Source organism: Nicotiana tabacum, chromosome 11 (assembly GCF_000715075.1).
Source record: "Nicotiana tabacum cultivar K326 chromosome 11, ASM71507v2, whole genome shotgun sequence".
Lineage (NCBI taxonomy): Eukaryota > Viridiplantae > Streptophyta > Magnoliopsida > Solanales > Solanaceae > Nicotiana > Nicotiana tabacum.
The window spans coordinates 152,480,632-152,624,810 of NC_134090.1; the positions used below are offsets into that span (position 1 = coordinate 152,480,632).

Below are 144,179 nucleotides of genomic sequence, written 5' to 3' on the forward strand. Positions count from 1 at the left end.
AGAGATTTCAGTTCATTATGTACATGAATTTGAAGTTGAATAATATATCAATTTCTCTCTATACTTGTCTTTACTTTACAATCTTTATTTTATAACACGTTATCAGCACGAGACTCTGACATCTCGAGCAAATACTTTGAAAGTATTAGAGGTAAGAACTTTCTTTTCATAAATAATGTCAAATATTCAAAATATTTCAGATTGAGTTTTCTTTCTTTTAAATTTTTATATAAAATAGATTGTATTTTGCTACGAGCACTTGAGTATTCAGTTAGTCGGAAATATAATTAATTTTGGCCTGTCACACCTTCTTTTTTACCACCCGATGGTAATATAAGGGAGTTTTTTCCAATTAAAGTGACATTAATCGAAGTAGAATTATTTAATTTAATTTTTCAGAGTCGCCACTTGGGATAATTATTATGGTGTCCCAAATCGCCGGTTTAATTTTAAATCCAAAATCGATAAAATTTTCGACTTTATTTAAAAGTCTGCGAACCAGATATTCTAAGTAAGGAATTCTATTAACCCGGGAGAAGGTGTTAGACATTCCCGGATTTCGTGGTTTTAGCACGATAGCTTAGTGATTTATACTTGGCTTAAGTTGTCTAATTACTTATTTTTTGAACCTATGCGCATTACCTTTTACCGCTTTTAATTGCTTGGTCTTTTCGTAATTAAAGAATTAAGTCACGCGTACGTGTACTCATTTCGTTTGGCGCGTCAAAATTCATGTAATGCGTATGTGTCCAATTAATCACGGTTTATTAATTATTAAGAAAGTTTTGGTCGAAATTGCGCGAACGCATACCTGGATTTATTTTTAGAACGAAATTCATAATTATGTTACGCGAACGTATACATAATCACAATAATAGTCTAAATCGCGCCTAAAGCAAGCGAATGTTCAAAGTTGTTTATCTACTACATTTGAGATTTGGAGAGGCATGTGATATGAACTGGTCAAGCCCAATTTAGCATTCCATTTATGCTAAGCAAAATACCAAAATTTATACATCTGTAACCCAACCAAACATGAAAACTTAATTACGTTCACACAAATATGAATCAAAATAGGCATAAATCAACAAACACACACAATCAATTGATAGCACAATACAATACTTATGCTAAGCAAACTCTTCTTGCCAACTACGTGACCACTAAAGTCAGCCACTAGGAAATAAACGCTCCCTTCAGCCAATGCTCTCAGTACGAGCCATAAGAAACAACTAGCGATTTAAACCCATCACAGTATGTTAACTGTGTGCTTCACATACTAATGGCACACATGTGGTTACAAACTAGGAACTTGAATTGCTAGAGAAATATAACCGATAGCAGACACTGAAGTAGATAGAAATCGAAGGATAATGGATACTATCACACTTTCATTCGTACTGCTATTTACAACAAAGAGACAACACAGAACTCACAAATAGCAAAGTAAAATAGCGATGAAGATGAATAGAACTTCACAAATCAAGAACAGCAAGCTTAGCAACAGAGAATCAGCCGAGCAAACAGTTCCCAGCTTCAGCAGGAAGCAAGAGAGTTCAGAACTCTAATCGGCACCGAAAACTCAACCACGAACGACGTCGACCTCAAGCAAATTCCATCTCTCTTGAAACAGTATTGGAAATTGAAGTGAAGAAGCAGATTTTTTTTTTTTTTTTTTGGATTTAAAATAAAGATTGAAGATGGAAAAATTAGAAGAACCCTGATTTTCTTTCCAACCCCAAATTCTGTCCAATTTGTTTTTCAAATTTTATCCCGGAATTTCATGGCTTCTTTGAACCGTTTTTAAGAGTTAAACTCGAGCTATTTCACGGCTGATTTTGCCCGATTTTAGAGCCGAAGCTTGAGGTGATTTATGGTATTTCCAGATCTGGAACAAGGTGCCTCGAGGGAGGACGGATTTGGTGTTTTATATAAAGAGTGTTATTTCTTCCAAAGTTGTAGTAGTCTTTTGACACTACTGAGTTGTAATATTATAGTGGTAATATTGCTACACTCGGATATTGTATTTTATCCCGCTAAAATATTTGGTGTCATTATTACTCTCTTGTGTTATTATTATTTCCTGTGGATATTATTCCTGGGCGGGATTATTTATTTTATCCCAACAACGTGGTATCAGAGCCATGGCAAATAATGGTCCTCTATCTTTTCAATACCCCCGTCTGACAAAAGATAATTATGAGAAATGGTGTCTACGTATGAAAGCCATCATTGGCTCTCAGGATGTATGAGAAATCGTAGACAGAGGGTATGCAAAACCCGATGAGGAAGCTCTGCCCCAAAATGAAAAAGAGGTCTTGGCAAAGACAAGAAAGAAGTATCAACAAGCCCTCACGCTCATCCACCAATGTTTGGATGATGTCATGTTTGAGAATGTGGCAGATGCTACCACCTCAAAGGAAGCTTGAGAGATTTTACAAAATTCTCTTCAAGGAGTTGACAAGGTGAAAAAGGTAAAACTTCAAACTCTAAGGGCTGATTTTGAAGTTTTAAAAATGAAAGAATCCGAATGCATCTCGGATTATTTTTCAAAAGTGAAGGTTGTTGTAAATCAACTAAGAAGATACGGGGAGGACATAGAAGATGTCCGTGTGGTAGAAAAGATCCTTCGCACTTTAACACATAAATTTGATTTTGTGGTGTGTGCTATTGAGGAGTCTAAAGATTTAGACTCTATGATGGTGGAGCAATTGGAAGGTTCTTTACAGGCCCACGAAGAAAAGATCAAAAGGAGACAAGAAGTGTCATTGGAGCAACTTCTTAAAACTCAGGCATCCTTCAAGGATTATGGAGGTGAAACAAGCTATCGAGGAAACGGACGAGGACGAGGCCGAGGTCGAGGAGGTCATGGAAGAGGAAGAAGTAATGGTAACAACTTCAACAATGAAGTTAAAATCCACCAAACATTCAGAGGTCGTGGTCGTGGACAAAGAGGAGGAAGAAGACGTGGATACTACCAAGAAAATAATGGACAAAAGTATGACAAATCAAAAATTGAATGTTATAATTGTCATAAATTTGGCCATTACTATCACGACCCAAACCGATGGGCCGCGACGGGAACCCAGTACCTTACTTGACTAAGTACCAACGTAATGTACATTTCTTATTACATCATTATATACATGTGACATATGGGCCTAATAGCCTAACATAATCATTTACAGACTCAAACATAGGCTGACAGGGTCGTACAATCTTCCACGTACATGACATATGTCTACAAGCCTCTAAGAGTACATAAGTGTCACAAAGGTCGGAACAGAGTCCCGTCATACCAAACAATAGACGTCTAAATCATACTAACCAAATACGTAGCTCCGAAGCAAATGGAGCGCACCAACATCTTCCGCTGAGCTGATAGCCTACTTGGAAGGCTCTCGACCTGTCTATCAGGACCTGCGGGCATGAAACGCAGTGTCCCCAGGCAAAAGGGACGTCAGTACAAATAATGTACCGAGTATGTAAGGCACATAAATAAATACATAGGAGACATGGAAGACATATGGAGTACATGACTCAACCCGTACGTCTGAATAACTTTGTAAATCATACATTACTTTCAGTGTCATGCATATGCGTATGAATGTCATGTCGTGCATAGGTATATGTTTCATAACATCATCAGCCTCTGAGGGTATCCCATCATATCATATCGACCATTGTGGGCAAAATCATCATCGTATACCAGCTGATCAGGTGGTGGTGCGTATATAACGCCATAACCTTTCCCATATCCCATATACATATATATACATACATATATACGCGTATATAACGCCGTTTGAATACATACATATATATGCGTATATAACGCCATTTGAATACATACCCATATATGCGTATATAACGCCGTTTGAATCATATTTCAGCCACTGTGGGCAACATCATCATCATATACCAGCTGATCAGGTGGTGGTGCGTATATAACGCCATAACCTTTTCCCATATCCCATATACATATATTTACATATATACGCGTATATAACGCCATCTGGTCATGGGTCAATGCACGTGGATGCAATGCATGAAAAGTACGTCAATAAAACCATTCAGAATGTCATAAGACCATTTTGCCCCTTGAGCAATATCACAAAGTAACATCCTTTCAACTTTCGTATTTTTCTGATACCTATGAACAGATGATAAAATATTATGACACCTGAAAATTAAAGAACATAGATATTTCTATTACTTCTATGAGTAGAGTCACTTTTGAAATTTGTGCATTTGCACGTTTCGTTCATATCGTAGGGATCATGCCAAAAGAAAGAAGAGATAGTCTTAACATACCTGGCCACAAACCGATTGGCTTCTATTTGTGAATTGTGGCAGTGAATAAACACAGATGTACAAGACTTCATGCTTCAATACTTCATAGCTTCCAGTCACAATATAATCTCTTCCCCCTAAGCATGCTAGTCTTTTAATCATAAACATACTGTGACTGAACAATGCTCGCGAATAAAGTCCAACTTACAATTGTCACCTAACTTCTCTTAATAGAGTTGGTAAGGCTAGTTAGTCCTAAGCACATGAACAATCGCAGAACAATTTTGAAAGGAGGAGATATAAAATATGACAACTTTCGACACTATACCTCCTATCATCTTTCTATGCTAACTATTGGAAGAGTAATGTATGATAAGTATTGTAGTACTACGTATCTTTCTTTCAAAGTGACATCTTGCAAGTTTAGTTCAAGGGTCATCAAATGAATACCATATGGCTTCCACGTGGAGAGGGATTTTAAACCTCTATCTAATAACTAATTATTCAATTCGGTAATATCCCGCTACCCGATAATTAACCAATTACCCAAAAATTTGAGAATTATTCTCACTTACTTAAAATATTACTCACTTTTCACATACCTTATACACCTTTCTATCATGGACACATAGTACCTTGTATGGCACTAGTCCATAAATATCGGATATTTTAGCTCGGGCTGTATTTTATCCCAAAATGCCAAACTTTGATAAAATTCATTTTCTTAGACTTTCTCCCCCTTTCACCTTCATGAATTTACTAATCACTTGTGAAATAACGTAATCCTTATAATTCTCAAATAATCTTTTCCTTGGACTGATGGCAATTACCTTACGACAAATTCAACGTAAAAAGCTACAGGGTGCAACATCGTCGTAACTTATTACTGCGAAGCGTAATATCACCGTAATATATTTCTGCAGAGGATAACACCATCGTAACATATTACTACAGATCATAACATCATCATAATATAATACTGCGGGACGTAATATTGCGGGGCGTAACATCATTCCCCTATTTGGATCATTCGTCCTCGAATGTTGACTGATGCTCTTATCATTTTCGTAACTTATAGCTCTTGTGAATACCTTAATACTCTTATTGCCATTTAAGCAGTTGCCTCTGTGAATAAATCCAAAGTCTAGGTTATTCCCGCTTTTGGTGTTTTTGCTCATATCATGACCTGTGGTCGAAATCTTTCTAATCTTGCAACTTCTGTTACCTCCTATCATGCAGCCTGTATGACCCTGGCTTTGTAGGTTCACTTATGGGATTCATCTTTCCTTTTTCCTTTTAACTCTTAGTTAATATGTAGGCCTTACTTTGTATATACAAGTCTTAACAGGATGCTTCTCTGGGCCACTATAGGTATACTGCAGTTCTTTGCTCGATACTTTGGATAACTTGCGAATATGGCCATATCTTATTTCATAGATCTGATTATCCATTCATATGACTTTACTGCTTTTCCATGGGTTATACTATACCATAATTTGTTTTTTTTTACTTCAATCTATCTTTACTGAGGTATGCCTACCAAGCTCCCAGTTACTTTTATTACCTATCTTTTAGGTTTAAATCTCAGTCCTTCAATGCTCCTTCATTACCGTTCATCTTAAGAATCATGGCCTAATGTCATGTCATACTTTGTAACTTGTATCTGACCATTGTTGATTCGCCTCAATGTTGATCTATAATCCTCTACTTGAAAACTTGAAACTTCTTACGTAATACATTATTGCAAGGCCTTACGTTGCATTGAGGAATATTTGAAGTGATTTCCATAATTATATTTCATAGTGTTTTAATGTGATTCATCTTATGGGGGTATCCTAATTTCGTGCCGCCATCGATATCTTTTCTCCCTCTTTTTTTTTCTTTTTTCAAATCATTATTCAAACGAAGGCCCAAACGTCATCCTTTATCTGTCACAATTATATCCTCATTTTATTACCAGGTCAGCATTTCATTCCTTCTAAATGCTATTAATCTTAGACTATTTTGAGTTCATTAAGGCTATAGTGAGCTTTGTATAACATAGAGAATTCATTATCTCCCTTGTTCTCATGGGCCTAATCCTGAGGACTAATCCATTCTCCTCACCTTCTCACTCGCTCTTTCTCGTTCTTACATCCTGTCATAAAACTTTGTCGCTTTACTATACTTTAGCTTGCGACCTATACATATCTATTTATACTACTCATAATCTTCCTTTAACTTGCTTGAATTTCCTTGTGTTATTTTAGAACATCAAACGAGACAGTACATCGTCTCTAACTCTTCTTTACTCTCTTAACTAGATCTCCCAGTACTTAGAAACCATAGGCTGGAAGATATGCCACCGACGACGTCGCTATCATTCTCGGTTATTGGATATCCGTGCTTATAGACTTTTATCTGAAGTATGGACTATTCACAACTTTATGCATTTGAGTATCTCGTACATTGTTCACCTTTACCTTACTTACCTTAAAATTTCGCATCATATCTTCTATCTCTTTCATGACTTTCCCTCCACATAGGTATAATTCACGTCCATAACATGAAGCTCTATTATAATACAATCCGGTGGGAGTTTCATGCTGACTCCTTTCGGAGGCTGTTACTTTTTTTTTAACTAGCTTCATCATAGAGCCGTTATAGACTATGGTTGTTGTACTATATCTCTCGTACCTCTGATTTTAAGGGAGATCCTCCAATGTTCTCGAGCACAATGTTTCTATTTTTCTGGGTCCAATAATCAGACTCCTGATTTACTTGAGTGATGTAACTCTTTAGTTTCCTCCTTCTGATCGGCTTTTATGTCGGCTTAAGCTATCTTCTGATCTGTGGTTCCTGGTATCAGTTATTACCTTAACCTTTCATGGACGTTATGGAATATACATGACATAATCTTCTAACAATTCAATCCATTGTCTATGCCCTGGGCTCAATTCTTTCTTTTAACTTATACCAGAGTCTTTTATGGCTGTATGGTTGTCAACAAATATGCTGCCTGGATAATGTTCCAAAATCTTGAGTGTATCCATAATGTACTAACTCTAGACCATTGATCGAATGATTCTTTCGTTCCCTCTTAGCTTTCTTCCAACGTAAGCTATTACTTTTCCTGGTCTTTCTGCCCCTTATTGCGTCCATACTTAGCTTATCTTAGTGCCCACACTTGCTAAAGTTTTCATACAACTCATATGATCTCGAATATTACTTTTAATTCTTACTTTCCATTCATTAGCCACGGTAGGTTCCATTTTCCTTTGGAATGCTTACAATGTGGTTGTGAGATTGTTGTTACACGACCATTTCCTTTTTAGATCATTGTGCTTAGGTTAAAGCCTTCTTTCTTATCTCCTCAGCTAGTCTTTCGTTTAGGGAAAACACTTGACTCTCGTAAAGCTGTGAGCTTATTACGGACCTTTTTGATGTCCGTATTGCCTATAATCATCCGTAGTTGCTTACTTCCATGCCTTTGGGCTTGTATGGTTGCTTCTGAAATGATATTTTGACTGCCTTCCCAGTGTCACTTTATTTTATCCTCGTAACACTTATACAATACCTTTAACTACCCAGACTCTTGTTTGAATATATCTCAAGTATTATAATGATATTCTTTGAAGCTATGTTTATCTTACACGATATGATGGCTCATCTATAACCTCATGTTTAGTCATAACTGGGATCTTCCTGACCAATTACTAACTACTCGTTGGCCCATTCTCATATCGATATTCCTCGTAATCTTTATTGGGTTATTTCCTTTGTCTTAACTTACGTCTCGCGCTGGTTCCTTATTTATTAATAACAGCCCAGGCAAGAAACTTTACTTCCTTTACCATTCCATTGTCTTAGAACCACTTAATTCTGACTTAATGCCACATCACTCCATATTCCCCCCTTTAGGGGTGTACTAAAAGCTGAAGCCACGAAGATCTACCTATAGATATTTTACCTCTTTATTTTTGGCATCGTTTCTCAACATCAATGATGCTTACTCGCCTTACGGCAATCCTTTTGTACCAAGGATGACAAATTCCCTTATTCGCGAGGGTGACACTTAATGTAACTGGAATATACAGTCTCTTAAGCTTAACTTTGCTCACATTTCTTGCTCTAGGGAAGCGTATCCCTGAATGACCATTCTCTGAATTCATCATGAATCTCCTTCTGTGGTCCATTCTATTACTGTCGGAACAAAATCTAAACTTACCATGATGCCGAGTACTTTCCAATCATTCAGTCCCTAATTCATATTTAGTTTATCTTGGTTACCAGCACATATTAATTTTTATTACTCTCGGGATTAACTCTCCCTTCTGGTAGTCGTGTTGGAGTCACGAACTTATTTCTCGAAATAAGGATATAACCTTATGGCCTATATTCTTTTGTTGTCTTAAGGCCCATCACCTTTCGTCTCTTCCTTCATTTGACTATAGGTTTGTAACACCCTACCGTTTTCATCCATGTGTGATGTGTCATACCTTATTCATAATGCTTCTTTATCTCTCTTCTCATTACTCTGCTAATATTTCTGCATATCCCTTTTCTTATGAAAACTTCAATACGACATTCTTTCGCTTTTAGCTTTCCTTTGCTCCATCTAGTGGCTCTTCAAGTTGCTTAACATTCTCGCTTTACTAGGGATACGAGCCACACTAAGGTAATATTTATACCTTTAAGGCTTATAGTGCGTGCCTTTGTAGTACTCATATCTGGCTGCACTATTTTAGGGCACCATCTAGGTGTCTCATAAAGAGATCTATTAGCACATTTGCAATATCCTTCAGAAATGTCAACTAACGCAATCAATTTATCCATTATATCTTCTTATACTACCTTTGTTAATACCATAGGGCATATCTGGAATGGGTGCGACCAATTGTATATACCTCTGTTACTATTGAATATAACTCAAAAGGCTTATGTTCCTCTGCCTCAATTACAAGCGTTGTTAGCAGGCATCATCTTATTACGAATAAAATAGAATTTCAGAACTTGGATTCTTATAAGTGAGCTCTACCACACGATCTAGAGTAAGAATAAAGAGTGACAATCCTAAATGCCCTGTAGCCTCCTGCTTATAAGTGTGGTGCACGACACACCCATAAACAAGACTCTACTAGACACGGCTTGTAGACTTCCTAGGATAGAACTGTTCTGATACCACTTTTGTCATGACCCAAACCGATGGGCCGCGACGGGCACCCAGTACCTTAGTTGACTGAGTACCAACGTAATGTACATTTCTTATTACATCATTATATACATGTGACATATGGGCCTAATAGGCTAACATAATCATTTATAGACTCAAACATAGGCCGACAGGGCCGTACAATCTTCCACGTACATGACATATGTCTACAAGCCTCTAAGAGTACATAAGTGTCACAAAGGTCGGAATAGAGTCCCGCCATACCAAACAATAGACGTCTAAATCATACTAACCAAATACGTAGCTCCGAAGCAAATGGAGTGCACCAACATCTTCCACTGAGCTGATAGCCTACTTGGAAGGCTCTCGACCTGTCTATCAGGACCTGTGGGCATGAAACGCAGTGTCCCCAAGCAAAAGGGACGTCAGTACAAATAATGTACCAAGTATGTAAGGCACATAAATAAATACATAGGAGACATGGAAGACATATGGAGTACATGACTCAACCCGTACGTCTGAATAACTTTGTAAATCATAAATTACATTCAGCGTCATGCATATGCGTATGAATATCATGTCGTGCATAGGTATATGTTTCATAACATCATCAGCCTCTGAGGGCATCCCATCATATCATATCGGCCACTGTGGGCAAAATCATCATCGTATACCAGCTGATCAGGTGGTGGTGCGTATATAACGCCATAACCTTTCCCATATCCCATATACATATATATACATACATATATACGCGTATATAACGTCGTTTGAATACATACATATATATGCGTATATAACGCCATTTGAATACATACCCATATATGCGTATATAACGCCGTTTGAATCATATTTCAGCCATTGTGGAAAACATCATCATCATATACCAGCTGATCAGGTGGTGGTGCGTATATAACGCCATAACCTTTTCCCATTTCCCATATACATATATTTACATATATACGCGTATATAATGCCATCTGGTCATGGGTCAATGCATGTGGATGCAATGCATGAAAAGTACGTCAATAAAACCATTCAGAATGTCATATGACCATTTTGCCCCTTGAGCAATATCACAAAGTAACATCCTTTCAACTTTCGTATTTTTCTGATACCTATGAACAGATGATAAAATATTATGACACCTGGAATTAAAGAACATAGATATTTCTATTACTTCTATGAGTAGAGTCACTTTTGAAATTTGTGCATTTGCATGTTTCGTTCATATCGTAGGGATCATGCCAAAAGGAAGAAGGGATACCTTTAACATACCTGGCCACAAACTGATTGGCTTCTATTTGTGAATTGTGGCAGTGAATAAACACAGATGTACAAGACTTCATGCTTCAATACTTCATAGCTTCCAGTCACAGTATACTTTCTTCCCCCTAAGCATGCTAGTCTTTTAATCATAAACATACTGTGACTGAACAATGCTCGCGAATAAAGTCCAACTTACAATTGTCACCTAACTTCTCTTAATAGAGTTGGTAAGGCTAGTTAGTCCTAAGCACATGAACAATCGCAGAACAATTTTGAAAGGAGGAGATATAAAATATGACAACTTTCGACACTATACCTCTTATCATCTTTCTACGCTAACTATTGGAAGAGTAATGTATGATAAGTATTGTAGTACTACGTATCTTTCTTTCAAAGTGACATCTTGCAAGTTTAGTTCAAGAGTCATCAAATGAATACCATATGGCTGCCACGTGAAGAGGGATTTTAAACCTTTATCTAATAACTAATTATTCAATTCGGTAATATCCCGCTACCCGATAATTAACCAATTACCTAAAAATTTGAGAATTATTCCCACTTACTTAAAATATTACTCCCTTTTCACATACCTTATACACCTTTGTATCATGGACACATAGTACCTTGTATGGCACTAGTCCATAAATATCGGATATTTTAGCTCGGGCCGTATTTTATCCCAAAATGCCAAACTTTGACAAAATTCATTTTCTAGACTTTCTCCCCATTTCACCTTCATGAATTTACTAATCACTTGTGAAATAGCATAATCCTAATATTTCTCAAATAATCTTTTCCTTGGACTGATGGCAATTACCTTACGACAAATTCAACGTAAAAAGCTACAGGGTGCAACATCGTCGTAACTTATTACTGCGAAGCGTAATATCACCGTAATATATTACTGCAGAGGATAACATCATCGTAACATATTACTACAGAGCATAACATCATCGTAATATAATACTGCGGGACGTAATATTGACGTAATATTGCGGGGCATAACCAATTACTCTTGGGAATGTCGTAGCAATGTTGAAGAAAAGGCTAACCTTGTTGACGACAAGAAAGAAGAAAATGAGTCAATGTTGTTGATGGCACTCAAGGAAGAAGACAGAGATGATTGCAGCTCGTGGTATTTGGACAATGTAGCAAGCAATCATATGTGTGGTGCAAAGAGAAGTTTGTGGAGATCAATAAAACAGTGAGAGGTAATGTGTCCTTTGGAGATACTTCAAAGGTTCAAATCGAATGGATATGTACGATTCTAATCTCCTGTAAAGATGGTAGTCACAAGTTAATTCAAGATGTTTATTATGTGCCAAAATTAAAAAGTAATATTTTAAGTTTGGGCCAACTTCCTGAAAAGGAATATGACATCCACATGAAAAATATGCATCTTTGGCTTAGAGATTCAAGTGGAATTCTAATTGCTAAAGTGCATATGGCAAAGAATAGATTGTTTTCTCTGAATCTTAAAACAATTGATGCAAAGTGTTTGAAGGCTAATGTGCAAGATGAATTATGGTGTTGGCACATGCGATTTGAGCACTTAAATTTTGAAGCGCTCAAATCAATAGGAGAAAAGAACATGGTGCATGGGATACCATCAATTAACCATCCCAATCAATTATGTGAAGCTTGTCTTCTTGGAAAACATGCAAGGAGGAGTTTTCAAAAGGAGGCCATGTCAAGATCAATCAAGCCGCTCCAGCTTGTCCACACTGATGTGTGTGGACCAATCAATCCACCTTCTTTTGGTAAAAGGAAATACTTTCTGCTTTTCATTGATGACTTCAGTAGAAAGACTTGGGTTTATTTCTTGAACCAAAAATCTGAAGCTTTTGCTGTTTTTAAAAATTTCAAAGTACTTGTGGAGAAAGAAAGTGGCTATGAAATTAAAGCTCTAAGGTCCGATAGAGGAGGCGAATTCACCTCAAACGAATTTAATGACTTCTGTCAACTTCATGGAATTCGTCGCCCTCTAACGGTACCTTATTCACCTCAACAAAATGGTGTTGCAGAGAGAAAGAATCGAACGATTCTTAATATGGCTAGATGTATGTTGAAAGCTAAAAGTATGCCTAAGGAATTTTGGGCCGAAGCTGTTTCTTGTGCAGTTTATTTGAATAACAGGTCTCCAACAAGAAATGTTAGAGATCAAACCCCTCAAGAAGCATGGAGTGGAAGAAAGACAAGTGTCAAGCACTTAAGAATCTTTGGGAGCATAGCCTATGCTCATGTGCCACATCAAGGGAGAGCAAAGCTTGACGATCGAAGTGTCAAGCATGTGTTTGTTGGCTATGATACGAGTTCAAAAGGCTACAAGCTATACAACCCAAGCAGCGGTAAGGTGGTGGTAAGTCGTGATGTTGAATTTGATGAAGAACTGGCATGGAATTGGGAAGCTGAGGAAGAAACTTCATATGATTTTCTTCCATACTTTGGTGATGAAGAAGAACCGGAGACCGTGGAACCTGTGCAGGACACAACTCCACCTTCTTCTCCAACAAATGTTGCATCTCCCTCTTCTCAAGAAAGTTCAAATGAACAACCGCAAAGGACAAGGAGCATTCAAGAGCTCTATGAGGACACAGAAGAAGTTACTAATTTTGATTTTTTATGTTGTCTCTTTGCTGACAGTGAACCAATGAACTTTGATGAAGCTGTTACAAACAAAAGGTGGAGACAAGCCATGGAGGAGGATATCAAGTTAATAGAGAAGAATAACACTTGGGAGTTAACAACTCTTCCCAAGGGTCATCGAGCAATTGGAGTGAAATGGGTATACAAAATAAAGAAGAATGCTGATGGAGATGTGGAGAAATACAAGGCACGACTTGTGGCTAAAGGCTACAAGCAAAGGCAAGGCATTGACTATTAAGAAGTCTATGCACTTGTTGCCCGCATTGAGACGATTCGTTTGTTGATCTCTTTGGCGGTGCAAATGAAGTGAAAGATTCATCAACTAGATGTCAAGCCAGCCTTCTTGAATGGCTATCTTGAAGAAGAAGTCTATGTTGAACAACCATTGGACTTCGTGGTCAAAAACCATGAAGATAAAGTGTTGCGGTTGAAGAAAGCTTTATATGGATTAAAGCAAGCCCCACGAGCATGGAATAGTTGCATCGACAAGTATTTTCAAGACAATGAGTTTACTCGTTGTCTCCATGAATATGCTATTTACCTTAAAGTTCATACTAATGGAGATATCTTACTTGTTTGTCTTTATGTTGATGATCTTATTTTCACGGGTAATAACCCAAGTTTGTTTGAAGCTTTCAAGAAAGATATGTCCCATGAGTTTGAGATGACAGATGTAGGGCTCATGTCATACTACTTGGGCCTAGAAGTGAAACAGATGGAGGATGGAATTTTTATCTCTCAAGAAAGTTATACAAAGGAGATATTGAAGAAGTTCAACATGCTCGATTGCAACCCCATGAACACACTGATGGAAAGTGGGACACAATTGTCCAAGTTTGATGAAGGAGAAAAAGTGGATCCCACATTCTTCAAAAGTCTTGTGGGAAGTTTGAGGTACTTGACTTGTACCATGCCAGATATACTCTTTGTAGTTGGAGTAGTTAGCCGGCTCATGGAGGCTCCTACCTCTACTCACTTGAAGGTCACTAGAAGAATTCTTCGCTACCTAAAAGGTACGATTGACTTTGGGCTACTTTATTCTTCTTCTAGTGATTTCAGTCTTATGGGATTTTGTGATAGTGATTATGCAGGAGATATTGATGATAGAAAAAGTACAACTGATTTTGTATTTTTCTTGGGTGATTCTGTTATTTCTTGGAGTTCAAAGAAACGGTCCATTGTTACTCTCTCGACTTGTGAAGCCGAATATATAGCAGCAACATCATGTACCTGTCATGCTTTTTCGCTAAGGAGATTATTGAAGGAGATCAATTTGCCACAAATGGAAGCTACAGAGATTTGTATTGATAACAAATCAGCACAGGCACTTTCAAAGAATCCAGTGTATCATGATCGAAGCAAGCATATAGATACAAGGTATCACTTCATCATAAAATGCATTGAGAAGAAGGAAGTCGAGCTCAAATATGTGAAGTCTCATGATCAATTTGCAGATATCTTCACAAAGCCTCTCAAGTTTGAAGATTTTCAGAGATTGAGAACAAGACTTGGACTAAAGAAGAAAAATCAAAATTAAGGGAGAGATTTGTGAGGTCCACACCTCACCAACCAAAAGAAGAAGATTGAAAAAATTGGACAAAATAGGCTGCTTGAATGCATATGGGCGGCTGAAGATTTCAATTTGCAATTTGCAATGCAATAAGTCAAATTTGTGTTACTAAGTGGTTGGCAAATTTGCCTATAAATAAAGATGATTCCCTCTCAGTTAAGACACACCAAAATAAGAGAGAAACAATAGAAGTTAGAGAGAGTAATCCATAAATTGTTGTCTGTGAGATAACTAGTGAGTGGTAGTAATATTGTAGTGAGGTGTTTTATATAAAGAGTGTTATTTCTTTCAAAGTTGTAGTAGTCTCTTGACACTACTGAGTTGTAATATTATAGTGGTAATATTGCTACACTCGGATATTGTATTTTATCCCGCTAAAATATTTGGTGTCATTATTACTCTCTTGTGTTATTATTATTTGTTGTGGATATTATTCCTGGGCGGGATTATTTATTTATCCCAACATTTGGAAGCTTTCAAGGTGACGAAAATGGTCTTTTTGCAGAGGTGAAGCTGGTTCGTTGTGGTGGCCGGTCGTTTTGGGAGGAGAGATTTAGGGATGTTGAAGGTTTTTCGCTAGGGTTCTCTTGGTGAGGGTGACGATGGAGCTCTAGAGATGAGGGTTCCTTTTTCTTATGTCCATGGTTGAGAAGGTAAACGAGAAGATGTGGTGTGGTCTGCTTTTGTTTTTTTTTTCGAAAGAGAGGTCCAAAACGCTGTGTTTGATATGCTCAGGAAGATGAAGTTCTTGGGGGAGGGGGGCGTCTAATGAAAACGGCGGATATCCAGTTTAGGTCTAATGTCTAACTAGGTCTAGGGATCTTTTTATAGTCTAAGTCTAGGGTTTTAAGGGGTTATTATGGGATATGTCCGAAAATTAGGTCTAAAAATAGGTTGTTTGAACTCAAATTTATTTTTTCTTGGTGAACGAGACTAAAAATACGACATCATTTACTAATTAATCTTACTTAAGCAAAATAGTTATTAAAATAAGACTGACCGTTAAAACAAATCTTTTTTTTTTGTATTTTCAACCATCATATTAAAATAAAAATAAGGTACTATTTTTGTATATTTTTTTTAGCTTTATGAAAGGTACATAAAAATAAAAATATTTTTGGAATTTTTATTTTTGTGACGAAATAAAGTAAAAGAGTCAAAATTAGTTGATATAACTATATTTAGGCTTAAACTAAATATTTACATGCTAAAATATGTAAAATCTTGGGAGGATAAACAATCACATATCTACTTACCCGACTAACCAATTTTATATTTTTCCCTAGATGTCTTTGTCACCAATAACGGTCCACCTTCCTCTTTATCCATAAGTCTTGTTCGACGGAGCATTGCAATGGGTTCAAAACTCTCTTTCACCTGCTTTTTTGTCATCATTTTTCGTGGTCATCTTAAACACGACGCCAAACCACAATTCCAGACACCTTTTTCCAAACCGTGGAGATAGACAACAACTGGTGATCCCTCTCGCTTGCAGCATCTCCTACTTTCGTTGCTCTTTAAATCTTATCTAGGGTTTTGTAAACCTAAGTAGATTTTATTGATTTACATATAAAGATTTTTCTTTTTTTACAAGACTGGATTTAATAGGTTTTCGATTAGTGAAAATTTGTTAGTAAATATCAAAACCGAGGTCAAAAGTATGTAAAATCTAAAACCAAAAAAAATAAAAATCATCCAAATTAAAATTTGATTTGTTTTGGTTAATTTTTCAGTTTAATCTGAATCATCACACAACCCTAGACCATGGCATAGGTTAGTGACCTCCATTGCACTTTGGAGGGATGCCCGCCTAAGGTAGGTTCAAGTAGTTGAGCCTACATCATAATTTGTGACAGTACGGGCTTGCGTTCGCGCCGTCCCTTCTGTTAAAAAAAACTCGCTTAAAGTACAAATGAAACAAAAGAGCTACTTTAAAAACGTTAAGGATACTTTTAGTTAATGAGGATACATCAAAGATGTATTTAAACTTTACGAGTCGTTTGATTGATGACAAATTATGAATGGTTTAGTAATACAAGGATTATAATATAATAATGCACAGATTGTAACGGGGACTAATAATGCAAGAATTATAGTGTGGGGATTAAAAATTCTAGAACTACAATGTAATTAGTAGTGCAAGGATTTTAAAGTATAAATTATTTTTGTTGGATATTTTTAAGGAAAAAGAAGAAATAAATCTAGAGTGTATCGGCTTTTTTGCTAATTTTTTATCTTATTAAATCCATGTCATAATACATAAATTCCTGCACAACTTTTGCAGGAAACAGAAGATACAACCAAACGGCGCATATAGTTTAATTCGATGCCTACATACCAACAACATGTTGAAGTTTGGCAAAATGCCAAAGTCCCACATCGGTTGGGAGAAGGGTTGGGGGATTTTTTCCCCTATAAAAGAAGACCTAATGTTTAGGATTTAAACACACCTCTCATTTGCCTTCTTATCTTCTTAAGGCATTTGTATCTTCTCTCTTTAGTATTTTTTCACTTGTATTTTGGAGTGGAATAAAATATTGGTTGTGTCCGAGGAGTAGGTAAAATTAGCCGAACCTCGTAAATTCTGGTGTTCCTTTTATTGTTGCTTTATTGTCTTATTTATTATTTGGTGGCTCTCATAATTTTTGGTATAGTAGTTGTGACTTATTCACACTATATACATTTGGCTTCTGCAACAATTGGTATCAGAGCCAAGGTACTGTCTAAGTATGCTCTGTGGTTGCAGCAGAGTCTGATCTTCCACATCAGAAAAGATTTATCTTGGTAACTGTCAAGGTTCTGTCTTAGTATGCTCTGTGGTTGCAGCTTAGTCTGATCTTCCACACCAGAAAGAAAATAATCTTGATTTGTGTCGTCAGCTATTAAATAATATTTGTGTCAAAATAGGAGACAATAACAAGAAGAATCTACATCAAGTGTCAATAATACGTCATCGTTGGCATCTTCGCTTATGACAAGAATTGTGTCAATTGCAAAATTTGCGGTAGAAATTTTTGACGGATCAGGACATTTTGGGATGTGGCAAGGCGAGGTTCTAGATGTCCTTTTTCAACAAGGGCTAGATCTTGCCATTGAAGAAAAAAGACCAGATGTTATTGGAGAAGAAGATTGGAGAATTATCAATCGTGTTGCTTGCGGTACCATTCGATCCTACCTTGCTAGAGAGCAGAAATATCCATACATAAAGGAAACTTCTGCAAGTAAATTATGGAAAGCACTGGAGGATAAATTTTTGAAGAAAAACAGTCAAAATAAATTGTACATGAAGAAGAGACTGTTTCACTTTACCTATGTTCCTGGTACCACGATGAATGAACATATCACCAGTTTCAATAAGTTGGTTCACAGATTTGCAAAATATGGATACAACTTATGATGATGGTGACTTGGCCTTGATGTTGTTGGCGTCACTTCCTGATGAGTACGAGCACCTTGAAACTACTCTACTCCATGGAAATGACGAAGTTTCTCTCAGAGAAGTTTGTTTGGCTTTGTACAGCTATGAACAAAGAAAGCGAGAAAAACAGAAGGGAGGAGAAGCACTGTTTGTGAGGGGTCGTCATCAAAATCAAACGAGGACAAAGAAGGGAAGATCCAAGTCAAGATCCAGACCCAGCAAAGATGAATGTGCCTTTTCTCGAGAAAAAGGGCATTGGAAGAAAGACTATCCGAAGTTGAAGAATAAGGCCAAATATAATAATGGAAAGGCCATTATGGATTCAAATGTAGCTGATTGTGATGATTCAGACTTCTCATTAGTTACAACAGAGTCATCAACATCATCAGACATATGGTTGATGGACTCGGCTTGTAGCTATCATATGTGTCCCAACAGGGACTGGTTCGTGGATTTTCAAGAAGGAGAATATGGAATTATTCACACAGCGGATAACAGCCCTCTTACCTCATATGGGATTGGTTCAATACGATTAAGGAACCACGATGGAATGATCAGAACATTAACAGATGTTCGATATGTACCAGATTTGAAGAAGAATCTCATCTCTGTGGGAGCCCTAGAATCAAAAGGGTTCAAAATCATTGCAGAAAATGGAGTGATGAGAATATGCTCAGGTGCACTAGTGGTAATGAAGGCTAATCGGAAGAATAATAATATGTACCGCTATTGTGGAAGTACAGTTATTGGGACAACGAAAGTGACATCCAGTGACGACAAAGAAACAGAAGCAACCAGGCTATGGCACATGCGCTTAGGACATGCTGGAGGAAAATCCTTGAAAACTCTATTAGATCAAGGATTGTTAAAGGGAGTCAAGGCTTGCAACTTGGAGTTTTGCGAACATTGTGTTAAAGGGAAACAGACAAGGGTTAAATTTGGTATAGCGATCCATAATACTAAAAGCATTTTGGATTATGTACACTCTGATGTTTGGGGTCCTTCCAAAATACCTTCATTGGGTGGGAAGCACTATTTTGTAACCTTTGTTGATGATTTTTCCAGAAGAGTGTGGGTGTATACAATGAAAAGCAAAGATGAAGTGTTGGGAATTTTTCTCAAATGGAAGAAGATGGTGGAGAATCAAACAGGCAGGAGGATCAAGTGTATTCGCACAGACAATGGAGGTGAATACAAAAATGATCATTTCAATAAGGTCTGTGAAAATGATGGCATTGTCCGACACTTCACTGTTAGACATACACCACAACAGAATGGAGTGGCAGAACATATGAACCGGACCTTGCTGGAGAAGGTACGGTGTATGTTGTCCAATGCTGGCTTGGGCAAAGAATTTTGGGCTGAGGCAATTACATATGCATGTCACCTCATTAATCGTCTACCATCTGTTGTTATTAATGGCAAGACACCATTTAAAAAATGGTATGGAAAGCCTGCTGTAGATTATGACTATTTGCACGTGTTTGGCTCAACTACATATTATCATGTGATAGAGTCAAAATTGGATCCAAGGGCGAAGAAGGCTATTTTTATGGGAATTACTTCTGGAGTCAAAGGAAATCGCTTATGGTGTCCTATGACAAAGAAAGTAATATTCAGCAGGGATGTTACCTTTGATGAATCTGCTATGGTAAATAAAGTAATAGAAGATACCAAACAAAATGAAGGTGCTTCTAAGCAGGTGGCGTTTGAGGGAAAATTTATTTTTCCTACATAAGAAGCAGAGGAGGAAACAAATGAAGATTACCCTCTTGAAGGAGAGCCAGTAGAGGAGATTCCAACTCAGGAACCTCAACAATAACTTGAATCAATAGCAACCAGCAGGCCAAAAAGAACAATAACGAAACCTGTTCGTCTCATAGAAACGGTTGCTTGTGCAACCTCAATTGTAGCTGATGATGTTCCTACCACTTATAAAGACGCAGTCCAAAGTTCAAAAGAAGATAAGTGGAGGATTGCAATGAATGATAAAATACAGTCCCTTCATCAGAATCATACATGGAGATTAGCCAATCTCCCGAAGGGAATGAAAGCAATTGGGTGCAAATGGGTATTTGCAAAGAAGGAAGGATTTCCTAACCAAGTAGATGTTCGCTACAAAGCAAGATTGGTGGCCAAAGGATATGATCAAAAGAAGGGAATTGATTACAATGAAGTATTTTCTCCAGTTGTAAAACATTCCTCCATTAGAATTATGTTGGCTTTGGTAGTACAATTGGATTTGGAACTAGTTCAGATGGATGTAAAAACTGCATTTTTACATGAAAACTTGGAGGAGGAAATCTACATGACTTAGCCAGAAGGATTCAAAGTTGCTGGAAAAGAAAATATGGTATGCAAACTTGAAAAATCGTTGTACGGATTGAAACAATCTTCTAGACAATGGTACAAGCGATTTGACGAGTTTATGTTGCAGCAAGGGTACAAGAGAAGCAAATACGATCATTGTGTGTATTTGCGCACGCTTAAAGGTGGTTCCTTTGTATATCTTCTCCTATATGTTGATGATATGTTGATAGCTTCCAAGAATTCGGAAGAAATTGATAAGTTAAAGATTCAACTGAAGAAGGAGTTCGAGATGAAGGATCTGGGTGAGGCAAAGAAAATTCTTGGCATGGATAATAAGAGATAGACGTTCAAAGAAACTCTGTTTATCTCAGAAAGGATATTTGAAGAGAGTACTACAACGTTTTGGCATAGCTGACAAGACTAAGCGAGTTAGTACTCCACTTGCTCCCCATTTTAAGCTGAGTACTACTATGTCGTCAAAGGATGAAGCTGAACGAGAGTATATGTCAAAGGTACCATACGCAAATGCTGTTGGTAGCTTGATGTATGCAATAGTCTGTACGAGACCTGACATTTCACAAGATGTTGGAGTTATTAGAAAATATATGCATAATCCAGGAAAGGAGCATTGGCAAGCTGTGAAGTGGATTCTACGGTATATTCATAATACTGTAGATGTTGGGTTAGTTTTTGAGCAGGAAGACAATCAGTCTGTAGTTGGATATTGTGATTCAGATTTTGGGGGTGATCTGGACAAACGAAGATCAACTACTGGTTATGTGTTTACTTTTGCAAAGGCACCAGTTAGTTGGAAGTCTACTTTGCAGTCAATAGTTGCTTTGTCTACAACAGAGGCAGAGTATATGGATATTATAGAGGCTGTGAAGTAGGCAATTTGGCTTCAAGGATTGCTAAAGGAGCTTGGTGTTGAACAAAAATGTATCACAATTTTTTGTGATAGTCAAAGTGTTATTCAATTAGCGAAGAACCAAGTTTATCATGCAAGGACGAAGCACATTGATGTTCGGTATCATTTTGTACGAGAAATCATAGAAGAAGGTGGAGTCACGATGAAGAAAATTCATACTACAGAGAATCCTGCTGATATGCTGACAAAAGTGGTGAGTACGATCAAGTTTCAAACATTGTTTGGATTTGATCAACATTGTTGAACACTGAAGATTGAAGATGAAGACACAACCAAAATTTATTATTGAGTGAGAATTGAAGATGTGAAATTTTGCCAAGGTGGAGATTTGTTGAAGTTTGGCAAAATGCCAAAGTCCCACATCGGTTGGGAGAAGAGTTGGAGGGGATTTTTTCCCCTATAAAAGAAGGCCTAATGTTTAGGATTTAAACACACCTCTCATTTGCCTTCTTATCTTCTTAAGGCATTTGTATCTTCTCTCTTTAGTATTATTTCACTTGTATTTTGGAGTAGAATAAAATATTGGTTGTGTCCGAGGAGTAAGCAAAATTAGCCGAACCTCGTAAATTCTGGTGTTCCTTTTATTGTTGCTTTATTGTCTTATTTATTATTTGGTGGCTGTCATAATTTTCGGTATAGTAGTTGTGACTTATTCACACTATATACATTTGGCTTCCGCAACACAACATACATAGTTAAAAACTCATGTATAGAAGTAACAAAGTCATAAAATGATTGAGACAATTTTCGTTTTGTTCACTTGAAAAAGTTATTGCATTCATATTACATGAAGTAAAACTTACACATTGGTAAAAGGTTTGGAAATTAACAAAGATAGTTTTCACACACCAATGGCATATACAATGATATATTCTCGAGCAGGTATGTTAATTTTTCAAACTTATATAAGAGATTTTATATAGAATTTGCCAAATTCAACCATCTTCTCTTCAAACAATTTGAAAATTGCTGGTATTGAAAAATGAAGACACCTTTGAAACACACTGTCCTTTTTTTCCTCCATTAAATCAATTTTCTGGAAAATATTGATTATTTTAAAATAATTCATTGACTATAGAAATGCAATCTTTTTCAATTCCGTAGTAGAAGCCTACACAAAGAAACTTGGGAAATTTTTTAGAAATAGTCAGATTTATAACAGGTAATTTAAAAATAGTCACAGTTTCAAAAATAATCAAAATGTTGCCACTTTTTCATGTAAAGATAAAATCTGAATAAAAACACCCTTAAAATCCGGAAACATTTCAGCATAATATACTAGAGTTCATATTTTTTACAAATGAGATTCCAGCATAATGTGCTAGAATTTCATAATGTATTGGAGTTTCAACATAATATTCTGGAACTTTATACGCATGAGCTCCATAATCTAGCATATTATGCTAAAACTTTCCATGCGATGGAGTTCCAACAGTTGGAAGTTTATAGGCAGGAGCTCCACAATGCAGCATATTATACTGAAACTTTTTCCGCGTTTCAGCAAAATAGTGACTATTTTTTGATGACTTTTACTTCACAAGAAAACTTGTGAGTAATTCAGTTCAAGTGGTATAGCTAGACAATAAGCATTTAACTGCTATAAAAACAGTTGACAACTTGGGATAATATTGTTCATCATTTCAAAGCCATGAGGACCCTCAAAACTTTCCTTATATTTGCCACTTTATTTTATCATTTTTCGATCGTTTATGGCTGCTATGAAACTGAAAGAGCAACTCTACTGAGCTTCAAATCGATGATAACTGATCCATCTGATCGGTTATCTTCATGGCAAGGCGGAAACTGTTGCAATTGGGAAGGAATCAAATGCTCAAGTTCAGGTCATGTTGTAGTTGTCAATCTCCGGAATCCTAATCCGGATGAAATCATGATCAATGTCAATGAGGAAGTTGTTTCAAATTCTAACAATACATTTGATTTTGCCCTTAAAGGTACTATATCTCCATTGCTCTTTACTCTTAACCATATGCAACATCTTGACCTGAGTTTCAACAACTTCATGCTCTCTAAACTACCTACTGAGATATCAAACTTAACAAAGTTGACTTATCTCAACCTCTCAAATGCTATGTTTCAAGATTCCATCACCACACAATTTTCAAACCTTACATCTCTAAGGTTTCTTGATCTTTCATGTGCTAATTTAGTACCTGATTTTTCTTCTTTTTCTGTCAGCTTGACATTTCCGCTAAGGTTAGATTTTGGCTCACTGTCGTCTTTTATCAGCTATGGTCGTATATCTAGTCCAAATCTAAGGTGGTTAGAAGGACTCCGCGACCTTAGATATCTTGTATTGATAGGTGTTGATCTATCAAAGGCGTCCGAATCATTTCATTGGGCTAAACCAATATCAAGTCTTTCAAATCTCATGTCACTTCGTTTGTCCAACTGCAACATTTCAGGAAGAATTCCAACAGTGGAGTTACTTAATCTTACTAATCTTTCTACTCTAGAAATGAGTTCTAACGCTCTAACATCCTGGATACCTGATCTGCTATCGAACCTCACAACCCTCTCAACTCTTGATTTTAGTGGCAACGATTTACATGGTCATATCCCTTACCTTCCTCAGCTTGAAAGACTTTCTGTTGCTAGCAATCCTGCTATGATCATCAATCTTGTTTCAATGTTTTCAGTCCCATGGTCAAAGTTGACATTTCTTGACATAAGTTTCACAGGGGTAGGTGGAACGATTCCTCCTTCGTTAAGCAATTCAACTTCATTAACCTCTTTCCGAGCTGATGGTTGCTCGATCCAAGGGTCGATACCTTCTTCCATCACAAAACTTAAGAAATTAAGTGTACTGATGCTCAATGACAACAACATTACCGGCCAACTTCCTGTATCAATGTCCAGTTTAAGAAGCCTTCAGTACTTATCTCTATTTCAGAACAGATTAGAAGGGCATATTCCCATTTCAATTTGTCGAATCCCCTCCCTCGAGTACCTGAATTTAGAATGGAACGATCTAACAGGACGTCTTCCCTTGTGCATACTTCAGCTTCCTAAACTTTCATCTCTTTATATTCAGAGGGATAGGCTGAATGGTAATATGCCATTGTCTTTATTCCAAAAGTCTAGATTGGAAGAAATTAGTTTAGGAACAAGTGGATTGTCATTGGAAATTGATGATCAACATCAACCCTTTGTGCAAACTTTTCAGCCCAAGATTTTGGAATTCACATCTTGCAACATGAGAGGAGGAATCCCAGAATTCTTTTCAAATTTGACGAAACTCGTGGTTTTAAATTTGTCTAACAACAGTCTATCAGGAGCCATACCATATTGGTTGTTCAATCTCCCTTCCCTTTCTATACTAGCTTTGTCTATGAATAACTTCGAGGGATTTATACCGCCAATGATTCAGCTGAAATCTTCTCGTTTCCCAACAATAGTAAATTTAGCCAGAAATAACCTTCAAGGTCCTATCCCTTCTCAGCTCCTGAATGTTAATGTCATCGATTTGACACTTAACAGTTTCGTAGGCTTAATTCCAACACAGATAGGAAAAGTTCCTGGTATCAGGTCCATATCATTATCAGGGAACAAAATTCATGGTCCAATACCAGAATCATTTTGCCGAGCAACTAATGTCCTCCAGGTTCTTGATCTCTCCAATAATAGCTTGTCAGGCACCATACGACGTAATCTGGGAAACTGCAAGTCTCTCATTTACCTTAATCTTGGACAAAACAAGCTCACTGGAAGTATTCCAAAAGAACTTGAACGCGTCACAAGCCTTCGTTATCTGGATTTGAGTGGGAATGACTTTGAAGGATTTTTTCCAGCAGTGATCGAAAACTTTCAAGATTTGGAGATTCTGAAGTTGGCAGGCAACAGATTTGAAGGAAGGATACCAAAGTTCATTGGCGACTTACACCAACTCCGTATTCTCGTGCTTGCATCAAACTCTTTCAATGAATCAATTCCAGAAGAGCTAATGAAGTTGGAAAATCTACAATATATTGGCTTGTCCAGTAACAATCTATCTGGCCCCATTCCTGAGAATCTTGATGGCTTGAAAATGATGATGAAAAGAGAAAATGAGGCGACCATCTTAGGTTATGCTTACTCCCTCAAGTTCACTGGTGCTCAGCTAGAAATAGTCACCAAAGGACAGACACAATGGCTTGAGTCAGTCTATTCCTACCACACTGGATTCGACGTCTCAAGCAACACTCTCACTGGTAAAATCCCTGAGAAATTTGGCCTTTTAAGTGGACTTCCATTGCTGAACCTCTCACATAATAATCTTTTCGGATTGATTCCAAAGACTACTGGTGAGATGAGTTCCCTCGAGTCGTTGGATCTCAGTTACAACCATTTCACAGGAGAAATTCCAGTGACATTAACAGTGTTAGATTTCCTCCAGCATCTCAACATGTCTTATAACAATTTGAGTGGAAGAATTCCAAGCGGTCCGCATTTTGACACTTTGTATCAAGATGGAACAGCATATATTGGAAACAAATACTTATGTGGTGCTCCTGGTGGGATGAACTGCAGTAACTATGCTCCCTCTATCAATGAAACTGTAGAGAACAGATATGATCAAGAAAATGTCCTTTTTGTTGTAGTTATATTCTTGGGCTATGTAACAGGACTTTCTGGATTATTCTTGTTCTTATATTTGATGAAGGATAATTGGAGGAACATGTACTGGAGAGCAGTAGACAGAATTGTGTTGAAAATAGTAAACCGTGGGTCATGATATATATGACAGCAGTCTTTGAGTTCAATTTTCACTTTAAAGGTTTGGTTACTGGAGGTTGGAGCAGCCATCAATATTCTATTTTTCTTTTTTGTTAAATCCAGAAAAGTCAAAATGAAAATATTTTCTGAACATGGAAATAAGGATTGAGCACAAGAATAGGAAAAGAGAAGACATTCTTGTAGTACTGAAGAGCCAGTCTTAACAGTATGTAGTCCTATTCCTCTAATCAGATTACAAAGTTCTGTTTTCTTAATGTTCTTTCTCAGCTGGCTCTTGATGTTTATATTCCCAATAATGCTAAATATGTGCTGCTTTCAAAATGATAAAAGAGGTCAGCCCAATACATAAAGTATCTCGTAATCACGCAGGGTCCAGGGAAAGGCCGCACCCCTAGAATATAATGTAGACAGCCTACTTTTAATGTAAGGATTAGTGGCCGTTGGGATTGGATGTTGGTGAATAGGAAATGGAGGGAAGAAATGAGAAGGGAAAGTGAGTTGTTCGCTTATGTTTTGGAAAGAGCAAATGTCCCCCATTGGTAGTGGAAAGAAAGGGAATGTGCTTTATATTAAAAAAGCACTTCTTTTGGTGTTAAATGTGTTGGTAAGAAGGTAAACCCCGCGCCGTCGTCGCTAGCTCGCTCGGTTCGGCTTCAAGAAGTCAAACCGAAATAACCCAGGATCCGCACGCACGACCCGCGATCGATCTGTTCCATTTTCCGGATAATTTTAAATATTCCTGCTTGTTCCAACAGCCATGGCTATTTCTGAAAGGTTGTAAATTTTCAGAAACAGTGCTAGAAAATGTCTATAAATTCGCTTTGGTCCCGGAATTTTTCCTTACGAAATTTTCTGAACTTCAAACTTCTTCTTCTGCACAAATAAAATCCAGTATAATTTACAGTCATTGAGTTGTTCGCAGTTCACCAGTGTTTTAGGTACCGATACTCTGGTGAGTCAAATTGTTCTATCCTGGGAGTTTAATATTCTATCACTTCGGGTACTTAGGAGAATAATTTCCTTAAGGACACAATGTGCATTCAATGGGCTCGATTTCATTCCAACATGTATTTTCTGATTCTGTTTTCTTATTATTTCCAGTTTCTTCTTTACTTCTGTATTTTTTTTGTTACAGGAAATTTACTGTTTCGTAATATTAGAGTTAATGCAGATTAATAACAATCTTAAGGAAATTATACTTATACTTTAATCTGTATTTTATTTTCTGGAGATTAAAACCTTTGTAGTTTTCTACTCCTAGTGAATTTTTCTATTTCTGATTTGAAGATATAAAAACTTCATCGGATTATTAAAGTTCATAATTCAGAAACGATTTGAAGAACATAAAACCTTCATCGTATTCTAGTGAAACAATATATAAAAACTTCGATTTTTGTTTATTAAAAGTACTGATTTTTATTAATTACAGTATTGTTTGTTGTTTTATTTTTCTGCCATTAATTGAAATGTTTTGTTGTTGACAGTGAGAAATGGCAATTGAAAATGAAAATCCTTCTGCGACTGTTGTGGCAACGACAATAGCCTCGTCAAGCCGAACTGCTGTGTCACCGACCGAAAAATCGGGAAACTTTCTGGAGCTAACTTCAAAGAAAGGCAGCAGAGGGCATTCTTTTGGCTTACCACGCTTGGTATGCAGAAATTCTCCAATGAAGACCCTCCAGTGCCTGTTGCCGATATGCCAGACAATGAAAATTTTATGATTGTTGAAGCGTGGAAACAGACAGATTTTCTTTGCAAAGACTACATTTTGAGTGCTTTGGGGGATTATTTTTACAATGTATACAGTGCTACGAATAATTCGAAAGAATTCTAGGATGCACTTGAGAGGAAGTATAAGACTGAAGATGCGTGCTTCAATAAGTTTATGGTTGCCAAGTTTCTAAACTATAAAGTGATAGATAGCAAAATCGTTGGAACCCAAGTTCAAGTGCTTCAACTTATTTTTCATGACCTTATTGCTGAAGGTATGGTAGTAAATGAAGCATTTCAAATGGCTGCAATGATTGAAAAGTTACCTCCTTCATGGAGAGATTTCAAAAACTATCTAAAGCACAAGCGCAAAGAACTGAAGTTGGAAGATCTTCTTATACGCCTCAAGATTGAGGAAGATAACAAAACAACCGAGAGGAAGTCACATGAAAATTCAACGATTATGGGAGCGAATATTTTTGAAGAGGTTGCTCCAAAAAGTAAGAAAAGGAAGAAGTCTTTTGGACAGACAAATGAGCAGAACAAGAAAAAATTCAAGGGCAGCTGCTATAATTGTGGAAAAGCTAGTCACAAAGCCCCTGACTGTCGTCTCCCGGAAAAGGACCAGAAAAAGGGACAGTCCAACATAGTGAAGAAGAATGATGACATTGATGATCTATGTACAATGCTTTTGGAATGTAACTTAGTTAGAAATTCGAAGGAGTGGTGGATTGACTTTGGAGCCATTTGACATGTTTGTGTTGTTAAAGAAGCATTTGCTACCTACTCTATTGTTGGTCCCCAAGAAAAGGCTTCCATGGGAAATACTGCAATAGCAAGATTGAGTGTTATAGGAATATATTCCTGATGATGACTTCCGGTAAGGTGTTAACGCTCAACAACGTTTTTCGTGTTCCTACTATTAGGAAAAATTTAGTTTCAACTTCTCTACTTGCTAAGAATAGATTTAAATGGGTATTTGTATCTAACATGTTGTTGTAAGCAAAAATTATATGTATGTTGGAAATGGCTACCTCATAGAGGGCCTTTTCAAACTCAATGTAATGGTTGTTGACAGTATTAATAAAAGTTCAGCTTCTTCTTATTTATTGGATTCAAATGATTTATGGCATGTTCATTTAGGACATGTCAATTACAAAACATAGCAGAAGTTAATTAATTTAGAACATTGCCTAAATTCGAATGTAATAAATCAAAATATCAAATATGTATTGAATCTATGTTTGTCAACCATACTTATAAGTCTGTTGAAAGGAATTCAAATCCTTTAGACTTAATTCATACCGACATTTCTGATATGAAGTCAACACCATCTTGTGGTGGGAAAAAGTATTTTATAATTTTTATGGAAGATTGCACTCGATATTATTATGTTTATTTGCTTAATAGTAAGGATGAAGCAATTGAAGCATTGAAGTTATCCAAGAATGAAGTGGAGAATCAATTGAATAAAAAGATTAAAATAATTCGAAGCGATAGGGGTGGAGAATACAAATCTCCTTTTGCAGAGATATGTTCGGAATATGGAATTATCCATCAAACTACTGCCCCCTTATACACCTCAATCCAATGGAATTGCGGAAAGAAAAACTGATATTAAAGGAAATGATGGATGCTTTATTAACAAGTTTTGGCTTATCGCAGAGTTTGTGGGGGGAAGATGTCCTTACAGCTAACCGAATACTCAACAGAGTACCCTACAACAAAACACAATCTACACCATATGAAAAATGGAAAGGAAGAAAGCCAAGCTTGAGATATTTCAAAGTGTAGGGCTGTTTAGCAAAGGTACAAGTACTTTTACCCAAGAGGGTATAATCGGACCAAAAACTGTGGATAGCATGTCGGTTTTGGTTCAAAAATCTGATAATCCTGGAGTTCATATTAATACGGTAATTGAATTAGATAATGTTGAATTCTTTGAAAATATTTATCCATATAAAATTGAATGGGAGTTTTCAAGTGAAAGATATAAACGACCACAGGAATAACCAGAGAAAAATACTCAAAGTAAAGAGGATTCAAGACGTAGAAAAAGTCAAAGAACATCTACTTCCTTTGGAACAGATTTTGTTACATTCTTGCTTGAAAATGAGCCTCAAACTTTCAAAGCAGCTATGTCATCTTCTGATTCAACATTTTAGAAAGAGGCAGTCAATAGTGAGATTCAATCAATTTTGGATAACCATACATGGGAAATAGTTGATCTTCCTCTAGGAAATAAGCCTTTAGGTTCGAAATGGATCTTTAAGAGGAAAATGAAAGTTGATGGCACTATTAACAAATATAAAGCAATACTTGTTGTCAAAGGTTATAGACAAAAGGAAGGCCTTGATTACTTTGACATTTAGTCGCTAGTAACTAGGATAGCATCTATTAGGATGTTAGTGGCACTGGCGACCTTATTTGGTCTTGAAATCCATCAAACGGATGTTAAAACAACTTTCTTAAATGGAGATTTGGAGAAAGAAATTTACATGGAACAACGTAAGGGTTTTGTGGTTCCTAGTAAAGAAAAAAAAGTGTGAAAACTTGTTACGTCGCTTAATGGACTTAAACAAGCACCCAAACAATAGTATGCTAAATTTGACCAAACAATATTGGCAAATTAAAATCAATGAGTCTGACAAATGTATTTACATTAAAACCACGTCAGGTCATGAAGTCATTGTTTGTTTATATGTTAATGACATGTTGATATAAGCAAAGATATGGCAAATATAAATTCTACTAAGCGCATGATAGCTAGCAAATTCGACATGAAAGACTTAGGAGTTGCTCATATGATCTTAGGAATCAGAATTCACAAAACTCCACAAGGTGTAGCATTATCACAGTCATATTACATTGAAAAGGTACTTGACAAGTTCAAGTGTTTGGATTTCATGATTGCCAAGACTCTAATTGATTTAAGTTATGCACTTCAAAAAATAAAGGTGAAAGTGACTCAACACTGGACTATGCAAGAGTATTGGGAAGTTGATATATATCATGAATTGTACGCAACCAAATATAGCATATGCTATTAGCAAACTGATTCAGTTTACAAGTAATCCCAATCAAATACATTGGATGGTAATGAAACGAGTTTTGGCATATCTGAAACATACCCTAGACTATGCTCTGCATTATAACAAATATCCCTCTGTGATTAAGGGATATAGTGACGCAAATTGGATCACCGGATTATCTGAAGTTAAATCCACGAGTATATATGTTTTCATAATTAAAGGTGGAGTAGTGTATTGGAAATCATCCAAACAAACGTGTACCACCCGTTCTACGATGAAATCTAAATTCATAGCTTTAGACAAGGCCGGTGAAGAAGTTGAATGTCTCCAGAATTTCTTAGGAGATATTCCATTTTGGCCCATACCTTTGGCACCTATATGTATACATTATGATAGTCAAGCAACAATAGGTAGGGCAGGGAGCATTATGTATAACGGAAAATGTTGTCACATACGACAGAGCCACAATACCATTAGACAACTACTCTCTAGTGGTTTTATCACGATTGACTACGTGAAGTCAAGAGATAGAATGTCGGATCCACTTATAAAAGGCCTATCTAGAGAGGCGGTTGAAAGAACATCCAAGGGAATGGGGTTAAGGCCTAGGACAAGTCATCATGGCGGTAACTCTACCTAGAAGACTAGAGATCCTAAGAGCTAAGTTCAAATAAATCAAATAAAGTTATCAATGACGGTTCAACATTGTCAAATAACTCAACCCATTCTTGTGATGAAGAATGTTCAGAAAATAGGGTAAAGCATTAAGGATTTTTTATGAGTCAATAAAGCTTAAAGCTTTTTAATGATTTGCTAAGTCTGGAAGGAAATGACCAGATAGTGTGTCTATAGGACTACACATTTAGAAATCACCTATGTGGATGTGAAGTGTAAGCCGCTTCAAGGGGAATGAAAGTAAATGCCCATTCTCTATGCACTCATAAAACCAGGCGGTGTTCGTGGGTAAAACGAATACAACTCTGAGAACCATATATGGTTAAGGGTTAATTGTATGACTTATGTTGTCTAGGTATACAATAAAGCTTGACGGTTCAAAGATATCAAATCTACCGATTGACCTAGTATGTCTGACATAAGTTCACTACGGAAAGTTCAAAAGAAAACCTACTTATCCAGATGCAATTAATCTTTCCTTGTAAATCACACACTCGTCTGTGCATTCCTTTGTCTTATAGCCATTCCCCATTCATGTGGGGATTGTTAGAATTGGAGGTTGGTGAATGAAAAATGGAAATCAAAATAGGAAATGTAAAACAAATGCCCAACCGGACAACATCCAAGTTCGAATGTTCGATGCCATCTCCGGTAAGTTCCTCGAAACGCAAACTTTCTGTTACACTTCTATAACTAACCCAATGCAGGAAGCTAGCCCAGCCCAATGCTCAAAAGACACCCCACCCCATGAAGAATCAGCCCATACACAGACAACCCATAAGGGATAGGCCCAATACAAGTACAAAGAGTAAAGCAGGCCCAGAAGGAAGAGAACCAATACCCACTACGGATAAGGAGCATACAAACCAAATGCAAAATCAATGCCCCCCCCCAGAAACTCAAAGTCAACTAGCCCAAAGGGCCTAGAGGGGGGACTGACAATGCACCAGATGGAGCCCTCACACCATCCCTAAACTCAATAACACTCTAGTACACTCAAATGATGATCCATACTATTTTACATCTCCCCTATAAACACATTCATTGCAAAATCCTTCCATGGAAACTCAAGAGCTAAATTTGAGAAATCCAAAATTGCAACTGATGTGACTACAACCATCAACTCAACCGGATTTTTTCGTAATCCCACAACCTATATATTAGACACAGATTACGAAGCAATTACCATGGGTGTCGATCTACCTCCATAATCAGTCGAGACCCTTGATTACCCCAATAACCCCCATTTAATAATAGTCCAAAAAGGCTAAGTAGAAAAAATCCAAAAATGGAATCCCCTCCAAAACCCCTAATCATTCTGACATCTATCCCACCACTGCGGGACCACATGCCAGAGTCTTGGCTGGAGATTTTTATCCACGACCAGGCGTTGTGCTACAATTTTCAGCTGGGAAACCAGCCAATCTCCCTCATCATCCAAAATTCAGCCCATTTAGCCAGAGTCACTACAGAAGCACTAACAAGGTTTGGCGATGTTTGGCGCTCAACTATGGCAATCAATGGTTCTATGGAGCAATATAAACCCTCTGCAGCAAACCAACGACCCACCTTCATTCCATAACATGATGCAGCAAATTTTCAACACCATTCCCTTCTTCCCGGATCCGGTAGTAACAGACCCTTTTACGACTCTGCAGTTCAAAGTCCTTCCGTAGTGGCCACAACAGTACCCTTCATCTTCAACGCAAGAGAAGCAATCCTCACCGCCACTGGAGAATATTTCGAAAGAGATATCCAAAGCCTTAGAGATTCTGAAGAACCACGAAACACCCATGGAAAAGGAGACGTCATCACCGTATAGCCAATCGAGGATAGACTCTCTATGGCTAGAGGCAATACGAGCGGTGGAGTTTAGTATGGACCACAACGAGACTCTGATCCTACTATGCCCAAAGAATCTAGCAAGATGTGGACTGAGCCTGTCCTCTCATCAAAGCCAAGGTTTTCTGAAGCCATTCCTAACCTTAACTCCAGTTATGAGAACCCAACCATCTCCATCCAGGGGAAATGATGTGTTGCCAACCAAGGGAAGGGACAAAGCATCGATGAGAAACCTCCCACCAAACCCTCCCCTCCTAATAAATTTCATCATATGGAATGTTAGGGGGCGCAAACAGTCCCGAGCTCAAGAGACACTGCTCATAAATGGTAAAGATACATAAACCTGCTATGCGAGTACTATTGGAAACCAAGATGGCAGACCACAAAAAGCTCACTAAGGAACTGCAATATGATCTGCATATTAAGTTCCCAACAGTAGGCCATTCAGGAGGTATAGTCATCATGTGGAAAGAGTCCTTCCTTCAAGTAGATGAAGTAGCAGTAATTCTCCAGGGTATCCATGCAATGGTCAAGGTACTCCCATCAAACCCCCCTTGGTTACTTTCTGGAAGCTATGCTAGTAATTTTATAGAGGTTAGAAAGAGCTTCTGGGATAACTTGATTAATATTTCCAAAAACTTTAAGGGTAGTTGGTTTGTGGGTGGGGACTTCAATGAAGTCTTGAAAGCTAGAGACAAATTTGGGGGCAACCAATTAACACAAATAGGAGCAACCTATTTTGAAATTGTATAAACAATTGCAAGTTAGTAGACCTAGGCTTCAAAGGTAGTTAGTACATTTGGTCCAACAAGCGTTACAAGAATAGGTCTTGCCTTATCCTAGAGAGAATTGATAGGTGTTTTGCTAATAACCTCTGGGTAAATGAATACCTAGAGGCAAATGTTGCTCATCTTGCTAGGACCCATTCTGACCACTGTCCTTTGCTTGTCAAACTAAAAAATAACATAGAAATGGTCTCTGTCAAGCCCTTTAGGTTCGAATCCATGTGGTGCAGCCATCTAACGTTCTAAGCTCTCATCAGGGACTCATTCCTAATCCACTCCACCCTAATTCCTTCATCTACTAGGTTCAAAGAAAACACAATTAATTGGAACAAACTCACCTTTGGCAACATATTCCACACAAAAAAGTGGCTGGTTGCCAGGATAGCTGGGATACAAAAATCACCCAGCTACCATTCTAGCATTTTCCTCCAAAATCTAGAAAATGCCCTTATTGAAGAACTTGACTCAATCCTGAAAAATGAGGAAGATTTCTGGAAGCTGAAAGCAAGAATCAACTGGCTGACTGATGGTGATAGCAACACCAGATTCTTCCACACATCAACTTTTAATAGAAGAAGGAGAAACGAAATTCTCTCCCTCAAAGAAGAATCAGGAAACTGGCAGTATGAGCCCCTGGAAATCAAAGAATCAATAGCCAAGTTTTTCCAAGAGCTCTACTCCACATCTCACTCTCAATCACCAATGCACACTACTACACATAGCCCTTCCATATCCAATATTCAGAAATCCACCATCGACATGCCTCTTAGAGATAATGAAATCAAAAGTGCTATTTTCTCCTTTAAACCCTTCAAAGCTCCAGGCCCTGATGGCCTGCACTCTTTCTTCTGCCAAACATACTGGGACATAGTGTGGAAGGATGTCATTCAATTTTGCAAAAATTGCTAGCAACAATGCACCCACTGATGAATGACACCCTCCTGTGTTTAATTCCAAAACATCCCCAGGCATCCATGATTAAAAACTATAGGCCAATAGGTTTATGCAACATTGTTTACAAAACGGTTACCAAAATCCTAGTAAACAGAATTAAACCTTACATGCCCCACATAATAGGTCCTAGTCAGGCAAGCTTCCTCTCCAACAGGAGAGCATCTGATAATGCTATCATAGTCTAAGAATATATCACTCACTTTGGGAAGATGAGAGGCAAATCACCTCACATGATCCTTAAGATCGACCTGGAAAAGGCCTTTGATAGACTAGAATGGTCTTTCATTAAGGAGACCCTCCCTGCCTTCAACTTTCCCACTACCACCATCAATATTATTATGTCATGTGTTAGTTCATCCTCCATCTCAGTCCTAGTAAATGGGGAATAAACAAAATCCTTTAAGCCAACCAGAGGCATCAGACAAGGTGATCCTTTGTCACATTATCTCTTCATACTGTGTATGGAAAGGCTCTCCAGGGCGATTGAGAGGAATGTCCAACAAAAAGAGTGGTCCCCCATTAGCATTAGCAGATCTGGCCCTAAGATATCCCACTTATTCTTTGTTGATGACCTAACTCTGTTTGCTACAGCTAATCAGAGAAACTGCACCACAATCCTCAATACCATCAACTCCTTCAATCAGGCCTCAGGTCAGAAGATCAATCTTAGCAAGTCCAGAGTCTTTTTTAGTGCTAACTGTCAACCCCACCAAATGGAGTCCATCTCCAATAGCCTTGCCATTTAGGCAACAACCAACTTTGGCAAATACCCAGGGCTCCCTATCTTCCACAAGAGGCCCACCCACAATGATTTCCAATTCATCATAGACAACATGCACACAAAATTAGCTGGGTGGAAAACAAATATGCTAAACATGACTGGAAGGACTACCCTAGCAAAAGACTCACTAAATACTATCCCTAACCATGTCATGCAATACATCAAACTCCCCTCCAAAATATCCAAAGAGATTGATAGAATCCAAAGGAATTTCATCTGGGGTACCACCCAATCAAAAAAAAGATGCATCTTGTTTCCTGGGATACAGTCATAAAACCTAAGGCACATGGAGGCCTAGGAATCCAAAAAGCAGATTTGAAAAACAAAGCCATCCATTCAGGATTGGCATGGAGGCTCTACTAGAACCCATCCTCTCTTTGGGCAAAAACTCTCATTGCCAAACACTGTAGCTGGAGGCACCCTCCAAAAAAAATCTAAATCAAGCACCTTGCAATGCATCCTCAAAGGGTGGGAAACATGCATACAAGCCAAAAGATAGGTTGTCCACTCAGAGAATTGAGTCAGCTTTATCAACGACCCTTGGATCCCAAATCACCCTTCGATCATATCCATGATCGAAGGCCCTCTTACACAAGAGGATCTATCCACAACAGTGGGAGTTGGGATTTCTCTGCCATTTCCCTAAGCATTCCCCCAATATTAAACATACCATTCTAAACATATTCTTACCATCCAATCCTATAAAAGAGGACTGAATGATCTGGGGAATCACCACCAATGGCATCTTTACCTCAAAGTCATCCTACTCCCTCCTGGAAAACCTTGCCCAACAAGACTTTGCAGACACAAGTAATAATTACTTGTGGATCTGGAAACTGAAAGTACCAAACAAGATCAAATCCTTCTTTTGGCTCCTCTTCCATGATAGGCTCCCCACTGGAGCTTTTCTTCACCATATTGGGATACATCTGGATCCTAAATGCTTCTTCTGTAATCAGGCAATTGAGACATCTGCTCACATATTCTTCGAGTGTCCCACCACAAAACTATTCTGGGGAATCCTAGTCTTAGAAAGTACTAATCCAACTCCAAGCCAGATCATTTCTTTCAATAGTTGGAATTGGTGCACCATATGGGCCTCCCTAAAAAAGAAACCCTTCAACAATGTTATCAATTAGGAGGACCTACTCCTTTTCTGCTTCTGGCAGATTTGGCTTACCAGAAACAATAACTTCTTCAACAATAGGAAGGATATGGTCAATAAAAAAGCTGATTTGGCAAAAACAACAAGTATATCACCCTATCGGTGGACAGAACACCCACAAAAGAGAAAACTATCTGGGTTAAATGGACACCCCCTCTAAATAACACTTATAAACTCAACACGGATGAGGATGCAGTTGGGAACCCGGGAAAAGGGAGGAGTGAAAGGAGTCTTCAGAAATGCAAGCGGGAACTGGGTGTTGGGCTTCATGGGAAGCATACAACACACTACCAACACACATGCAGAGCTATTAGCAGTACTGAAAGGATTGCAAATTGCTGAAGAAAGGCTGTTAATGCCTCTAGAAATTAACACCGACTCCATAGAGGTAATTAGAATGCTTAACAACGGAAACCTTATTTTTTACTCAATTATCTTTGAATGTAGGTCAACCATCCAAAGACTAGGACACGTGGTGGTGAAACACAGCTACATGGAGACGAACAAAGTTGCTAACATACTAGCAAAGGAGGGCGCCAAGAAGGATTTTTTTATAATCTTTTTGTAACAGCAGTTCCTTCGGTGTTTGGTACATATATTTTTTGGGCAGACATTTCAGGAACTGTTTTCTCTAGACAAGTTTTGGACTGTAATAGCACTAATTATGCTCATAGCGAGGGGGAATTAGTTTACCCCTAGTAACAATGCTACTGTACTCTACCCTAACAGGTAGAACTTATAATGAATGTTGAAATTCACCCTTTAACTAAAAAAAGTATAAGTATATAATTTAGAAAATGAGACAAACCATATTATAAAAGTATATATCTATCATAAATTATTTAATTATATAAATAATTTTACGAATAATAACTCAACTTTTACTTTATTGCAGCAAAGTTGCTAAATTATTTTTTGTGATTGCTCACGCGAAGTCACAATACGATGTTTCTTCATCAACAACTCAAAGTTACACCAATTATATCATTCAAGTATTGTAAAAGAATATTTTTACTTTTTTGGGAAAAAATCACTTTTTTCGAAATTAGTATTTGGCCATAAAATTTCCAATTTTCACTTGAAGATTAATTTTGAAATTTTTCAAAATTTTGAAAAACTCCAAAAAACCGTTTTTCAAAATTTTCACTCAAATCACTCACAAAAATTCAAAAACAACCCAAATTATATTCATGTCCAAATACAACTGTGATTTTCAAATACAATTTTTACTTAAAAAAATTCCACTTTATTTTGGAATTTTACAATTCTTATGTCCAAAGAAATTCCCAAATATCAATTTAGAAATTCCGAACAACTCCGTTTACATCAGCATCTCTTACTTTAATAAAATCATCATTTTAAAAACCTATTTCTATGGTTCCTCTAACCTATAGTTTAAACCCCAATTTTCTTCCATAATTATATTATACAAACTTAATAAAACACAGTATATATTATAATGATGAGCTAGGTTATCTATTAAGCAAACCATGGATTTCAAGACTTTGATGTTCTTGAGCTTTCTTAAAGACTCTTGAGTAAACTATAAATCTCCAAGTGTTTGGATGTTACTACTTGCATTTAATGGAAGAAAACTACCACAAATCTCCATTAATTGCTTTTCTTTTCAGGGAATATTTTGGAAAATCCCCAACCTAGTGTTAACACCTGGCCAAATTAATGTTTGTGTTTTGTCTCTCCTGGTTTTTCTTTGGTTCTTGTACTCTTAGGGCCCTGAACTCAGGGCTCACGACGCAAGGCAGCCAGGAACGGAGTTAGGGTGCCGGTTACAGGTTCGACCTATGTAATTTTGGTATAAACTTTGTATTTATCTAAAGAATTCCCTTAAAAATATACAAATTATTAATTAGAATCCAATAACTTAAAATTTCTGAACACATTGTTGAAGATGTCAAATTGTCCCACATCGGTTGGGAAGTAGAGTTGGGGGGGATTTTTCCCCTATAAAAGAAGGCCTAATGTTTAGGATTTAAATACACCTCTCATTAGCCTTATTATCTTCTTAAGGCATTTGTATCTTCTCTCTTTAGTATTATTTCAATTGTATTTTGGAGTGGAATAAAATATTGGTTGTGTCCGAGGAGTAGGCAAAATTAGCCGAACCTCGTAAATTCTGGAGTTCCTTTTATTGTTGCTTTATTGTCTTATTTATTATTTGGTGGCTGACATAAATTTTTGGTATAGTAGTTGTGACTTATTCACACTATATACATTTGGCTTCCACAACAATTGGTATCAAAGCCAAGGTACTGTCTAAGTATGCTCTGTGGTTACAGCATAGTCTGATCTTCCACATCAGAAAAAATTTATCTTGGTAACTGAGTCAAGGTTATGTCTGAGTATGCTCTGTGGTTGCCGCTTAGTCTGATCTTCCACACCAGAAAGGAAATAATCTTGATTTGTGTCGTCAACTATTAAATAATATTTGTGTCAAAATGGGAGACAATAAACAAGAAGAATCTACATCAAGTGTCAACAATATGTCATCATTAGCATCTTCGCTTATGACAAGAATCGTGTCAAATGCGAAATTTTGCGGTAGAAATATTTGACAGGTCTGGACATTTTGGGATGTGGCAAGGCGAAATTCTAGATGTCCTTTTTCAACAAGGGCTAGATCTGGCCATTGAAGAAAAGAAACCAGATGTTATTGGAGAAGAAGATTGGAAGATTCTCAACCGTGTTGCTTGCGGTACCATTCGATCCTACCTTGCTAGAGAGCAGAAATATCCATACACAAAGGAAACTTCTGCAAGTAAATTATGGAAAGCACTGGAGGATAAATTTTTGAAGAAAAATAGTCAAAATAAATTGTACATGAAGAAGAGACTGTTTCACTTCACATATATTCCTGGTACCACGATGAATGAACATATCACCAGTTTCAATAAGTTGGTCACAGATTTGCAAAATATGGATACAACTTATGATGATGGTGACTTGGCCTTGATGTTGTTGGCGTCACTTCCTGATGAGTACGAGCACCTTGAAACTACTATACTCCATGGAAATGACGAAGTTTCTCTCAGAGAAGTTTGTTCGGCTTTGTACAGCTATGAACAAAGAAATTGAGAAAAATAGAAGGGCGGAGAAGGAGAAGCACTATTTATAAGGGGTCGTCCTCAAAATCAAACGAGGACAAAGAAGGGAAGATCCAAGTCAAGATCCAGACCCAGCAAAGATGAATGTGCCTTTTGTCGAGAAAAGGGGTACTGGAAGAAAGACTGTCCGAAGTTGAAGAATAAGGCCAAACATAATAATAGAAAGGCCATTATGGATTCAAATGTAGTTGATTGTGATGATTCAGACTTCTCATTAGTTACAACAGAGTCATCAACATCATCAGACATATGGTTGATGGACTCGGCTTGTAGCTATCATATGTGTCCCAACAGGGGTTGTGAGCACGTGATTTTTGTTTCGCACGACAATCGCTCCAAAAGAAATATAAAATAATAATAATCGGCCCCGCTGTACAAATTTTGGATTTTTACATGGCACTTTGTTGGTTATTTGCGATTTTTGCCCATTTTTACTTTATTAAAACAAAATAAAAAAAAATGTGTGTGTCATGCATAATTCGAACCATAATCCGGTCGTTAAATAGAAAATCATGAATAGGCATCTTCGTCCGTGCTTTTATTTTATTTGATTTTACCTGTTTTGAAATATTGTAGTGTGTGTGCAAATAATTGTATCGAGTGTGTATTTAATTTTAGTTTGATTTTTTGCTTAGTTTTGTTTTTAAAATAAATAAGAAAAAGAAATAAAAAAAAAGACCCTTTTCTTCTTCCGGATTGGGCCAATTTATTAAAATTGGCCCAAACAAACAATACCCAAACCAGGCCTGCCCGGTCCAGTCCAGATGATGCCCAGAGAGTCCAAACGACGTCGTATTGATACAGGTTGATCTGGGCCGTTGATCTCAGATTGATCAACGGCCAAGATCACACTTCCCATACCCACGAACAGAACCCGACCCGTTTCTACCCGGACCAACCCAAACCCTTTACCCTCGAAACGACACCGTTCCACTTAAGCCATCAGATCCAAACCGTAGATCTAGATTGATCTAACGGTTGAGATCCGCCTACCCACTAACTATATAAGCCCATAATCTTACCCTGCCCCCCTATCCGAACCCCAGCCTCGTCGTCTTCACCAGAACCCCCAAACCCTAGAGCCGCCTCTGTACTCTTCACCATGAAAACCGGCGGCACGGACGCCGGTGACCTCCACCTGAACACCATAGAACCCCCTCACCACCCTGAACATGGACCTGTTGACCGTTTAGGTCGAATCATCCTCTAGGTCCTCGAATCTTCATTTGAAGATTCGAGTCAAAACTCGATCTACACCGTTTAACCCCAGCTTCACACCAGACACTCCCCAGACCCCCCTCGTGACCAAACCATACTTGGTTTGGTCCGAATCTGATCAGGGAACCATGAATCCCAGATTTGAGTTTTGGAACTGGGTGATTCCTCGTCACTGGTCCGTGTCTTGTTCGAGCCAAAGAAATTAAGGTCTAATGGACCTTAATCGAAGTGTTTCTCATCTGAGAAACACTTCGATTAAAGTCCGTTCAGCCTTAAGAAAGGTCTGTCCAAATCCGAGTTCAAACTTTTGATTTTTCGAGTTTTAAGGTGAGTTTGCTTTCTTTCCTTTACTTGTTTTAGTCCGTGTGATTTGTTTTAAAAGTCTGTTCATATTTGTTTTAATTTTATCAACTTTTGTTTGTCCACTTTACCTGAACCTCTGTGTTTGTCTGAATCCCCCTCCTATTCTGATAAGGCGTGTTGTTTGTTGTGCAATTAGTCTGAATTTCAAATTTGTACTGATTAACTGATTCCTCGAAGTACAGTTCTGTTTAATCAGTATAAGTCGAGTCATGTGTCCTATACTTTTGAATGTCCGATTTTTGGCTACGATTGTATGTGTTATAACTAATATAGTCGAGTCGACATGTGTCATCAAATAGTTTCAACTGTCTGAACAAAATGAATCGATTTGCTTCTGTTGAACATTGCCTGAATCAATTAAGAACTAAGTTCATTTACTTATAGTTGTTAATGTGATTTCAGAAACCTAATGTTTAGGCTGTAATGGTAATCTGAACTGGAGGGCATGTGCACAACATGGGCATAAAGGCCCTTTTTGAATTAAATAGTTTGACAGCATGTGCTGTCAGACTACATCCTGCTGCCCATGTTTGCTTTTAGTTAATAAAATGGGAAAGATAAGTCTGCCAGGGAATGTTGATGGGGTTTAATACTTAATTAGCTAAAGTGGAACTGAAAATGGAAGGCACATGGGAGGGGTACTGTGATATTCTAAACAGGCTGTTAAAAGGGGTAGTGTTAAGGCTTATAAAAGGGGGCAGACATCTAACTAAGAGGAGGGGATTAGAGGTGAGAGAACCCTGAAGATTTAGAGGATTAGAAATCTGAAAAAAGAAAACACAGGGAGGGAGGGAAGCACACTGTGAGGAGTTTTTTTTTTTGAAAGCTTGAAATACATACAAATAGATGCTGACCTGACAGATAGAGGGGAGAAACACACACACTGTGAGGATATAAGAGATTAGAGGAGAAAGGATACCATCGGATAATAGAGATAATTAGGAGATCTGAGAAGAGGGAAAGGATAGTATATACACACACAGACAGAAATAGGTAGAGAGAGGCATAACACAGGAAAGAGGAACTGCATTTTTCCTCTTTGTCTTGATTCTCATCTGGCCTGGATTTCCCTGTCCCATCTCGATTTCTTTTGAGTTCTGTTTGAGATTTTTAGTTGTGTGTAGCATCAGTGCATTCTCAGATCTGTTTTGCCTAAATTCTGAGTCATATTACTAGGAACTTGCCACATTCTGCCATTTTTCATTGGCTCCAGCTGCATCTCGCACTGGGATTTTGTTTCTATTTTGTTACTGTTGTTGCACTTGTTGTCATTGTTACTCTGATGATCGCCCTCTTCTTCAATTGTCAAATATTTCCAGGTACACAACCTCTGAACCATGTATTGTTGAAAGTTTGAAGTTGAAGCAGAAATAAAGAAATGAACATCTGTTTATGTTATAACATTGGTGTTAAAAATAGGTTGAATGTTAGTTGGGCCTGTATTTGTTTAACTGCAAACTGCAAACATTCTGTATAGACTAACATACATTCTGTTTGAGATGAACTATTAGATAGCATTGTTCAATAGTAATGACAGTATGACAGACAGTATGTTTGATTTAGTATACATTCAGTTCAGTATAACACTCTGTTTGACTTAGTTATGACTGTATAACATAGAGTCATGGCAAGCACTTGTATGTATTTTGCCTAGGCCACTGAATTGACAAATCTGTGGTACTAAATCTGGGATAAATGTATCCCAAACAAACTCTCATGCAGTCACATTAAGAGTCTGGCTATGAATGCCAGCTCTGCTGTCAGATTATTTGTTCCGATATAGGTTCGATATCGGGTCTCGGTATAGATTCCTTATTTCGAAATAATGCGATGACTGTTGAGGAAAACTAATAGTCGTTTTGAGTTCAATTAGTAGTAATTTTCCTAACAAACAGCCAATTTCGTTCATCAATTTCGAATAGGTTAGAGTTTAAAAATAAAACTTGGAGGTCGTTAAATATAACTCAGTATATGTTGTTAGTTTGCTTGCAATCTCACTTAGCAAATTAATAAGCGTATTCACTCGATGAAGACAAAGCATGAGGTAACTCTCACCTCATAAACAATCAATCAGGTAATCAAACAAATTTAGGTTCGGCAAACATAACAAAGATTCAGTCTGTATTTGTTCAAACAAGTAAAGTTCGGTATCATTTTTCTTTTTAAAGACAAACGTGGTAGGAATGTATTCACTAAAGGATACCCTTCTAAAATAATGAGACGAGCTTCGCCAAATGAGATGTAAATCGCGGGGCCCTCAATAAATAACCATAATAAATGTTTAGAATTCAGGATAGGCCGTTTCAGAGAATTTTACGGCCTTCCCAAAATAACAATGCGCTAGTTGCTTTAGGCGCGCCTTTAATAAATTACATTCTTAAACTTGGGTGCGCATTGATGTGACCCGAATCCAAATCTCAATGGAGTCGAAATGTGTTTAACAATTACGGGTGCATTGATTACGACGTAGTTCAAGATACATTTTCACGACGTTGTAATTCTATAAAAATAAATGATAATAATAAAAGCGGTTTAAACTTAATGAAAGCACGTAAGCCATAACATGTATTTAAATCAGATATTTAGCCATTATAACAATTTAAGCGACCGTGCTAGAAACACGGGATTCGAGGGTGCCTAACACCTTCCCTCGGGTCAACAGAATTCCTTGCTTAGAATTTCTGGTTCGCAGACTTCATTTTGGAAAAGTCGAAAATTTCCTTGATTTGGGATTCAAGATAAAACCGGTGACTTGGGACACCAAAAACCAAACCTTTCCCAAGTGGCGACTCTGAATTAACTAAATAATCCCATTTCGAATATTGTCACTTAAATTGGAAAAACTCCCTCACGCATTTAACCCTTCGGGGCGGGCGCGCAAAAAAGAGGTGTGACAGCTCTGACGACTCCGCTGGGGAAACGAACCCAGAATCTCTAGTTCAGGGTTCAAGAATTCGAGCTTAGAATAATTGTTATATTTGGCTTTATTATCTGATCTTTATTATATGTTTTTGCATAACGTGCTAAATGTTGTCTTTTATCGCTTTGATATTATCTGAACTGTATATAAACTGTGCCGAAACCTTCTCTTCTTACTTCCGGGGAGAAGCTCGCTGGTCGAGACTCCCTATTCTGTTAGTGTCAATACCTAAAATAAGAAAGAGGTCGGACAAGTTACAAAGCCGGACGATCTCGCGGGTCCCCGGTACGTAGCCCCCTCCTCGACTCGAGTTGTCCGCTCGGGTACACAGTCTAGAACAAATACCCAGGTTACGAACCTGGAATAACTTGACTTCATGCCGGATCCCTAGTAGGAACGCTTATTTGCATCATGTTGCATTTGACTTAGGGGACTCAACACAGGGGTTGGGTCCGTCTAGGACAGGCAACCTGAAACGAAAAAGACCACCCTGCTGCATCCTATTTGTTTTGTGCATTTATTTGCTTCGGTTCCGCATGCTGACCGGTTTCTAAAAAAAAGGGGGAAAATAGCAGCGTAGGGAGATAATTACTTATTTTGGAAAAATAAAACCAATGTTCAAGTATTGTCAAAACCTCGCCGGAATTTTTCTAAAAAAAAAAGAATAAAAACAAAAATTTGTCTTCTTAGTTTGAATTATTAAAAAAAAATATATACAATTTTTTTTTTCATATCCAAAATAAAAAAAGAAGGTATTTATTTTCCAAAATCAAAAAAGAAGAGAAGGTATTTATTTTAAAAGTAAAAAAAACGGAAAATTCATAATTCAAAAAAAATGTGTTGTTTCTTTCGTAGTACCCCTTTTTTGTAAATTCAGACTAATAGTCCAAATATTTCCTAAAAAAAAATAATAATAAATATTTTCTTTAGTCTTTATCTCTTTCAAAAAGAAAAAAATATATAAAAATGTATTCTTGATTTCTAGGTTTATTCGATTCTTCTATTTACGGTACGCCCGAACTACGCCGGTTTGATTCTCACCGGATGTGAGATACGTAGGCAACCCTCGTCGGGTTCAACCCCATTTTGCTAAAATAGCCAAAATCAATAAATAAATAAAAAAAAATGTGTGTCAAATTTTTTAAAAAAGAGTCCTAAATAGGTCAGGTGACGTTGTTTTGTCATAAATAGCCGAATGTTCCCGAAAGGGACGCCGGAAGGCTGACTTTACATAAACAGCCACCTTTGGGTCTTGTTTAGCACTTTTATCCAATAGACCCACACAGCCTTAAAATCTTCGTCCCCGAAGTGTTTAAAGGCCGTGTTCAAAACTTGATCCACTCTGTAAAAATACTTTGAGTCAGTCATTTTTGTTAAAATCACCTTAATAAATGTGCAGGATGAGCACGATGCAAAATGAACATTTTTCAATAATGACCAAAATCCCTGTCAGTTTACGGCTATGGTGGAATGATCTAGGTGTTGAAGGACAAAATGAGGTTAAGAAATATCTGAAAGGTCTTGTGGGTTTATTGGAAATCCAGCCTCGAGGAGATATCATAAGAGCTTTGATTACCTATTGGGACCCGGCGCACAATGTTTTCCATTTCTCTGATTTTGAACTCACCCCGACTTTGGAAGAAATGGCCGGATACATCGGGAATACTGATCTTCCCTTGAGGGAAAAATACTTGGTCGCCCCAAGAGTCGTCACGGTACATCGGTTCCTAGATTCATTGAAAATACCTAGGACAGTCCACAACCCGGATCTGGCAGCCGGATTTTGTACTCCATGCTTCATATATGATAGATACGGTCATGAGGGGGGATTCAATAATCCGATCAACAAACTATGCAGCAAAGGAGTTCGTCAGAAGTGGGACGAGCACAGACGGGTAGCGTTCATGATAATGTTCCTGGGCCTTCTGGTATTTCCAAGGAAAGATGGAAACATTGATTTGAAGATATCTGGGGTCGTCAGCACTTTACTCACGCAAAGTGACAGTACTCTCGCGCCAATGGTGGTATCTGACATCTTTCGGGCTCTTACAGCTTGTAAAGCTGGGGAAAGTTTCTTCGAAGGTTGTAACTTGCTCCTATAGATATGGATGACTGAGCACCTCTGCCATCATTCCGAGATTTTGAGCCATGGTTCCCCGGAAAAGACCCGCATAGAAGAATCTTACACGAGAACCAAAAAGATCGTTTTGCCCAAAGGAGTCCTGGCATGGACCTCGTTCTTTCAAGCTCTTACTGCCAGCCAAATACAATGGACGCTGGGATGGTTGCCTGTTGATGAGATCTTATATATGTCTGCAGCTAAAACTCATTTCTTGCTGATGGGGCTTAAGAGCATTCAACCTTACGCACCCAGCCGAGTTTTGAGACAGTTCGGAAGATGCCAGACAGTACCTCATGAGGAAGATCTTAGCACTCAAGCAGTTGAGATAAGTCCTAACGGACAGTTCCCAGAAGCAAAGATTCGCCAAATCTGGAATGAGGGTCAATATTTGAAATCAGATACTTGCGTGCGGGATCGAGCCAAAGGAGAAACGGCGCCAGGTTACCTTGCATGGTACAGAAGGGAACTTGAGCATGAAAGGCCAGCTAAGAGACCCCACATCCGGAATTTCACCGAGTCATCGCAAAGGCATTGGGATTGGTTAGCAAAGGAAAGAGGCTATTGTGCCGAAATCAGCAGGTTAAAGCAACAAATAGAAGGTTTGAAATACGAGCACAACGTGCAAATTGCTGCCGATCTGGGAGAGCAGAACAGGTTAATTCAAGAAAATGAAATGCTCAGAGCCCAGATCAAACAGATAAGGTTGGATGCAGATAAACAGCCAAGGCGTCGATCAGACGAGCACCTGATAAAGAGGCTAAAAAGCGAAGTCAGAGAATGGCAAGATGGTTTGGAGAAATCTGAAAACGTCATAGCAGAGCTCAAAGCACAGTGGGATACAAGAGCAGATAAGCATCGTCGATACCTGGATCAATTGGAAGGCGACCACGAGAAGACTGTTGCTAAAATAAAGAGAGAGATGGCTGCACTTGAGATCAAAGCAGCTAATCAGGCCAAGGATTTCCAAACTGAGAGCAGATATTGGTACGACTCAATAGCCCAGATGAAGTTGGAAGTACGGCAACTGAAGCATCAGCATGTACAAGATGCTCAAGTTTTTAAGATATGCAGCGATCAGATAAAACGCCTACTCGTAGAGAAGAAGCAAACCAGAGACAGGATCAAGGCCATTGCCCATGCCATCACCAGACAATGTCTACGATGTGAGAGCATGTCCAGTATTACCGTTCTCTCGGCAGTAATGGGTTATGTTAAGCAGACTATGCATGAGCTAGAGCAACTTGAGAGGGATCTCACGCCTAAGACCGCGGCGAGGCCGGACGATGCCCCGCGGAAACCAATTTTTAAAACCATAATGCACTCATAAGTCAAATCTGTATCTTAGCACTTTCTGCCTATTTTTCCCATCAGGGTGATTTTTTTTTAGTCTATGTTGAGTCTAGGTTTATTTTCGAAGTTTGCTTTTTTCTTTTGCAAAATGTAGTTTGTAATAGACGGCTTCAACAATAAAGAGTTGGTTTCTTTTACGCTCATTTTTGTTTTTCGAACTACGTAATGATCTGATTCACGTAGGCATCGTGATACATAGGCAATCCTCATCGGATCCGGTCGCATTTCTTTTACTACAAAATAAAAAAAAACACAAAAGAAAAACAAAAGAGAAAAAGAAAAAGAAAAAGAAAGAAAAGAAAAAAAAGAAAAAAAACTAATAAAAAATGCCTGAATGACGCATGCTCTCGTAGCAAACATATAGTAATCCACTTAACTGTATAGGTGAATCATGCCCAACGTGAGATTAACTATCTGTTATTTGCTACAAATTAACCTTGCGTTTGTCATTGAGTATTTCCAGGGTTTTTTGAAAAGACGGTTGGTTTGGTGAAAGTCTGGCCTCGCACTCATATTTCACGAGGTCAAGGAGAAGTGTTCAACTACCTGTTGTTAGGGCCAGAAGCAGTACTCACACTTACTTCACCAGGTCAAAAGGAAGTGTGGAAATGTCTTCAGAAATTCCATTGCAAACAATCCCTGTTTCCGAGGAAAGCTCGATCTCAGCCGTCCTCACACCTGAATCCGCAACTGCGGAGGAAAATAGAATCCTACGGCTCCGCATGTTGGAAATGCTGGACGATTGGAATAATGGGAAAGAGCCGCCAAGTGTCGTCCCCGGATTCCCTGAATTATTCTCCAGGTCAAGTGGGACTTCTAATGTCCCCATAAATTATCCTGCTACCCCATTCGGGTACCCAGCCACCTCAGCCTTCTCTGCTGGATCGCCTTCTGAGCCTCATCCCCGAATGTCATCCACTGATGCAAGCATGAACATCTTTACTGCATCGCCTTGCCCGGTTACGGCACAGCCTACCACGTACAAGCCGAGCTTTGACTCATCCTCTTTTACATTCCAAGCACCATCGTTTTCGATGGAACCAACTAGGTTCGCTACCAGTACTAATCCTCTACCGCCTCAGTGCGAGCTTGCACCGAGGCAGGATCAGAACGCCAGAATTGCAGAACAAAGTGAGATCGTCAAGAGAATGAGAAGCCTTGAACAAAGTTTGAAGAATATGCAAGGATTGAGCGGACAAAAGAGCGTCTCTTACGTCGACCTGTGCATGTTCCCTCACGTGCACCTGCCAACGGGTTTCAAGACCCCCAAATTCGAGAAATACGATGGGCACGGTGACCCCATTGCGCATCTTAAGAAATACTGCAACCAATTGCGGGGAGCCGGCGGAAAAGAAGAACTGCTAATGGCATATTTTGGGGAAAGTCTAGTAGGGATAGCTTCAGAATGGTATATGGATCAGGAAATGTCCCGATGGCATATATGGGATGATCTCGCCAGAGATTTTGTAAAACAATTCCAGTATAACATCGACATTGCGCCAGACCGAAACTCTCTGTCGAATTTAAAGAAGAAACCTTCTGAAAGCTTTAGAGAGTATGCTATTAAGTGGCGTGAGCAGGCGTCGAGAGTGAAGCCTCCCATGGATGAAGTGGAAATGGTCACTACCTTTATCCAGGCTCAAGAGTCTGACTATTTCCAAAACATGATGTCAGCCATGGGTAAGCCATTCGCAGAAGCGATCAAGATTGGAGAGATGGTGGAAAATGGTTTGAAAACGGGTAGGATTCTGAGTCAAGCAGCCATAAGGGCAACCTCCCAGGCCGTCCAAAGCGGGTCCGGAGGAACGACGAGGGGGAAGAAGAAGGAATAAACGACTATGGCAGCCTCTGAAGCAAGGGAGTATCGTCATCCCAGGCCCCATTTTCCGGAAAGAGCCCCACAACACTACTACCCCCACTCAAGTTTGGCATATGCTCATCAACCTTATATGGTCATGAATGCCCAACCTTATAACCATCCATCACAACAAGCCAACCGAGGCCCAGCTCCACCTCCCAGAAATCAGCCTCCATACCGCAACCACTATAACCCACAACCCCCACAGAATAACTTTCGCCCTCAGGAGCCACCTCGACGGCGGACTTTCACGCCCATCGGTGAACAATACTCTACTTTGTTCCCTAAGCTAGTCCAGTTGGGTTTCTTGCAACCAATTCCCCAAACAAGGCAAAACCCAACATCGCCTTCTTACAAAGCCGGAGTCAGATGCGCTTATCATTCAGGGGCCGAGGGACATGATACAAACGACTGCTGGTCATTGAAAAGAGTGGTCGAAAATTTGATAGAGCAGGGGAAAATAGTGCTAAGGGACGAGGAGATCCCGAATGTAACTAACAATCCATTACCCGCTCACAATAATGGGCCGCTGATCGGAATGATTTGTGAAGACAAAGAGTTCGACCCTACTCTGAAAGCCATAATTGCCATTGTCGACACGGGGAAGAGGCCTGAAATAGACCAGAAACCAGAAAAGGGGGAAGAGGCCAAAGCTATAAAGAAAGTGCTTGAGAAGAAGGTGGAGAAAAAAGTGGTACCAGCAAAAGGTGGAGTTCTTTACATACCACGAGGTCAAGCTGAGAAGACGCAGAACTCTGGGATCAAAAAGACAAAACCTATGTACATGCCAAAAGGGGCCTATGTGGTCCGGGGGACGATTCAACCACCTCGACTGAATGAGCCAGTGGTTATCGGACGCGTGCCACAAAAGCCAATGACCAACCCGTCCACAGTGTCGTGGAATTATCAAAAGACTTTGGTGATGTACAAAGGTAAAGAGATCATGGGAGAACTTCCAGAAAATACTTTCATTGGAAGGTATTCAAATACCCAAGAACTGAACAACACCACACAAAGGCGCTTCCCTCCAAAGAAGCCCGTGAGTGTTGAGGAAGCGGAAGTGTTCTTCCAACAAATGAAAATGCCGGATTACGAAGTGATAGATCAGCTGCGCAAGTACCCTGAGCAAGTATCCATGCTGTCATTATTGATGAGGTCAACCGAGCATCAAAGGATCCTACTGAAAACCCTGAATGAAGCATATGTACCAGTTGAAACCTCGGTGGAGCAACTAGAGCGGATGACAGAAAGATTCTTCGCCATTAACCAAATCTCTTTCAGCAAGAATGATCTACCCCCGGAGGGAGCGGCACACAACAAGGCTTTGCATTTAACAGTTAAATGCGAGGACTACTATGTCAAGCGGGTAATGTTGGATGGGGGATCAGGTGTTGACATTTGTCCGCTCTCCACGCTACAAAGAATGGAAATTGGGACCGGAAGAATCCGACCCAACAATGTCTGCGTAAGAGCTTTCGACGGCATCAAGAGAGATACCATGGGAGAAATAGACCTGTTGTTGGTCATAGGACCAGTCGAATTTCGAGTAACCTTCCAGGTGATCGACATGGACACATCCTACAATTTTCTCCTTGGCAGACCTTGGATCCATGCGGTAGGAGCCGTTCCTTCCACTCTTCACCAGATGGTGAAGTTCGAGTACGAAGACCGAGAGATCGTGGTCCATGGGGAAGATGAGCATGCCATTTATCGAGACCCATCCATCCCGTACCTTGAACCGAGAGAAGGAAGCGAACATACGGTCTATCAAGCTTTCGAGATTGTACTGGCAGAGCAGTACGAAGAGGGAATGCCCTGCCCCCAGCCTTTCATGTCTAACGCCTCGTTTATGGTGGCCAAAGAGATGATCCGGCACGGATTTAGGCCAGGGAAGGGACTTGGACGAACCCTTCAGGGAATAACAGAACTCATTACTTTGCCAGTCATCAAGAAACCTTTTGGATTAGGCTTCAAACCTACTCCAGCAGACGAAGAATGGGCAAAGAAAAGGAGAAATGAGGGTTGGAAGTTACCTCAACCACTGCCGGATTTATACGCAACTTTCATCAGGCCGAGGTACATTGAAGAAGATGATGATGAAGTCTTCACAGCTGAGGAAATCGAGGAGATATGTGGGGCAATGAGAGAGATGCTCTACGAGGTCCACATGGTTCAACCAGGTGAAGGCACAAGCACTGCTGAGATGCTGTACATGGGGCCGAGCGCCCAACTTCAAAACTGGGAGGCCACGCCATTCCCGACTAGACAGAAGTCCGGGTTAGACCTGTCCTGCCACCTTTCCTGTGTCACGAGTTATCTCCAGGACATAACTTGAACGTTTTCTTCTTTTCAATTGTTGCTTTGAATTCCTAGTTGTAAACATTGTTGTCTTCCAGCTTTCCAAAGAAAATAAAAAAAAATCGTCATTTGCTTTCCCATTCTTTCTTTTGTTCTAATTTTTTGTTATTTTGCCTTTTATCTTTCTTTTCAGTCCTAATAATGCGGCTTTAAATATGACATGCTTGCGGACTTCACGCCCAGATCACAATGAGTTATTTAACTGCGAATTAATGAACCCAGAACCAGAATATGATGCGGAAGAAGCTTTTAGGGAGATAAACCGAGAGTTGGAATATTTCGAGAATAAACCTAAGCCAAATTTGAATGACACTGAACCGGTAAATTTAGGAACCCCGGAAGAAATCCGGGAGACCAAGATAAGCATTCACACGGACAAGAAAACGCGAGAGGCGATAATTCAACTTCTTCTTGAATTCAAAGATGTGTTTGCTTGGTCATATGATGACATGCCGGGACTAGGTGTCAATCTAGTGGTTCATAAATTGCCGATTCACCCTGATTGTCCTCCAGTTCAACAAAAGCAACGAAAGTTCAAAACTGAGGTTAGTGACAAGATTAAAGAGGAGATCACCAAGCAGCTGAAAACAGGAGTGATCCGGGTAGTCCAATATACAACATGGTTGGCGAATGTGGTTCCAGTACCAAAAAAGGACGGGAAAACTCGAGTATGTGTAGATTACCGAGATCTGAACAGAGCAAGTCCTAAAGAAAATTTCCCGCTACCCAACATCCATATCCTCGTTGATAATTGTTCCAAGCACGAGATACAGTCTTTTGTAGATTGTTACGCTGGGTATCATCGGGTATTGATGGATGAAGAGGACACCGAGAAAACTGTCTTCACGACGCCTTGGGGCACCTACTGCTACCGGGTCATGCCATTTGGTTTGAAGAATGCGGGGGCTACTTACATGAGGGCCATGACTGCCATTTTCCATGACATGATGCATCAGGAAATAGAGGTGTACGTGGATGATGTGATAGTCAAGTCCAGGACGCAGGATAATCACATCCAAGACTTGAGGAAATTCTTCGAGAGATTAAGGAAGTATGACTTGAAGCTGAACCCAGCCAAATGCGCTTTCGGAGTTCCGTCAGGCAAACTTTTGGGCTTCATCGTAAGCAGGAGAGGAATCGAGCTAGATCCAACTAAGATAAAATCCATCAGAGATCTACCTCCCCCGAGAACAAAGAAAGACGTGATGAGTCTGTTGGGCAGGTTGAATTACATCAGTCGGTTCATTGCCCAGCTGACAAGCACGTGTGAGCCCATATTCAAGCTGTTAAGGAAAGATGCGGCGATCAAATGGACAACTGAGTGTCAAGAAGCCTTTGATAAAGTCAAAGAATATCTTTCGAATCCCCCGGTCTTGGTCCCTCCAGAACCGGGAAGGCCACTTTTCTTATATCTAACAGTCTTGGAGAACTCTTTCGGTTGCGTCCTCGGGCAACACGACGTAATCGGAAAGAAAGAGCAAGCAATCTACTACTTGAGCAAGAAATTCACCGGCTACGAGGCCAAATACACTCTGCTGTAAAGGACATGCTGCGCTCTCACATGGGTTGCTCAAAAGCTGAGACATTATCTCCAAGCTCACACTACATTCCTCATAAGCAGGTTGGATCCTTTGAAGTATATATTTCAGAAACCAATGCCTACTGGGAGACTGGCTAAATGGTAAATCTTGCTTACGGAATTCGACATAGTTTATGTCACTCGCACGGCAATGAAAGCCCAGGCGTTAGCAGATCATTTGGTCGAAAATCCGGTCGATGAGGAATACCAGCCATTGGATACCTACTTTCCAGATGAAGAGGTAAACACCGTAGAAGTGATCTCGGAGGAAGTTCATGTTTGGAAGATGTTCTTTGACGGAGCCGTGAACGCCAAGGGTGTAGGGATTGGGGCAATATTGATCTCGCCTTCCGGTCAGCATTATCTCGCCACAGCTAGACTTCGTTTCTTTTGCACAAATAATACAGCTGAGTATGAAGCCTGCATTATGGGCATGCATATGGCAATCGATTAGGATGTCGAAGACTTATTGATTATGGGAGATTCTGACCTGATCATCCGGCAAGCTCAAGGCGAATGGGAAACTCAGGATGTCAAACTTATACCATACCGACAACATGTGGAGGACCTCAGCAAGCGCTTTACCTCAATAGAATTCAGGTACATTCCGAGGTGTCACAATGAACTGGCAGATGCACTTGCTACTTTGGCTTCAATGCTACTCTACCCGGGCAACGCCCACGTCGATCCTTTGGAAATCCAAATCAAGGAAAGACACGGTTACTGCAGTGTAATCGAGGCGGGATCAAATACGCAGCCTTGGTACCATGACATCAAGAGGTTCTTGAGGACGCAAGAATACCCCGAGCACGCTACTGGAGATCAAAAGAGGACCATTAGGCGACATGCAAGTGGTTTCTTTCTAAGCGGTGAATTGTTATATAAGAGGGCCCCTGACCTCAATCTCCTAAGATGTGTTGATATCGAGGAAGCGAGAAAGATCATGCACGAAGTACACGCAGGTGTGTGCGGACCTCACATGAACGGGTATGTCTTAGCGAAGAAAATCCTTCGAGCAGGTTATTACTGGATGACCATGGAAAAGGATTGCTTTAGCTTCGTTCGGAAGTGTCATCAGTGTCAGGTGCACGGTGATTTGATTCATGCACCTCCCACGGAACTGCATCCCATGTCCGCACCTTGGCCATTTGTCGCCTGGGGCATGGACGTCATTGGACCAATTGAACCAAAGGCTTCGAATGGACACAGGTTTATACTGGTTGCCATCGATTACTTCACAAAATGGGTAGAAGTTGTCACTCTCAAGTCGGTCACTAAGAAAGCTGTGGTGGATTTTGTACACTCAAATCTTATCTGTCGCTTCGGTATTCCTGCGACTATCATTACAGATAACGCAGCAAACTTGAACAGTCACTTGATGGGAGATGTATGCGAGCAATTTAAGATAACGCATAGGAATTCCACGCCTTATCGGCCAAAGGCCAATGGTGCCGTGGAAGCGGCGAACAAAAACATCAAGAAGATTTTGAGGAAGACCATCCAAAGTTCCCGACAGTGGCATGAGCAGTTGCCATTTGCATTATTGAGGTACCGCACTATGGTACGCACATCGGTGGGAGCGACTCCTTATCTTTTGGTTTATGGGACTGAGGCTGTAATACCGGCAGAGGTGGAAATTCCTTCGCTTCGAATCATTGTCGAAGCAGAAATCGAGGACAGTGAGTGGGTCAAAACTCGGTTAGAGCAATTGACGTTGATTGATGAAAAGCGGATGGCCGCAGTTTGTCACGGACAGTTATACCAACGAAGGATGGCCCGTGCTTACAACAAGAAAGTTCGACCCCGGAATTTCGAAGTAGGACAATTGGTACTGAGGCGTATTCTGCCGCATCATGAGGAAGCAAAAGGGAAGTTTGCTCCGAATTGGAAAGGCCCATACATCGTAAGGAAGATATTGCCAAGAGGAGCGTTGTATCTAGGTGATATCGAAGGAAATGACCCCGACACAGCAGTAAATACAGATGCAGTCAAGAGGTACTACGTCTAAATCATACTCCAGTGGTCCTGACACGTTTGAAAATGGCGAAGGTTTTATTCCCCACTACTCCCCAAACACTACCCAATTCTCTCTACCAACTTTTGAGCCGCTTACAAAAAAAAAAAAAAAAAAAAAAAACATTGGTTGAGGCCTGAACTACGTTTGACTTGATTCCGAAAGGATACGTAGGTAGCCTCTCCCTGAGGTTCAGTCACACCAACAATAAAATCCCATTCACCCTGAAATTGAAAACCGGGGCACGTCGAGCAGTTGAGAAGTTAGTATCATCTACCTCTCTTTACCAAGCACAAGCCTTCAAATCAATTACCAAATATGGTGGGGAACCAATAAGCGTCACAAACGGAGACCAGCACACTCTGAATTGAGAGAGATAAAATGAGAGAGTCTCGGCGGTGAAAACCTTCGGGCACCACGAGGCGACGGGAGTAGAGAAACCAAAATGAGAGATCTTGTTTAGTAAAAACTCGCAAAGAGTGCTATCAAGCGATGACAGGAAGAGAAATGAGAGAGGTCAGCCAGCGAAGACCCGCAAAGGGCGCTGTTGGCCGAAAAAGAATGACTCCACCCCAAGAAGGTTTCGGCAAAATGCCACCGGTTTGGAATCACAGATCCGTTCGGGTTCAGGAAAACGCAAGTTCTTGGAAGGTCAGACGTCCAGTCCAAAGAGCATGTCATGTCCTTTAAAGCCAGCGTTATCTTCCTCAGATAAGTCTTTCTCGTCCTGAAAAGGACACTCTGTTTTCTGATTTGTTTTCCCCTTTCTTTGTTTCTTTTCGAATCCCTTTTGCATTTTTAACCCCGAGTTCAGGACACACCGGAAAGGACAGGTGGCATGGTTTGTTTGCACGGAATCCCGTCTCATGAAGGAAAGCGCCTCATCTCGTTGGTATGATTACCCAAGCATGATGAATCATGACGTTTGATGGTGTTTCAGAGTAAAGAGGAAAGAGAGAAATCTTGAAATCTTCCCCAGCAAGTCCGCCTTCGGACAAATCCCCACAGAGTTTCTCCTTTTGTACAATCTCCCACAAAGTCTCCCCAGTATGAAAAAAAAATCCCCGTCGGAATTTCATCAGCACATCCCCAGCGAGTCCTTTTGTAAATATTCCCCAACAAGCTTACCCCAACAAACCCTGGGAAACTCGTTTTGAAACAAAAACCCAGCATACTCCATTGTACAGAATCCGCACAAAGAATCCACTTTGTAAATATCCCCCCCACAGAGCTTCCTTTTGTACAAATTCCCACAGAACACCTCCAATAAAATCCCCGTTGAGAACCTTCAATCAAAACAGGACAAAAAGAAAAAAAAGAGGCCTTGCAAGGCAAATCATCGCAGAATCTGGAAATACAAGCCTGAAAAGTCTAGAAGGGTTTCGCCATTCGAATCAAATCAATGGCGGAACTTCACAACAGAAATAAAGACGCAAGAAAGCAACTAGGAACGATCAAGGTCACCAAACCGACCGTCATTTCCGAACTAACAAATGATTCTTTGTCTGAAAGGTTGAAACAGGTCTAATCCAAGACAACCGTGCAAGAAGCAGGTGTCGCCCAAAGAAGAAGGTACACGGGTACAGGAAATACTTCGGCAATGATGAATTCACTCGAAAGGTAAGCTTTCACGAAATTCCCTTTTATCTTCTATTAAAACAAGAAAACTCAAAAAAATAGATCGTGTAGAATTCCCGAGCTTTATCCCCAGCCAGTCAGCATTAGGGTTTTAAACCCTAAACTGAATTTTTTCTTTTAGTCAGCATTAGGGTTTTAAACCCTAAACTGAACTTTTTCCTTTCAGCCAGCATTAGGGTTTTAAACCCTAAACTGAGCTTTTTCATGCAATCAGCATTAGGGTTTTAAACCCTAAACTGAATTTTCCTTTTAGTCAGCATTAGGGTTTTAAACCCTAAACTGAACTTTTTCCTTTCAGCCAGCATTAGGGTTTTAAACCCTAAACTGAGCTTTTTCATGCAATCAGCATTAGGGTTTTAAACCCTAAACTGAATTTTCCTTTTAGTCAGCATTAGGGTTTTAAACCCTAAACTGAACTTTTTCCTTTCAGCCAGCATTAGGGTTTTAAACCCTAAACTGAGCTTTTCCATGTAATCAGCATTAGGGTTTTAAACCCTAAACTGAATTTTCCTTTCAGTCAGCATTAGGGTTTTAAACCCTAAACTGAACTTTTTCCTTTCAGTCAGCATTAGGGTTTTAAACCCTAAACTGAGCTTTTCCATGTAATCAGCATTAGGGTTTTAAACCCTAAACTGAATTTTCCTTTCAGTCAGCATTAGGGTTTTAAACCCTAAACTGAACTTTTTCCTTTCAGCCAGCATTAGGGTTTTAAACCCTAAACTGAGCTTTTCCTTTTAGTCAGCATTAGGGTTTTAAACCCTAAACTGAACTTTTTCATTTCAGCCAGCATTAGGGTTTTAAACCCTAAACTGAGCTTTTCCATGTAATCAGCATTAGGGTTTTAAACCCTAAACTGAATTTTCCTTTTAGTCAGCATTAGGGTTTTAAACCCTAAACTGAACTTTTTCCATTCAGCCAGCATTAGGGTTTTAAACCCTAAACTGAGCTTTTCCATGTAATCAGTATTAGGGTTTTAAACCCTAAACTGAATTTTCCTTTTAGTCAGCATTAGGGTTTTAAACCCTAAACTGAACTTTTTCCTTTCAGCCAGCATTAGGGTTTTAAACCCTAAACTGAGCTTTTTCATGCAATCAGCATTAGGGTTTTAAACCCTAAACTGAATTTTCCTTTTAGTCAGCATTAGGGTTTTAAACCCTAAACTGAACTTTTTCCTTTCAGCCAGCATTAGGGTTTTAAACCCTAAACTGAGCTTTTCCATGCAATCAGCATTAGGGTTTTAAACCCTAAACTGAATTTTCCTTTCAGTCAGCATTAGGGTTTTAAACCCTAAACTGAACTTTTTCCTTTCAGCCAGCATTAGGGTTTTAAACCCTAAACTGAGCTTTTCCTTTTAGTCAGCATTAGGGTTTTAAACCCTAAACTGAACTTTTTCCTTTCAGCCAGCATTAGGGTTTTAAACCCTAAACTGAGCTTTTCCATGTAATCAGCATTAGGGTTTTAAACCCTAAACTGAATTTTCCTTTTAGTCAGCATTAGGGTTTTAAACCCTAAACTGAACTTTTTCCATTCAGCCAGCATTAGGGTTTTAAACCCTAAACTGAGTTTTTCCATGTAATCAGCATTAGGGTTTTAAACCCTAAACTGAATTTTCCTTTCAGTCAGCATTAGGGTTTTAAACCCTAAACTGAACTTTTTCCTTTCAGCCAGCATTAGGGTTTTAAACCCTAAACTGAGCTTTTCCATGCAATCAGCATTAGGGTTTTAAACCCTAAACTGAACTTTTCCTTTCAGCCAGCATTAGGGTTTTAAACCCTAAACTGAATTTTCCTTTTAGTCAGCATTAGGGTTTTAAACCCTAAACTGAACTTTTTCCTTTCAGCCAGCATTAAGGTTTTAAACCCTAAACTGAGCTTTTCCATTTTTAGTCAGCATTAGGGTTTTAAACCCTAAACTGAACTTTTTCCTTTCAGCCAGCATTAGGGTTTTAAACCCTAAACTGAGCTTTTCCATGTAATCAGCATTAGGGTTTTAAACCCTAAACTGAATTTTCCTTTTAGTCAGCATTAGGGTTTTAAACCCTAAACTGAACTTTTTCCATTCAGCCAGCATTAGGGTTTTAAACCCTAAACTGAGCTTTTCCATGTAATCAGCATTAGGGTTTTAAACCCTAAACTGAATTTTCCTTTCAGTCAGCATTAGGGTTTTAAACCCTAAACTGAACTTTTTCCTTTCAGCCAGCATTAGGGTTTTAAACCCTAAACTGAGCTTTTCCATGCAATCAGCATTAGGGTTTTAAACCCTAAACTGAATTTTTTCCTTTCAGCCAGCATTAGGGTTTTAAACCCTAAACTGAGCTTTTCCATGCAATCAGCATTAGGGTTTTAAACCCTAAACTGAACTTTTTCCTTTCAGCCAGCATTAGGGTTTTAAACCCTAAACTGAGCTTTTTCATGTAATCAGCATTAGGGTTTTAAACCCTAAACTGAATTTTCCTTTTAGTCAGCATTAGGGTTTTAAACCCTAAACTAAACTTTTTCCTTTCAGCCAGCATTAGGGTTTTAAACCCTAAACTGAGCTTTTCCATGCAATCAGCATTAGGGTTTTAAACCCTAAACTGAACTTTTTCCTTTCAGCCAGCATTAGGGTTTTAAACCCTAAACTGAGCTTTTCCATGCAATCAGCATTAGGGTTTTAATTTAAACACTAAACTGAGCTTTTTCATGCAATCAGCATTAGGGTTTTAAAACCTTAAACTGAATTTTCCTTTTAGTCAGCACTAGGGTTTTAAACCCTAAACTGAACTTTTTCCTTTCAGCCAGCATTAGGGTTTTAAACCCTAAACTAAGTTTTTTCATGCAATCAGCATTAGGGTTTTAAACCCTAAACTGAATTTTTTCTTTCAGTCAGCATTAGGGTTTTAAACCCTAAACTGAATTTTTCCTTAGTCAGCATTAGGGTTTTAAACCCTAAGCTGAACTTTTTCCCATGCAATCAGCATTAGGGTTTTAAACCCTAAACTGAATTTTTCTTTAGTCAGCATTAGGGTTTTAAACCCTAAACTGAATTCTTCCTTTGTTCGGCGTTAGGGTTTTAAACCCTAAACTGAACCTTTCCCCAGCTAGTCGGTATTAGGGCTCCAACCTTGAACTGAGCATGCATATCCTCTTTCATCAATTTTTATGAACTTCCTGGCGAATAATTAACGAAATTTTCCTAGTGAAACTGGGGCAGAAAATTTCGTTCGTTTGTTTTCTCCCGCAGGTCTAACCTCGACCCACATGGATCGAAATGACCCACGAGATGAGTCCCAGTTCGGAATCAAAGAAGAAAAAAAGAAGATGTCCCGAGATATCGGAGTAAATGGAAGGCGGATTGACTCCAACATTTGACTAAGGTCCTGAACCCTGCCAATCGCGTCTCACTCAGTATCCCGGAGATTAAACAAAGTCGCCGCAACTCGCAAGCATCAAGATTCAGATCGGAGTCTACAAGCAGAATCAGCTAAGACCCAAGATCAAGTCGTAAAAGAATCATAGATAGGAATCTTGTAACTAGCAGTTGACATGCACATAAGTAGTTAGTTCAGTTTCCAATTTTCGTTTGGTTGTAATAAGGCGGTCAGTGACGTAGCAGTGACAACAGCGACAGCAGTAGCAGCAAACATTGCAATCCCATGGTAGTCCCAGCTACCAAAACTTCTCGAACTACATTGACCTGATTCCTGTTTAGCCCAGGATATGTAGGAAATCTTTGAAGCAAGATTTGGTCAGATCTTTCAAAAAAACATGCTTCATACGGAGTGGTCCATAGGCAAAAATCGCTCATACACGCTCACTTTATCTTTGCACGGAAACTCTTCATGTTTTCCGAACAAAGAGGGGCAGCTGTGAGCACGTGATTTTTGTTTCGCACGACAATCGCTCCAAAAGAAATAAAAAATAATAATAATCGGCCCCGTTGTACAAATTTTGGATTTTTACATGGCACTTTGTTGGTTATTTGCGATTTTTGCCCATTTTTACTTTATTAAAACAAAATAAAAAAATGTGTGTGTCATGCATAATTTGAACCGTAATCCGGTCGTTAAATAGAAAATCATGAATAGGCATCTTCGTCCGTGCTTTTATTTTATTTGATTTTACCTGTTTTGAAATATTGTAGTGTGTGTGCAAATAATTGTATCGAGTGTGTATTTAATTTTAGTTTGATTTTTTGCTTAGTTTTGTTTTTAAAATAAATAAGAAAAAGAAATAAAAAAAAAGACCCTTTTCTTCTTCCGGATTGGGCCAATTTATTAAAATTGGCCCAAACAAACAATACCCAAACCAGGCCTGCCCGGTCCAGTCCAGGTGATGCCCAGAGAGTCCAAACGACGTCGTATTGATACAGGTTGATCTGGGCCGTTGATCTTAGATTGATCAATGGCCAAGATCACACTTCCCATACCCACGAACAGAACCCGACCCGTTTCTACCCGGACCAACCCAAACCCTTTACCCTCGAAACGACACCGTTCCACTTAAGCCATCAGATCCAAACCGTAGATCTAGATTGATCTAACGGTTGAGATCCGCCTACCCACTAACTATATAAGCCCATAATCTTACCCTGCCCCCCCATCCGAACCCCAGCCTCGTCGTCTTCACCAGAACCCCCAAAACCTAGAGCCGCCCTGTACTCTTCACCATGAAAACCAGTGGCATGGATGCCGGTGACCTCCACCTGAACACTATAGAACCCCCTCACCACCCTGAACATGGACCTGTTGACCGTTTAGGTCGAATCATCCTCTAGGTCCTCGAATCTTCATTTGAAGATTCGAGTCAAAACTCGATCTACACCGTTTAACCCCAGCTTCACACCAGACACTCCCCAGACCCCCCTCGTGACCAAACCATACTTGGTTTGGTCCGAATCTGATCAGGGAACCATGAATCCCAGATCTGAGTTTTGGAACTGGGTGATTCCTCGTCACTGGTCCGTGTCTTGTTCGAGCCAAAGAAATTAAGGTCTAATGGACCTTAATCGAAGTGTTTCTCATCTGAGAAACACTTCGATTAAAGTCCGTTCAGCCTTAAGAAAGGTCTGTCCAAATCCGAGTTCAAACTTTTGATTTTTCGAGTTTTAAGGTGAGTTTGCTTTCTTTCCTTTACTTGTTTTAGTCCGTGTGATTTGTTTTAAAAGTCTGTTCATATTTGTTTTAATTTTATCAACTTTTGTTTGTCCACTTTACCTGAACCTCTGTGTTTGTCTGAATCCCCTCTCCTATTCTGATAAGGCGTGTTGTTTGTTGTGCAATTAGTCTGAATTTCAAATTTGTACTGATTAACTGATTCCTCGAAGTACAGTTCTGTTTAATCAGTATAAGTCGAGTCATGTGTCCTATACTTTTGAATGTCCGATTTTTGGCTACGATTGTATGTGTTATAACTAATATAGTCGAGTCGACATGTGTCGTCAAATAGTTTCAACTGTCTGAACAAAATGAATCGATTTGCTTCTGTTGAACATTGCCTGAATCAATTAAGAACTAAGTTCATTTACTTATAGTTGTTAATGTGATTTCAGAAACCTAATGTTTAGGCTGTAATGGTAATCTGAACTGGAGGGCATGTGCACAACATGGGCATAAAGGCCCTTTTTGAATTAAATAGTTTGACAGCATGTGCTGTCAGACTACATCCTGCTGCCCATGTTTGCTTTTAGTTAATAAAATGGGAAAGATAAGTCTGCCAGGGAATGTTGATGGGGTTTAATACTTAATTAGCTAAAGTGGAACTGAAAATGGAAGGCACATGGGAGGGGTACTGTGATATTCTAAACAGGCTGTTAAAAGGGGTAGTGTTAAGGCTTATAAAAGGGGGCAGACATCTAACTAAGAGGAGGGGATTAGAGGTGAGAGAACCCTGAAGATTTAGAGGATTAGAAATCTGAAAAAAGAAAACACAGGGAGGGAGGGAAGCACACTGTGAGGAGTTTTTTTTTTTGAAAGCTTGAAATACATACAAATAGATGCTGACCTGACAGATAGAGGGGAGAAACACACAGACTGTGAGGATATAAGAGATTAGAGGAGAAAGGATACCATCGGATAATAGAGATAATTAGGAGATCTGAGAAGAGGGAAAGGATGGTATATACACACACAGACAGAAATAGGTAGAGAGAGGCATAACACAGGAAAGAGGAACTGCATTTTTCCTCTTTGTCTTGATTCTCATCTGGCCTGGATTTCCCTGTCCCATCTCGATTTCTTTTGAGTTATGTTTGAGATTTTTAGTTGTGTGTAGCATCAGTGCATTCTCAGATCTGTTTTGCCTAAATTCTGAGTCATATTACTGGGAACTTTCCACATTCTGCCATTTTTCATTGGCTCCAGCTGCATCTCGCATTGGGATTTTGTTTCTATTTTGTTGCTGTTGCTGCACTTGTTGTCATTGTTACTCTGCTGATCGCCCTCTTCTTCAATTGTCAAATATTTCCAGGTACACAACCTCTGAACCATGTATTGTTGAAAGTTTGAAGTTGAAGCAGAAATAAAGAAATGAACATCTGTTTATATTATAACATTGGTGTTAAAAATAGGTTGAATGTTAGTTGGGCCTGTATTTGTTTAACTGCAAACTGCAAACATTCTGTATAGACTAACATACATTCTGTTTGAGATGAACTATTAGATAGCATTGTTCAATAGTAATGACAATATGACAGACAGTATGTTTGATTTAGTATACATTCAGTTCAGTATAACACTCTGTTTGACTTAGTTATGACTGTATAACATAGAGTCATGGCAAGCACTTGTATGTATTTTGCCTAGGCCACTGAATTGACAAATCTGTGGTACTAAATCTGGGATAAATGTATCCCAAACAAACTCTCATGCAGTCACATTAAGAGTCTGGCTATGAATGCCAGCTCTCCTGTCAGATTATTTGTTCCGATATAGGTTCGATATCGGGTCTCGGTATAGATTCCTTATTTCGAAATAATGCGATGACTGTTGAGGAAAACTAATAGTCGTTTTGAGTTCAATTAGTAGTAATTTTCCTAACAAACAGCCAATTTTATTCATCAATTTCGAATAGGTTAGAGTTTATAAATAAAACTTGGAGGTCGTTAAATATAACTCAGTATATGTTGTTAGTTTGCTTGCAATCTCACTTAGCAAATTAATAAGCGTATTCACTCGATAAAGACAAAGCATGAGGTAACTCTCACCTCATAAACAATCAATCAGGTAATCAAACAAATTTAGGTTCGGCAAACATAATAAAGATTCAGTCTGTATTTGTTCAAACAAGTAAAGTTCGGTATCATTTTTCTTTTTAAAGACAAACGTGGTAGGAATATAGTCACTATAGGATACCCTTCTAAAATAATGAGACGAGCCTCGCCAAATGAGATGTAAATCGCGGGGCCCTCAATAAATAACCATAATAAATGTTTAGAATTCAGGATAGGCCGTTTCAGAGAATTTTACGGCCTTCCCAAAATAACAATGCGCTAGTTGCTTTAGGCGCGCCTTTAATAAATTACATTCTTAAACTTGGGTGCGCATTGATGTGACCCGAATCCAAATCTCAATGGAGTCGAAATGTGTTTAACAATTACGGGTGCATTGATTGCGACGTAGTTCAAGATACATTTTCACGACGTTGTAATTCTATAAAAATAAATGATAATAATAAAAGCGGTTTAAACTTAATGAAAGCACGTAAGCCATAACATGTATTTAAATCAGATATTTAGCCATTATAACAATTTAAGCGACCGTGCTAGAACCACGGGATTCGAGGGTGCCTAACACCTTCCCTCGGGTCAACAGAATTCCTTGCTTAGAATTTCTGGTTCGCAGACTTCATTTTGGAAAAGTCGAAAATTTCCTCGATTTGGGATTCAAGATAAAACCGGTGACTTGGGACACCAAAAACCAAACCTTTCCCAAGTGGCGACTCTGAATTAACTAAATAATCCCATTTCGAATATTGTCACTTAAATTGGAAAAACTCTCTCGCGCATTTAACCCTTCGGGGCGGGCGCTCAAAAAGGAGGTGTGACAGGGGCTGGTTCATGGATTTTCACGAAGGAAAATATGGAGTCATCCACACAGCGGATAACAACCCTCTTAGCTCATATGGCATTGGTTCAATACGATTAAGGAACCATGATGGAATGATCAGAATATTAACAGATGTTCGATATGTACTGGATTTGAAGAAGAATCTCATCTCTGTGGGAGCCCTATAATCAAAATGGTTCAAAATCATTGCAGAAAATGGAGTGATGAGAGTATGCTATGGTGCACTAGTGGTAATGAAGGCCAATCGGAAGAACAATAACATGTACCGTTATCGCAGTAGTACAATTATTGGGATAGCGATAGTAACATTCAGTGACGACAAAGAGGCAGAAGCAACCAAGCTATGGCATATGCGCTTGGGACATGCTGGAGGAAAATCCTTTAAAACTCTATCAGATCAAGGATTGTTAAAAGGAGTAAAGGCTTGCAACTTGGAGTTTTGTGAGCATTGTGTCAAAGGGAAACAGACAAGGGTTAAATTTGGTACAGCGATCCATAATACTAGAGGCATTTTGGATTATGTACACTCTAATATTTGGGGTCCTTCCAAAACACCTTCATTGGGTGGGAAGCACTATTTTGTAACCTTTGTTGATGATTTTTCCCGAAGAGTGTGGGTGTATACAATGAAAAGCAAAGATGAAGTGTTGGGAATTTTTCTCAAATGGAAGACGATGGTGGAGAATCAAACAGGCAGGAGGATCAAGTGTATTAGCACAGACAATGGAGGTGAATACAAAAATGATCATTTCAATAAGGTCTGTGAAAATGATGGCATCGTCCGACACTTCACTATTAGACATACACCACAACAGAATGGAGTGGCAGAACGTATGAACCGGACCTTTCTGGAGAAGGTACGGTGTATGTTGTCCAATGCTGGCTTGGGCAAAGAATTTTGGGCTGAGGCAATTACATATGCATGTCACCTCATTAATCGTCTACCATCTGCTGTTATTGATGGCAAGACACCAATTGAAAAATAGTATGGAAAGCTTGTTGTAGATTATGACTCTTTGCACGTGTTTGGCTCAACTGCATCATGTGATAGAGTCAAAATTGGATCCAAGGGCAAAGAAGGCTATTTTTATGGGAATTACTTCTGGAGTCAAAGGATATCGCTTATGGTGTCCTATGACAAAGAAAGTAATATTCAGCAGGGATGTTACCTTTGATGAATCTGCTATGGTAAATAAGGTAACAGAAGATACCAAACAAAATGAAGATGCTTCTAAGCAGGTGGAGTTTGAGGGAAAATTTATTTTTCCTACACAAGAAGCAGAGGAGGAAACAAATGAAGATTACCCTCTGGAAGGAGAGCCAGTAGAGGAGATTCCAACTCAGGAACCTCAATAACAACTTGAATCAATAGCAACCAGCAGGCCAAAAAGAACAATAACGAAACATGTTCATCTCATAGAGACGGTTGCTTGTGCAACCTCAATTGTAGCTGATGATGTTCCTACCACTTATAAAGACGCAGTCCAAAGTTCAGAAGAAGATAGGTGGAGGATTGCCATGAATGATGAAATACAGTCCCTTCATCAGAATCATACATGGAGATTGGCCAATCTCCCGAAGGGAAAGAAAACAATTGGGTGCAAATGGTTATTTGCAAAGAAGGAAGGATTTCCTAACCAAGTAGATGTTCGCTATAAAGCAAGATTGGTGGCCAAAGGATATGCTCAAAAGGAGGGAATTGATTACAATGAAGTGTTTTCTCCACTTGTAAAACATTCCTCCATTAGAATTATGTTGGCTTTGGTAGCACAATTAAATTTGGAACTAGTTCAGATGGATGTAAAAACTGCGTTTTTACATGGAAACTTGGAGGAGGAAATCTACATGACTCAGCCAGAAGGATTCAAAGTTACTGGAAAAGAAAATATGGTGTGCAAACTTGAAAAATCATTGTACGGATTGAAATAATCTTCTAGACAATGGTACAAACGATTTGACGAGTTTATGTTGCGGCAAGGGTACAAGAGGAGCAAATACGATCATTGTGTGTATTTGCGCAAGCTTAAAAATAGTTCCTTTGTATATCTTCTCTTATATGTTGATGATATGTTGATAGCTTCCAAGAATTCAGAAGATATTGATAAGTTGAAGATTCAATTGAAGAAGGAGTTTGAGATGAAGGATCTGGGTGAGGCAAAGAAAATTCTTGGCATGGAGATAATAAGAGATAGACGTTCAAAGAAACTATGTTTATCTCATAAAGGATATTTGAAAAGAGTACTACAACGTTTTAGCATAGATGAAAAGACTAAGCCAGTTAGTACTCCACTTGCTCCTCATTTTAAGCTAAGTACTACTATGTCGCCAAATGATGAAGCTGAACAGGAGTATATGTCAAGGGTACCATATGCAAATGTTGTTAGTAGCTTGATACATGCAATGGTCTGTTCGAGACCTGATATTTCACAAGCTATTAGAGTTATTAGCAGATATATGCATAATCCAGGAAAGGAGCATTGGCAAGCTGTGAAGTGGATTCTATGGTATATTCATAATACTGTAGATGTTGGGTTAGTTTTTGAGAAGGAATGCAATCAGTCTGTAATTGGATATTGTGACTCAGATTTTGCGGGTGATCTGGGCAAACGAAGATCAACTACTGGTTATGTGTTTACTTTTGCAAAGGCACCAATTAGTTAGAAGTCTACTTTGCAGTCAACAGTTGCTTTGTCTACAACATAGGCAGAGTACATGGCTATTACAGAGGCTGTAAAGGAGGCAATTTGGCTTCAAGGATTGCTAAAGGAGCTTGGTGTTGAACAAAAAGGTATCACAATTTTTTGTGATAGTCAAAGTGCTATTCAATTAGCGAAGAACCAAATTTATCATGCAAGGACGAAGCACATTGATGTTCGGTATCATTTTGTACGAGAAATCATAGAAGAAGGTGGAGTCACGGTGAAGAAAATTCATACTACAGAGAATCCTGCTGATATGCTGACAAAAGTGGTGACTACGATCAAGTTTCAACATTGTTTGGATTTGATCAACATTGTTGAACACTGAAGATTGAAGATGAAAACACAACCAAAATTTGTTATTGAGAGAGAATTGAAGATGTGGAATTTTGCCAAGGTGGAGATTTGTTGAAGATGTCAAATTGTCCCACATCGGTTGGGAAGTAGAGTTGGGGGGGATTTTCCCCCTATAAAAGAAGGCCTAATGTTTAGGATTTAAATACACCTCTCATTTGCCTTCTTATCTTCTTAAGACATTTGTATCTTCTCTCTTTAGTATTATTTCACTTGTATTTTGGAGTGGAATAAAATATTGGTTGTGTCCGAGGAGTAAGCAAAATTAGCCGAACCCCGTAAATTCTGGAGTTCCTTTTAATGTTGCTTTATTGTCTTATTTATTATTTGGCGGCTGTCATAAATTTTTGGTATAGTAGTTGTGACTTATTCACACTATATACATTTGGCTTACGCAACACACATTAGCTTTAAATTCTGTCTCCGCTTTCCCTAATGCCTATGCTTGGAATGCTCTCTCGCGGCGCAAGGCCAGCGAGAAGTGTTTCCCAGAATGGGTGGCAACTAGCAACTAGCTATCTGATCCTATGTTTTAGGGATCGAAATCAGACTCTTAGGTACCAGTTTATCTAATAGCCATTTTCATATAGTGATAGTTGCTCATAACTGGTAATCAGTAGGCTATACTTAGTTTAATCTCAATATATAAGCTATTCCCAAGTCCCATATTTTGGTAGTTGCAGATGATGTACTTCCTTTATCATCACTATATAAAATTCTCTCTCGCGTTTCCCAGAATGGGTGGCAACTAGATTAGGCTATACTTAGTTCTTTGATACATACAACTAGAGATGTCAAGAGCTGCACAAACTACTCTTGTATTATATTAGTTATGCAGATTATATGTTGGAAACCAAACATTGTACAAGTACTACGGAATTTTATGCAGATACTAAATTTTCTTATACTTCAAACAAAATATAGTGCATATACATCATGATTCACTGTTTACTATTTTCAACACAATTCTGTCTACTGCCCTCCAGTACATGTTCCTCCAATTATCATCTATCAAATATAAGAGTAGAAATACTGCAGAAAGTCCTGTTACAAAGCCCAAGAATATAACTACAATAAAAAGGACATTTTCTTGATCATATTTGTTCTCTACAGTTTCAGTGATAGATGGACCATTGTTACTGCAGTTCATCCCACCAGGAGCACCACATAAGTATTTGTTTCCAATATATGCTGTTCCATCTTGATACAAAGTGTCAAAATGCAGACCGCTTGGAATCCTTCCACTCAAATTGTTATAAGACAAGTTGAGATCCTGAAGGAAATCTAACAGTGTTAATGTCTCTGGAATTTCCCCTGTTAATTGGTTGTAGCTGAGATCCAATGACTCGAGGGAACTCATCTCACCAATAGTCTTTGGGATAAGTCCGAAAAGATTATTATGTGAGAGATTCAGCAATGGAAGTCCACTTAAAAGGCCAATTTTCTCAGGGATTTTACCAGTGAGAGCGTTGCCTGAGATGTCAAATCCAGTGTTGTAGGAATACACTGACTCAAGCAATTGTGTCTGTCCTTTGGTGACAATTTCTAGCTGCGCACCAGTGAACTTGAGGGAATAAACATAACCTAAGATGGTCGCCTCATTTTGTCTTTTCATCATTGTTTTCAAGCCGTCAAGATTCTCAGGAATGGGGCCAGATAGATTATTCCTGGAAAAACCAATATATTGTAGATTTTCCAACTTCACTAGCCCTTCTGGGATAGATTCATTGAAACAGTTTGATGCGAGCACGAGGATACGGAGGTGGTGTAGGTTACCGATGAACTTTGGTATCCTTCCTTCAAATTTATTGCTTGCCAAGTTCAGAATCTCCAAATCCTGAAAGTTTTCAATCACCGTTGGGAAAGATCCTTCAAACTCATTCCCGTTCAGGTCCAGATAACGAAGGCTTGTAACGCGTTCAAGTTCTTTTGGAACAATTCCAGTGAGCTTATTTTGTCCAAGATCAAGGTAAATGAGAGACTTGCAGTTTCCAAGATTACGTTGAATGGTGCCTGACAAGCTATTATTGGAGAGATCAAGAACTTGGAGAATATTAGGTTGTTGGCAAAATGATTCAGGTATTGGACCATGAATTTTGTTTCCGGATAAGGATATGGACCTGATACCGGGAACTTCTCCTATCTGTGTTGGTATTAACCCTATGAAGTTGTTAATTGACAAATCAATGACATTAACATTCTCGAGCTGAGAAGGAATTGGACCTTGAAGGTTGTTACTGGCCAAATTTATTATTGTTGGAAAAGGAGAAGATTTCAGCTGAATTGTTGAAGGTATAACTCCCTCAAAGTTATTCATGCATAAATCTAGTACAGAGAGGGAAGGGAGATTGAACAACCAGTATGGTATGGCTCCTGATAGACTGTTGTTAGCCAAATTCAAGATTGTGAGGTTTGTCAAATTTGAGAAGAAATCTGGGATTTCTCCTCTCATGTTGCAAGATGTAAATTCCAAAATCATGGGCTGAAAAGTTTGCACAAAGGGTTGATCTTGATCGTCAATTTCCAATGACAATCCACTAGCACCTATACTAATTTGATCCAATCTAGACTTTTGGAACAAAGACAATGGCATATTGCCATTCAGCTCATTCATCTGAATATAAAGATATGAAAGCTTAGGAAGCTGAAGTATGCACGAGGGAAACCGACCTGTTAGCTCATTCCATTCTAAATTCAGGTACTCAAGGGAGGGGATTTGACAAATTGAAATTGGAATTTGCCCTTGTAATCTATTCTGGAAAAGAGATAAGTACTGAAGACCTGTTAAACTGGACATGATTACCGGGAGTTGGCCTGTGATATTGTTGTCATTGAGCATCAGTACACTTAATTTCTTAAGGTTTGTGATGGAAGAAGGTATCAACCCTTGGATCGAGCATCCATCAGCTCGGAAAAAAGTTAATGAAGTTGAATTGCTTAACGAAGGAGGAATCGTTCCACCTACCCCTGTGAAACTTATGTCAACAAATGTCAACTTTGACCATGGGACTGAAAACATTGAAACAAGATTGATGATCATAGCAGGATTACTAGCAACATAAAGTTCCTCAAGTTGAGGAAGGTAAGGGATATGACCATCTAAATCATTGGAGCTAAAATCAAGAGTTGAGAGGGTTGTGAGATTCGATAGCAGATCAGGCATCGAGGATGTTAGAGCGTTAGAACTCATTTCTAGAATAGAAAGCTTAGTAAGGTTAAGTAATAGCCCTGTTGGAATTCTTCCTGAAATTTTGCAGTAGGGCAATTGAAGTGACTTGAGATTTGAAAGGCTTGATATTGGTTTAGCCCAATGAAATGATTCGGAGGCTTTTGATAGATCAACACCTGCCAATACAAGATATCTGAGGCCTCGGAGTCCTTCTAACCACCTTAGATTTGGACTGGATAATCGACCATAGCTGATAAAAGACGACAGTGAGCCGAAATCCAACTTTGGTGGTAATGTCAAGCTAATAGTAATAGAAGATAAATCAATTACTAAATTAGCACACGAAAGATCAAGCGACCTAAGAGATGTAAGGTTTGAAAATTGTGTGGAGATGGAATCTTGAAACATGGCATTTGAGAGGTTAAGATAAGTCAACTTTGTTAAGTTTGATATCTCAGTAGGTAGTTTTGAGAGCATGAAGTTGTTGAAACTCAGGTCAAGATATTGCATATGGTTAAGAGTGAAGAGCAATGGAGATATAGTACCATTGAGGGCATTTGATGTGTTGTTAGGATCTAAAACAAGTTCCTTATTGACATTGATTATGACTTCATCCGGATTAGGATTCCGGAGATTGACAACTACAACATGACCTGAACTTGAACATTTGATTCCTTCCCAATTGCAACAATTTCCGCCTTGCCATGAAGATAACCGATCAGATGGATCAGTCAGCATTGATTTGAAGCTCAATAGAGCTGCTCTTTCACTTTCATGGCAGCCATAAACGATCGAAAAATGACAAAATAAAGTAGCAAATATAAGGAATATTTTGAGGGTCCACATAGCTTCAAGATGATGAACAATATCCTAGGTTGTCAAGTGTTAAGATTTATACAGCAGTTAAATGCTTATTGTCTAGCTAAACACTTAAACTAAATTATTCATAAGTTTCTTTCCTAGAAAGTCTTCATGAATAAAACAGCATTATTTTGTCTAGGTTTTTACTAATAAATTGAAAAAAATTGCATTCTACGGTCGGCAGCCCGATGGACAAAGCATTCGGCTTTCAAACAGGGTCCAGAAAAAAGCCGCACCCCAAGGGGTATGATGTAGACAACATACCCTAATGCAAGCAGTGATGACTGCTTCCACAGCTTGAACCCGTGACCTATAGGTCACACGGAGATAACTTTATCGTTGCTTCAAGATTCCCCTTCGCATTCTAAGGTCAATGACTTAATTTATGTTTATCAAAATTCTCCAGAAACTTGATTTAATAGGGGAAAAAAATGGATAGAGTGTCTGTAAGGTGTCTTCATTTCACTGTTAATACCAGCAATTATCAAATTGTTTACAGAGAAGGTGGTTTACTTTGACAAAGTCCTCTGTCACATCTCTTCTAGGTTTGAAAAAAATGATATATCTGTTTTTAGTATATACTATAATTTTATATGCCATTGGTGTTGAAAACTATGTGTGGTCATTTTCCATGCCTTTTACAAGTGAGTAGCTTTTGCTTCTTGTGACATAATGCAATTACTTCTTCAATCCAACAAATGGAATTTGTCTTAATCATTTTTGACTTTGTTAGTTCTTCTATACACCAATTTCACCCTTATAAGCAAGTGTAGCTCTAAGATGCCTTTTATGCAATACCATGTTGTATATATAATTAGCAAACTTGAGAGATGACCGGAGATTACTCAGAAGTGAGTCATATAAACAACTTCTACTTACTTTTGAGATCTCTCAATCCTTAATCAAAGGTCTCGGAGAACTGTTTGGCAAGGAGCGCTTTACCGTCTTTAGTTGTGTGTCTGACGCCAAATTTGAATAGTCAAGCCAATGGACTAGGAATACATGGTAAAAAAAAAGTAATGAAATATCACTTATCAAAAACTAAAAGCACTAAATCTGGTCTCCTTTTATATATACTAGTTTCTCAACCTGTGTTTTGCAGTGTACGTCAAAACTTGTAGCATATGGTACGGTGTTGTAAAATTATCAACGTTATTAAAACATAACTTTGAGTAAATAATTACAGATAAAAAAAACAGTGGGAGACTAGGGCTCAAATTGCAATAGAGAAACAAAGACTATATGATTTCTAAGTGATTTCCTCCCATTTCCCAAGTCTTGATGGTCAAAGTTACCCGGTATCTGTGCTGGTAGGAGGTAACATGTACTCCATTAAATAGTAGAGATCCGCACAAGCTGGCCATACACCAGTGTTATCAAAGAAAAATCAACAACAACACAACAACAATAAACACAGTATAATCCCACAAGTAGGGTATGGGGAAGGTAGTGAGTACACAGACCTTATCCTACCTTGTGAAGGTAGAGAGGTTGTTTCCAATAGACCTCGGCTTAAGGAACACTAAACTGGAAGTAACCAACAATAACAACAACAAGAAAAAAACAAAGACACTACATGTAATAACAAAGATCTAAGAAAAGAAATACAAGAATACTACGAGCAATACTGATAAGAATGACGCAACATAAAATAACAAAGATCTAGGAACACGAAACTATAAATAGAAAAATCAACAAGAACCAGAAAATATGCTAAGTAGATTTTACATGGCTATATAACTCCTGAACCACAGTAATGGTCCCCCAAGGGTCCACATATATAGATATTTCAAGAGTTGTCACATACAAAAGATAAGATTTTAGCTTCTATACCAACCTTTGAAATGGAGAAATAACAAGTAAATAACGTGTCTTCTCTATGGCCTTAACTGCTGGAAGTAATGCTTATTCTCTTTCAAGATTTTATGTGCAAGCAGCTGATACCAAAGAAATTAAAGTGACAACAAAAAAAGAGACATGGCATGGAAGGAGAGAGCTTATATTTTCAACAGTTATTGCAGCTGTCCAAGTCAATGATTCTAAAACTGAGCTTCTTCAGAGTGTGTTGCTTGGATTTCACATTTTCCTTCCTATTTGATTTTTTAAAATTTTATCACAACTATTGAAAATAATATATTTTTTTTGCATTATGGCTCTTAGGATATCTCAAGAAGTCAGAAGAGAACAAGGCCAAGAATGATAAGGAGGTAACTATCATGAGTTTAACTTTCTATACATTAGCAGTGTAAAAGAAATTTTATACGATCAGGTCACTGATACTACAGCTAAATGACATTGTATAGCCGCTCTCAAAATAATAGCCGAAAAATATATATATTTTGTATATATATATACCTTTCTATGTTATATACAGAAATTATACATATTTTATATATTTTTTGGGCTATCAAATATAAATAGTTTTTAGCGCGGGTTAAAGTTGCAAAAAAAAACTTTTTATTTCTGTTTTGAAGGCACTTACCTTAGATAACATTGTTTAAGGTATGTGTGGAAAGAGGATATATGGATTATACATATATTATATATCCGTAGGTTATTTTTAGTATAAATGATCGGGAAGACGGCTATTTAGGTTAGTTCTTCTTTAAAAATAAGGCAATTGCTTGCGACAACCGGATTAAATACACTGATAGTACAAAAATTATGCTGACATATTGCTGAAGGAATTTCTACATCCTATAAAGTGCATAGTGTCAAAATATTTGTGAATTATAAATTTCTTTCTTTTTTTTTGGTTTTCTACAATTTGCTCAGTTATATCATTTCTACATCCTCTGCTTTGTTTTAATTATTTACAGCTTTTTACCTTTGTTTCTTCTATTTAGAGATTGGACAGTTACTATAAGCGCAACTACGGAGACTATTTTGGCTTTCTAGAAGGTGACCTAAAGCAAAAGAAAGAGCAACTCACTGAAGCAGAGCAAGGCATTCTTAAGTGGCTTGAAACCAACAAATGAATATCTCTCAAACTGGTTGTGAAGGCATATATATATACAAGCCAATTCATAGAAAGTTTTTGATGTAGTGATTGTATAAACTGGATATTATATATTAATTACTAGCATCAAATTCTTCCTCTCATAACCCTATTAAACTACTTTGAAACTATTTGTGTAAAGTTCTCTGTGCTACGTGGCATTTCAGGGCTGTAATAGTACCAATTCGGACATGTTCGGGGGGGGGTTAATAGGTTCTTGCAAAGTACAGGCGTGTGACTGGTAATTCGAGACAAATTCGGGGGGCTTCGTAAGGCTTTTTACCATTTTATCCTGCTTTCTCCATCCTTCCTACTTCCACTGTGAGACTATGTTGCTCGCACTTTGGGTTCAAAAAGGTCTTAGCAATATCCTGAATGAATCTCATAGCCAGGGGCGGATATATAGTGACGGGAATAGGTACCATCGAATTGATCATTTTTTTTTTTACTTAATCACATAGGTGTGAGAAAATCCTGAAAAGAATTAGAATAAATGTCAAGTTTGTAACTCATATTTATGAAGAATTTAGAACCTTAAACTCTCATTAAATTTAAATTTTAAATTTGTTACGACAGATTGAATTGGTAAAGTCACATGTCAGGCAATCTTTACAATAGAGCTGTCAATATGAGCTACACCCAGTAGACCGGCCCAACCTAGCCCGTATTTTATATGCTTGGGCTAAAAAATTTGGAGTCCATTAAAAAAGGAGGCTTTTAAGCCCGGCCCAAGAAAAAAAAAAGGAAGATGCATGATGAAAAAATGGGAGAAATTCAAAAATAGCCAGATTTACAAGTGGTCATTCAAAAATAATCACAGTTTCAAAAGTAATCGAAATTTAGCATAATATACTGGAGTTTGGAGCACCGGTGCTCCAGTCTCCAACAAAGTATATCGGTCCAGCATAATATGCTGGAAATTCATACACAGGTGCACCGAACTCCAGTATATTATGCTGGATTGGTCTTTGTTGCAACAAAATAGTGGCTATTTTTCAATGGCTTGGCAAACGCTGGCTATTTTTGAATGACCAGTCCGAAAATTGGCTAGACCGTGCTATTTTGACTGAAAAAGTGCATCCCATTCATTTAATTATGTCTTTTCACTAGGGGTGTTAAACGGGCCGGGTCAGCCTGGTTCCGGACCACCCCAGACCGGTTAAAACCAGAACCGTCCCGGACCGGTAGAAGGGGGCTGGGTTAAGGGCGACTGGCGGGTTGCACCGTTTACATTTGAAATATCGGTTACCCGGACCGGTATAACCCGGTCGATGAACAGTGTTGTTAAACCGGTTAACCGGCCCGACCCGGACCGGACCGGCCTAGACCGGCTTAACGGTAAAAAAAAATTAAAATAGCCCAATTTTATATTTTTTAAAAAAATTAACCCCCCTTGAAAAACTATAAATATCCCCCCCCCCCCTCTTCCTCATTTCTTCACTCATCTCTTAATTCTCATATTCTCTCATTCTTCAATCTTCATTCTTCACCTATTAAAGTGCAATCAACTATTTGGCTCTTTTTTTTTTTGGAATTTAATTTATCGTAGTATTTATTATTTGAAGTTTGAACAATTGAACTTCAAAATTGGAACAATTGACGTTTCTTCGTGGTAACATTGGAGTTGTGAAATCATCAAGTGCTCAATTTATTGCCGAATTCAATGCACTCCCTCCAACTCTTTCTCTTATTTACATTTTATTTGCATATTTATTTGTTGCTAGTAGTTAAATTTTTACAATATGTTTAATGCTGCAAAAAGAGTTTATAACAAGGTCACTAATCGGGGAAATAAAAAAAACTAGTTCTTCAGCTTCAACATCTAGTAGTAATTTAAATACCTCTCCAAATATTCCTGAAATATTACCTGATAATAATATAGATTATGAACAATTGCAGGAAGATTTTGGTATAGATGATAATGAATTAGAAATGGAAGATGAGATACCACTTACACCTAGTAGTGTTGGAGCTGCTAGCAGGGGTGGTGGTCATGGTGCTAGTAGTAGACCACCTGTGGCCCCGACTAGTAATCGTAGAAAAAGAAGTAAGGTTTGAAATTTTTTTGAGAAAATAGAAGGTACTGATAGAGTTAAATGCAAACTTTGTAATGATACTTTTAAACATAAAACTGGAGGACAACTAGGGGGACTGAGACACTTAGTAGACATATGAGAATTGAGCATCCTATAGAATGAGGATCTGATGGAGATGGAAATCAATCAACTCTAAACCCTACTACTGAAGGTCTTGTGAAATATGATAAAATGAAGGATCGTGAGGAGTTAGCAAAAATGATTGCTTTGGGTTGTCTACCTTTTTCTTTTGCTTCTTCATCATATCTTATTATGTATATTCAAAGGATTTACAATCCTTTATTTAAAGGTATCCCTAAAAGTACTTGTAGATCTAATATCTTTAGACTTCATGGACAATATCAAACATACATACGTTATTTGTTTAGCTACCTTCCTTGTAGAGTTTCTCTAACTTCTGATATTGGCCATGCTGTTAATGAAAATGATTATTTGACAATTACATGTCATTGGATAGATGATACTACTTGTATGCAAAAATGTATTATTGCTTTTAAATATGATGAAGATCAGAGTCATATTGCTGCGTTTATAAGTAGTACTATTTGTGAAGTTGTTGAATTTTATAATCTCAAGCAAAAAGTATTGTGTATGTCTTTTGATAATGCTTCTAACAATAATGCCGCAATTTCAATATTAAAACTGCATTTGCAACCACCTCTTGATGAAATATTTCATGTTAGGTGTGCATGTCATGTTAATAATTTAATTGTTAAAAGTGGCCTTGATTTATTTTCAACTGAGCTTTCTCATGTTAGAAGAGCAGTTGGTGTTATTCAAGGAAATAATAGACAATCTAGAATAAAGGAATTTAAGAATAAGTGTGTCCAGTATAACCTTAAACTCAGATTCATGCCATACGAAATTGTTGCTAGATGGAATTATACATATATATTTTTAAAATGTTGCTACAAATATAGATTCCCAATAACTAAAGTTGCTAATGCGCATTGTACTGATCCAAACCGTATGTTAACAACTACTACGTGGGAGGTCATTAATGATGTTGTTAAATTTTTATATAAATTTTATACAGCTATTGTTGAGTTTTCTGGAGCATATTATCCTACTGTTACTATGGCTTTAGTACATAAAGCTGAAATTTCTTTTCTACTCTTTAAATTTAAGAAGAAAGAAAAATATAGGGATGTTGTTGAAAAAATGCAAGCAAAATTCAAAAAATATTTCTTCCAATTCCTCCGATTTACTTAATTGGTGCTGTTTTAAATCCTTCTATTAAGATGTCTGATTGTCACCAATTAATGAATGCTTTATATACTTATATGGAGATTGAACTAACTGAAACCCCAGATTTATATACTTGTATGAACAAGCTAAATGAATATTTACAACAATTATATAATTATTGTGAGCACGTGATTTTTGTCTTACGCGACAATCGCTCCAAAAGAATTAAAAAAAAATAATAATAACAAATGGTCCTGCTGTACAAATTTGGATTTTACATGGCACTTTGTTAATTATTTATGATTTTTGCCCATTTTTATTAAACAAAATACAAAATGTATGTGTCGTGCGTAACGTGAACCGTAATCCGATCGTTAAATAGGAGATCACAAAAATACGCATTTCTTTTGTCCTGATTTGTTGCTTTGTTTAAATTTACCTACTTTTAACATTTTATACGCGTTAAATAAATATGTTAAGTGTTAGTTAATGGTGTCTTAGTTTTATTTAATTAGGTTGTGTATTTAGGAAATTAGAAATAAAGAAAAAAGAGGGGAAAATTTGTTTTAAAATGAATTTGGGCTACAAACATTATGAAATCTGAAGCCCAAATGAATGGCCCAATCCACCAGTCCGCACAGCCCACCCCCCAGGCCGCAAAACGACGTAGTTTAACACCAAAACTACGTCGTTTCAATGCCGATCCATCTCAACCATTCAAACTAAACTGATCCAACGGCCAAGATCAATTCCCCATAACCCACTGAGGAACCCGACCCGTTTCCACCCGTACCGACCCAAACCCCTTTAGGATGAAACGACACCGTTTCCCCATCAGATGAAAGATCTGGGCCTTCCATCTTGCCTTATCCAACGGCCGAGATCAACCCACCCATCCCATATATAACCTTCCAACCATACCCTACCCCCCTATCCAATACCCCAGCTTCCGTCTTCATCTCCTTCCCCACGAAACCCTAGCCGCCCCCTTATCCCTCGCCGTTAATCCCGGCAGCATGAACGCCGATGACCTTCACCTTAACACCCTAAAACCACCTTGACATCCTGAACATTGATCTGTAGTCCGTTTAGTTCGAATCATCCTCTAGGTCCTCGAATCTTCATTTGAAGATTCGAGCAAAACTCGATCTACACCGATCTGCCCTAGATTCATACCAGACAATCACCGGACCCCCCTCGTGACCAAACCATGCTTGGTTTGGTCCGAATCTAACCTTGGAAGCCCAAATCCCAAATCTACCATCCATGAACCCTAGAAACCCCAAGCCTAGTCCGTGCCTGTTTAAGCCAAGAGATTAGGGTCTAATGGACCTTAGTCGAAGTGTTTCTCATCCGAGAAACACTTCGTTTAAAGTCCGTTCAACCTTAAAGAAGGTTTGTTCAAGCACAAGTTGATTTTCTGTTTCTTCTTTCAAAGTTTTTAAGGTAAGTTTGTTTTCTCCTTGTTATTCAGTACGTGTGTGGTTTCAAGGTCTGTTCATATTTTGTGTAATTTATTTCGAATTTTATCAACTGTGTCCTGTCCACTTTGCCTGAACCTCGTTGTTTTGAGTCCTTCTTCTATTTTGTTCTGATAATGTGTATGTATGTATTTGTTGTGCAATTAGTTAAATTTCAAATTTGAACTGATTAACTGATTCCTCGGGTACAATTCTGCTTAGTCAATACAATTCGAATCATGTGTCCTATACTGTTAAATGTCTGATTTTGGTTTTGATTGTATGTGTTATAACTAATATAGTCGAGTCGACATGTGTCGTCAATTAGTTTCAGATGTTTGAACAATAACAAATTGATCTGCTTCTGTTAAGCATTGTATGAATCAGTTAGGAAAGGAATGTTTGTTTAACTTCTGAATTGGAGGGCATGTGCACTTGTGCACAACATGTGCATTTGTGCACCACAGGTGCATTTGTGCACAGCCTGTGCCCTGCATAAGGGCTTTTGAATAAAATAATTGACAGCACATGCTGTCAGATATATTCTGCTGCCCATTACCCTGCTTTAGTTTAAGAAGTATTAAACCTCTTTCAAAAGAGTAAGTCTGCCAGGGAATGTGATGGGGTTCTAATACTTAAATAGCTAAGTGGAACTGAAAAGAAGAGAGCACATGGGAGGGTGTTTGGTGATTGATGAACAAGCTGTAAAAGGGGTGATGTTAAGGCTTATAAAAGGGAGGCACATTGAGAGATAACAGACATAAGAGAACAGGGAGATAGAGATACAGACACACAGGGAAGTTGTTAACACAGAGAGAGGGGATTCAGACTGGATCATTGAGGGCTGAAGTTCGAAAAGAAAGAAAAACTGAGAGGGTTTCTTTTGATAACTCAAATAGATTTCAAGACTGAAAATTGGCACTCTTTTGTTTAAGAAGAAAAGAGATAGTGAGAGGGATATCATAAAAAGGCATATACAGACACATTGAGAGAAGCTATATACACAGATAGAGAGTGAACAAGAAACAGGGAATATACAGAAATTTCAGGAAAAACTGTTTTCTGTGTGGGTTTCATTTGCTGTCAACCTGTTGGGCTGTACTGATTCTTCCAAGTCTCAATTGAGATTTCTGGTGGTATTTTTGTGCTTAGTTTCCTTTGAGTTGGTCTGCCTGGAGTTTGGTTTATGCTTCACTGCCTACTGCTGTCATTTTCCACTTTTTTCCTCGTCTATAATTGTATCTTGCACCGGAACTTGTCCTGCTGCTGTTATCTGTTACTGTTGTTGTTTCGCTTGCACTGTTGCTCAACTGACTCTCTTGCTTTCTTCATTGTAAGCATCTTCTCAGGTACACACTTCGAATCTGTCTGATGTAACTAATGTCGAAATGAAAATTGAAATGGAAGATCTGAAGAATCTTTAATCATCTGTGGCTTTACTTACAGCTTTGCGAATATTGTTAAAGTTGTATAAATCCTTTAATTTGTAGCCTAATAGAGAATACATTAGTAAGTTTGTACTTAATTAATGTTTATGTTGATCTGAAACTGTGGTATTTGATTCGTTTAGAAGCATACAGGATGTGAATACAGTTCATGGAATGTGAAACTATTCAATATGATTGTTAGAATTGAACTCACTCTTTCAGCATGCTTTGAATAAGTAGGGGCCAATGGCTATTAAATCTAGCCAAATACAATACAGTTTTGAATCACCCAGTTTCGACTTCTTTAGGCAGTTTATAGGACTAGCTTTGAATATCATCGGTAACATTCTTTAATAAGGAATTCTACTAACCCTGTTTAAGCAAGTTAATCTAAATTCGACTTAAAGATGTTTGTTTGGATTAAGTTTTGTATTTCGTTAGCTCATATGTGATTTCCTTGTCAAATTAAAGCATTTTTCCATTAAACTATAATGTTTTTCTTAACTTTGTAAATAATTAATCATAAAAACCCGGATTAGGCCAAAGCAGCATATACCTTTTTTTTCTTCTAGTTTTAGAGACAAATGTCTTAGAAATGTAGCCACTTCAGGATATCCTTTCTAAAATAGAGACGAACCTCGCCAAATAAAGATGCAAATTGCGGGGCCCTCAATAAATAATCATAATAAATATTCAGAATTCAGGATAGGCCGTTTAGTGAATTTCATGGCTTCCTACAAAATAATAATGCGCTAGACTCTTTAGACGCGACTTAATTAAATTACATTCTTAAACACGGGTGCACATTGATGTGACCCGAATCCAAATCTCAACGGAGTCAAAATGGTCAACAACTACGGGTGCATTGATTGCGGCGTGGTTCGAGATGCATTGTCACGACGTTGCAATTCTATAAAATAATAATAAAAGCGGTTTAAACTTAATAAAAGCACATAAGTCACAACATGTATTTAGATCAGATATTTAGCCATTATAACAATTTAAGCGACCGTGCTAGAACCACGGGATTCGAGGGTGCCTAACACCTTCCCTCGGGTCAACAGAATTCCTTACTTAGAATTTCTGGTTCGCAGACTTCATTTGGAAAAGTCGAATATTTTCCTCGATTTGGGATTCAAGATAAACCGGTGACTTGGGACACCAAAAGCCAAACCTTTCCCAAGTGGCGACTCTGAATTAAATAAATAATCCCATTTCAAATATTATCACTTAAATTGGAAAAACTCACTCGCGCATTAACCCTTCGGGGCCGGGCGCGCGAAAAGGAGGTGTGACAGCTCTGGCGACTCCGCTGGGGATTATTAACCCAGAACCACTGGTTCAGGGTTCAAGAATTCGAGCTTAGAATAATTGTTATATTTGGCTTTATTATCTGATCTTTATTACATGTTTTTGCATAACGTGCTAAATGTTGTCTTTTACCGCTTTGATATTATCTGAACTGTATATAAACTGTGCTGAAACCCTTCTCTTCTTACCTCCGGGGAGAAGTTCGCTGGTCGAGACTCCCTATTCTGTTAGTGTCAATACCTGAAATAAGAAAGAGGTCGGACAAGTTACAAAGCCAGACGATCTCGCGGGTCCCCGGTACGTAGCCCCCTCCTCGACTCGAGTTGTCCGCTCGGGTACACAGTCTAGAACAAATACCCAGGTTACGAACCTAGAATAACTTGACTTCATGCCGGATCCCTAGTAGGAACGCTTATTTGCATCATGTTGCATTTGACTTAGGGGACTCAACACAGGGGTTGGGTCCATCTAGGACAGGCAACCTGAAATGAAAAGACCATCCTGCTGCATCCTATTTGTTTTGCGCATTTATTTGCTTCAGTTCCGCATGCTGACCGGTTTTTTTAAAAAAAAAAATTAAAAAGGAAAAATAGCAGCGTAGGGAGATAATTACTTCTTTTGGAAAAACCAATGTCCGAGTAGTGTCGAAACCTCGCCGGAATTTCTTCTAAAATATATATATATAAAAAAAGAGATTGTCTTCTAGTTTGATTTTAAAAAAAATATATATAAAAAAAATTTTCTTTTTATCATTTTCAAAATAAAAAAAAGAAGGTATTTATTTAAAAAGTAAAAAAAAAACAGAAAAATTCATAATTCAAAAAAAAATGTTGTTTCTTTTGTAATACCCCTTTTATAAATTCAGACTAATAGTCCAAATATTTCCTAAAAAAAATAATAATAAATATTTTCTTTAGTCTTTATCTCTTTTCAAAAATAGTATAAAAATATATATTCTTGTTTTCTAGGTTTATTTGATTTTCTCTATTCACGATAGCCCGAACTACGCCGGTTTGATTCTCACCGGATGTGAGATACGTAGGCAACCCTCGTCGGGTTCAACCCCATTTTGCTAAAATAGCCAAAATCAATAAATAAATAAAAAAAAAAGAAGTTGTTGTGTCAATTTTTAAAGAGTCATAAATAAGTCAGGTGATGTTGTTTTGTCATAAATAGCCGAATATTCCCGAAAAGGGACGCCGGAAGGCTGACTTTGCATGAACAGCCACCTTTGGGTCTTGTTTAGCATTTTTGTCCAGTTGACCCACACAGCCTTAAAATCTTCGTCCCCAAAGTGTTTAAAGGCCGTGTTCAAAACTTGATCCCCTTTGTAAAATATTTTGGAGTCAAGTCATTTTTGTTAAAATCACCTTAATAAATGTGCAGGATGAGCACGATGCAAAATGAACATTTTTCAATAATGACCAAAATCCCTGTCAAGTTACGGCTATGGTGGAATGATCTAGGTGTTGAAGGACAAAATGAGGTCAAGAAATATCTGAAAGGTCTTGTGGGTTTGTTGGAAATCCAGCCTCGGGGAGATATCATAAGAGCTTTGGTTACCTACTGGGACCCGGCGCACAATGTTTTCCATTTCTCTGATTTTGAACTCACCCCAACTTTGGAAGAAATGGCCGGGTACATCGGGAATGCGGAACTTCCGTTGAGGCAAAAATACTTGGTCGCCCCAAGAGTTGTCACGGTACATCGATTCCTAGATTCATTGAAGATACCCAGAACGGTCCACAACCCAGATCTTGGCAGCCGGATTTTGTACTCCATGCTTCATATATGATAGGTACGGTCATGAGGGGGGATTCAATAATCCAATCAACAAACTGTGCAGCAAAGGTGTTCGTCAGAAGTGGGACAAACACAGACGGGTAGCTTTCATGATGATGTTCCTGGGCCTTCTGGTATTTCCAAGGAAAGACGGAAACATTGATTTAAAGATGTCCGGGGTCGTCAGCACTTTACTCACACAAAATGACAGTACTCTCGCACCTATGGTGGTATCTGACATCTTTCGAGCTCTTACAGTTTGTAAAGCTGGGGGAAATTTCTTCGAAGGTTGTAACTTGCTCCTACAAATATGGATGACTGAGCAACTCTGCCATCATTCCGAGATTTCGAGCCATGGTTCCCCGGAAAAGACTTGTATAGAAGAATTTTACACGAGAACCAAAGAGATCAGTTTGCCCAAAGGAGTCCTGGCATGGACCTCGTTCTTTCAAGCTCTTACTGCCAGCCAAATACAATGGACCCTAGGATGGTTGCCTGTTGATGAGATCTTATATATGTCGGCAGCTAAAACTCATTTCTTACTGATGGGGCTTAAGAGCATTCAACCTTACGCACCCTGCCGAGTTTTGAGACAGTTCGGAAGATGCCAGACAGTACCTCATGAGGAAGATCTTAGCACTCAAGCAGTTGAGATAAGTCCTAACGGACAATTCCTAGAAGCGAAGATTCGCCAAATCTGGAGTGAGTGTCAATATTTGAAATCAGATACTTGCGTGCGGGATCGAGCCAAAGGAGAGACGGCGCCAGGCTACCTTGCATGGTATAGAAGGGAACTGGAGCATGAAAGGCCGACTAAGAGACCCCATATCCGGAATTTCACCGAATCATCGCAAAGGCAGTGGGATTGGTTAGCGAAAGAAAGAGGCTATTGCGCCGAAATCAGCAGGTTAAAGCAACAAGTGGAAAGCTTGAAATATGAGCACAACGTGCAAGTTTCTACCGATCTGGGAGAGCGGAACAGGTTAATTCAGGAAAATAAAATGCTCAGAGCCCAGATCAAACAGATAAGGGTGGATGCGGGTAAACAGCCAAGGCGTCGATCAGACGAGCAGCTGATAAAAAGGCTAAAAAGTGAAATCAGGGAATGGCAAGATGGTTTGGAGAAATCTGAAAACGTCATAGCGGAGCTCAGGGCACAGTGGGATACGAGAACAGATAAGCATCGCCGATACTTGAATCAATTGGAAGGCGACCACGAGAAAACTGTTGCTAAAATAAAGAGAGAGATGGTTGCACTTGAGGTCAAAGCAGTTAATCAGGCCAAGGATTTCCAAATTGAGAGCAGATACTGGTACGACTCAATAGCCCAGATGAAGTTGGAAGTACGGCGACTGAAGCATCGGCATATACAGGATGCCCAAGTATTCAAGATATGCAGCGATCAGATAAAATGCCTACTCGTAGAGAAGAAGCAAACCAGAGATAGGATCAAGGCCATTGCCCATGCCATCACCAGACGATGTTTATGATGTGAGAACATGTCCAGCGTTACCATCCTCTCGGCAGTAATGGGTCATATCAGGCAGACTATGCACGAGTTGGAGCAACTTGAGAGGGATCTCACGCCTAGGACCGCGGCGAGGCCGAACGATGCCCCGCGGACACCAATTTTCAAAACCATAATGCACTCATAAGTCAAATCTGTATCTTAGCATCTTCTGCCTGTTTTTCCCATCAGGGTGATTTTTAGTCTATTTTGAGTCTAGGTTTATTTTCGAAGTTTGCTTTTTCTTTTGCAAAATGTAGTTTGTAATAGACCATTTCAATAATAAAGAGGTTGCTTCTTTTACGCTCATTTGTGTTTTTCGAACTACGTAATGATCTGATTCACGTAGGCATCGTGATACGTAGGCAATCCTCATCGGATCCGGTCGCATTTCTTTTACTGCAAAATAAAGAAAAAAAATATAATAATAAAAAAAGGGGAAAACTAATAAGAGAAAAATGCCGGAATGACGCATGCTCTCGTAGCAAACATATAGTAATCCACTTAACTATATAGGTGCATCAGGCCCAACGTGAGATTAACTATCTGTTATTTGCTGCAAATTAACCGCGCGTTTATCGTTGAGTTTCATTGGTTTTTGAAAAGACGGTTGGTTTGGTGAAAGTCTGGCCTCGCACTCATACTTCACGAGGTCAAGGAGAAGTGTTCAACTACCTGTTGTTAGGACCAGAAGCAGTACTCACACTTACTTCACCAGGTCAAAAGGAAGTGTGGAAATGTCTTCAGAAATTCCATTGCAAACAATCCCTGTTTCCGAGGAGAGCTCGATCTCAGCCGTCCTCACACCTGAATCCGCAACTGTGGAGGAAAATAAAATCCTACGGCTCCGCATGTTGGAAATGCTGGACGACTGGAATAATGGGAAAGAGCCGCCAAGTGTCGTCCCCGGATTCCCTGAATTATTCTCCAGGTCAAGTGGGACTTCTAATGTCCCCATAAATTATCCTGCTACCCCATTCGGGTACCCAGCCACCTCAGCCTTCTCTGCTGGATCGCCTTCTGAGCCTCATCCCCGAATGTCAGCCACCGATGCAAGCATGAACATCTTTACTGCATCGCCTTGCCCGATTACGGCACAGCCTGCCACGTGCAAACCAAGCTTTAACTCATCCTCTTTTACATTCCAAGCACCATCGTTCTCAATGGAACCAACTAGGTTCGCTACCAGCACTAATCCTCTACCGCCTCAGTGCGAGCTTGCACCCGAGCAAGATCAGAACCCCAGAATTGCAGAACAAAATGTGATTGCCAAGATAATGAGAAGCCTTGAACAAAGTTTGAAGAATATGCAAGGATTGAGCGGACAGAAGAGCGTCTCTTACGCCGACCTATGCATGTTCCCTCACGTGCACCTGCCAGCGGGTTTCAAGACCCCGAAGTTCGAGAAATACGATGGGCACGGTGACCCCATTGCACATCTTAAGAAATATTGCAACCAATTGCGGGGAGCCGGCGGAAAAGAAGAACTGCTAATGGCATATTTTGGGGAAAGTCTAGTAGGGATAGCCTCGGAATGGTATATGGACCAGGAAATGTCTCGATGGCATATATGGGATGATCTCGCCAGAGATTTTGTGAAACAATTCCAGTATAACATCGACATTGCGCCAGACCGAAATTCGCTGTCGAATTTGAAGAAGAAACCTTCAGAAAGCTTCAGGGAATATGCTATTAAGTGGCGTGAACAGGCGTCAAGAGTGAAGCCTCCCATGGATGAAGTGGAAATGGTCACTACTTTTCTCCAGGCTCAAGAATCTGACTATTTCCAAAACATGATGTCAGCCATGGGTAAGCCATTCGCGGAAGCGATCAAGATTGGAGAGATGGTAGAAAATGGTCTGAAAACAGGTAGGATTCTGAGTCAAGCAGCCATAAGGGCAACCTCCCAGGCCGTCCAAAGCGGGTCCGGAGGAATGACAAGAGGGAAGAAGAAAGAAGAGACGACTATGGCATCCTCGGAAGCAAGGGAGTATCGTCATCCCAGGCCCCGTTTCCCGGAAAGAACCCCACAACACTACTACCCCCACTCCAATTTGGCATATGCTCATCAACCTTATATGGTCATGAATGCCCAACCTTATGCCCATCCACCACAACAAGCCAACCGAGGCCCAGCTCCACCTCCCAGAAATCAGCCTCCTTACCGCAACCACTATAACCCACAACCCCCGCAGAATAACTTCCGCCCTCAAGAGCCACCCCGAAGGCGGACTTTCATGCCCATCGGTGAACCATACTCAACCTTGTTCCCGAAGCTAGTCCAGTTGGGTTTCTTGCAACCAATCCCTCAAACAAGGCAAAACCCGACGTCACCTTCTTACAAAGCTGGAGTTAGATGCGCCTATCATTCAGGGGCCGAGGGACATGATACAAATGATTGCTGGTCGTTGAAAAGAATGGTCGAGAATTTGATAGATCTAGGGAAAATAGTGCTAAGGGACGAAGAGATCCCAAATGTGACTAACAATCCATTGCCTGCTCACAATAATGGGCCGCTGATCGGAATGATTTGCGAAGACAAAGAATTCAACCCTGCTTTGAAAGCTATAATTGCCATTGTCGACACGGGAAAAAGGCCTGAAATAGACCAGAAACCAGAAAAGGGGGAGGAGGCCAAGGCTATAAAGAGCAAGCCTGAAAAGAAGGTGGAGAAGAAAGTGGTACCGGTAAAAGATGGAGTTCTTTACGTACCACGAAGTCAAGCTGAGAAGACGCAGAACTTCGGAATCAAAAAGACAAAAACTATGTACATGCCAAAAGGGGCCTATGTGGTCCGGGGGACGATTCAGCCACCTCGGCTGAATGAGCCAGTGGTTATCGGACGCGTGCCACAAAAGCCAATGACCAACCCGTCCACAGTGCCGTGGAATCATCAAAAGACTTTGGTAATGTACAAAGGTAAAGAGGTCATGGGAGAACTTCCAGAAAATACTTTCATTGGAAGTTATTCAAATACCCAAGAACTGAACAACGCCACACAAAGGCGTTTCCCGCCAAAGAAGCCCGTAAGTGTTGAAGAAGTGGAAGTGTTCTTCCAACAAATGAAAATGTCGGATTACGAAGTGATAGATCAACTGCGCAAGTACCCCGAGCAAGTGTCCATGCTATCATTGTTGATGAGGTCGGCCGAGCATCAAAAGATCTTACTGAAGACCCTAAATGAAGCATATGTGCCAGTGGAAACCTCGGTTGAACAACTAGAGTGGATGACAAAAAGATTCTTCGCCGTCAACCAAATCTCTTTCAGCAAGAATGATTTACCCCCGGAAGGAGCGACACACAACAAGGCTTTGCATCTAACAGTTAAATGCGAGGACTATTATGTCAAGCGGGTAATGTTGGATGGGGGATCAGGTGTTGACATTTGCCCGCTCTCCACGCTACAAAGAATGGAAATTGGGACCGGAAGAATCCGACCCAACAATGTCTGCGTAAGAGCTTTCGACGGCATCAAGAGGGATACCATGGGAGAAATAGACCTGTTGTTGGTCATAGGACCAGTCGAATTTCAAGTAACCTTCCAGGTGCTCGACATGGACACATCCTACAATTTTCTCCTCGGCAGACCTTGGATCCATGCGGCAGGAGCTGTGCCTTCCACTCTTCACCAGATGGTGAAGTTTGAGTACGAAGACCGAGAGATCGTGGTCCATGGGGAAGATGAGCATGCTATCTATCGGGACCCATCCATCCCATATCTTGAACCGAGAGAAGGGAGCGAACATACGGTCTATCAAGCTTTCGAGATTGTACTGACAGAGCAGCACGAAGAGGGAATACCCTGCCCCCAGCCTTTCTTGTCTAACGCCTCGGTTATGGTGGCCAAAGAGATGATCCGGCACGGATTTAGGCCAGGGAAGGGGTTTGGACAAACCCTTCATGGAATAACAGAACCCATTACCTTGCCAGTCACCAAGAAACCTTTTAGACTAGGTTTCAAAAATACTCCAACAGACGAAGAGTGGGCAAAGAAAAGGAAAAATGAGGGTTGGAAGTTACCTCGACCACTGCCGGATTTATATGCAACTTTCATCAGGCCAAGGTACGCTGAAGAAGAAGATGATGAGGTCTTCACAGTTGAGGAAATCGAGGAGATATGTGGGGCGATGAGAGAGATGTTCTACGAGGTCCACATGGTTCAACCAGGTGAAGGCACAAGCATTGCTGAGATGATGTACATGGGGCCGAACGCCAAACTTCAAAACTGGGAGGCTAAGCCATTCCCGACTAGACGAAAGTCCGGGTAGACCTGTCCTGCCACCTTTCCTGTGTCACAAGTTATCTCCAGGACATAACTTGAACGTTTTCTTCTTTTCAATTGTTGTTTTGAATTCCTAAGTTGTAAACATTGTTGTCTTCCAACTTTCCAAAGAAAAATAAAAAAAAATCATCATTGCTTTCCCATTCTTTCTTTTGTTCTGATTTTTGTTATTTTTCCTTTTATCTTTCTTTTCAGTTATAATAATGCGGCTTTAAATATGACATGCTTGCGGACTTCACGCCCAGATCACAATGAGCTATTTAACTGCGAATTAATGAACCCAAAACCAGAATATGATGCGGAAGAAGCTTTTAGGGAGATAAACCGAGAGTTGGAATATTTCGAGAATAAACCTAAGCCAAATCTGAATGACACTGAACCGGTAAATTTAGGAACCACGGAAGAAATCCGGGAGACCAAGATAAGCATTCACACGGACAAGAAAATGTGAGAGGCGATAATTCAACTTCTTTTTGAATTTAAAGACGTGTTTGCTTGGTCATATGATGACATGCCGGGACTAGGTGTTGATCTAGTGGTTCATAAATTGCCGATTCATCCTGATTGTCCTCCAGTTCAACAAAAGCAACAAAAATTCAAAACTGAGGTCAGTGACAAGATTAAAGAGGAGATCACCAAACAACTGAAAACGGGAGTGATTCGGGTAGTCCAATATACAACATGGTTGGCGAATGTGGTTCCAGTACCAAAAAGGGACGGGAAAACTCGGGTATGTGTAGATTACCGAGATCTGAACAGAGCAAGTCCTAAAGATAATTTCCCGCTGCCCAACATCCACATCCTCGTTGATAATTGCGCCAAACACGAGATACAGTCTTTCGTAGATTGTTACGCTGGGTATCATCAGGTATTGATGGATGAAGAGGACGCCGAGAAAACTGCCTTCACCACGCCTTGGGGCACCTACTGTTACCGGGTCATGCCATTTGGTTTGAAGAATGCTGGGGCTACTTACATGAGGGCCATGACTGCCATTTTCCATGACATGATGCATCAGGAAATAGAGGTGTACGTGGACGACGTGATAGTCAAGTCCAGGACACAGGATAATCACATCCAAGACTTGAGGAAATTCTTCGAGAGATTAAGGAAGTATGACTTGAAGCTGAACCCAGCCAAATGCGCTTTCGGAGTTCCGTCGGGCAAACTTTTGGGCTTCATCGTAAGCAGGAGAGTTATCGAGCTAGATCCAACTAAGATAAAATCCATCAGAGATCTGTCTCCCCCGAGAACAAAGAAAGACGTGATGAGTCTGTTGGGCAGGTTGAACTACATCAGTCGGTTTATTGCCCAGCTGACAAGCACGTGTGAGCCCATATTCAAGCTGTTAAGGAAAGATGCGGCGATTAAATGGACAACTGAGTGTCAAGAAGCCTTTGATAAAATCAAAGAATACCTTTCGAATCCCCTAGTCTTGGTCCCTCCAGAACCGGGGAGGCCACTTTTCTTGTATCTGACAGTCTTGGAGAACTCTTTCGGTTGCGTCCTCGGGCAACACGACGTAACCGGAAAGAGGGAGCAAGCAATCTACTACTTGAGCAAGAAATTCACCGGCTACGAAGCCAAGTACACTCTGCTGGAAAGGACATGCTGCGCTCTCACATGGGTTGCTCAAAAGCTGAGACATTATCTCCAAGCCCACACTACACTCCTCATAAGCAGGTTGGATCCTTTGAAGTATATATTTCAGAAACCAATGCCTACTGGGAGACTGGCTAAATGGCAAATCTTGCTTACGGAATTCGACATAGTCTATGTCACTCGCACGACAATGAAAGCCCAGGCGCTAGCAGATCATTTGGCCGAAAATCCGGTCGATGAGGAATACCAGCCATTGGATACCTACTTTCCAGATGAAGAAGTAAACACCGTAGAAGTGGTCTCGGAGGAAGCTCATGCTTGGAAGATGTTATTTGATGGAGCCGTGAACGCCAAGGGTGTAGAGATTGGGGCAATTTTTATCTCGCCTTCTGGTCAGCATTATCCCGCCACAGCTAGACTTCGTTTCTTTTGCACAAATAATACAGCTGAATATGAAGCCTGCATCATGGGCATGCATATGGCAATCGATCAGGATGTCGAACACTTACTGATTATGGGAGATTCTGACCTGATTATCCGGCAAGCCCAAGTCGAATGGGAAACTCGGGATGTCAAACTTATCCCTTACCGACAGCATGTGGAGGACCTCAGCAAGCGCTTTACATCAATAGAGTTCAGGTATATCCCAAGGTGTCACAATGAACTGGCAGATGCACTTGCTACTTTGGCTTCAATGCTACCCTACCCGGGCAACGCCCACGTCGATCATTTGGAAATCCAAATCAAGGAAAGACACGGTTACTGCAATGTAATCGAGGCGGGATCAAATACGCAGCCTTGGTACCATGACATCAAGAGGTTCTTGAAGACACAAGAATACCCCGAGCACGCTACTGGAGATCAAAAGAGGACCATTAGGCGACATGCAAGTGGTTTCTTTCTGAGCGGTGAATTGTTGTATAAGAGGACCCCGGACCTCAATCTTCTAAGATGTGTCAATATCGAGGAGGCAAGAAAGATCATGCACGAAGTACACGCAGGTGTGTGCGGACCTCACATGAACGGGTATGTTTTAGCAAAGAAAATCCTTCAAGCGGGTTATTACTGGATGACCATGGAAAAGGATTGCTTTAGCTTCGTTCGGAAGTGTCATCAGTGTCAGGTGCACAGTGATTTGATTCATGCACCTCCCACGGAGCTGCATCCCATGTCTGCACCTTGGCCATTTGTCGCCTGGGGCATGGACGTCATTGGACCAATCGAACCAAAGGCTTCGAATGGACACAGGTTATACTGGTTGCCATAGACTACTTCACAAAATGGGTAGAAGCTGTCACTCTCAAGTCGGTCACTAAAAAAGCTGTAGTTGATTTTGTACACTCAAATCTTATCTGTCGTTTCGGTATTCCTGCGACTATCATTACAGATAACGCAGCAAACTTGAACAGTCACTTGATGGGAGATGTATGCGATCAATTCAAGATAACGCATAGAAATTCTACTCCTTATCGGCCGAAAGCCAATGGTGCTGTGGAAGCGGCGAACAAAAACATCAAGAAGATTTTGAGGAAAACGATCCAAAGTTCCCGACAGTGGCATGAGCAGTTACCATTTGCATTGTTGGGGTATCGCACTACGATACGCACATCAGTAGGAGCGACTCCTTATCTTTTGGTTTATGGGACCGAGGCTGTAATACCGGAAGAGGTAGAATTCGAAGCAGAAATCGAAGACAGCGAGTGGGTCAAGACTCGGTTAGAGCAATTGACTTTGATTGATGAAAAGCGAATGGCCGCTGTTTGTCACGGACAGTTGTACCAACGAAGGATGGCCCGTGCTTACAACAAGAAAGTCCGACCCAGGAATTTCGAAGTAGGTCAGCTGGTACTGAGGCGTATTCTGCCGCATCATGAGGAAGCAAAAGGGAAGTTTGCTCCAAATTGGAAAGGCCCATACATCATAAGGAAGATATTGCCGAGAGGAGCATTGTATTTAGGTGATATTGAAGGAAATGACCCCGACACAGCAATAAATGCGGATGCAGTCAAGAGATACTACGTCTGAATTATGCTCCAGTAGTCTTGACACATTTGAAATGATGAAGGTTTTATTCCCAACTACTCCCCAAACACTGTCCAATTCTCTCTACAAACCTTTGATCCGCTTACAAATTAAAAAAAAAATTGATTGAGGTCTGAACTACGTTTGACTTGATTCCGAAAGGATACGTAGGCAGCCTCTCCCTGAGGTTCAGTCACACCAACAATAAAATCCCATTCACCCTGAAATTGAAACCGGGGCACGTCGAGCAGTTTAGAAGTTAGTATCATCTACCTCTCTTTACCAAGCACAAGCCTTCAGATCAATTACCAAAGATAGTGGGAAACCAATAAGCGTCAAATGGAGACCGGCACATTCTGAATTGAGAGAGATAAAATGAGAGAGTCTCGTCAGTGAAAACCTTCGGGCACCACGAGGCGACGGGAGTAGAGAAATCAAAATGAGAGAGCTTGTTTAGTAAAAACTCACAAAGAGTGCTATCAAGCGATGACAGGAAGAGAAATGAGAGAGGTCAGCCGGCGAAAACCTGCAAAGGGCGCTGTTGGCCGAAAAGAATGACTCCACCCCAAGGAGGTCTCGGCAAAGCTCTATCGGTTTGGAATCACAGATCCGTTCTGGTTCAGGGAAATGCAAGTCCATGGAAGGTCAGGCGTCCAGTCCAAAGAGCATGTCATGTCATTTAAAGCTAGCATTATCTTCCTCAGATAAGTCTTTCTCATCCCGAAGGGGGCACTCCTTTTCTGAAATTCGTTTTATCTTTTCTTTGTTTTTCTTCGAATCTCTTTTATGTTTAAGCCCAAGTTCTAGATGTACCGGAAAGGACAGGTGGCAGGTTTGGTTGCACGGAATTCCGTTTCATGAAGGAAAACGCCTCGTTTCGTTGGTACGATTGCCCAAGCCTGATGAATCATGATGTTTGATGGTGTTTAAAGTAAAGAGGAAAGAAAGAAATCTCCCCCAGCAAGTCCGCCTTCGGACGAATCCCCACAGAGTCTCCCTCTGTACAAATCCCCACAGAGTCTCTCCTTGTACAATCTCCCACAGAGTCTCCCCAATATAAAAAAAAAATCCCCGTTGGAATTTCCTCAGCACATCCCCAGCGAGTCCCTTTGTAAAAATTTCCCAGCAAGCTTACCCCAACAAATCCTAGAAAGCCCGCTTTGAAACAAATATCCAGCATGCCCCATTGTACAAAATCCACACAAAGAATCCACTTTGTAAATATTCCCCCACAGAGTCTCTCCTTGTACAAATCCCCACAGAATACCTCCAATAAAATCCCCGTTGAGAACCTCCAAGCAAAACGGGACACAAAAGAAAAGAGAAAAGAAAAAGAGCCTTACGAGGCAAATCATCACAGAATCTGGAAATACAAGCCTGAGCAGTCTAAAAGGTTCCGACATATGAATCAAATCAATGGCGGGATTTCGCAACAGAAATGAAGACGCAGCAAAGCAACCGAAAATGATCAAGGTCACCAAACCGACCGTCATTTCCGAACTAACGATTGTTCTTTGTCTGAAAAGTTGAAATAGGTGTAATCCAAGACAACCGTGCAAGAAGCAGATGTCGCCCAAAGAAGAAGGTACATGGGTATAAGAAATATTTTGGCAATAAGGAATTCACTCGAAAGGTAAGTTTCCACGAAACTCCCTTTTTATCTTCTACTAAAACAAGAAAATTCAAAAAAATAGGTCGCTTAGTATTCTCGAATTTTGTCCCCAGCCAATCAGCATTAGGGTTTTAAACCCTAAACTGAATTTTTCCTTTAATTAGCATTAGGGTTTTAAACCCTAAACTGAATTTTTTTCCATTCAGCCAGCATTAGGGTCTTAAACCCTAAACTGAGCTTTTCCATGCAATCAGCATTAGGGTTTTAAACCCTAAACTGAATTTTTCATTTAGCCAGCATTAGGGTTTTAAACCCTAAACTGAGCTTTTCCATGCAATCAGCATTAGGGTTTTAAACCCTAAACTGAATTTTTTTCCATTCAGCCAGCACTAGGGTTTTAAACCCTAAACTGAGCTTTTCCAGATCGGCATTAGGGTTTTAAACCCTAAACTGAATTTTTCATTTACCCAGCATTAGGGTTTTAAACCCTAAACTGAGCTTTTCCAGGCAATCAGCATTAGGGTTTTAAACCCTAAACTGAATTTTTCCTTTAGTCAGCATTAGGGTTTTAAACCCTAAACTGAATTTTTCCTTTAGTCAGCATTAGGGTTTTAAACCCTAAACTGAATTTTTTTTTCCATTCAGCCAGCATTAGGGTTTTAAACCCTAAACTGAGCTTTTCCATGCAATCAGCATTATGGTTTTAAACCCTAAACTGAACTTTTTTCCTTTCAGCCAGCGTTAGGGTTTTAAACCCTAAACTGAGCTTTTCCATGCAATCAGCATTAGGGTTTTAAACCCTAAACTGAATTTTTCCTTTAGTCAGCATTAGGGTTTTAAACCCTAAACTGAACTTTTTTCCTTTCAGCCAGCGTTAGGGTTTAAACCCTAAACTGAGCTTTTCCATGCAATCAACATTAGGGTTTTAAACCCTAAACTGAATTTCTCCTTTAGTCAGCATTAGGGTTTTAAACTCTAGACTGAACTTTTTTCCATTCAGCCAGCATTAGGGTTTTAAACCCTAAACTGAGCTTTTCCACGCAATCAGTATTAGGGTTTTAAACCCTAAAGTGAATTTTTCCTTTAGCCATTATTAGGGTTTTAAACCCTAAACTGAGCTTTTCCATGCAATCAGCATTAGGGTTTTAAACCCTAAACTGAATTTTTCCTTTAGTCAGCATTAGGGTTTTAAACCCTAAACTGAATTTTTTTCCATTCAGCCAGCATTAGGGTTTTAAACCCTAAACTAAGCTTTTCCATGCAATCAGCATTAGGGTTTTAAACCCTAAACTGAATTTTTCCTTTAGTCAGCATTAGGGTTTTAAACCCTAAACTGAATTTTTTTCCATTCAGCCAGCATTAGGGTTTTAAACCCTAAATTGAGCTTTTCCATGCAATCAGCATTAGGGTTTTAAACCCTAAACTGAATTTTTCCTTTAGTCAGCATTAGGGTTTTAAACCCTAAACTGAACTTTTTTCCATTCAGCCAGCATTAGGGTTTTAAACCCTAAACTGAGCTTTTCCATGTAATCAGCATTAGGGTTTTAAACCCTAAACTGAATTTTTCCTTTAGTCAGCATTAGGGTTTTAAACCCTAAACTGAATTTTTTTCCATTCAGCCAGCATTAGGGTTTTAAACCCTAAACTGAGCTTTTCCATGCAATCAGCATTAGGGTTTTAAACCCTAAACTGAATTTATCCTTTAGTCAGCATTAGGGTTTTAAACACTAAACTGAATTTTTTTTCCATTCAGCCAGCATTAGGGTTTTAAACCCTAAATTGAGTTTTTCTATGCAATCAGCATTAGGGTTTTAAACCCTAAACTGAATTTTTCCTTTAGTCAGCATTAGGGTTTTAAACCCTAAACTGAACTTTTTTCTTTTAATCAGCATTAGGGTTTTAAACCCTAAACTGAACTTTTTCCATGTAATCAGCATTAGGGTTTTAAACCCTAAACTGAATTTTTCCTTTAGTCAGCATTAGGGTTTTAAACCCTAAACTGAACTTTTCCTTTAGTCAGTATTAGGGTTTTAAACCCTAAACTGAACTTTTTCTCTTAATTAGCATTAGGGTTTTAAACCCTAAACTGAACTTTCCCCCAGTTGGTCAGTATTAGAGTTTCAACTCTAAAACCGAACTTCTCCCCAGCTAGTCGGTATTAGGGCTCCAACACTGAACTGAGCATTTTTATCTTCCTTCATCAATTTTATGAACTTCCTGGCGAATAATTCACGAAATTTTCCTAGTGAAACTGGGGCAGAAAATTTCGTTCGTTTGTTTGTTTTCTCCCGCAGGTCTAACCTCGAGCCACCCGATTCGAAATGACCCACGAGATGAGTCTCAACTCAGAATCAAAGAAGAAAAAAGACAAAAAGAAGATGTCCCGAGAATATCAGAGTAAATGGAAGGCGGATCGACTCCAACATTCGACTAAGGTCCTGAACTCTGCCAGTCGCGTTTCACTCAGTATCCCAAAGATTGAACAAGTCGCCGCAACTCGCAAGCATCAAGATTCGGATCAAAGTCTCCAAGCACAATCAGCTAAGACCCAAGATCAAATCGCAAAAGAATCATAGATAGGAATCTTGTAACTCGCAGTTGACATGCATATAAATAGTTAGTTCAGTTCAAATTTTCCTTTGGTTGTAATAAGGCGGTCAGTGACGCAGCAGTGACAACAGCAACAGCAGTTAACAGCAAGCATTGCAATCCCATGGTAGTCCCAGCTACCAAAATTTTCCCGAACTACATTGACCTGATTCCTGTTTAGCCCAGGATATGTAGGAAATCTTTGAAGCAAGATTCGGTCAGATCTTTCAAAAACATGCTTCACACGGAGTAGTCCATAGGCAAAAATCGCTTATATCCGCTCACTTTATCTTTGCACGAAAACTCTTCGTGTTTCCGAACAAAGAGGGGCAGCTGTGAGCACGTGATTTTTGTCTTACGCGACAATCGCTCCAAAAGAATTAAAAAAAATAATAATAACAAATGGTCCTGCTGTACAAATTTGGATTTTACATGGCACTTTGTTAATTATTTATGATTTTTGCCCATTTTTATTAAATAAAATACAAAATGTATGTGTCGTGCGTAACGTGAACCGTAATCCGATCGTTAAATAGGAGATCACAAAAATACGCATTTCTTTTGTCCTGATTTGTTGCTTTGTTTAAGTTTACCTACTTTTAACATTTTATACGCGTTAAATAAATATGTTAAGTGTTAGTTAATGGTGTCTTAGTTTTATTTAATTAGGTTGTGTATTTAGGAAATTAGAAATAAAGAAAAAAGAGGGGAAAATTTGTTTTAAAATGAATTTGGGCTACAAACATTATGAAATCTGAAGCCCAAATGAATGGCCCAATCCACCAGTCCGCACAGCCCACCCCCCAGGCCGCAAAACGACGTAGTTTAACACCAAAACTACGTCGTTTCAATGCCGATCCATCTCAACCATTCAAACTAAACTGATCCAACGGCCAAGATCAATTCCCCATAACCCACTGAGGAACCCGACCCGTTTCCACCCGGACCGACCCAAACCCCTTTAGGATGAAACGACACTGTTTCCCCATCAGATGAAAGATCTGGGCCTTCCATCTTTCTCATCCAACGGCCGAGATCAACCCACCCATCCCATATATAACCTTCCAACCATACCCTACCCCCCTATCCAATACCCCAGCTTCCGTCTTCATCTCCTTCCCCACGAAACCCTAGCCGCCCCCTTATCCCTCGCCGTTAATCCCGGCGGCATGAACGCCGATGACCTTCATCTTAACACCCTAAAACCACCTTGACACCCTGAACATGGATCTGTAGTCCGTTTAGTTCGAATCATCCTCTAGGTCCTCGAATCTTCATTTGAAGATTCGAGCAAAACTCGATCTACACCGATCTGCCCTAGATTCATACCAGACAATCACCGGACCCCCCTCGTGACCAAACCATGCTTGGTTTGGTCCGAATCTAACCTTGGAAGCCCAAATCCCAAATCTACCATCCATGAACCCTAGAAACCCCAAGCCTAGTCCGTGCCTGTTTAAGCCAAGAGATTAGGGTCTAATGGACCTTAGTCGAAGTGTTTCTCATCCGAGAAACACTTCGTTTAAAGTCCGTTCAACCTTAAAGAAGGTTTGTTCAAGCACAAGTTGATTTTCTGTTTCTTCTTTCAAAGTTTTTAAGGTAAGTTTGTTTTCTCCTTGTTATTCAGTACGTGTGTGGTTTCAAGGTCTGTTCATATTTTGTGTAATTTATTTCGAATTTTATCAACTGTGTCCTGTCCACTTTGCCTGAACCTCGTTGTTTTGAGTCCTTCTTCTATTTTGTTCTGATAATGTGTATGTATGTATTTGTTGTGCAATTAGTTGAATTTCAAATTTGAACTGATTAACTGATTCCTCGGGTACAATTCTGCTTAGTCAATACAATTCGAATCATGTGTCCTATACTGTTAAATGTCTGATTTTGGTTTCGATTGTATGTGTTATAACTAATATAGTCGAGTCGACATGTGTCGTCAATTAGTTTCAGATGTTTGAACAATAACAAATTGATCTGCTTCTGTTAAGCATTGTATGAATCAGTTAGGAATTGAATTTAGCTACTTATAGTTATTAATCTGAATCAGAAATATAAAAGGATTGGTTTTGTTTAGTTGCAGTCAGAATTGGAGGGCATGTGCACTTGTGCACAACATGTGCACTTGTGCACAACATGTGCATAAGGGCTTTTGAATAAAATAGTTGACAGCACATGCTGTCAGATATATTCTGCTGCCCATTACCCTGCTTTAGTTTAAGAAGTATTAAACCTCTTTTAAAAGAGTAAGTCTGCCAGGGAATGTGAGGGGGGGTTAATACTTAAATAGCTAAGTGGAACTGAAAAGAAGATAGCACATGGGAGGGGTATCTGATTAGTCTATCAGGCTGTAAAAGGGGTGATGTTAAGGCTTATAAAAGGGAGGCACATTGAGAGATAACAGACATAAGAGAACAGGGAGATAGAGATACAGACACACAGGGAAGTTGTTAACACAGAGAGAGGGGATTCAGACTGGATCATTGAGGGCTGAAGTTCGAAAAGAAAGAAAAACTGAGAGGGTTTCTTTTGATAACTCAAATAGATTTCAAGACTGAAAATTGGCACTCTTTTGTTTAAGAAGAAAAGAGAAAGTGAGAGGGATATCATAAAAAGGCACATACAGACACATTGAGAGAAGCTATATACACAGATAGAGAGTGAACAAGAAACAGGGAATATACAGAAATTTCTGGAAAAACTGTTTTCTGTGTGGGTTTCATTTGCTGTCAACCTGTTGGGCTGTACTGATTCTTCCAAGTCTCAATTGAGATTTCTGGTGGTATTTTCGTGCTTAGTTTCCTTTGAGTTGGTCTGCCTGGAGTTTGGTTTATGCTTCACTGCCTACTGCTGTCATTTTCCACTTTTTTCCTCGTCTATAATTATATCTTGCACCGGAACTTGTCCTGCTGCTGTTATCTGTTACTGCTGCTGTTTCGCTTGCACTGTTGCTCAACTGACTCTCTTGCTTTCTTCATTGTAAGCATCTTCTCAGGTACACACTTCGAATCTGTCTGATGTAACTGATGTCGAAATGAAAATTGAAATGGAAGATCTGAAGAATCTTTAATCATCTGTGGCTTTACTTACAGCTTTGCGAATATTGTTAAAGTTGTATAAATCCTTTAATTTGTAGCCTAATAAAGAATACATTAGTAAGTTTGTACTTAATTAATATTTATGTTGATCTGAAACTGTGGTATTTGATTCGTTTAGAAGCATACAGGATGTGAATACAGTTCATGGAATGTGAAACTATTCAATATGATTGTTAGAATTGAACTCACTCTTTCAGCATGCTTTGAATAAGTAGGGGCCAATGGCTATTAAATCTAGCCAAATACAATACAGTTTTGAATCACCCAGTTTCGACTTCTTTAGGCAGTTTATAGGACTAGCTTTGAATATCATCGGTAACATTCTTTAATAAGGAATTCTACTAACCCTGTTTAAGCAAGTTAATCTAAATTCGACTTAAAGATGTTTGTTTGGATTAAGTTTTGTATTTCGTTAGCTCATATGTGATTTCCTTGTCAAATTAAAGCATTTTTCCATTAAAATATAATGTTTTTCTTAACTTTGTAAATAATTAATCATAAAAACCCGGATTAGGCCAAAACAGCATATACCTTTTTTTTTCTTCTAGTTTTAGAGACAAATGTCTTAGAAATGTAGCCACTTCAGGATATCCTTTCTAAAATAGAGACGAGCCTCGCCAAATAAAGATGCAAATTGCGGGGCCCTCAATAAATAATCATAATAAATATTCAGAATTCAGGATAGGCCGTTTAGTGAATTTCATGGCTTCCTACAAAATAATAATGCGCTAGACTCTTTAGGCGCGACTTAATTAAATTACATTCTTAAACACGGGTGCACATTGATGTGACCCGAATCCAAATCTCAACGGAGTCAAAATGGTCAACAACTACGGGTGCATTGATTGCGGCGTGGTTCGAGATGCATTGTCACGACGTTGCAATTCTATAAAATGATAATAAAAGCGGTTTAAACTTAATAAAAGCACATAAGTCACAACATGTATTTAGATCAGATATTTAGCCATTATAACAATTTAAGCGACCGTGCTAGAACCACGGGATTCGAGGGTGCCTAACACCTTCCCTCGGGTCAACAGAATTCCTTACTTAGAATTTCTGGTTCGCATACTTCATTTGGAAAAGTCGAATATTTTCCTCGATTTGGGATTCAAGATAAACCGGTGACTTGGGACACCAAAAGCCAAACCTTTCCCAAGTGGCGACTCTGAATTAAATAAATAATCTCATTTCGAATATTGTCACTTAAATTGGAAAAACTCCCTCGCGCATTAACCCTTCGGGGCCGGGCGCGCGAAAAGGAGGTGTGACAATTATTATGCAAATGTAATTAATGATGTTGCTCTTAATGTAGGCAATGTTAATCCCACTATGCACTGTACCACTTCTGCTACTGTGGATGATGAAGAAGGCCTTGATAGTTTTAATATTTTTTCTACATTTTCTAACATTCAAATCAGTAGCAGGAACATTGATGAACTTCAATTCTACTTGCAGAAGCAAAAAGAGCCTCACACAAAGGAATTTTCACCGTTAGGATGGTGGCATGAGAATGGAAAGCAATTTCCTGTTTTTTTCGCTATGGCTCGGGACGTGCTGAATGTGCCAATTTCAACTATTGCATCAGAGAGTGCATTTAGCCAAGCAAGACAACAACTTGGAGACACCCGTCACTCATTGGGAAGCAATGCTTTGGATGTTTTAGTATGTTTCACAGATTGGATTAGATCGGAACGAAGAAATCAAGGACATAAAGATGTTGATAGCCCAGAAGACGAGGAACTTGGAGATATATTAACACATGGTAACCCATCCGAATTTAACACTCCAGAAGAAGGTCACTCAGTTCATATTGATTATGAAGAACTTACTAAGGCAATGCAAAACCTTTGAATTTATTCTTTTTTGGTTAGTTTACTTGTTGTTAAATGTAAAACTTTCAATTTGTAAGTTTGAATTTTGAAATAAATATAGCACTTGCAATTTATAAGTGCAATTTTTTCCCATCTTCCTTATATTCTTTATATTAATACAAAGTATTAATATAACTTAAAATAGTTATACAAAATACAAAAAAAAAACACTAAACCCGGCCCGACCCCCTCAACCCGTAACTCTTACGGTTCAATTTTTACCCGGATAAACCCGAATCCATTAAACCCGGTATGCCCCAACCCGTAACCGACCCGGACCATAACCCGTACAGGTACTAAAATTCCCTACCCAGCCCGGCCCCGCCCATCCGTTAAACACCCATACTTTTCACGCATCAGTCAAGGTTAGACACCTCCAAATTTGGGGTAGGACTAGAAGTAGATACTTTCAACCTTAGGTAAGTCAAGTAAAAACTTATCCGCATCCTTTATTTACACAACCATATAATGTTACATATGTATTTATATATAACTTTTTCACTTAATCATGATAAATTGATATAACTTCATGTAAACATCTAAATTTAGCTTGTTATATTGAATGTGCCCAATGTGAAAAATGCAAAGATGGTATGATCCTTGGTTAGCTAAAGTCTAAAGGATATGGGTGAGAGCACACATCACTTGACCAATGCCGAAGTAATAAACGTGCATATACAATATGTCTTGCATCAATTGGCACGAAGTAAATACCAGACGCGAGTAAGGTTTTACCGATACTAATTATAGCATGTAAGGGAATAATTTCTGAGAATTTTTTTATCTATTGCATACATCAACTCAATGAATATATCACACGTGCATTGTTCTCACGAAAACCATAATTAACCAATACTCATTTTTATCTTAATTTATTACTTAATCATGATACATTCATATAATTTGACGTAAACATTAGGTACATTGTCCATTGAATATCATGATTTTGTGTCTCATCAATAAGGGTTGGCAAGAATTATCCATAAAACGAATTACAAATAATGATTAACATAAGGATGAACGGTTTGAAACAATTACCGAGAAATACGCAAGACCTGCCATGCAAAACCAGAGGAAGCTCAAAAACAGCCCCTCGCTCTACTCTTCACCATTACATTCTTTTTTACCTCTATTATACCGCTATTTATTCATCATCTTTCAATCCTTCACCCCCCTACAGAAAACAGTGGTATCGGCGATAACCTCGCCGGTGTCCCATTTTTCCCTTACAAAAATAAAAATAAAAACAAGAACCATTTTCATAAGCAGAAACAATAATATTCTAGGTACCAACAATTTTTTCAAGATTTGTTTACGTTTCCTGGCTGTCTTTTCTCATCCCTGAGAAAAAAAAAACAGGAAATTGGTTTCATCATATTCTTTTTCTTTCTAAAAAATTTTCAACTTTATCCTGTTATTTGTATATTTTGGAGGCCATTTTGGATAAGTTCTCTCTTTAAAACTTTATTGGGTATTTGGGTATTATACTGCTTGATTATCTTGATTAGTTTATATGCTGCATTTACGAATTGATGAGCATGGCGGATATTGGGGGAGAGAAGAAAAAAGTAGTGATAATTGGAGGTGGAGTTGCTGGCTCTCTTATTGCAAAGACACTTCAAGACGAGGCCAATGTTTTTCTCATCGATACGTGAGCATTCTTTTCTGCTTTTTTCCACATTCTATCATTATTATTATTTCGCGTTACATAGGGGGAAGGGGTAGTGGGAATCAAACCTAAATTTATCAGGTAGCGGAGCCGCATGCAATGAAGAGGATTCGTCGCAAAGTTATACTAGCAAATAGGAAAAAAATTAGAGACCCCCACATATATAACATATTCTAAACTCAAGCCTAACGAGCATGTATTTTTTTGAAACAAATACTCTATGGGAAATTATTAAGGAAAAAACCCTACAAGAGAAAAACATTTTTTGACTCTTTCTTTTCTAAGTGGCATTCTCAGATCCTTGATATTAGAGAATACGGGTTCAAATCTCAGGTGTGACATTTATGTACGCTTTTTAATCCCTTTGTCAGAATTTGTCTCCGCCACTAAATTTATTGTATAGGAGACTCCAACGGATACAACTGACTATAAGCCTTGGTCATTCTATCATCAGGTAAAGGCCGATTATAGCTAATTTAAGATTGAGGTTTAGTTGATATTTGAATGTTTTTATTGGTTAAATAGATACAAAGAAATTATTATAGCCCGACACAAATTAATTTGGAAACGAAACATAGTATATTCTTTCAATGATAGGGTTACGTGTCCCACATTGGTTGAGAGAATTAGTTGTTTGTCTTCTTATATAGTCTTTAATTGCCTTCACCTCATAAGCTAACTTTTTGGATTGAGTTAAATTCATGGTCCATTTTTTAACGTAGTATCAGAGCTATACCCTTCCCTATTCTTAGTTTACCCTTGTGTTGGGCCTCCATGTTATGTTGTTCACGCTCCAGATGTCCCGTAGTGGGCTTGCGGGGGTGTAACGTGTTCCACATTGGTTGAGGAATAAGTATAGTCTCCTTATGTGGTCTTGGACTATCCTCATCTCATAAGTTATTCTTCAGGTTGAGTTAGGGAAGGTTGAGTTAGGTCCAATGTCCATTTTTTGAACATAGCTTATTTTGTACCAATGGAAGAAATTATTGGCCAATAACATGGTTAATAGTAGTATTAATTTATTATTTGTAGTGTGTTCTTAATTAACTGAATGCAAGAAATGTGAACAGGAAGGAGTATTTTGAGATTCCTTGGGCAGCTTTAAGGTCAATGTGTGATCCTTCATTTGCAAAAAGAGCAATCTTTAGCCACTCCGAATACCTTCCCCATGGACATGTCATTACATCTTCTGCTGTTGACATCACAGATAAGGAGGTAGTAACTGCAAAAGGCGACAGAGTTGCATATGATTACGTTGTGATTGCTACTGGTCACTCAGATGTTAGTGGTTACACAAAAGATGAGAAGTTCTGTCAATATCAAACGGGTAACATCATGGATCAGTTGATATACTTGTATAGATTGCATGATTGATCTTTTTTTTCCTTAAAAACTTTGCTAGTAATGGAACCAAATGAATCCGAACAAAGCAAAATGAATATAGAGGATTCATACAATCAAACTCGAATAGTTTGCGATTGAGTTTTAGTTATTGTGTACCTTTCCTATTGAGATGCGAGAGGCAGGGTTGAGATGGTTCGGACATGTTAAGAGGAGAAACACAGAAGCTCCAGTTAGGAGGCGTGAGAAGTTAGTCTTGGTGGATATGAGGAGGGGTAGAGGTAGGCCAAAGAAGTCTTGGGGAGAGCTGATTAGGCGGGACATGGCACAACAATATGGAGATCGAGAATTCGGGTAGAAGTTAGTAGGTAGTCGAACATTTCCCTTTGTCTTCCTCAGTTCGATAGCATTAGTGTTAGTGTGATATCTTTTTGTTCTTAGATTGCTATAACTATCTAGCGTTTAACTGTTATGCTGTTGTAACTTGTTGTCATTACTTCTTTTCATCCTTTCTTTAGCCGAGGGTCTATCGGAAAGTACTTCTCTATCCTTCCAGGGTAGGGGTAAGGCTGTGTACAACTGTATTTCTTACCCTCCTTAAACCCCACTTGTGGGAATCCACTGGATTTTTTGTTGTTGTTGTTGTTCTTTCCTTTTTGCAGGGCTCATGAACAACTTCAGTTTTACTCATTTTTCTTTGTTAACAGATCATGAAAAGATTAAATCTTCAAGCTCCATATTAATAATCGGGGGAGGACAAACAGGCGTAGAACTAGCTGCTGAAATTTCTGTAGATTATCCCGATAAGAAGGTTACCATTGTGCATAGGGGATCAATGTTGTTGGAATTTATTGGAGAAAGGGCAAGCAAAAAGGTAGTGAATTGGCTAAAATCAAGGAATGTTGAAATAATTCTGGGGCAATCTGTAGATGTAAGTGCTGTAAAAGATGGTCATGTTTATAAAACATCTGGTGGAGAAAGTATAGATGCTGAGTGTCATTTTATTTGCATTGGGAAGCCAATTGGTTCGGGATGGATAAAAGAAACGGCATTGAAGGATAGTTTGGACATTCATGGAAGATTGATGGTTGATTCTAATTTGAGAGTTAAGGGTCGAAGCAATGTCTTTGGCATCGGAGATATTACTGATATCCCTGTAAGTCTTCAAGCCTTTCTCTATAGTACCTTTCTTTTTCGTTTTGAAAACTCATATTTATTATTGTTACATTGTTATAACAAAATGATTATGGTAAGAAAATTGAAACATGTTTCCCTTACTACCCTGGAAGTCTCACTCCGTAAACAGCTGATATAATACTATGTCAAGAAATACCAAAGAGGTTATAGTGATCTCTTGTGCCAAATATTGTGAGATGCTTCTCAAGGAATCAACAGTTTCATGCTTGTTTTAATCATATGAACTGAGCTATTCTGCATTATGTACAGAAGACTTCAGTCTTTTTTCCTTAAATGATGGAGTACTTTTTAATGTGTATCATGTGTACTTCCTCTGTAAATAATCTCCATTTTGCACAACCAACCTGCAGCTTGTGATACGTAATTTCTTTTAGATTGTTTTAAGCAGAGGCGGACCTATGTGTAACCTTGAGGGGGTCACCAGACCCTGTAAATCTCGGTAGAAACCTTGTATATGTATATGTGTATACCTTGAAAATATTTAACTTAAATTACGTAGCACTCTTAATTCTACAAGCCTTTAGGGGACATTGGTTGAGCAGAATACTGATGCCCTCGTCGCCTTAAAATCTTGATTGCGCCTCTGTTTTTAAGCAGTGAGTCCTACATAAGGAGAGACCACTTGTTATGCTTTTTGTCCATTTTTCTCACCAAGATTCGCTTACCTATATCTCGTTTTGATGTGTATATAGCCGATGTCAAATTTCTTCTTATTACATGCAAAAACCAACTTTGTATTATAATTGAGAAGCAACAGTAAGAAACATGATATAAACCTGAGCTGTCGATTAGGACAGTTTCACTTACTGCTTCTTACTTCTATATTTGCATTGTTTTACTGTGTGTCTTTTACAATATAAATGACAATAACTTGTATGTGTTGTTATATAAATGATGCATACATTTTATTACAATAAGAGATTCTGACATAGTACTGGTGAAAATCCAGGAACTTAAACTAGGATATTTGGCTCAACGACACGCAGTGGTAGCTGCCAAGAACATCAGACTATTAATGAAGAACCCAAGTGACACCAACTTGAATGTATATAAGGCTGCTTTGCCATTGTCATTAATTGCTCTAGGCAGAAGAGAGGCTGTAGCTCAGTTTTATTGTTTATCGATGATTGGACGTATTCCAGGGATGATAAAATCTGGAGATTTATTCGTTGGAAGAACTCGGAGGCAACTTGGTTTGCTACCTGAACTTTCATAAACTTGTATTTTATCTGCAGGTTTAACATGTATTCTTTTAGCTAGTTCCCTTGTAAACATCATAGTTGTTAATAATATGGTTATATTCAGTTAGATGGGGTCTTGTTCTTCTCTTTGATTTTCTCTTTCTGTTCTTGTACTAGATTGTGGGGGCTCTGTAACCTACTGTTCCTTGCTTATCCTCTGCTTGTTGTGAATGTTAGTAAACATATAGGAGTATTACAGTTTGCAATTTATTGTTGAATTTAAATTTTCGTGGGTCATTTTTCGAGATTCACCGTGCGTCACCCACATCGTCAGAGTATTCATCGTAATCGAAGCCTGCAACTAGCTTTTTCTGGTGTGCACGTCTCCAAGCTCTTAAGGGTAAGCCAACCGAGACCCACACCTTCGCTTTACTATCGGCATACTCGCCCCGCCAAACTTGGGCTCTGATACTAAGTTGTTGGGCTAAACCAGCCCAAAGATACTCTTAACATGATGTAGTACTGTTCGCTTTGGACCAAGTCCGCACAATTTTTCCCAAAAGGTCTCACAACATTAATTTATATATAGGTTTCTAATCTTTTTAGTTATCAATGTGATATTTTATTCGCACATTCAATACTTGTAAAGTAATTATACATAAACCTCTTTCTTAAACATATTCATGAGCAAGCTCATAAAAATAATAACTGACCTGTTACAATTGGTTAAATTAGATTGATCTTGTAAGAAATCTTTTATATAACTTAATACCTTTATAATCTCCGCTCTCGACAATTTTTCATCATCATGAAAAGGCAGTCTCTTTCCCAATTCTTATTACTAGTCACCATTTATTTTGTCCAAAGAGAAATTGAAGTGGAGTACTTGTATTTTCTATAAATTCTTTTTTCAAAAAGTACATTTTGACCCTAGGAACGCATGATTATTAGATTTTTGAGCCGCAATTCAAGTTTGTGGGACAACTTGATGACCAAGCGGTCACATTCAAATTCAAATTATATTGTTATGAGTTCGAAATTAATTGACCTTTTGACTTGCTGTTGACAAAATGGTCTAATCTTACATGCTTAAGCTAAATCCAAAGGCAGCAGATCTTGTAGTAGTAAAGGCAAATCACCTTCCAACGTGCATTGTATTTCTTCTTTTTGTATTGTATTTGAATTTCACTTCTAATGTAATCATTAAGGAACTAAATTCAATTTTTCCGTTTTTAACAAATTTGTGATTATTTGAACAAATATTTTGTGCACAACTAGCACGAAATGCCATAATGGATAGAACTTATATATACCAACAGTGTAAATATATTCTTACAATATTAAGTCATCAAAAATATATCTATATATCTTTCTATTACAAAAAGAAAAACAAGGTAAATGCAAAAAACTCGTGACACACGAAACAAGAGATAATATATTCTCCCTCCTTGGGTGTCAAGAATAAATGTTTTTATTTTCTAATTATCGACCCTAATTTCAGGTCTATTTTCATAAATGTATAAATTTTGGTACGAGCCTAAAGTATTTAAAACACAAAATAATTAGTAGCATATTTTTATTTTTATTTTTATATGTAAGGAACTGAAAAGGTTTTACATATTTTTAACTTTTTTCGGACAAAGCACAACGGATCATTTGTCAGAGTAGTACACTCGTACAAATTTATCAATTTCAATCAGTTGTGAAGCGCAATTGCCTTACAACTTAGCAACTCCGATTGAATCAGAAACCCTAAATTTTAAGACCGGCGACGAAGAAGAGGAAAGGTAGAAAGATGAAGAGGGTTTTCGGCATTAAGAAAGAAACACAACCTCCTCCCTCCGTTCAAGATGCTTCCGATAGGGTAATCTTTTTTCTCTAACAAAACCAAAGCTGTACTGTAAATACTGCTCAACTATGCACATGCACTGCAATGTCTCTATCATTTTCTGTTTTTTTTGTTATTGTTTTTTGGGGCTGTTTCGAACGGGTATTCAATGTTTTCTGCATTTTTTTTACTATCAATTGAACTTCCTCTGATCTGAAAATAGTGGCGGGTTCGAGGATGTATACCATCACAAGTACACCAGATCCCAATGAGCTATTATATTATTGTTATTATTATTATTTGTAGTAGTTGAGGTAGGATAGGTGTCATGCAGAAGCGAATCTAGGATTTAAATTTGATGGTTTCAGACTTTCTATTCTAACGACTGAATCCGTAACACTTTTGGAATTATGGGTTCGGAATTTAAGTATTTGTCAAATTTCTGGTATAATTAGTGATTTTTCACATATATCAATACTCCGTGTTGAAAAGACTGGTTCAGTGGAACACATTGGTTATATTCTTCATCGCCCTCTGCTGCTACGGGAAGTCCTCGTGTTGTATCCTTCAGTATGTAAATTCGAGCTTGATGATCACTGCATCTATTTTGTAAATTTTAGATCAAATCTTTATATTTTTTATAATTTAAACTAGTCATAGAAACTAGATAAAAAGTATAACCCTTTTGGCAAAAGTTTTAGAAAATGTTGAAAAAATCGTAGTCAACGAAATATTGCTACTCTTGAAATAGTTTTAGTGCAAACATGCTTCTTATGACTTCTTATGATCTGATCATACGATATGTGTCAAAATGGTTGCTCGATTAGTATTGAGTGTGGAAAAGAAAATGCTTTATTTTTTATCCCTTGAATGTGATACGAGTATTTTATGAACCAAAATTACATGAGGGAATTGCAGCGGAACTGAACTTCTTTCATTTCTTTTCTTGGGCTGTTTCACAATCTTTGGCAGTAGAATGAAAATATGGTTGCTTGTTATGGTTTCCAGTTGATTCACCCGGAATATTTATCTATTTTTCACTCTCAGCAGTTTTGATGATTACTACTGGTTGCAGGAATGAGTAATCTGATATTTTAAATTGCTTCTTGATTGTCCAGATTAATAAAAGAGGTGAGACAGTGGAAGAGAAAATCAAGAAGCTTGATTCTGAACTTGCAAGATACAAGGAACAGCTGAAGAAGACTCGACCGGGTCCAGCTCAGGAAGCTATAAAAGCTCGAGCAATGAGGGTTTTGAAGCAAAAGAGAATGTGAGCTATAATAATATATTGTTACCTCGAATGTGATGAAGTTAAAGTGGCTTGTCAACAATCAAGTTCAATGACTCGACCGGGTCCAGCTCAGGAAGCTATAAAAGCTCGAGCAATGAGGGTTTTGAAGCAAAAGAGAATGTGAGCTATAATAATATATTGTTACCTCGAATGTGATGAAGTTAAAGTGGCTTGTCAACAATCAAGTTCAATTAGTTGTTAATGAGTGTATACTGACATTTCAAGTCAAACGATTTGAGGTCTGGAATAAACTATTAAAGGACAGTAAACCAGGCTCCTCTCTCTCGCTCTCTTCTAGCACACGCACACACGTGCACACACACTCAGCCTCTCTCCCTCAGAACTTTGAAAGACATGGAAAGTTAAGATACAAACTTGGTGCTCCTTGGTGTGACAATATAACGAGAAATAGAAACAGTGGGTTAGTCATGTTTAAGGACTTTTTATCTGAGGTCCATTTTTTTAAAGAGCTTCAGGAAATTGAGCTGGTTCCTTAATGCAGTTCCTACAAAAGCCATGCCGGGTTTTTAAAGAAAGATAAGAAAAAAGAGGAGACAATCTAGCTTCCTGTGTTTCTAATATGATTCTTCTACTGATATCACTTGGTTATATTTGAAGCAAAGCAAAAGTAGCCGGACCGTTAATTTCAGTTGAAAGAATCGAAACACTTAACTGCACTCTTGTTTTCCCTTTGTTGTTTGTGGTCGAAATTACATTTTCAGACACTACTTAGGCGTAACTTTCTCTATCAGCCGAGACACACTTCTTTTGCTTGTTTTTTCAGTCTTAGATCATGTGTTGACATTTTGTTTTCAGAAATGCTTAAGCTGTCCATTGAATAATCGACAGGTATGAAGGTCAACGTGACATGCTATACAATCAGACGTATAACCTGGACCAGGTCTCATTTGCTGCTGAGGGAATCAAAGATGCTCAGCAAACAGTATGTTAAATGGAGTTCTTCTCTTTCCTGAGTTACATTTTCACAATTCCAAAGTCCAAATTTTGTCCTATTGCATATTACTGTATATCGATTGCTTGAGTGGATAATTCTTAACTGCATTACCCCAAAAGGAGAAGACACCATTTCCATCTTGATATTCCACAGATCCACAAGTCCATAAACATTTTTTGTTTAAGTTCATGTATGGATAGTAGCCTGTAAATCGGAGATCTAGAACATATTGTGAAGCATCATTTTGTTTTAACAACACATGCTGCTTGAATTCTAAAATGCTTTACTTTAAACTTTTGACTGATTTATATTTATGGAAGTAGAGAAAAATTAGCTTAAATTATTGACTGGCAATCATCCAGCATGATTACGGATAGTTAGGCTTACGAGTTGCTGTGGTTGACAGACTTTTCAGCTATGTGAAATTCATGTTAAAGTTGTCTTTTTCTTGGTAGCGCCCCATCGGGCACAGCTCAAGGCTTGTCAAGCGAAGCTTATTCTGTAACCTGATTGGAACCTGCTGCCTACCTCCCTAGAGGTAGGAGGACAACCAATTTGTCATGAGGAAGGGATTTCTTTTTGTGTCCCCTAGAGTTTATTATTCTCCAATTCGTTCCATTTTAATTTGAAAATTGGTGTTTGAAGGCACAATTGAACAATTGGATTCATTTGTTTGGAGTGGGATTGGCGATTATTAACTTGGTTTTGTCTCTTCAGATGGCGGCTTTGAAGTCAGCAAACAAAGAATTAAAAGGAGTGATGAAAACTGTGAATATTCAAGACGTAGATGTATGTATTCTCCATTACTGTTATATGTTTTCTTTTAAGTACCCCTAAGTTTCATCTTTTCCTTTTTATTTATATCTATGGTTTTGAATTTTATCCATATCGTGATGGTCTTCTGTGTAAATGTAGAACTTACAAGATGAAATGGTGGACCTGATGGATGTAAGCAATGAAATTCAAGAGACTCTTGGTAGAAGCTATGGTGTGCCCGATGACGTTGACGAAGAAGAGCTCATGGGTGGTAAGATTTTTTTAGCACTTGTACATTTGAATATTCTAGTGAAAGCATGTTTGATGAGCAGTTAGTTACTTCTTTATCAGAGCTTGATGCTTTGGAAGCGGACATGGAGACTGAAGGTGAAGGTGTCCCTTCATATCTACAGCCTGATAAGGAACCAGATCTTGATTCAGAGCTTAACTTGCCATCAGCACCAATGGGGTATGCACCAACACCAGCAGGCAGAGCTAACACCCAGGTAAAATCAGATAGAGCATAACCTCGAAATTAATCGACTTCTTCACTGTTAAACATGTATGTATGTATGTGTATCTATGTATGTATATTTGGAGATAATTACTTAATTTTAGTATACATTTTACCATTGTTATTAAAAATTGTGTACTTTGTCGCTTAAAGCGATGAAGCAATATGAAGCAGCGCATTATCGCTCTTTGAGGGAAGCTATGTGCGTTAGAGAAGTGTGCGCGTGAAAGAATGATGCGCAAATTGATCCCAATGAGAAGTTGCTTTTTTAATCTAACTTAAAAGAGTTGGATTAGTATCAACCTTATTGAATATTGGATGCTAAAATTAATTGCTTATTGAAAATATTTGATCATTATAGTACTAAATTCATATATTTTTCGAATTTATAATGTTCCGTAAATTGTGTGCTTCCCTTGATTGTTGCTTCAAGCAACATGACCTTATCTCCTTTTTGCGCTTTTTGCTTTTAGAAACACTGTTTTTACATAAATTACATCATATATCTTAAGCATTAGGCTGCATCTTTCTGAAAGCACAACACCCCCATCCTGAATTTTCTCTCTTGGCAGTTTCTCAATACTGCCCATGTTCCTTCTTTTGTTGTTTAATGTTTAACTATGTTGACAACTTTTTCTGACTTGTGATGCACAGGCTGAAGATGAACTAGGATTACCTGCTGTCCCTCGTGCATCGCTTCGTGGTTAGGAGAGTTTTTGAATAACTTGGTGTAAAACAGAGTGTGCAGAGCATATGCTTGTTGCTAATTACTTCTCTGGAGGATTAAGGGTGATTTAGCATAATTATAACAGTCAGATTTGTGATTAATGATTGTATGCTCATTTTAGAATCCTAATCCAATATCAATAAAGAACAGAAATCATCTGCTGAGTTCGTAAGACTTGCGTCTTTTTTTCCATGCAGATTCTCTCTCTCTCCCTCGCTCTTTGTGTGTTTTATAGCATGCTGATTGGACATGTAACTTCAGGAGAGGGCGGTTTGGCACTTCACCCTATAAATCATGTAACTTGCCCCGAAATGGAGAGCACTATTAATATATGGTTACCATTGTCATAAATCATTTCTCCCTTGGAATCCAGGTCTGAAACTGTTTCCGGGCAACATATGCTTTTGATTATATGTGATCTATCGATGGAGTTCATTCTTTCCGGGATTATGACGGGGCATTTGCATCTATACCCGCTTTTTGGGTCACGTTTTAACCTGTGTCTGCTTTGCAAAAAAATTGTAAGCATACCCAATTTTTCGCGTAACTTCAGCATACGGGGCTGAAGTAGCAAAGATAATCACGCAAAACTTCAGCATTCTAGTAGACGAGACTGAAGTAGCAAGTGTGCTGAACCAAGTGTGCTCAAGTTTTTGTTTGTAATTGCTGAACTTAAGCATAGTAGTTAAATTTTGGTTCTCTATTTGTTGAAGTTTTTGTTTTTGTAACTGGCGAACTTCAATTCTAGAGCTAAAGTTTTTATTTTGTAACTGACGAACTTCAGTTCTAGAGCTAAAGTTTTTGTTTTTGTAACTGGCGAACTTTAGCTCTAGAGCTGAAGTTTTGTTTAGTAACTGGCAAACTTCAGCTTTAGAGCTAAAGTTTTTGTTTTGTAACTGACGAACTTCAGCTCCGATCACTAGCTTTATCACGATCCCTATTCCAAATCCGAAGAATCCCAATATTGTGCTTATGAATCCCATCTCAAAATCTTCTGCAAGGAAACAAAACAGTCATTTTTGTTTTTACATTCCTACGTGTAATGAAAGCAAAGATCTTTAGAATAAATTACCAGAACCACCAAATATTAGCAAACATGGGGTTTAAATTTCTGAGATTTAGAGGTACATGAAGATGAAATATATTATTAACATAATCAAGATTCAGAAGAAGAATAGCAATAAAAGAGCATTAAAGAAATGGCATTGAACAACGACCTCTCGAAAAGTCTGTAAACCGCACAATGTTAAGTGGCCTATCGGATTGAGTGCGGATATAACTTTGAGAAGGAGAAAGAGGAGGAGAAAGGGGCTGAAGTTATTTAAAAAGTGGGTACAAGTTAAAACTTTTTTAAAAAATGGGTATAGATTAAACGTGCAATTTTTACAATTATGACAGATACGCGGGCGAACGTTCTTTTATTGGTGGGGGTGGGGGGTCTCTGGAATTTTACAGAAAAACTATTTATACTATATATTAACAAAAAAATATACAGTTTTTTACTATTATTTTTAAGGGCTGCATAGTATAGATTTTTCTATTTATTTAATTAAGCATGAAGTTTAAATAAAAAAGGACTTGCGATACTTAGATTGAATACATGCAAGGTAATCAAAATCACTCTTACAATGACTTGCGACACTTAGATTGAATACACATGCAAGCTATCAAAATCACATTTATAGCTAACAATTAAATAAAAGGTGATAAGAGTCTGAAAATACTTATATATAATATTCTAGTATTATATTAAATCAAACAATTTAATTTTAAATATAACAACTTTGCAAAAGTTCATATGTATTTGAAAATGCGGAACACAAAGTTGCAAATACCTATAAGATACTAAACCAGGAAAGTGGTTTGAGCCATGTTAAAAGAATCACCAAGAAAGAAATAATAATTAAATCTGTATATAATGATATCCAAGTGTATATGGGATTAAGCAAATTACAGTTTTACAAAGAATCTTCTACAAGCATTAAGTGAACCAAAGATTCCTTCCAAAATTCATAATAGTTGCTAATATGAGGATGAAGCCTCCATAATTTCAAGTATGGAGTAATAAATATAATAAATCATAATTATTGAGTCATGAACATGACTCTCTAAGACCATCTCCAACCCTAACACCAAATTTCACATAAAATGGTGTAACACCAAATTTACTCCAACCATTACACCATTTTTTACACCAAAAAAGAATATTTCTTTTTATATTCTTCTCTCTCTTCTATATTATATTATTATCTTCTATTTAAATTTTATTTTTTATTACTTTCAAACAAATTCTATCTTTTTTCCATATTCATCACATATAATTCAGATTCACCACTTATATAATCAGTTATTACAAAATTATTTTAAAGGATAAATCAACTAAAAATGAAATCATTGATAAAAGATAATTAAATAAACTTATGTTTTATGTTTTAATGTAATTTCAATTTTAATGTATCCTCCTTTGATGTACTTTTAATTTTAATGTATTTTTATTTTATGTATTGTTAATTTTCTTTTTTAAATTTTAGTTTTCACTTTTCAATTTTAGCAACATTAGATATCTTACATTTGCATTTTTCATTTTTAAATAATGGTTATATTTTTTATACAATTATAATAATAATAAAATTAACTTATAATTTTATATAAATATAATATATACAAAATTAATATATCAAAACAATAGGATATAAAATTAAAATTATAAAGATCTTAATATAAAAATTAATTACACAATATATGATAAACTAAAAGTTCAAAAAAAATAAAAAGATGAATAAAATAATAATAAATTAAATTTGGTGTTGATGAATAGTGTCACACCAAATTTGGTGTGACACTATTCACACACTAAAATGGTAAAAAATTTGGTGTTCTATTGGAGCAAAAAAATACCAAATTTAGATTTGGTGCAAAAAATAATGCACTATTGGAGATGCCCTAAGAGCAGCAAACATTAAATAATTCGAGTATTACGTTTTATGATATATCTACACTATATTAAAAATACGAACACCCTTAGCGAAATGTCGTTCGTCTTTTTTACCCTTTAAAAATAGATTTCACAAGGGGTAAAATTGTAACTTAAATTAACTTCCTAATATTTAGGATTTTCAAATCAACTTCAATTAATACATAGCCTAATATTTAGGACTACAATGTATAATAAATTCCTCAACTTAGATTTTCTCTCTTTGTTAGACAATATAACAAATCCTTTAAAGCTGCAAATCTCACACGAAGCTAAAAACCACAAAAAAAACTAACGCCACAAAACCTTGCCATCATCAACGCGAAGTAATACTACAAAAGTTTACTTGTTTAAATATTATTATTATTATTATGTTTAAATATCATTGATGATTCTTTTCGGAGCATGCTCCAAAAATTAAGCACAAAGTAAACAAAATACAAAGCAATCCGGTTGCTCATTCAAAATATTATTGATATGAAGTAATCTCACAATTGATATGTAGCTTTATTTTCTGTGCGCGTGCTCAAAAATTTAGAAAATTATAAAAATATACTTATTTGCCAATTTTCTCCAAAACAATGAGCCAAGAATATTCATAGCATGCATAATCGTACAATGAATAATCAAATTATATTTTTACTGCATACAATCTTTTTTTAAAAATATTTGTTAGAAGTTAGAATATACTATGAATCAAATCACAAAATACATGACTGTTTGCGCCAAAATGATCTCAATTCCAATCGACAAAAGAAATATTCTTTTCTAATGACAAAAGAAATAAGTTTACTGTGACCGAACTAAAAAACCAAAAAAAAAAATTTATTTTACATGAAAGAATTGTTTTAACTTCTTATAGAAGTTCATGCGACGATCATTATCCTCATTATCTAAGACCGCAAGCTACCAAATTTTTGGCTTTAGAACCGAATCGAGACAGTGAAAATAAAGAGATATAACACAAATACTTCTTTCGAATAATTAATTATGCTATTTTTTAAAAAATAATGTAACGACCCGAACCGTCGTTTCCTGTATTTTCATCCCGTATTCCCCGTTAAATGCTTATTCATGTTTCAATATGTGTACTTGGTGAATTTGAGTCAATTCGGATCGAGTTTGGTATGAAATGGGACAATTAGTCTCTTTAAGGAAGAATTAGTTTGGAAAAGTCAACCGGACGTTGACTTGTGAGTTAGAGGGCTCGGAATTGAATTCCGATGATTCGGTTAGTTTCGGGGGATGATTTAAGGCCTAGGAGCGCAATCGGAATTAATTTTGGAGGTCCGGTGAAGAAATTAGCTCATTTTGGCGATTTCCGGTTGATAGGTGAAATTTTGATCCGACGGTCGGAATAGAATTCCGAGAATTTCTGTAGCTTCGTTTTGTCATTTTGGACTTGTGTGCAAAATTTGAAGTCAATCGGACGTGATTTGATAGGTTTCGGTATCGGAAATAGAAGTTGGAAATTCTAAAGTTCATAAAACTTGGATTGGAGGTTGATTCATGATTTTATCGTTGTTTGATGTGATTTGAGGCCTCGAGCAAGTCCGTAATGTATTTTGGAACTGGTTGGTATTATTGGTCGGGGTCCCGGGGGCCTCGGGTGTGTTTCGGATGCCCAACGGGTCATTTTTGGAAGATTTTTGCCGTTTTGACATTAAATGTAATTATCTAAAGGTTCATTTTTAGTTCTAGAGATCCAAATTTGATTTCGAGACTTTCAGAATTTAAATCATGAATTATAGGACTGATCTGGAAATTTTGGTTTATTTTCATCAAGTCGCGATTGGGTTTTTGACGTGAAATGTGAGTTAATTGTTTAACGAGCGAAATGGGTATTGAACTGGGCAAACGAGCTCCGAATTGAGTTTCGATTGAAGGGTTGTGTTCGATTATTATTTGTGACTCATAGGAACAAGAATCGTCTAATTCTGAGTTCGTATGATGGAGTTAGAGCCATTTTAGTAAAAAATGGCTGTGCTGCAAATTTCTTAAAAGCTGTTGTATTTTCTGCAGCAGTGAACAGTATCCGCGCGTGAACAGTAACCGCGCGGGTGAACAGTGAACAGTGACCTCACGTGCATGAAAAGTGCCCCCCGAGTGAACAGTACCAAAAATTTCTGGACAGATTTAATGTCCAGCAGTCCGAGTTTGGTCATTTTTTTTTTTGACTTCCAAGCTCGGATTTTGGGCGATTTTTAGCAAGAGATCTTGGAAAATCTTGAGGTAAGTCACTTGTGATTATTTCTACTCCATAATATTGAATTATCATCGAATAATCCGACTAGATTACATGTTTTTGAGGAGTAAATTGAAGATTTAGGCCTAGGGATTTGAAAATAAGATTTGAAGATTTGAGGGGCCATTTGAACTCCGATTTTGGTAAATTTTATATGTACGGACTCGTGGCGAGACGAGGAATCCGGTGATGTGACTTTCGTAATTTTTCGAGAAGTGGGCCCGGGGCTCAGGTTTTGCGAATTTCGTGAATTTCGATATTTTTCGAGTCTTTTCGATTGGGTTATATTCCCTTAGCCTATTGTAATGTATTCGTTGTGGTTTTGACCAGATTCGACGCGCGAAGAGGTAAATTCGAGAGGCAAGGGCATAGCGGAGTAGACATTGGACCGTCTTGAAGTGAGTAATGATTTTAAATGATGCACTAAGGGTTTGAAACCCCGGATTGCACAACATACTGCTATGTTGAGATGAGACACGCGTTGTATGACGAGCGCGGGGTCATTTACTATTGGGGATTGTGACTTGGTCCATCCCAGTTGATATTTTTACCGTGTAATTGATAAAGATTTATTATTTTTCACTATGATTGGGCTTATTGCCATATTTGGGCTTCGTGCCAATTATCTGAAATCTTTTGTGAATTTATATCACTATTTTCCTCACGAATTGAAATATTATTTGAACTCAGTCCAATTGAATTATATTATTTTGTGAACTCAGCTACATTTATACTCAACTCGAGATTTAATGATATTTATAATGCTGTTGAGCTGAGCACTATTGTTTTACTGATGCCCAAGAGGCTTATGATTATTTTCTGGACTGATTGAGGCCGAGGGCCATACGTGAGGATATGTTGAGTGATGTGAGGAGGCTTTCAAGCCTCGAGTGTTATATGAGGAGGCTTTTAGGCCTCGTGTGTGATGTGTGAAGGCTTTCAGGCCTATTGATATTGCGCTTGGGCTGTAGGAGCCCCTCCGGAGTCTGTACACACCCCCAGTGAGCGCAGGGTACCCAGGTGAGTTGGGAGTGGGCCCGAGAGGCCGTTGCTTGTGTGTGGTGAGTTGGGAGTGAGCCCGAGGGGCTGATGTTGTGTGCTGGTGAGTTGGGAGTGAGCCCGAGGGGCTGATACTATACTGAGATTTACATATTGAGCCCGAGGGGTAAGCTTTTGATTTATCCTTACTGTGGAAATTATTTGTCTTTACTGTTTTAAAAGAAGAATTATCTCATACTCACTATTTTACTGTATAACTGATTTTACTGCTTGGGATAGCGCTATATTGTGCCGTTATGAGATTTCATGTTTTCAGTCGTTATTTATTGTTATTACTCACTGGGTCGGAGTACTCACATTACTCCCTGCACCATGTGTGCAGATACAGGCAGAGCTGAGTTCGCTCCTGAGCGCTGATTCTTTCCAGACCAGGCGGTGACTAGGAGTAACGAGTTAGTTGTTGACGTCCGCAACCCCGTTTTCTCCCTTATCTTTGTTATATAATTCCAGACTTTGTAAAATATTAGTAAACTCTGTAGTAGCTCATGACTTGTGACACCCCTATTTCGGGCTGAGTTGGGAGGGTTTTCCTTGTTCTATCACGTTTATTTCGCATTTAAGATTATATTGCCCATGATTTAGATTTATTCCTGCTAAGTAATTATAAAGAGATGTACTGTTTTGTTGATTGGCTGGTCTTGTCCTCACGAGAGGCGCCATCACGACCGGGTTGGGATTTTGGGTCGTGACAAAAAATCTTCTTTATATAGGTACAACGCGTGTACACTAAGACTAGTAAATGCAATGTCATATAACGCATCTCAAATTAATTATTTTTGTATTATAAAATACCGTCAGTAAATAACTACACTTATGTAATACACAAATTGTAATTTTAAGAGTTCAAAGAGCAGCCGTTGTTACATTAATCTAACGCGACTAGTAAATGCAGTGTCATATAACACATCTCAAATTAATTATTTTTGTATTATAAAATACCGTCAGTAAATAACTACACTTATATAAGAAATGTATACACAAATTGTGATTTTAAGAGTTCAAAGAGCAGCCGTTGTTACATTAATCTAACACCAATAAACGATTAAATTATTACACCGTTATGTCACATTGGATACAATAATTTCTCAATTAATTCAATATTCACTTGAAGATAATACAAATTGTATGGGTCAAAATATGACCATAGTGGTCGTAATAAGGGGTCGACCAAGTTATAATAAAGCACGCCGATCAAAGACCATTGGATAAAAGGGAAAAGAGCTATATATACGGGGGGAGCTCAGAGAAGGAGAGCAATCACAACAGAGGAAATAAGAAAAATCTCTTGTTTATCGACAGCTACTTCACTTCCCCTTCTTTGCTCCCTTGTTCATGATGCATCTCTGCTCTGGATGTAAGATCATCTCTCATGTTTGATGTACGATTTTTACATTAATAAATCTTATACATTCCTACTCTTCTTTGTTTCACACTTTACATGCTTGGATCTGAAATTAATTATGTTTGGCTAAGATTTACCTTCTTTATTATCAATAATTAGTTTGACAAAAGAGTTTTAAACTTTTTGCCCGAACAATTTGGCGCCGTCTATGGGGATTTCTTAGCAAATTTTTTTAGTTTCCTTCAGATCTAAAACCAGCGAAATGTAACCACTCACTCGAAAGAGTGATAAATAAACTTTACATGCTAATCTAGATCAGGCTGCTATGTAAAAGTAGAACTTATAACCAATATCCACGCAAAACCCACATCTCGCCAGTAGCGATAGATTTAGCATGACGTATGCACATTTAAAATAGGATCATGGTCATATGGCGTGACCACATCCCCTTTGACACATTCACCTTGTATATTAACCCATGTTCCCACCCTTTATGAGAGGATGGCAGTTCGATGTGCGGTCCTTTGAAAGAATGGGCACATCCTGCCCTACTTTCACATTCCCCCATACATCGAATGGTCCATGAAGGAAGTATGGCATGTCTCTCTTGTTGTGGGTACGAATTGAACGAGATCAGACCGGGACTCGATTTCAACATTGCAGTAAGTGAGGGAAAGACCAACCCATGCAAAGCTTAGACGCTGCTAAAAAACGGAGCTGAACACGGCCTCCAAATCTAAAACCACCATTCCATCAACCATTCAAACAACAGACAGAGCAAGCAACGCTACAACGCCGCCCCCCTTTCGCCGATCTGTTAGATCGAGGTACGGAAAATTTCATTTTGGTTTACCCTCTGTTGTAGGTTTAAACAGGAACACGAGCACCCGCACGGGCAACTGAGCTAAGGAGCATTCCAACATTCCAACTAGAAACAATGGAAAGAAAACTACTACCAAATAATTGAAATGTCGCCCACCTCAAATACCTCAACTCCTGAAAGAGGACACACCTCAAGTCGTACTCTCGTTCCCTCACCTGGGTTTCGCCCCAATCGGGTTCTCGCAGAAGTTTCTAATGGGGCGACGAAGGGGATGTCTCAAAATTCAAATATGATTCATCACCCCGCATGTTGACTACTTCCCCAGACCGGGTGATGAAAGGATTAGATACATAGAAACTTCTTCAATATATGTATGAAATGAACATGTACAACACTCTCTAGTAAGCGAAACAACAACATTCTATACTCCATGTCATCGTATTCTCCAATGCAAGAGAAATTAAACAAACTGAGACTTACCTAGAAAACGAATTGTATTCTCCAATGCAAGAAAAATTAAACTGGGACTTACCCAGGAAACGTATTGTATTCTCCAATGCAAGCAAAACTAAGCAAACTAGGACTCACCCAGGAAACACAGAAGTTAAGCAAAACTGGGACTTCCCTAGGGAACGCCTAAAATTCTCAACAAAAAAAAACGAGCACGCCAGGATCCACTCTGACGTTTACACAGACAATTTGGTGACTTGTGGTTCTCCAAAATCTGACAATGAAACAATGGGTTAATATTTCAATTTTAGCTCGAAATAACACCCCTACGGCCAAAGGCCATCGCCAAAAGAAGAATTCGACCTCGCTCGAATTACAAAGGGTTAATATTTAAGACTTTAGCTCGAAATAACACCCCTACGGCCAAAAGCCATCGCCAAAAGAAGAATTCGACCTCGCTCGAATTACAATGGTTTAACATTTCGACTTTAGCTCGAAATAGCACCCCTACAGCCAAAGGCCATTGCCAAAAGAAGAATTCGACCTCGCTCGAATTACAATGGGTTAACATTTCGACTTTAGCCCAAAATAACACCCCTACAGCCAAAGGCCATCGCCAGAAAGAAGAATTCGACCTCGCTCAAATTATAATGGGTTAACATTTCGACATTCGAAATGACCCCCCACGGCCAAAGGCCACCACCAAAAGATAGATTCGACTCCTTTCGAATCGTAACCGGTTAACGTTTCAACCCTGGTTCAAAATAGCATCCTCACGGCTAATGACTTTCACCAAACCAAATGGGTTGTTATCTCGATCTTACCCTAAATAACCCCTTTGTGGCCACCGTCCATCGTGAAAAGAAAAAAAAGGGGGAAAAGAAGAAAGGTTCTTTCAACTTCGTTCAATAAGTCAGAAATCTACTTCGCCCCAAGTTTGACCCTGCTTGAACATATATGAAAAAGTCGACTTCGCCTAAACTGGTAAGTCGACTCAATCCCACTCAAATGTTCAAATCGAAACTGACTTCATCCGAAATGACGACTCTAGATTCGACCTCGGTCGAACCAGAAATGATTTCGCCTAAATCGACAAATCGAAAGCCAACCTCTCCCAAATAAACAAGTTCGAAACGATTCCATTCAGACTCGCATGACGAGACCCTACTCGGTCCGGTCGAAGTTTGAATCCCCAAAAGTAAAAAAAATATGGGACTCTCCATACAAAAATCCGAAAGTCTACGCCAAAACAAAAGATGTAACAGGCAAGGGGAAGGGAAAGAAATCCAAAGGATATACAAAGGCGAAACAATTCTTTCATTTTTATGTACGTGCGCAATGGCTGCACCTTACACATGGCCGAAACAGGCCAAATAAAAAAAAACGAAAAATAATAACAATAAATATACTAAGGCAGCAACAAATCTTCACTCGGTGCCATCACCTCCGTCCTCCCTATCATGTTCTCCAGGAAACTCTTCCTCAACATCGCTTTCGCTGGCCTTCGGTGTCGCAGGGTCATAGCCGCAGTTGACGCGAGCCTCTCGTGCCTTAGCCCGAGCTCCTTCATAAGCAGCTTCAGGAACATTGCCCACCTCCCACAAACTCTTTTATATGTTTCGTTGGGCCTTAGCATGAACCTAGAGCTCATGCAAGTGTCTAGGAACAACGGCTGAGGAAGATTTAACTTGGGCCAACAATTGCGCCTTTTCAGCCTTGAGAACAGCGACATGATCTCCCAAGTTCGAAACTTCACGGTCAATTTTGCCAATGTGCTCTTCGAGCCTCGCCTCTTTTAGCATGGCCATTGCTCTATGAGATTCCTACTCAGATTGGAGGATGTGGATAATGTCCTCCAACGCTGCCTCTCTTGCCACAGTCGACACCCGAGCGTTCTCGGCATTCTCCAACTCGGACACTTTCCTCTCCAGCTTGGCCAATTTCCCCATCCACTCGGCACTTAAAGCCTCCACTTTGGTGACATTTTGATCAAGTTCAGACTGCAACGACAACACATTCGCCTGAAGATGCTCTCACTCTGCAGTGACCCCCTTCCCCAACTCAAGTTCTTTATCCTTTGCACGAAGCAACTCCTAGAACTCACTGATCCTACGAATAGACTGCATCAGCTCCTGATCCATTTTCTCCAACTCCTCCCCGAGAGATTGATTACTTGTGCTCGCCCTGAGCCGCTCATGCATCTTACGACATTTGTTGCGGTAGCGTCGATACTTTTCCAGCATCATCAGAAAGATATTGGCCCGAGTTTCGGCCCTGCGAGCACTTTTAATCTCCAGCATGTAAGACTGAAAGCAAAGAAAAAGTCGATGAAGGACATTGAAGCCAAAAACAAATTAACCAAAAGAAAAAACAGAGGAGAAACCTACCCTTAGGCCCATAGCGGCCACTTCATGCATTAATTCGACGTTGCTAAGGTCTCGAAGAGCCTCGCACTCAGCCTCGGAGCATAAAGGTCAAATTGCGGCACCAAACCCTCCGTGTCCCGCAGAAGATTGAGCTCCGATGGAATCTTAAGTATACGAGAAGGACCTCTCGCTCTTACCACAATATGGGTTAAGCCCTCCTCGAACATCCTGACATCATCAGGATCGAGGTTGGAGTCAGACTCGTAGTTGTCGACCACGACACCTTTTCCCTCTCTGTGGCCGAAGAAGAAGCTCGATTCGGTCTGGATGACGAAGGCCCGTCCAAAAAGGCAACAGCGGCCTCGGGACCCCGGCTTCCCATCATAATAGCCTGTTGATCATTCACAACGGCCGAAGCCTTTGCCGACGGGTTGGCCTCGGCCACCTATTTTGCCTCTGTGACCGGGTTAGCATCACCGCCAATTTCAGACTCTGTCAAGGAAAGGTCACCCCTCGAAGATACTGCGGCTGAAGGAGCCACTTCAGACTCCACTCGTCGTCTTTTTAACAAACCTTCCCCGCCATCAGTACGGGAAGATTCACCCGTTGAGCGGGTAGTAGGAGCCAGAGTCTCAGATTGAGGAGTAATTTCCATGCACACGGCCCCGTCTGTAGGAGTAGATTGAGCAGCTCTTGATGTAGGCTGGGCAGCAGACCTCGGTGTGGGCTGGGAAGAAGGCATTGGTTGACGGAACGCGAGTAGAGGAGCCCTCGACCTTCTCACTCTCCCTGTTAAACGGGAAAAATGACCATGTAAGCAACGAGATCAACTTACAAGACAAAGATCAAGGAAACTGCAATGGGCCAACTTACCAGTGAGAGGCTTACGCCCGTATCTCTCATAGAAGGACGCCCACTCACGGACCCCCGCCGTATGGGGAAGAATAACATTAACTCATTCGCAGATGTCGTCAATGGGCAGGGAAGGCAATCTCTTAGTTGTGAACGCAAAAAACAAATAAGCAATACCACCTAAAGAGGAATGGTCAGCCACCACCTCGAGGGGAGTTGTAAACTAAACAAAAGAAAACTTACGGGCAAATTCCACGTCTCGGGAAGCCCTGCTAGGTCCGCCACAAGGTGCTAAGTCCGTACGAAGAAATAACTCTCCCAGAAATGACGATTAGCCTTGTCGTCCATCTTCACCACCAAACTTTTTGTTCCTCGATGGCTCATGTGGATTATTGAGCCTCGAATAAGTTGGGGAGCAAAAATATTAAGCATATGCCCCAAAGTGACCTCTCGACCGGCGAGCTCTGAGTACTTGAGAAACATGAGAAAGAGGTTGTACACGTACGGTGAAAGCTGACCCGGGAACACCTCGTAGAAGCGGCAGAAGACTATTACTAAGGTGGGGAGCGAAAGCGTACACCCAACAACAAAAGGGTACGCGTAGGATGCGCAGTACCCTGGGCAGTACAGATGCACAATGTCCGTTCCCATCGCCAGTATCATTTCAATGTGATTCAGGATCCCCCACTTGGTCTTGAGCGCCGCAATCGCCGTTTCATCCATGGTAGATGACGCAGGTTCCGACCCTTCCCCGGCAGGGCTGTTAAAATCATTCCATAATAAACGGGGCAATATTTTAGCTGCTGTTGGAACTCCCTCGTCTTCTGCCACCTCTGCTCCTTCTCCGAGAATAGGTGCATCATTTTCCGGTGTCGGAGCTTCGACGAGTCTGTCAGTGTGAGAAGAAGTACCAGCCATTTATCCCGATTAATCAGAGTAAATGAGTAAGAGAAGGGGAAAGAGAAGATGGCGGCGTCAATTTCTGACTGACAGGAGAGTAAACTCTGAAGTTTGAAGTATTAAAGAAGGTAAAGGTCTTCAAAACTCCTCTGATAAGTTGAAAAGTGTAGCGATATAATGGCATTTTCCCCTATTTAAAGGAACACAAATGTCTTGAGCGGGAAACCCAAGAGCCACCAATCAAAACTGATAGGGCACATGAAATGATACGATTCTTGGGAAACGTGCGCCATAAGGACAATGGTTATTCATGATGCACCGAATCAATACAGCGGTTCGACTCCGAACGGACGTATCGGTTGAATGGTACCATTGAAACGTCATGTGCGCCACCTCGATCCAAGGGCCTCGCTCAAAGGTGTGAACATTCATATTTCTCCTAACTTTTGAAACGACAAAGTCCGCCCGTTGAGCCCGCTAAGAGGCGGCCTCGAAGGAAGGAGGGACTAACTGTATGGGTCAAAATCTGACCATAGTGGTCGTCCTCAAGAGGAATAATAAGGGATCGACCAAGCTGTACTAAAGCACGTCGGTCAAAAACCATTGGATAAAAGGGAAAGGAGCTATATTGTTGATACCCAATTTTTTCCTATATATTTTTCAATATGAAAAATACCTTCATATAATTGCAATATTAGCCCTTTCGAGGTTTAATTAGGTTTTATATTTATAAAATGGGGTCCTGTATTTTTAAATTGTTAATTATATGTTATAAATCATTTTAGCTTTTTAAATTAATTTCCAGAAGCCATTTACTATTTTTTATAATTTAAAACGGGGAAAATTAGCTATTTAAATAACAGCCCATTTGTATTTCAATTTTAGCCTAAATCGAATCCCCAATTCCCCTGCCCAATTTTAATTTAAACCTGACCCTTACCCAATTAAATCCTACCCAAACCCGGATCCCCACCTACCCCTTTTAATCTAGGTCGTTGATCATTCAGATCAACAGCCACCATTCCACCTTACCATTTTTAACCCCAAATGACCCTCTTACCTTAAATCATTTCCACCAACAAGCCGTACTTGAATCCCCTTCCTCTCCAATTCTATCTGCAACCTCAACTAAACCCTAGCCGCCGCCACCCAAATCCACCCTAATCCCTTTCAATCCCCACTCAATCCATGGACTCTCATGGCTGTTTGAGATGTATACCGGTCTCCTACGTCTTCTGGTGGCCCGTTTGTGTGATTTCATGGACAGATCTCGAAGAGATCTGGTCCAGTCCTTGCTCAACCTCTATCTTCGGTCTTTTTTCGTCCATCCATGGCCGTTCGAGTCAGATCCTTGACTTTTCCGGCTAGATCGGTAACTTTTCAAAGTCTTTCTCATTTTTCTAGGTTCTCTGAAACCCTAACCTTTAAGATCTTTTGATTTTCTTTCAGATCTATCTTAGATATATGTATGTTTTGAACCTCTTAAGTGTTTTTCTCAAAGGCTTTCCGATTTTTCAAAGCGAATCTTCGTCTTCAACGACTAGGGTTTTCTCAACCTCTTTTAAAAAGATCTCTTCTCCGATTTTAAGTATTGTTTTATGATTTTACCATGTTTAAATGATTTGTTCATGCTTTTCTTCTACCTAGTTCATCGTGTTAAAACCCTAGGTATATTTGGTTTTATCCGAGTTCTGAAGCTGTCTTTATTTGTTTGTGTGTATACTTGTTTCGATTAAGTCCTTTGTGTTTGAATCCTTTTCCATATTTGACTTATCTGATTCTGAGTTCTTAACATTTTTTTAAACTCGACTATTGTTAAAACCCTAATTTCTTAAAAGGTTTTCCTCACTTGTTACTATGATTTCTTTACTTATTTCTGACTCTCTTTACCTGTTGGACTGGTTTCTTCACTTGGGTTCTACGTGTGAGCCATAACTGCTTGACCTTGTTGATTACCATGCTTTGAATAGTCCCTAGCCTATTCATGTCACTCTTGTATATTTATGTTCATTTAATTTGCTCCTTTTTGTCAATATGTTTGACCCCGCATGTCTAATACACATGTTCATTCCTTTCTATGTATATGTTGAAGTGCAGAATCATGACCACTTCTTGATTGATCTTGATTTCCTCAAGTTACGATTAATTGCAAAAGTTTTCTTATAAACCCTTAATTTCACTCGTTTTGTTTAAATTGATTGATTCTCTTCCTTTGCTGTGATGTTTTACCCCTGCTGAATCCTTTCAAAAAATTAAGTATATTTTGTACTTAGACTCGAATATTTACTTTATACTTTTACTATCCCTTATATGGTTAGAAATCAATCTTCCTCGAATTGATTTTCTTTCCTTAATTATCCCTATTAGTATCCATTTGAGTAGTAATTCCTTGATTAAAGGAAATACTTGCATTAATGAGATTCTGATTGTGATTATTTCCATATTTGTGTTAAGACTTTACTGATTACCTTATTTTTCTACTTGTTTTCAAAGCTACAAAATACCCTACCCTCTTTTCTTTAAAAACACGAATAATTGAGTTCAGAACACACACTTACACACTCAAAAACTCTCTCTTTATATACTACTACTTGTGCTATTGTTTTGTTTAGCCGGTTCAAAGCCAAGGCTAGACTGTGGAATCCTATTTGCCTTATCTTTCTGCACTTTGCTTTCTCAACTGGTATGTCCTAGTTTAATTTTAAAGCTTCAACAACAACATGCTCCTTTAATTGTTTCAGCTTCTTTCATTTTGGTCTATTTCTGCTTGTGGTTCTGTTAAGTTACATTACCACCATGTTATAATGTTCCCCCTTCCCTTTAGATTAATGCACTCCCCTATATGTGTTTCATAGCATGCCCTGTCAATCACTTATTGTGTACTTGTCATCCCAAGTCCTTATCCCTTCAATGTGCTTATGTTCTTTCTGACTAGCCTGTGATCATGCTAGTATCAGTTATTGTTGTGCATTTCCTACTAGTCCTAAGACCCTTGATGGGGTTATGTGTTTACAGTCAAATGTCTGTGTGTCCCAAGTCCCTTGACCTCTTTTGTGACTACTGATTCTGTGTGTGATCCCACCTTGGGAGTTTTAAGTTTTATTTGCTACTAAGTCTGATTTCAATCACCTCTGTTACTGATTGCTTTCCAAAATAGACTATCAATCCAGCTTTTTAAACAAATCCCTTTCAACATGTGTTCTGCACTTTCACTATACTCTTAGAATATAGGTTTTGCCCCTCTTGTGTGAGCCTTGCTTTGGGACCCTTGAGCTCCCTCTAAACCTGGACACATAAGGGCTGAATCTTCCACACTGCACTTACTCTAATTGGTTATGCAAATTTGGGTGTGAGCACTTCACGGGATCCCTTGATGTCCTTAGGGAACTCTGACACACCCAGATATGAGAAGGCTTTAGAACAACATTGGCATTTGAGGTGGTTTATTCCATAACTCAGAGAGGAAGTCAGAAGCAGGCTTCTTGTAGTTGTAACTTCTTATTTTTACATTTTTCTTATCTAATTCATTCACACGGTCTATAATAATTTGTAAACAAGTATGGGGTTGGCTAGTGAAAAAGGATGGAAAATATGTATGCTATAGTTGTTAAAGGGTAGAAAACATGTTATTAGGTTTACATTTCCAAATCGTGCAATAGAAACCATGTCTAGGAATTCATACAATGCATTAGAAATCATGTTCTTAGGATTCATATTTCTTGCTTCAGCATCTCATTCATTAATCCATGTTTTATCTCTACCGCTTAGAAATCCTGCTCCTAAGGCAATAATAACATTGCTATAAAAGCTGTATTCACAAAGTTATATTCTGCAACTCATGCATACATTTAGAAATCATGTCTTAGGGACTCTGTTTCTTTAACAATCCTGCCATTCGCATATGCATATTAGATACCCTATCTAGGATCCTATTTATATTTCGTACAAACGCCTAGTTAACTACTGATTCATGAAAAAAGTAGTAAAGTAATAATTTTTGCACTGCGTTTTTCTGAATGAAATTGGCAACAACTTCTGCGATTAGAATGACCTGTTTAGGTAATAATTATTTGCAACTGTCTTAAGGACTTGGAATAACTACTGCATATGGTTTTATGCCTAGGCAAGCCTTAGGTAATAACCTGACTAAAAATAGAACTGCCTTTATTTAATTATCAACTGCTACAACCAGCAGGCAGGCCTGATTCGGACTTCTTATCTGAGTCATGTAATAAATTTGGTTCTGCTTCAACAACTTAAACACCTGCTTTGGTATTTTTTAATTCAGACTTTAATTGTGTATAAGTCATGTTGTTTGTGTGCATTATTTGTAGAGGTATAACTGAGCCTTCTATCTGCTTACATGTTTCCCCCTAATTGCAGTCTTATATGTTTTGTATGTCGTTTTAGCATTTTTACCTTTAAAACTGAGGTCTGCCTAGAACCTCTTTCTTTTAGAAATAGGAGTCCTAAAATTCCTCCGGGACTGATAGGAAGAGACGGGTAGCATCATGCAATAAGAGTCGAGACTAATCATTGCTCTAATTACCTTTACGGGGTGGGAAAGGGTAGATATGAATATGATGACCGGTGCATTAATACCACGTATAGCCCCTATTTTGAGGAGTGTCATATTGGGTATTGCATTTACGTGATCTATATTATAAACAAACCTAGGACCCCCTCCCTTTTACATTCTCAAGTATGTTAAAATTGTAACTCTTTTCAAAATCTTGCCTCTTTTTAGTTATTTTCTTATATGTGTCTATTAAAACTTAAATCCCCTACTATTTGAGCCAATACTTGCGTATTTGTACAAATTCACAAAAAACTGTCTGGCCGGGAACCACACTAGTGGATCTTGAGGGGTGCCTAACACCTTTCTCTTAGGATAATTTCAAGCCCTTACCATGTCTCTGGTTATCAAACATAGTTGTAGATGAACCTTATAGGTGTCCTAATGCACCTTAAATCATTAGATGACGACTCTTCAACCCGTTCCCAAAAGAAATGAGTTGTCCCATACCGAATGTCATAAGCCCGATTTTCTGATGTGAAGAGAGAAAAGGGGGCGCGACAACATGGCGACTCTGTTGGGAATTTTTAGGCTTTTACCATTTCAGATTTTTTTTTGTGGATTTGTATACCTACCTATGTGCAATTACTTGTATTTATCGCTTTCTTAATGTGCAATACATGTCAACATGCTTTTAATTATTACATAATCATGCTCAACATCATACTCCACTCGTGCCAAACAAATATCATAGCAATGCTTGATGAGTGGTTGCGCTCTTCCTATATCATTACCCCTAAATTCGGAAAGGCATATTTGCGGTAAAACTGGTCGATCAGCGGTGCAGTCGACGGTTCCGTGCCATCCCCCTTGAGTTGTTCGCTCAAGAGTACCAGTCTAAAACCCCATAGAAATCTTACTCTGTTTAAATTGCGCATGCATCATGGTCAAACCTAGCCGGGTCAGTTATGTTGTGCACATAATGATCCTTTAAGATAGCCTTGTCCAAAAGTCCACGGGGTTTCCCTAAACCCAAACGGACATCATCACGTTTTGTGCATTTATTTGGAGAACTAAATGCTTCATGCTAATTGTTGATATTAAATAGTCGAGTCTTTCGTCTATTTTTTATCGATAAAATGAGGCATTTAGCATTCTAAGTTCTCCAAATCAATTTGTCGCTAGGCCTACCTCGGGCACAAAAGAGGTTCTCAAATTAGGACACGCTTTACATTCCCACACTATGTGTTTAAATATTGCAATACTTTCAATAATCCTCACTAACTTGATTACCTTTTGTTTTTATTTTTATTTTTATTATTCTCATCCTCAAAGGTTAGTTCGTGCACTCTGCATCATCGTCTTATTTCACAAGATCCAAGGGCCCTCAATCCACTCCTCCTCTTAGTCCTGTTAAGGACTGTTGTGTTATTCTCGAGGAGGAGGGGGAGGAAGGCCCTTCCATACATGCTGTGAGAAGAGGGGCCTATCTCAAGAATTGGACCACCAGGACAACCAAAGCCCGACGTGCCTCGGGGTAGCAAGGCTAAAACAAGCATTATACATTATTTTTACTAAATGATTTTCTTTTCGCATTTTTAATTCCCGCAATAAGATCTTCAATGTTCAAAACAGTTATGCAATTTATCAAAGCATTTTGACTTTTCTTATGAATCAACACTCATTGTTATCGTTTTCTCTCATTACTTTACTTATATAGCATTACTATTACTTGTCTTGATGAACCAATGACTGTGACATGCAATGAGACTACACAACAAACGAACATTGATTCAGAGGAAGATCGCATACCTGACGAGATTGTTAAAGAAGTTGATAACTTTGAGAACATACCTAAGTCCAACCTAGACGAGACCGAGATTGTCAACTTGGGAGATGCAGAAAACATCAAGGAAACACAAATCAACATTGACCTATCACCATCAGAGAAGGAAAAATATACAGAATTCCTAAAAGAGTATGAAGACATATTCGCCTTGTCGTATGATGACATGACTAGTCTGAGTACGTCCATTGTAGCTCACAAACTACCAACCGATCTAATGTGTCCACCGGTAAAGCAAAAGCTCAGAAAGTTCAAGCCTGATATGAGTTTAAAAATCAAGGAAAAAGTCAGCAAGAAGATCAAAGCTAAGGTTCTTAGGGTAGTAGAATACCCGACATGGTTAGCCAACATTGTACTAGTACCAAAGAAGGATGGGAAGGTCAGAGTTTGTGTCAACTACCGGGATCTCAACCGGGACAGTCCGAAAGACGACTTCCCTTTGCCAAATATACACATATTGATTGACAATTGCGCCAAGCATGAGTTACAGTCATTCATAAATTGCTTCGCTAGTTATCATCAGATCTGGATGGATGAGGAAGATACTGAGAAAACGGCTTTCATTACACCGTGGGGAATGTACTGCTACAAGATGATGTCGTTTGGGTTAAAGAATGCGGGGGCTACCTACATAAGGGCCATGACTACCATTTTCCATGATATGATACACAAGGAGATAGAGGTATATATGGATGATGTTATCATCAAATCCAAGAAGTCCACTAATCACATGGAAGATCTGAGGAAGTTCTTCAATAGATTGTGGATATACAACCTGAAACTAAACCCGGCAAAGTGCACATTTGGGGTTCCTGCTGAGAAGTTGCTTGGGTATATTGTGAGCCGCCGAGGGATAGAACTGGATCCGTCGAAAGTCAAAGCTATTCAGGAACTACTACCGCCAAAGAACAAGAAGGATGTGATGAGTTTCTTGGGAAGGCTTAACTACATCACCCGATTCATAGCACAGTCTACAGTTATATGTGAGCCAATCTTTAAGATGTTGAAGAAGGACGCCGCTACCAAATGGACCGATGACTGCCAAAAGGCTTTCGACAAAATCAAAGAGTATTTGTCAACACCACCAGTCTTAGTTCCGCTCGAGCCAAGTAGACCCTTATTACTCTACCTTGCAGTATTGGATGGAGCTTTCGGTTGTGTCCTGGGGCAGCATGATGAAAAGGGGAGGAAGGAACAAGCCATCTATTTTCTCAGTAAGAAGTTCACCCTGTACGAGGCCCGGTATTCTCTATTGGAATTCACGTGCTGTGCTTTGACTTGGGTAGCTTAGAAGCTAAGGCATTACTTCTGCGCCTATACCACATATCTCATATCGAGAATGGATCCTTTGAAGTACATCTTTCAGAAGCCCATGCCCACTGGCAAGCTAGCCAAGTGGCAAATCCTGCTGAGTAAGTTCAACATTATTTACGTAACTCAGAAAGTGGTCAATGGACATGCACTGGCAGACCATCTTGCTGAAAATCCCGTGGATGGAGGATACAAACCCCAAAAAATGTATTTTCCTGATGAAGAGGTATCATTCATAGGAGAAGACATTGCAGAATCCTATGACGGTTAGAGAATGTTCTTTGATGGAGCAGCAAATTTCAAAGGAGTTGGCATAGGAGCAGTCCTAGTATTAGAAACCGGTCAGCATTATCCGATGTCTACCAAGCTCAGGTTCCCCTGCACCAACAATATGGCCGAATATGAAGCCTACATCTTAGGGATTAAAATGGCCATTGACATGAACGTTCAAGAGCTGCTAGTAATTGGAGATTCAGACTTACTTATACATCAGGTACGAGAAGAATAGGAAACCAAGGACTCCAAGATACTCCTGTATCTGCATCATGTATTGGAATTGAGAAAGAGGTTCACAAAGACGAAATTCCAGCATGTTCCCAGAATCCAGAATGAGTTCGTCGATGCATTGGCTACCCTTTCATCCATGATACAGCATCCAAACAAGAATTTCATTGATCCCATTCTGGTAAAGATCCATGATCATCCTGCTTACTGTGCCTATGTTGAAGAAGAAGCAGATGGAAAGCCTTGGTTTCATGATATCAAGGAATATTTGGCAAAAAGGGAGTACCTAAAACTTGTAAATCCTACTCAGAAACACGCACTGTGGAGATTGTCCAACAATTTCTTTCACAGCGGAGGAATCCTGTATAGGAGGACTCCCGATTTGGGATTATTAAGATGAGTCGACATAAAGTAAACATCCAGGCTACTAGAGGAAATTCATGCTAGGACTTGCGGTCTATATAAGAACGGTTTTGTTTTAGCAAAGAAGATACTCTGGGCTGGTTACTTTTGGATGACTATGGAAACGGACTGCATCCAGTATGTCCGAAAATTCCACCGCTGTCAAATACATGCAGACATGATAAAGCTACCTCCAAGCGATCTTCACACAACAAGCTCACAGTGGCCATTCGCCGCCTGGGGAATGGACATTATTGGACCAATTGAGCCTGTTGCATCCAACGGACATAGATTTATCCTAGTAGTCATTGACTATTTCACCAAATGGGTCAAAGCAGTATCCTACAAGGCAGTAACTAAGAAAGTCATGGCAGACTTTGTCCGCAACCGCATTGTTTGTCGATTCGGAATTTCGAAGTCAATCATTACTAATAATGGCTCCAACCTCAATAGCGCCTTGATGAAAGCTATGTGTGAGTCTTTCAAGATCAGACACATGAATTCCATAGCCTACAGGCCTCAATGAATGGAGCTGTAGAAGTCGTCAACAAGAATGTATTGAGTAAAATGATAGAGAAGCATAAATAGTGGCACGAGAGGTTATCATTTGCTCTATTGGGGTATCGCACCACAGTCCGCACATCAACCAGGGCAACTCCCTATATGCTGGTTTATGGAATAGAGGTTGTCATTCCCGCTGAGGTAGAAATTCCTTCCCTACGGATCATACAGGAAGCTGAGCTCGATGACGCAAAGTGGGTAAAGAGCCGCTATGAGCAACTTGCCCTTATAGGTGGAAAGAGAATGAATGCAGTCTGCCATGGGCAACTCTATCAGAACAGAATGTCCAAAGCCTTTAACAAGAGAGTCAAGCCAAGACAGTTCACACCAGGGCAGCTGGTGTTAAAGAAAATTTTCCTGCATCAAGATGAAGCCAAAGGGAATTTCTCTCTCAACTAGTAGGGTCCATACATGGTTCACCGGTTTCTGATAGGAGGAGCCCTCATACTTGCCGAAATGGATAGAGAAGTCTGGCCAAAGTCGATCAATTCAGATACAGTCAAGCATTACTATGTGTAATCTTTATGCTTTCCTATATGATATAAATTGAACTACGCCTGAACTGACTCCCGTTTAAGAGGGGATACGTAGGCAGCCCTAAGGGTTCGATCACAATTCAATAAAAATTTCATTTTCCCCCGCAATTGGAAACTAGGGTAGAATTTTGAGGATGACCCTCAAAATTCTGAAGTAATTTCAGTCGATCATCACGAGAGCAACAGTCAAAAATGTCAACCCATCAAACTGGGGCAGAATTTTGAGGAGGACCTCAAAATTTCGTAGCAGGAGAGGTTGCAATTTCTGAACTACGTCACAGTCGTCGATTCATCTAAAAGTTATTTTTAATTATACATTTATGTCATACTTTTACAAAATCATGCATGTTTATTATTGAAACTACTTTGTTTAGCAACGCTACCCCAATGATACGGACGATGTCACCAAATCAAAGCCGAACGAGTCAAGCAAAGCCAGTGGGGATACGAACTAACCTTCCCCCTTACAAAACTCACGATTTTTCTTTGGATGCATGCACTAGGATTGCGAAATCATTAAACATACCGTACGACCATGGGACCAACATTGTTCAAAAATACGATTCTCAAAACCGTTGCACTTGCCAACATTTTCTATCAGCACACACAAGTAATGCTCCATATGTCGCAATGCTCCCAATAATCACAACGCCGCAATCTTCTATCAGCTAAGAAAACTCTACTGTGATTTGTTATCTTATTTCTTGCATAAGGCTACCATTCTGCCTTCCGAGACTAAACGTTGTCTCCATCTGCATTTTTATTGCATAAGGCTACTATTCTGCCTTCCAAGACTAAACGATGTCTCCGTCTGTATTCTTGCATTGAAAAAGGCTACCATTTTGCCTTCCGAGACTAAACGTTGTCTCCATCTGCATTCTTGCATTGCATAAGGCTACCATTCTTCCTTTCGAGACTAAACGTTGTCTCCATTTGTATCTGCATTGCATAAGGCTACCATTCTGCCTTCCAACTTGCATAAGGCTATCATTCTACCTTCCAAGGTTAAGCTCTACCTCCATCTGCATTCGTATCTTTGCATAAGGCTACCATTCTGCCTTCCGAGATTAAGCTCTACCTCCATCTGTATTGCATAAGGCTATCATTCTGCCTTCCGAGGTTAAGCTCTATCTCCATCTGCATTCGCATCTTGCATAAGGCTATCATTCTGCCTTCCAAGGCTAAGCTCTGCCTCCAATTTTCTTCGAAACTAAGCATTATCCCAAGCATTATTAATATCATTTTTCCTACGGGCTAAGCTCTGCCCTTCAATTCGCAAGACTAAGCTCTGTCTTGTCCATATCATACTACTACATCTTTCATGGACTAAAATATCGCCAACTCATCCGAAGGCGTCATCGTTCGGAGGCACCATCTTCATAGCCCGAGAATACCATGTCATGGCCTAAGGATCGCTTTCAATCTTTTGCACCATTATTCAAAGGTGTCATGGTTCGGAGACATCATCCTCACCATCCAAAGACAACATTCATGGTCCGACGGGAATTTGCATCATGTTTAAATTTATGCACAATACATGCTTGTATTGTTTCTAATTACAGGTAAACCGACAAGTAACTGCCATCCTAGCAAGAGCAATCCTGCTCCCGTTCCTGCAGCCATATCAAACCTGACCATTCTTGCAGACTGCTCGCTCACCTGGCCCTAGATATTGCGTCCGTTCTTGAAAAGTCTTCATTGGTATACTCCGCTGATGCATCCTGAACTACATATATCTCGATTCCTATAAAACCAGAGATATGTAGGCAGCTTAAAAGCCTGGGTGCGGCCTAACCTCTTCAAACCGTTTCGCTCGGTCAAAATTGGCTATCATTTCTTTACCCGAAAACTCCTTCATCCTTCCCGGGTAAAGAGGGGCATCTGTTGATACCCAATTTTTTCTATATATTTTTAAATATGCAAAATACCTTCAAAATAGAATATTTTCATATATATTTTTCAATATGCAAAATACCTTCAAAATAGCATATATATGCATATATAAGCATGTCCAAAGGTTTTATTATTTTTCCACAATTTTTAAAGGTTTTAATTGATTTATTTCCCCCTTTTTATCAATAAAATCCCAATAATTATTTCCAAAATTATTATTTTTGATGATTCATGTAGTGGATTTTTATATTTATGCCAAATTATGGCTAATTTAATTTTTACATATTTTTACAATTTTATTTAGTATTTTTAAAGCTAAATTGTATATAATTGCAATATTAGCCCTTTCGAGGTTTAATTAGGTTTTATATTTATAAAATGGGGTCTTGTATTTTTAAATTGTTATTTATATGTTATAAATCATTTTAGCTTTTTAAATTAATTTCCAGAAGCCATTTACTATTTTTTATAATTTAAAAAGGGGAAAATTGGCTATTTAAAAAATAGCCCATTTGTATTTCAATTTTAGCCTAAATCGAATCCCCAATTCCCCAACCCAATTTTAATTGAAACCCGATCCTTACCCAATTAAATCCTACCCAAACTCGGATCCCCACATACCCCTTTTAATCTAGGCCGTTGATCATTCAGATCAACGGCCACCGTTCCACCTTACCATTTTTAACCCCAAACGACCCCCTTACCCTAAATTATTTCCATCAACCCGCCGCCCTTGAATCCCCTTCCTCTCCAATTCTCTGCAACCTCACCTAAACCCTAGCCACCGCCACCCAAATCCACATTAATCCCTTTCAATCCCCACTCAATCCTTGGACTCTCATGGCTGTTTGAGATGTATACCGGTCTCCTACGTCTTCTGGTGGCCCGTTTGTGTGATTTCATGGACAGATCTCGAAGAGATCTGGTCCAGTCCTTGCTCAACCTCTATCTTTGGTCTTTTTTCGGCCATCCATGGCCGTTCGAGTCAGATCCTTGACTTTTCCGGCTAGATCGGTAACTTTTCAAAGTCTTTCTCATTTTTCTAGGTTCTCTGAAACCCTAACCTTTAAGATCTTTTGATTTTCTTTCAGATCTATCTTAGATATATGTATGTTTTGAACCTCTTAAGTGTTTTTCTCAAAGGCTTTCCGATTTTTCAAAGCGAATCTTCGTCTTCAACGACTAGGGTTTTCTCAACCTCTTTTAAAAAGATCTCTTCTCCGATTTTAAGTATTGTTTTATGATTTTACCATGTTTAAATGATTTGTTCATGCTTTTCTTCTACCTAGTTCATCGTGTTAAAACCCTAGGTATATTTGGTTTTATCCGAGTTCTGAAGCTGTCTTTATTTGTTTGTGTGTATACTTGTTTCGATTAAGTCCTTTGTGTTTGAATCCTTTTCCATATTTGACTTATCTGATTCTGAGTTCTTAACATTTTTTTAAACTCGACTATTGTTAAAACCCTAATTTCTTAAAAGGTTTTCCTCACTTGTTACTGTGATTTCTTTACTTATTTCCGACTCTCTTTACCTGTTAGACTGGTTTCTTCACTTGGGTTCTTCGTGAGAGCCATGACTGCTTGACCTTGTTGATTACCATGCTTTGAATAGTCCCTAGCCTATTCATGTCACTCTTGTATGTTTATGTTCATTTAATTTGCTCCTTTTTGTCAATATGTTTGACCCTGCATTTCTAATATGCATGTTCATTCCTTTCTATTTATATGTTGAAGTGCAGAATCATGACCACTTCTTGATTGATCTTGATTTCCTCAAGTTACGATTAATTGCAAAAGTTTTCTTGTAAACCCTTAAGTTCACTCGTTTTGTTTAAATTGATTGATTCCCTTCCTTTGTTGTGATGTTTTACCCCAGCTGAATCCTTTCCCAAAATTAAGTATATTTTTTACTTAGACTAAAATATTTACTTTATACTTTTACTATCCCTTATATGGTCAGAAATCAATCTTCCTCGAATTGATTTTCTTTCCTTAATTATCCCTGTTAGTATTTGTTTGAGTAGTAATTCCTTGATTAAAGGGAATACTTGCATTAATGAGATTCTGATTCTGATTATTTCCATATTTGTATTAAAACTTTACTGGTTACCTTAATTTTCTACTCGTTTTCAAAGCTATAAATACCCTATCCATTTTTCTTTAAACACATGAACAATTGAGTTCAGAACACACACTTACACACTCAAAAACTCTCTCTTTCTCTACTACTACTTGTGTTATTGTTTTGTCTAGCCGGCTGAAAGCCAGGGCTAGACTGTGGAATCCTATTTGCCTTATCTTTCTGCACTTTGCTTTCTCAACTGGTATGTCCTAGTTTAATTTTAAAGCTTCAACAACAATAGGCTCTTTTAATTGTTTCAGCTTCTTTCATTTTGGTCTATTTCTGCTTGTGGTTCTGCTAAGTTACATTACCAACATGTTATAATGTTCCACCTTCCCTTTAGATTAATGCCCTCCTCTATGTGTGTTTCAAAGCATGACCTGTCAATAACTTATTGTGTACTTGTCATCCCAAGTCCCTATCCCTTCAATGTGCTTATGTTCTTTCTGACTAGCCTATGATCATGCCAGTATCAGCTATTGATGTGCATGTCCTACTAGTCCTAAGACCCTTGATGGGGTTATGTGTTTATAGTCAAATGTCTGTGTGTCCCAAGTTCCTTGACCCCTTTTGTGACTACTGATTCTGTGTGTGATCCCACCTTGGGAGTTTTGAGTTTTATTTGCTACTAAGACTGATTTTAATCACCTCTGTTACTGATTGCTTTCCAAAATCGACTATCAATCCAGCTTTTTAAACAAATTCCTTTCAACGTGTGTTCTGCACTTTCACTATACTCTTAGAATCTAGGTTCTGCCCCTCTTGTGTGAGCCTTGCTTTGGGACTCTTGAGCTCCCTCTAAATCTGGACACATAAGGGTTGTGTGATGACCCAAAAGGTCATCACTTTCTTTTAAATTGAATTCTGTATTCTGAAGCCTTGAAAACCTCATTTAGCATACCTCGATTTGCGTGCACAGACCGGGTGCGTAGCCGGAAAGCCTAAATATGAAAATCTATAAAAAATGATAAGTTTTGACTATAAAATGAGTTAATTTGACTTCGGTCAATGTTTTGGGTAAACGGACCCGGACCTATGATATGATGGTCCCGGAGGATCCATAGGAAAATATGAGATATGGGCGTATGCTTGGAATCGAATTCCGATGTCCCAAGCCCGAGAAATGAATTTTTAAAGAAAATTATTTTCTGAAATTGTTTAAAGGAATTTGAAATGAACTTTGATTAGAACATGTTGGTATCGGGGCCGTATTTTGGTTCCAGCGTCCGGTACAGGTCTTATATGTGATTTAAGATAACTCTGTGAAATTTGGTAAGAAACGGATGTCATTTGACGTGATTCGGACCTAAATTGCAAAATTTGATGTTTTAAGAAGTTTGAAATAATTCATTGATTTTGAGGTTTAATTCGATGTTAATGATGTTAATTTTGCAATTTGATCGCACGGATAAGTTCATATAGTGTTTTCGTGTTATGTTTAGTTTGGAGGCCCGAGGGCTCGGGTGAGTTTCGGAAGGTTTTAAACTCTTAAAAAGTTGCAGGTTTTCAGCTGTTGGTATTCTGATATTTCCTTCTTCGCGTTCGCGGGAGGACCCTCGCGAACGCGATGTGTTAATTATGCTGAAGAAAATTCCTTCTACGTGAACACGTATGATGGGTATAATTTATTAATATATATTTTATATGTTAAATATTAAAGATTTTAAATAAAACATGAATAAATATATCATATTCTCCCATATTCTCTAACATACTTCGCAGGAGAAAGAGCATATGAAAATAGAAGAAAAGAAGCAAAAAAGTGGGAATTGAGTAGCCAACTGGGAATGAAGAAGCAAATGGACTAAAGCACCATAGTTGCGACGATAGCAATTGGGAATCATGAAGGAAATCACGCAGCAATAGTGTTATTATTGTTTGTTGTAGAACTTGAACTGTTCTCTCTTATCACTTTTTAGCTTCTGTTGGATTTGATATGTTCCCCGTAGCATGTACCTGCCCTCCCATTTACATTGTTTATTCCTGTTTTTTTTATGTATATTATATAACTGCACAGTTTTATCGGGAGTCTGGTCCTAGCCTCGTCACTACCTCGTCGGGGTTAGGCCAGACACTTACTAGTATATAGGGTCAGTTGTGCTGATGCTACACTCTGCACTATGTGCAGATACCAGAGCAGCATTTGGACAGTAGCACTTGGGGAGCAGACTTTAGTCTACTCAGAGATCCCGAGGTAGTCTTGCAGGCGTCTGCAGGCCCGACGTTCTCTTCTATCTATTTAT

At 38.8% G+C, this 144,179-nt stretch overlaps 5 protein-coding genes and 1 pseudogene across 5 annotated transcripts; 5 read left to right on the forward strand and 1 right to left on the reverse strand.

Annotated features, from left to right (window-relative positions):
* Nucleotides 1-16,633: 16,633 nt before the first annotated feature.
* Nucleotides 16,634-16,814, forward strand: LOC142166747 (U1 spliceosomal RNA; annotated as a pseudogene).
* A 6,437-nt stretch (nt 16,815-23,251) lies between these two features.
* Nucleotides 23,252-26,442, forward strand: LOC107821993 (uncharacterized). Its single transcript, XM_016648488.2, has one exon. It carries the CDS (start codon nt 23,343-23,345, stop codon nt 26,316-26,318), a length of 2,976 nt encoding a protein of 991 aa, XP_016503974.1. The 5' UTR covers nt 23,252-23,342; the 3' UTR covers nt 26,319-26,442.
* Nucleotides 26,443-69,830: 43,388 nt separating this feature from the next.
* Nucleotides 69,831-73,472, reverse strand: LOC107781257 (uncharacterized). The gene has a single exon (XM_016601937.2). The coding sequence runs from the start codon at nt 72,916-72,918 to the stop codon at nt 69,838-69,840; it is 3,081 nt and encodes a 1,026-aa protein (XP_016457423.2). The 5' UTR covers nt 72,919-73,472; the 3' UTR covers nt 69,831-69,837.
* A 1,282-nt stretch (nt 73,473-74,754) lies between these two features.
* LOC107781256 (uncharacterized) lies at nt 74,755-76,035 on the forward strand. Its single transcript, XM_016601936.2, has 3 exons — nt 74,755-74,993; nt 75,094-75,140; nt 75,780-76,035. The coding sequence occupies exons 1-3, from the start codon at nt 74,813-74,815 to the stop codon at nt 75,909-75,911; spliced, it is 360 nt and encodes a 119-aa protein (XP_016457422.1). The 5' UTR covers nt 74,755-74,812; the 3' UTR covers nt 75,912-76,035.
* Nucleotides 76,036-104,937: 28,902 nt separating this feature from the next.
* On the forward strand, nt 104,938-109,290 carry LOC107803535 (uncharacterized). The gene is made up of 4 exons (XM_016627277.2): nt 104,938-105,426; nt 106,515-106,771; nt 107,493-107,941; nt 108,932-109,290. The coding sequence occupies exons 1-4, from the start codon at nt 105,308-105,310 to the stop codon at nt 109,196-109,198; spliced, it is 1,092 nt and encodes a 363-aa protein (XP_016482763.1). The 5' UTR covers nt 104,938-105,307; the 3' UTR covers nt 109,199-109,290.
* Nucleotides 109,291-110,788: 1,498 nt separating this feature from the next.
* On the forward strand, nt 110,789-115,406 carry LOC107803543 (vacuolar protein sorting-associated protein 60.2). The gene is made up of 7 exons (XM_016627286.2): nt 110,789-111,027; nt 112,110-112,261; nt 113,132-113,225; nt 113,955-114,026; nt 114,153-114,264; nt 114,345-114,499; nt 115,162-115,406. Exons 1-7 carry the CDS (start codon nt 110,959-110,961, stop codon nt 115,213-115,215), a joined length of 708 nt encoding a protein of 235 aa, XP_016482772.1. The 5' UTR covers nt 110,789-110,958; the 3' UTR covers nt 115,216-115,406.
* Nucleotides 115,407-144,179: the final 28,773 nt, after the last annotated feature.

Excerpts from the sequence above, each read along its gene's own strand:
- LOC107803543 (XM_016627286.2), top strand. The coding sequence starts at position 110,959 with ATGAAGAGGGTTTTCGGCATTAAGAAAGAAACACAACCTCCTCCCTCC. Across the intron at positions 113,226-113,954 it reads TCAAAGATGCTCAGCAAACA|ATGGCGGCTTTGAAGTCAGC; the intron begins GTATGTTAAATG and ends TTGTCTCTTCAG. Across the intron at positions 114,027-114,152 it reads TGAATATTCAAGACGTAGAT|AACTTACAAGATGAAATGGT; the intron begins GTATGTATTCTC and ends GTGTAAATGTAG.
- LOC107821993 (XM_016648488.2), top strand. The coding sequence starts at position 23,343 with ATGATAACTGATCCATCTGATCGGTTATCTTCATGGCAAGGCGGAAAC.
- LOC107781256 (XM_016601936.2), top strand. The coding sequence starts at position 74,813 with ATGGCCTTAACTGCTGGAAGTAATGCTTATTCTCTTTCAAGATTTTAT. Across the intron at positions 74,994-75,093 it reads TAAAACTGAGCTTCTTCAGA|GATATCTCAAGAAGTCAGAA; the intron begins GTGTGTTGCTTG and ends TATGGCTCTTAG. Across the intron at positions 75,141-75,779 it reads AGGCCAAGAATGATAAGGAG|AGATTGGACAGTTACTATAA; the intron begins GTAACTATCATG and ends TCTTCTATTTAG.
- LOC107803535 (XM_016627277.2), top strand. The coding sequence starts at position 105,308 with ATGAGCATGGCGGATATTGGGGGAGAGAAGAAAAAAGTAGTGATAATT. Across the intron at positions 106,772-107,492 it reads GTTCTGTCAATATCAAACGG|ATCATGAAAAGATTAAATCT; the intron begins GTAACATCATGG and ends CTTTGTTAACAG. Across the intron at positions 107,942-108,931 it reads GAGATATTACTGATATCCCT|GAACTTAAACTAGGATATTT; the intron begins GTAAGTCTTCAA and ends GTGAAAATCCAG.
- LOC107781257 (XM_016601937.2), bottom strand. The coding sequence starts at position 72,918 with ATGTGGACCCTCAAAATATTCCTTATATTTGCTACTTTATTTTGTCAT.